Raw genomic sequence first — 103922 nt, 5'->3', positions numbered from 1 at the left:
CGACTCACCACAGCAAGAGGTGATATACTGGCTAAAATCAACCAGAGGTCCAGGAGGACCCTGTAGCCCGGGATTTGGCCAGCTGGAGCGGGAACCTCCTAAGTGAGGCAACCCTGCCTGGAAACGCGTACCCCTTGCGGGAGGTACGCGAAAATCTCCGGCAGCTGGTGCAGCGGATTACGGATCAGAGAGCCCAGTCAGTCACGCTGTGCTGTGCTGGGGCTGCTGTACCACCTTCAGTCCCTACGGAAACAGCTCAGCCTCCTTCCACCACCGCGAGCCGGAGAAAAAAGAGGAGAAAGGCGAAAGAGAAGCCAGCGGAAGCTCTGATGATCGTTTTGGGGGCTTGCTCTCTTGTGAGAGTGTGTGGCTCAGTGGGCTAAGCCTGTATACCTGTAATCACAAGGTCACAAACCCAGCCTCGGCACATCTGCGGGTCCTTGAGCAAGGCCCTTAACCCCCAGCTCCCTGGGCGCCCCAACAGGTGGCTGCCCTTCGCAGACAACTTACTCTACAAAGAGCAAGTTGAGGGAGGCATAAAAACAATTATTATTATTATTATTATCTGGGGGACGTCCCCACTACCTCCAAGTTGCCTTCGCGGGCAGCTTGCCCCTTCCGGGGAATGCGCCAGGCTCTGATAGGGGCCAGGGCTGTCTGGGACACTATTCCCCAGGGCCTTTAAAGGGACAACGCCTGTTTTTTTAGCCCCGACCCTGGCAGCAATTGTTGATGTCCCTGACATGCCTGATCTGCCTGTCCTGCCTGTTTTGCCAGCGCCTGATCTGCCTGTCCCGCTTGTCTTGCCGGCGCCCGATCCGCCTGTCCCGGCAGCTACCGCAATGCCCAGCGAGACTCCGACTGTGGCGCCCCCTGCTGCTCACGAGTCGGCAGTCGCTGCGTCGCCCCCTGCTGGCTACAAGTCGCCGGTTCCTGCTGCGCCGCTCGGGCTCCCAGCTTCGCCTGCAGCCCCGCCTCCGCCTGCTGCTGCACCTGGGGCTCCTGCGATGGCCATACCTCCTGCTGCGCCCGAGGCGCCTGCTACAGCCCTGCCTCCACCCGTGCTCGAGGTCCCGGCGTTGCCTGCAGCTCTGCCCATGCCCGACGCTCTGTCCGTGGCTCCACCTGCCACTCTGCGTGAGGTCCCTGCGCCTTCTGCAGCTCTGCCCATGCTGGAGGTCCCGGCTACGCCCGCGGCCCCTGCTACGACTCCGCCCGCTGCTATGCCCGTGGCCCTGGCTCCTACTCTGGCTCCGCCCGCACCTGATGTCCAGGCTCTGCCCTCGCCTGATGCCCCCGCCCAGGCTCTGCCAGTCCTGGTCCCTGCTCCAGTACCCCAACACCAGTCATAGTCCCCGAGGAGGTCCCAGACAGTCTGACCACCGCTCCTTCCTCCTTGGAGGAGGAGGAGCTCGAGTGGGACCCCTCAGGGACCTCCCTACTGACTCCTCTGTCCTCACTCCACCGAGGTCGATCGCAGCCAGAACCCCGCCTTTTAGTGTCCCGAAAGGGGAAAGGACACCCGGCCCCCTGGCTCACCCTCGCCTGCGGGTCTCCCTTCGATGCCTCGTTGATGGTCCTCGGTCCCGCCTCCGACGCCTCGTTGGTCGCCTGCGGCTCCCTCCCCTCTGACGCATCGGTCGACTGCGCCTTCGCCAGCTGTGGCTACGCAGTTGCCTGCCACGGCTCCACCTCCCTCCTTACCTGCGTCGGGCTCCCCTCCGACTCCCTCCTTGTCTCCCTTGATGCCCCCTCTGTCTTCCTCCTCGACTCCTCCGTTTGTCCCTCGGCCTGTCTCCTTGCCCCCTTCATGGTCCCCTCCTGCTCCCTCCCGGTCGCCTGCAGCCCCTCCGGCTGCCGCCCGTTGACCGCTGTGGCTCCCTCGGGTTCCCCTTGTTCCTCCGCCCTTCTGCCTCCTGTTTTTGTCCCTCCTGTTTCTGCTCCTCATCCCTCTGTGTCTCCTCCATTCCCTCCTGGTCCCTTTGTCCCTCCTGTCTCTGCTCCTCCTCCCTCTGTGCCTCCCACGTTCACTCCTCACCCTTTCGTTCCACCTGTTGGTGTTCCCCCTGTATGATCCCTTCCTCATCTGCCTGTCTGCGTTTCCCGTTCTTTGTCAGGTGTTGTCGTGGCTGTTGCCCCTGTGCTTGTTCTGTGTTTCTGTTCTGTTCCAGGTCCCTCGTTGATGTTTTTGGTCTTGTTTTTCAGGTCTCGAGTCCCTGGTCTCGTCTCGTCCGTCACCTCCCCTGAGGGGGTTCTGTCAAGCCCGGCTCGTCCGATCCTCGTGTGTGCCACACCCCCCTCGTTACCTTGTGTTACTTCCCGATTGTGATCACCTGTTCACTGTATTTTTTTACTTGTCTTGTGTATTTAGTTCGCGTCTGAGTTAGTTTTCCCCAGATGGGTCATTGACATTCATCGCTGTCTGCCCTGTTCGTGCCAATAAACCCCTATTTCCAACTTCGCGGCTTCGCTGCCTTCCTCCCCGCTGGGCGATCACAACATATTGCATGTCTAGACATGTCGGTCAGCTAATGGTGGGGAACGGGGCGTCAGTGCAAGAGCTTTTGGAGTCGTGAACGATAAGCCCATGAGAAGGAAGCATCAATGATCAAAATGGCTGCCGGTTGACAAATTGTTGCAGGGTGCCTACAAAGTGACTATAACATCTCGTTTAACCGCTGATCCTGGGTGTGAGAAGCATACAGCCAGCAGCCCCATCCTGGCAGAAAGCACATTACCTCTATTTATTAATCTGTCTTATTTGTAAATAGTATAAAATAACATATTTCTAATTTAAATAAAAGTCAATCTCTAACACCACAGCTCTGGGGCTCTGGCATAGGCCCGGACGCCCCGCTGCGGGCCTGGGGGATTGGATAAAGTATCTAACTAATTGTTTAATCAGCGGAATAAAGTGCCATAACTTAAACGGTTGTATGACAAATTAGTATAAATTTTTAAACCAATAAGATTTAACCCCATTAAAAATATTGTTTTTAAAACAGTATTTTATTTTATAAAAATATTTTATTTTATATTGCCAGATCCTCTTTCCTCTCTAGCTAGAAAAGCTTGACGCATCCGGTGACCACACTACTTATTTTATACACACTTTAAAATTCAGAAAACTAGTTGCCTCAGCTGTTTTCAATAAATGATACTAGCGTGTGGGGATTGTGGCTCTACACAGAAGCGCAACATGGGGAGGGAGGGAAGGAGGGAGAGAGAGATACTATCTGTATGTTCTTCACAAATTGGAAATTGGTATCATTTTACCTGTTTCAACTCACATATGAGAAAGTGCATTGTTGTTTTTGGGATTTTTTTTTTGTAAGATTAGGTTTGTATTTCACCTTGCTTTTCATCCCCTGTTGTTATCCTGCAGTCTCTGTTATTTTCAGACCTCAGACCTCTGTGCAGTGCACAGCAGCCAAAAAGGAGAAGCACAAATGAAAAATTATTAGAAAAAAGACAGCATGCTGTCACGCTCAGCTCCGAATGATCCTCGTGTGTGCCACGCCCCCTCATTACCTCATGTTGACTCCTGATTGTTCCCACCTGTTTCTAGTTAATCCCAGCCTGTCTTGTGTACTTAGTCCACGTCCGAGTTCAGTCCCGTCACATCTGTTATTGACGTTAGTAGTGTGGTGTTGCCCTGTCTGTGATTGTCCACCCTGTTTAACCCTATTAAACCCTGTTTGCCCGTCTGACCGGCTCCTCTCGCCTTCCTGCTCGTCCGCCTACCACGCTCCATGACACATTCCATGAAAATATATGGGAAAAAAACAGGAAATGCAACGGTCATTGTGAAGGTAAGGTCACCCAGTAATAAAAGAACAGTTCGCCCCAAAAGACGGTATATGTTAATTACTGTTTCACCTGAAGCTCTGATTGCTGTGGGGTGGGGGAGTGTCCCGGGGGCACACTTTCACTATATGGAGCACAGAGTACAGTGATACAATCAATTTTCTTCTACCTGTGCATGACCCAGGGGTTTAAGTGTGGTCAAACCTAGTGCCTAGAACCAGCTAACCAGTGCCTGAATGTCTGTTGTGGGTATTTTTGCTGTAAACCCTCCCCATCCTTGCTGATTTTGACAGTCAACTGTCATTTTATTATTCACCAGTGTAATGAATGATAAAATGTAAACAGTTTTTTTTTTTTTTATCTCCGTGTTTAAATCAGTTGGCACTGGCAGAATTGGGGGGTTAGGTTTCTGCAAAGATCCTTCAGCCTTTTCAATCGTATGGAAAATCTGAGGAAGCATCTGAGCAACGCAGCATCAAAGAGTGCAACAGAACCACACATAGGACCCTGGACCACAGGGTGATCAAATTTCAGCTTCTCATGTCGAGGGTCACTGAAAAACAGAAAAAAAGCAAATTGATTTTGAAAGGATGTCTATATCAGCAGACGGAGTGGCCAGATATTTAACCTCAAGGCTGGCAAGATAAAAGTGGTTTTCCAGACTACTCACCACAAGCAAGATATCATTTAACCTAAGTACACTGAGCCAGGATCATTCTCTGTTTGTAATCTAGCCTGACAGTGTGGTGCTTAGAAATAAATTAGTCAAATAAAACTTGAGTAATGGAAGGAAATCCTAGAATGTAATTCCTGTTAGTGAATTACTGATTTTATGATTGGTTTGTATAGATGGGGATGACAAACAGTAAAATAACTAGACTGACAAGAGAATGCACTGCAATTGAATTAAAATATTGATAGTTCAATGGGACCTAAATAAATGTGATTTATGTATAAATTCAAAAAATAATAAAGAAACTGAACAGAGTTAAATGAAGGGACTAATTATTTCTGAAAAAGCAGGCTTAAGCTATTTAATATTAATAAAAACCAAAGGGAAAACTGACTCCAAAGGGAGTGTCATGTACAGTATAGGAATATCCAGTGATTAGTATGTGAAGTGTAGAGAAATGCTTATGTAAGAGAAGTGTGAAAAAATGGTATCCGAAGATGCAAAATTTAAACCAGATAGACTGACTTATCTACAGTTTATAACCTCATATATAAAGATATTTCACCTGTGGAGGTTTTCTTGAAAAGGGAATTCAAAGAAACAATCACTTTCTGAATATCAAAATGTGTATTTGAGGAAAGTAACGATTGTATAAACAGCAGGCATGAATGATCTGAATCAGTAGTATACAGACTTTTAATTGATTGTGTAGGCAATCTGAATCCTTGTTATAAACAATCTGAATTGACAGTAGACATGTTTTGAACTGCTGGTATGGACACTGTTCCTAGCAGAGCTGGAAGATCAGCTAGAGGAGATTCATTTTAGTTGTGCAATGGGAGTTAAGCACCTGGTGCTTCTGCTGCATTCACAATACTAATAATTATAGGAAAAGACATTTGCATCTGTGTGGTACAGGGGAGTATTATTAATGATCATAGTAATCTATTAATAATGTTAATGCCATTAAGGGGGTGGCGTTGTGGCAGAGTAGTTAGTGTGTTTGTCTCACACCTCTGGGATCAGGGTTCAAGTCTCCATTCTGTGTGTATGTGGATTTTGTATGTTCTCTGGTTTCTCCCCACGTCCAAAAACATGCTGAGGTTAAATGGAGTTGCTAAATTGCCCATAGATTTGTGTTCTCCCTGTATTGTTGTGGGTGGTACTCTGGTTTCCCCCCACAGTCCATGAAGATAAAGTGAGTGTGTGGGCTGACACAAATAGGATTGTGCGTGTGTGTGTGTGTGTGTGAGTTCATCCTGAGTTATTGCCTGCCTTGTGCCCGTAGCCTCCAGGATAGGCTGCAGACCCACCGTGACTCTGTACAGGACAAGCAGGCCCAGGAAATAAAAGAATGGATGGATTTAATTCAATTTAAAACTTTCACTGTATACATATAAAATACTTGTGATTTTATGTAATAAACATCTGTCCGGGAATTGCAACCCACACAACTGCAGTTTAAAACACGTTTTGCCAAAGAAAGGGACTTATCTTAGTGAATCATATAGCTTAATGACCAGTATCACATACCATGTGTTCATTTAATTTTTATATAGCATAGTTGTCACAAAGCACTTAGGTACAAGGACAGAATCACCAGCAGTGTACAGATTCCAGAGTGACAATTTCTAGAAGCCAACAGAAAGGAGGAAAGAGGAAAAATGTATGCAAAATGATATACACTCAGGGAATGAAATGACTGGGAGAGACTATACCAGACAGACTCCATGACTGGGAGAGACTACACCAGACAGACTCCATGACTGGGAGAGGCTATAGCAGACAGATTCCAATTATCTATGACAGTAACTAACAGTGTCTCTCAAACCCAGTCTGCGTGACTCAAGCCATATGTGGACCAGCTGAGCTCTTGGTGAACCATTAGTCACAAAAAAACTAAAGTATACAAAAAATACTAACACAAAGTTAATTTTTTCACCAGGACACACTAACAATTAAACAAAAAACATAAACAAAAACACAAATAATATAAATTAGACATAATTCAAAATGTAAGACTGTGTAAAGTATAATGTAATGCAATGTAAAATATTGTATTGCAAATGCTATATCTTTGAAATTATCTATACAGTGGTACCTCAGTACTCAAACTCATTAGAACTCGAATTTCTTAAAAGTCGAACGAACCAGTTCGAAAAAAAAAAATGACCTAGAACTCGATCTGAATCTCAGAAGTCGAACTGTGAATGCTGACCTAAGAACTTGTACACGCAGGGAAATGAGTCACGCGGCATGTGTCTCAGCGGAAACAAAGGGTAACGCTTCAGTCTCAGCCTGGCATTCGCTGTGATAGCATCGTGCATGTTTACACTAGCTGAATGCATATATTTAGACAGTAAAAATACATTTAGACAATGATAGACAGTAACAGTATTATTATATAATAAAATACATTTTAAAATAAAGATTTCTTAATTATTTTTTATATCATTAATAATACATTATAACCATTAATACATTTAATTATAATAATATTGTCGTGCCCAGCAGGTACAGAACGCTGGGAACGGAGACAAAGGCGCAGATGTCAGGGTATTGGGGAATAAGGGGTTTAATTACAGGTAAGGCAGGCAAAATGCAGATGGATAATCCAATGACCAGACTGGGTAAACAAACTGAAACGCGGACTAAATACAGAGGACTAAAGACAACAACCAGAAACAGCTGATCACATGGGGATTCCACACGAGGTTAACGAGGGGGCGTGGCTCACGGAAGGAGCGGACGATCGGGGCAGGACACAGGTTTTTTTTTTTTAACTTTACACATTGTTTGGATACATTTATTTTCGTACTTTACAAATTACTGTTTTGATAAATGTGCTTAGATGTGTTTAATACAGTATATGCTCTTCTTGTTTTATCCTGTTCATTTTGTGTTTAAATGCTAAAGAAAAAAAAAAAAAAACATATTTAGGTGTAATTTTTTTGGGGCCGGGAACTAATTAATTAGTTTTCCATTATTTCTTATGGAGAAATTGAACTTTTCAGGATTTGAACCAGAGTTCTGATTGGGTTAAATTCGAGTTTTGAGGTACCACTGTATATTATTGGACTAAACCAGCACATTCACACATATTTTTAAAAAACAAAAACAAATTGTACTTTAAAGTTCTAGGTTAAAGATGATCTTTTTAACAATGGGGGATTATTTTAATTTTAAAAGGCTTATATCAGCAATTAAACCTTATTACAATGTTAAATTCATGTTCCTGTTTTGAAAGTGAATCTCAGATTATTCTGTTTTGGCAACAGACTGTTATAAAAATAAATTTCTTTGAAACTGAAAACCCAAATTCAATTGTGTACATGCCTTCTCTTATCAGCACGTTTTACTTCTTTCACAGAGAGATACAAACACAGATAGGGTTGTGGATCATGGCTGGCCCTCTGGTGCCTGAACAGTGGCTTCCAGGGGCTCCGCTTTGCTGCAGGTAGAATAACCATCTGATCAGACATTCTACACAGACCAACAGGAAATGGTCTTGATGGAAGACAAAACCGATCACATGCTTAATAATGAGGCGTATGCATGGTGCTAAATCCTCCTGCTTACAAAGACCCCTGAGAAAATACATGAATAGTCTAGCTCTCAATATGGGGTAACTTTCATTTTGCTGTTTATGTTTATATATATATATATATATATATATATATATATATATATATATATATATTACATTTCTGCCACATTTATGCAATCGTCATCACCCTATTCAAGAATTCCTAACAAATTATTTAATCTTTTGAGGCAAAAATGGCATTCAAGGTTTTCGAGAGACATCAATGCACGAGACCTCACAACTCCTATATTAACCATTCATATGTTGCAGCAGTTAGAAATATACATTATTTATGTTCCAGAAAATGATGTTTTGTGCTAACTTGCAAACCAAATCAAATCTAATATGTGAATTGCATGATAGCCAAAAACCACTGAAGATCTGCGTACTGTATATGCAATGTAAATGCATAATTTTAACTCCATATACTGAAAACATTCCGTCATGAAATCACCACGAAAGTAACATAGGAATAAAACTCAACATATTCCACTCCCACAGTGTTTTAGGTAAATATGTGTTTTACTTTGGGAAAGCTATTTAAATTTTTTGGACTGTATTTGTCTTCCTGCAATGTGAGTAGGGTGCTAGATTTTGTGCTAGAATGGCTGAAACATAATCAGTTTTCTGGATGCAGGAAAAATGTGTGGGCATTCAATCAGTACCATTTTCAGTTTTTGGTGAATAAAATATATTAACACCCTGTTTTGCATAACAATCGATACAGTAAGGGCTAATGATCACCCCTGCTTTGCAGAATATCTGGCTTGTAATTTAATCATCTTGCAGCCCAGTTGGAAATGTCGAGGTCTATTGGCATACTTACAAGAGCAGAAAGCTCTTGAATGTCTGAAAACTGCTAAAAGTTGCAAGAGAAGGACTAGAATATCAACTACAGCAATGGAGACATGGTCATTACATTAATATTTATTTTTTTCATATATACTAACTAAACTGTTAAAACTACTGATTATTTGAAATAAATAGATATCAAGGCTGCTGCAACTCATCTTCCTATACCTTTCTGCTGTGAATGGAGACTGGTCTGTCATTGTTGGTTTAACATATTCATTGATCGATGTCTCTTGTATTCCTTCAGCCTTCCGCAACCTCATTAAAATCATGGGAAAGAGACACTACAAGCTGGATGGTGGACAGAATAATCTGAAATGCAGGCAATAGACAGAAATCCTTGCAGTTCATTTAAGTCATATGCCCATAGGTAGCTGAAGTTATAAAACAACATCTTCTCCTTTTACTTTATTCCCACTTTGCCCTCTGCACTTGGAAAATGGTTCATTTCATTTAGATGCTCAGGGGTATGTGTGGGTGTGTGTCTGTGTTGTGTTTACATGACTTTGGAGGTTGAAATGGGATGTGGGGACTTGATGACCACCTCAAATTTGTTATAATGTCCTGGAAATGAAGGAAATTATTCACTTTTTTCTCTCCCAAGGTTTGGAATCATGTATATATTGTTAATATCTGCTTCCTTTTCTCAGTTGCCACTTATATTTAACATTGTCATTAATGCTGTTGTTTTCACTTGGTCTTCATAAGCAGTGATTATGTGCATCTGATTCTAGCAACGAATGTGCATATGTACTCTCTCTTTCTCTGTGTATTTGTCTGTGTGTCATGGACATGGACAAAACCCAGCTGTGCCTCCCAAAGATCATGTCGACTACATCCAATGACAATTCACAGGATCACAATTTGGTTTTGATAATAATAATCCCTATGCAAAAGAAAAATATCATATTTATACATACCATGTGTCTCTCTTCCCATCATCCCCTCCACAATCACTCCCAAACACATTAAGATCTCATCTCCTGGTTGTAGGATTGATTCCAGTCAGTCGAGTCTAGGGAAGCCTGTCCGTTAAATGGTGCCCTTGAAGAGCAGGCAGATGACAAATGGAATCAATTTCACAGGCCTGTTAATCTGGAGAGCGAAGGCTTGAAGTGTTCAGAGGATTTCACACACCACATACACACACACACACACACACCTTATTTCCCTGCAATTCAGGAGTAAATGTACAGATGGGATCCAGAGAAAAACCACCTTCCACCAAAATTTTTTTGCATGGTAATGCTAATGCTAAAGTTAGTGCCACGGCTCCTGAAAAATAGTAGCAGGTGAAATAAATTACACCCATACATGTGTAGCAAATTAAGCAAATGGATGACTAAGATAAAACAATTAACAATGTCCTTTCAGGAAAAAGCTGATATTACTGTGGCCTTTATCGAGTCATCAATAGATCGTCAGTGTAGTCACTGCGTGGATTTAATGCATCCCTTCTCTCAGTTACTCTCGCCATTTGAAACCAGAGCGTGACCTCATCTTCTGTGCTGTCTGTAATTTCTATCAAGATGCAAGATTAGTTTTCAAGGTCCTGTCCTGTGCCCTGCATAATGGGCAATATCCTCTTTAGAGCTCTGTCGTCCTTGGGATGCGTACTGGTTAGCAGGCAGCTGTCATTATCCCAAATGAGTTTAATGATTCCTAATTAATCACTCGGTCTGTCTGCCAGCTTATGGGCGCATACGAGGAACCATGGAACAAGAGGATGTTTGACTTTATTTGAAAGTGGAACGTAAGCTGAATCTGGTTTAAGAATCCTGGAGGGAAAATACAAATTTATTACTATTAAGATCTTAAAGAGGATGCTTGCAATAAGCAATTCATATAGCGATGCAGACACCTAATCTATCACACATCCTCCATATTTACCTCCCCCATTCCTCTGAACATAAAACACAAGCTGTTAAGGACACCCCACCCTCCACCCCACAGCTTTTCATACCTCACAAATATGGGGATGAGAGCTCTGGGATGAACGGCCTTTGGGGCAGAAGGGAGAGCATAAAAATTGGTGCTAAAGCTGTTGCCTTTATAAATTGGGGGGATGCGAGAATTTATTAAGTGACTATAGAACACAGAACTGTAGGCTCGTACAATATGTTAAACGAAAATCATATTAATGCTGACACTGTTACACTGTACTGGTGTAATTTCTAACACTGAAACATGCAACACTGCTGTGGCCAAGCAGATTCCTGCAGTCAGAGGAAGTTTCTGGAACTTTGGTTTACAGGCAGGGTTCAGTTCTGAAATGGCAGGTATACCCACTGGCTATGTTAGAAGTCGAGTACACATATAAGCAGCCAGGTAGATCCATATGCTTTGCGCTGGAGCCCATGCACTACACAACCCACTTAGTTTCAGGCAGAGGTAGAGATTTCAGGTCCATAGAGTACAAATCCAGACTAAGATTTTGTTTCTACCAACCAGGTGAGTACATAGTGACTGTGACTTTTTATACTCAACTGGTTGGTTGAAACAAAATCTTGGTCTGGATTTGTACTCTCTGGACCTGAAATCTCCATCTCTGGTTTCAAGTGTGTTCCAAGACACACAGAAAACAGAGGGAGGGGGGGTCAATCAATAGCTGAGCGCAGGCAGCAAGACAGCAGTATGTGAGCCAAGCACTTGGTGTAATGAACTGCCCGTTTGATATATTTCCCTGCTGAGGTTGGGTGCACGCTGAACACCGCAGCTGTAGCATTTCGCTGATTAGCCATTTCTCTCCCATCAGCCTCTGCTGGTGGGACAGAAACTGCCTGTGTTTCCGTCCACTCAAGTCCACCAGCAGGCCTTCACACTGTGCACACGAGCTGCCGCTTCCTGTTTAGAGCATGGCAACGGCCCTCATTACCTCTCCCTCATAAGTAGGCTCTCACCGAATGAGGTGTGACTGTTTCCAGAGCATGCAGAGAAGCTGTTCTGCTTAATTAAAGAATCTTCTTGCTTGATAGTAATTAAGAAATTAAACCGAGGTTAATGAACTCCTGTGGAATCAATTAAATTGTGTAAAATTGCTACCTACTGATCCAAATAATACTACATTAAAAATAAGCAATGCAAAATAAAATGAGACAATAATGTAAGCATCTTTTCCTGATTGTGAGGAAAAGCTGATTTTCTTAAAATAACCAGGTAACTCAGCTTTGAATCCCTCAGTTTGGTAAATGCCTGGTTTGAGAAACAAGGTCACATTTGTTTATTAACATTATTCAGAGTTACATGGGGTACTTACAGTAATTGTTCCACTTCAGGGATTTACACCAAACTACATGAAATCCCTTTCCTTTCAGCAAATTTCGTTACACCTATAAAACTCAGCAGTTTGGCATTTTGTGAACCAGTGGCTACTTATTCATCATTGCCTCTCATTATAATTTAAAGTGCGTTGCAGCTTAAAATCACAATTAGTGAGTTTCCATTACTATTTGCAGATGAAGTACCTGGACTTTAGAACTAGGCCACAAATACACTATGCTGCCCCCCACTACAGAGAAGTCCCCCCTACCCCTTACAGTGCCAGCCTCCCCTTTGTGTTTGTCTGTGCGTTTACCTGGAGAGGGTATTGTATGGCAGGGCTACATGTTTTCACTCTGCTTTGTGTCCACATATGTCAGGGAGAAGAGAGGCATCATGGAAATTTCAAGGCTATTCACAGTTCTGTGTAAATTTGAATGCTACCTTCAAAGCATGATGCTCTCAGCAAAGGTCGGATTTCCAAAAGTCCCTGGTCAGGCCACTATTGCCAATGACCTGAATGCTGCAGGGTTTGACTTTTATCTCCACCCTAGTTTGCCAAGTACAATGGTTTGTGGCTCTTTCAAACTGCATGCAGGTAGTTTTATTTTATGTAGAAGAGCCACTGACAATTGGTGAAGTGGTGCATCCTGGAACTGGATAAGCTAGCAACAATTTTTCTTATACCAGCCAGAATGTAAGAGAATTCTGACAATAAGCTAATCATTTGTTATGCTTTTTTGCCTGAAAACTTTGTGCAAAATACAGAATGACCTGTTATCAGGTATGGAATGCATGAAACTGAGGGAAAAGAGGGATGACAAGCAAGAAACTCTTTTCAGAAACCTTCAGACTGAAGAAAAAGGATGACAGGGCTATCTTTAGAAATCCCTGGTCACACAATGGTCCTCCACCAAAATGAGAACATTACAGGAGAAATTACAGGTATGGGATGTTGAAATCCAGTAAGACTCTATGATGTCCATCATTCCAACAAGTATCTGCAGGAGCTAGCTGAGAGTGAGGATGGTTAAATCATAAAGAATATGTTGTAATTACAAAAAGAATAAATTATATGACATTTTAATTGAACTGTTTTGATTAGGATCTTACCATTGGCTCTTTGCCAATACAGTGGTACCTCAGTTCTCGAACTCATTAGAACTGGAATTTCTTAAAAGTTGAACCAACCGGCTCGAAAAAAAAATTACCTAGAGCTCGATCTGAATCTCAGAAGTCAAAACGTGACTGACCTAAGATAACTTGTACGTGCGGGGAAATTAGTCACTTGGCATGTTTGTCAGCGGAAACAAAGGGTAAAGCTTCAGTCTTCAGTGAATATTATTATATAATAAAATACATTTTAAAAATAATGATTTCTTATTCATTATTTTAATATTAATAATAAACCATTAATACATTTAATTATAAATATATTGTCATGCTGAGTGGGGACGGAATGGAGACAAAGGCGCAGACGTCAGGGTATTGGGAAATACAGGGTTTAATTACAGGTAAGGCAGGCAAAACCCAGACGGACAATACAATGACCGGACTGGGGAAACAAACTGAAATGCGGACAAAATACAGAGGACTAATGACAACAACCAGAAACAGCTGATCACACGAGGATTCCACATGGGGTTAACGAGGGGGCGTGACACACGGAAGGAGCGGACGATAGGGGCAGGACACATATATATATTTTTTTAACTTTACACATTGTTTGGATACATTTATTTTCTTACTTTACAAATGACTGTTTTGATAAATGTGCTTAGATGTGTTTAGTACAGTATATGCTCTTCTTGTTTTATCCGGTTCATTTTGTGTTTAAATGCTAAAAAAAAAAACATATTTAGGTGTAATTTTTTGGGGCCAGGAACCAATTAATTGGTTTTACATTATTTCTTATGGGGAAAATTCAATCAGATCTCGAACTTTTTAGGATTCGATCCGGAGTTCTGAATGGATTAAGTTCGAGTTCCGAGGTACCACTGTATATATATATTTTCTCATTGCCCTCTTACTCCTTTAATTAATTGCCATCAACATTCATACTAATTAAACGGCTATGTACTTTTGAAATGAGCCGCCACATTTCTGAGTATCTGTCGGTGGTCGGTGGACAGACGGGTGAGTTTCACAAGTAGAACAGCCATAGACCTGGAAAGGGACTGTGAATCAGTCTGGAAGTGTCACCCCAGACCAGTCTTTGGGGGGTGAGGCATCCCTGACTGATGATAAAATTTGCTGGGGGGGGGGGGGGGATTACAATAAAAAATGTGTGAGTGTGAGAGGGTGGTGGTCCCTGGCGATACATTTTGCTAAGCAGAGGGGAGATCGATTGTGTGATCCAGGTTAAATTTCATTTCTGCCAGTTGAGTATCCCAGCTACTGCGCCAACATTAAATTATTTTCCGACCCTCGTCGCCAGCCTATGACTAATGCCAGCCCACTGGGAATTCTCCAGGTTCTCCCAGTTAGCCCCTCCAGCATTGACAACAACCTATCACAGTTATTCCTTTAATAGATTGCTATCTAATAAATCACTAATTGATTTCCCTGTGATTTTAACTGATTTATTTTGTGCAAAAGCACCAATGAAACTAAATCAAAGGCCAGGGAAATATATATGGCCAATAAAGCCATTTACATCTGGCTGTCAACTGTAAATACATGTTATTTAAAACAATTTTCTTATGATTGATATTTTAAAATGAAATGACTTTAGATTATATACATTGAAAACTCTGCCTTTACCTTTACAAATTACTTTACCTTCAATTCTGCTAAGAGTATATTTTTGTAGGGAATGTAATCAAAGTTTTAACTAAATATATGTCACTTCCAGTCCTTTGTAGTGTTACTGCCATGGCTGTGCCCCGAGATCCAGTCCATGAAAATCACAAACAGAAGTGGAAACATACACTCTAAACACTTATGATTCTGTGCCAAGAACGTGGACACACCTCTTCCTGCTTTCATGCAGGGACTGAATAGCATGCTTTGATTGCTGATTTGATTTGATTTAATTGCGATTATTGAAGGAATGATTTTATGCATCGTAAATCTGTCATGTCTATCACAATAAAATTTGATTAATCAACTGTACTGAAAAAAATCATAGATATTGCCATGGGAACTTAATTATTCACAATGCATATAGAACACACACAAAAAATTAAATACATAAAGGAAGGGCTACTGGATTGGATGGGGGGGGGGAATTGCCTGTGGTATAACTTGCCTAGCTTGCTAAACAGTTTAGAATAACGTTACATCATGTTTTTTTACTCTCTAGAGAATGAAACCTTGATCTGTGGGTCAGATTTAATACTAAATTATAAACATGTCGCGGGTCAGTACTTTGAGACCTCTTCTAAGTGGTGAATGAGCCGACAAAATTCCTTGTTCTCCACTATGAAAACTAGCTGTTCGTCCAGTGCAATCATCTCCATTATTTTTAGTAGTTTTCTCATTAGTTCTAATGTTGCTAATTTCATATATTGATGCATTTTAAATACTGGCCAAGACTGACACATTGGACGAATGCCAATATCTTGATTTTTAATATCAGCCGATACTGATATATTAACCAGTATATCATGCACCTCTAAGGCTGATATTACTTTTTTACTTAAATAGGTAGTTAGCTACAGTACCTCAGAGTCATAATAAAGAGCATTAGGACCACCGAAAAGGAACAAAATATATAAATCATTTGAGATTGAAGTGGAACATTTTGAGTTGTGGAATGAATCCAGGAAGCAGCTCTATGGTCTTATCAGGTAAGATATCGTTCATTTCCTGTTGATATCTCGCAGTCTCTGATAGGTCTGAACCGTTTAGCGTTTGACTTTTATTCTGAAGTTTATTTCAACTAAGGATTGTGCGGCAAGGTGACCTCAACATGTCACAGAAGTAAGGGCTGGAATTCCAATAAGGCATTTCAGGTAGATACATACTGTGCTTGAAGGTAATTCCCATAGTATCTAGTTTAAACCTTTCTATCTACAGCACTAACTGCCTAAATGGCATCGAATTTAACCCCCACCTTTTACCATGCTTGTGGTGAGCCCACAAAATGCCTCCACAAAACTGGCAGACCCTGTCTGGGGTACCAGGACAGCCCAGTCACATGGTCCTTGCTGGAAAACATCTTTCTAAGATCTGACTCTTAACCCTGTTCCAGAGAGGGTACAGTCAGGGTTCGAATTACACAGTGGCTTATGGGAGAGTCCTATTTTACGGTGTGAATCTCAGGAAAATAAAACATAACCTATAGCATAAAACAATGGACAATTTTTTAGATCTGGGGAGTCGAGCTCCCCTTTGCGCCCCGTAATTCGAACCATGGGTACAGTGGGTACATTGTTTTTTGGCATGGATCATTAAGGCAAACACACCCTGCCGTCACGCTAAGGACACATATATATATATATATATTTTTAACTTTACACATTGTTTGGATACATTTATTTTCTTACTTAACAAATTACTGTCTTGATAAATGTGCTTATATGTGCTTAGTACAGTATATGCTCTTTTTGTTTTATCCGGTTCGTTTTGTGTTTAAATGCTAAAAGAAAACATATTAAGGTGTAATTTTTTGGGGCGGGAACCAATTAATTGGTTTTCCATTATTTCTTATGGGGAAAATTCGATCAGAACTCGAACTTTTTAGGATTCGACCCGGAGTTCTGAACGGATTAAGTTCGAGTTCTAAGGTACCACTGTATTTCAAATCGCATACACATAAACGTGAAGGAATAATAGCGAGTGCGTCTGCTGGGGGAGGGGGCGTGGGTCGTGGGGTGTCACTGCAGTCTATCTATGGGACATCTCTCTCACCCCACGCTACGGACACGCGCCGGTTTACACGAAAAAAATAACGTTTGTAATCCTCATATGTGTTAATTGTATCCAGAAAATTCAACCTAGAACATTTAGTTTCTGGTGCAATTCTGTATTTGGATCCGGGTTTGAAGTCTTTGAACTCGCAATGCGCTGTGAGTTGCAAGTCCTTACCTGATCGAATGGGGCTGCACACAGAGGACATTACAGTTCCACTTGGCACATATCATGAGGCGGATCCTGGTCGTCTGCGTTTGCTTATTCACTTTCATTCAAAGTAAGTACACCTCATCGCTATTCATCCGTGGATCATGTTTTATGATCGCAAATAGGGGCGACTTCGTTAGGCAGCATGCATAGGTGACGGCGAAGTAGGTAGCCTGACAAAAGGAAACTGGGACGCGTGCTATTAGTATTATTATTATTATATTGGTTTTTTTTCTCGCTATTTAATCGGATGAAGTATTTTTGACAGAAAATAGTAATGCACAAAAGCCCACAGTCTCTCGTATCTACACATTTTATAGGTGCCGCTATGTTAAGAATTTGGTAAAATACTATATATATATATATATATATATATATATATATATATATATATATATATATATATATATATACACATTTACGAGAAATAAAGCTTGCATGCCAGAATGAGCACGAACAGACGTTGCGCTGAGTTTCTTTTGCTTACACTGCATATGGCACAATACCTTCAATGATCAGAAAGTATTTGCAATGTACTTTTTCGGAGTTATCTTGTTTGTATTGAAAAGTCCAAACAGCTCTTTCCAGGGTTGGTATGTATTTGTTGCATAAGCGATTGATGAATGTTGCGATATCGAGTTATATAATATCTGATATGCTTTCGATATCACTGACAGTCCTTACAAATTCCTTAACAGGCTTCGTGTGAAAAAAAAACAAATGAATAAACAACTAAATAAATAAACAGAATTATTAGTTATGAATATTGGCGGAATCTGAACGTAATTCCATGTATTGGCTTGATAAATCTAAGTACAATTTCAGCTGAGGTTTTCTGTGAAACTACAAAATCTAGCATCTTCTGATCATTCTCCATAATGGGGAAATGTGGATGAAATATCAATCAAACGGTTAAAATAATCTGATGTGTTCAGCTGGCTTGAGTACATGCTCACTTTATATAGCTAAATGCTTCAGGAATACTCAAAGAAATTCATAACGTATACTGAGAGAATACTCCTTTAATTTGCTTAAGTCTGGAGTCTCTACATTTGATGGAGACTGAGTCTGAAATTCTGGGAAGGTGTTCTGTCACGGTGGGCAAACATAAATACGACAATCTTTCTCCCACCACATGCTACCCCAGCAGTTAATGGCAATTGGGGCATACCACAGTCATGTATGCAAAAAAATACATAAATACAAATAAAGCATTTTTTTGCCGTTGATTAGCAAATCCATGCAGAGAATTGCTAATCGATCCATCCATGTTTTGTAGCTACTTATCCAGTGTAGGGTTAAGCTGATATTGGAGCCTATTCCAGCAATAGGTAAAATTATTTGTTATAAAATCAGGCTATACGACATAAAAGTACCACAGTCGTTCAGTGGGTCACACTGTTGCATCATGACTGTAGAGTTTGGGGTTTGAACCCCATCTCTGCTCTGTATATGTGGAGCTTGTATGTTCTCCCATAGTCTAAAGACATGCATGACATGTTATGCTGCTTGGAGTTTATAAAACACCCATAGAGTATGATGATGTACATGCCCAGTGAAGGACTGGCATTCTTTTCAGGGTGTACTGGAGTCTTGTGCTCTTAATGCCTGGGGTAGCCTCCAAACAACCCTGACCAACAACAGTGCTTAGAAAACGGATGGATCCCTAAGGAGTATATCAAAAAAATGGCTACAGACACAAAAAAAAAATGAGTTATTACTAATACAATTTAATTTGCCTTTCGTATCTGTTCCAGTGGGAGCCCTTATTTGTTTCAGCTACTACAAAGTCTTTTACTTACCCCTGGATGAATATTATAATGCCGTACTGCAGCCTTTCAGAGCATACATTGCACACCATCTGTTAAAGTGGCCTTTACTGTGTTCATTCAGCCAAGCAGAATCACCACGGAATGACCTATAATGGAAGTAGCATCTAGACGAAGCAGACATTGAATGGACAAGTAAACAAAAACGCTGTACTTAAACTCATCTCTAAACAAGCAAGGAGACAGATGAAATGTACATGACATCATGTGGTGTATCTAATGACTTAGTGTTTGGCCATTTTCTGGGCACATCGTTCAGGGTGTGGGATGGCGAGGATGGTGGCAAATGTGAACATGCACTAAGCTCGTTTCCTGTGCAGCTTTTGCATAACTTGTTATTTCGGCATAAATGCAGAATTTAGAAGTCAAACTCAGAGAACAGTACTGCATAGGACAGCATTCTGCATTTAAGTATGAGACGAGTGCTGCATGGAGTAATAGGCTGTTTGTTTAACAGTGCCCAACCAGTGTTAAGTGGGGGGGAGGGGCGGGGGGGTTGGAGCCTCTTTGTCAGTGCGAGAACATACTAATTGTCCAGTCAGCAACAAGGCTCTGAACAGAGTAATGAAACATGCCCAGGAACCTCAGATAAAAATAAAACCACAGGAGAATTATGAGGTGTGTAAAGCCATATTTTATTTTGGGTGCGTTTTCTGAGAAGACAAGGAATTTCATTCTTGGCTTGTATTGTAAAGAATAATGATGGGTTACTTTTTGAATCCATCCATCATCTGCTTGTCTGATTCAGGGTTGCACGGGTCTGGAGCCAATGGGCATAAGGCAGGGAACAATCCAGGATAGGGAGCCAACCCATTCTTGCCTATGTACAATTTAGCAGGTTTTCAAACAATGGGGGGTGGGGGTGACTGGAGAAGTTTAGCATGTGATGGGACGGTTGGGTGAAGCCAGATAGCCTAGAACATGCTCCACACACATATAGTCAGCAAAGAGACTCAAACCCTAGTCCCAGTGATGTAAGGCAAAAGTGATAACCACTGCCCCACCAGACCACCCCACTTTTTGCATCACTTCTAGCAATTCTGAATGGTTACACAATTAATATTTATTATCATTATCGAGGAGAACTGTAATGTTGGGCAGCCTGTCTCCATGAATGGGGGCCCCAACACTGTGAGGGCGCGGTGCTTTCTTGTTCTCCCTGTGTTGTACGGGTACTGTATATTGCAGGTACTCTACTTTCCTCCTGCAGTCCAATGATGTGCAATTAGGTTAACTGGCATCTCAGAATTGCCTGTATTATGTGACTAGGTGTGTGTGTGCCCTGTACTGACTCACATTGGTGACTTTGTCAGGCATAAGCTGCTGGACAGATGGATTGATGGATGGATGGACAACTGCAGCATTCCTTTCAACAATCCATGCAGTGTAAGATGGTTTTTAATGCAGCCACATTTGTCATGTTTCAGATGGCCATAATGCAGACTCTGAGGAACGATTAATGAATTGGCTACTGGGTAAAGACCGATACAACAAGCTGATCCGCCCTGCCATTAACAGGACTGAACGTGTCACTATCAAACTACAGGTTTCCCTAGCCCAGCTCATCAGCGTGGTGAGTGCTGAGGGCAGCCAAGAAGCTGTGCATCCCTTCTTTGTCTAATTAACGTCACACATCCAAGCGTTTGGTGTCTTCATGACAGGGCTGGCTGTTATCTTATTGTCTGCCAGAGGCAGACCGAAAGTTTGACACATTTACATTAAAGAGCTCCATAAACCTGCCAGAATAATGGTATCACAGTCCCTTTTCTGATTTACTGGGACTTTTCTGTCCCTCCCATAGCACAAGAAAGGGCACCAAGCCAATATTTATGACTTCTTATTGTCCCCCTCTTGGTTATTGAGAGTGTTGTGTTCTGTAAAATATTTTCATATCTCTGGTTGGTTCTTTTTTTTTTGAAGCCTAAGAGTTACTACTCATCTGTAGTGAGTTCAAGTTTTTTAACAATAGATGCCCTGTCAATAGATTATTTTAGTGTAGCATCCTCAACAATTATGGTACTAATTTTAAGAAGCATGAAGTGCATTTGTGTGGGAGCCTAACTTGGATCTCTTACTCTTTTTCTCAGAATGAGAGAGAGCAGATCATGACCACCAATGTCTGGTTAACTCAGGTATGCGTGAAAGATTGAACTCATTACACCATTAATCATCACATGCTCCTGGCTTCCCACGCTGCTAATTCCTTCTGAATTCAAACATCTCAGTATCTGTATTTCTAATCATTCTGAATAAATTTAGATTTAGGCCTGTTTCCATGCCATTCAATTGAATCCATTTGCTTAGGAAATGACTTTTCCAAGACATTGTAAAGGGAAATTTGAACTGTCCATCTGCAGAATTGGATTGATTACAGATTGTCATGGGACCCTTCAAAATATGATGGAATTGACAAGATTCGTATTCCATCACGACACATATGGCTCCCAGATATTGTGCTGTACAACAAGTAAGTGTAATGCTTTATGCAGATTAGTTTTCATTAAGAGCTTTTAATTACAGTATTGTAACCATTTTTATATGCAGTTATTTATAATAAACAAGTCTATATTCTTTGTTCTGACATAAGCTCTTTTTCTGTGAGGCTCTCCTACTTTCTTGTCTTCTTGGTAGTGCGGATGGAACATACGAAGTGACCGTGTTTACAAATGTAATCGTCCAGTTCAACGGCAGCATCTTCTGGCTTCCTCCAGCTATCTACAAGAGCGCCTGTAAAATTGAGGTAAAACACTTTCCTTTCGATCAGCAAAACTGCACACTTAAGTTCCGCTCCTGGACATATGACCACACAGAAATCGACCTGGTACTGAAGAGCGACATGGCCAGCATGGACGATTTCACACCCAGTGGCGAGTGGGACATCCTGGCCCTCCCGGGAAGGCGGACAGTCAACCCCATGGATCCCACCTATGTGGACGTCACCTATGACTTCATCATTAAGAGGAAACCTCTCTTCTATACCATCAATCTCATCATCCCCTGTGTGCTGATCACCTCTTTAGCTATTCTGGTTTTCTACCTGCCCTCTGATTCTGGTGAGAAGATGACCCTTTGCATCTCAGTGCTCCTGGCCCTTACTGTCTTCTTACTTCTCATCTCCAAGATAGTGCCCCCAACCTCACTGGATGTACCCTTGATTGGCAAGTACCTGATGTTCACCATGGTGCTGGTGACCTTCTCCATCATAACCAGCGTGTGTGTGCTTAATGTGCACCACCGCTCCCCAAGCACACACACCATGCCTGCTTGGGTCAGGCTGCTTTTTCTGGTCAAACTTCCAGCTCTACTCTTCATGCGGCGCCCACAGAGCGATTCGGCTCGTCAGCGGCTACTGCAGCAGCGCCAGCTCCAAGCTCGGCCCTGCCTGGCCCCTCATCCAGGAGCCAGCTTTTCCGCTAAATCTGGGTTATCTTCCGCAGAACATTATTTTGGTAGAACAGCATTGCCCTTAGGACTTAACACAGCCATGAAGAAAGGGGATCCATGGCTTATGGACCGCTTTCCAGAAAGGTTCTCCTCGAGGGATGACCTTCACAAACGGGGAACTTCAGACTGGGAGGCTGACGTACAGGAAGCTGTGGATGGGGTGAGATTTGTAGCTGATCACATGATGGGGGACGACGATGACCAGAGCGTAAGTAGGCTTTGTGAGTCCTGAGAATGTGAGCGGTTTTGACAACCAAAGCTAAAAACTTGAACGTGGGAATCTGACAGTGGAACAGCTGATAGCTGGCCGTGGAAACGATGGCAGCTGAAACTTGTAATAATATCCAGACAGACTGTAAGATAGTCAATGGTTGTTACTTTTGAAGAGATCAATAACTGGCAGAGGTGACCAGTGTCAGTAACAACAGCCCTCAAATACTGCTGAGTGCACCTAGGAGAATAATGGTCAATAATAAGGGTCAATATTCACAGGCATGTTAATCTAAACACTACTGTCACTTAGTTTTAATATATTTTAGTACATCACTAATCAATGTCAAAGCCTAAGCATAAATTATAAGCAGGATGTGGGAACCTCATGGTCTATGTCTGTGTTACATGTATACAAGTGTCTGCTGTGCGAGTGAGAGATACAGGTTGCATGCAATAACTATTAATGATGAAGCACGTTGCATTATGAGTGTTGTGTGCAACAGATCTGATTTCAATGTTTCCCTTCCCACTTGTCCCCAGGTAATTGAGGACTGGAAGTACGTTGCCATGGTGGTAGATAGGATGTTCCTGTGGATCTTTGTGATTGTGTGTGTTGTGGGCACCCTGGGTCTCTTCCTGCAGCCTCTCTTCCAGCATCAGATTGTCCCTACCCAGCAGCTTGGCACAGATACACCAAAAAGAGATGCCTTTTGAATAGACAGACCTGAAGCCAATGTCAAGAGGTTTTCATTGATTTCAGCCACTCCAGCTGTCATTCTAAAAAAACACAGACAAGTAACCCTGTGCTCTCTGCCATAATGGGTTCTTTTTACAAAATACAGTCAATGAGTAAATACTGGGAATAAGGAGGTAGTGACTGACTCTCATGCCAAGGGCAATTCACATAGAGTTATGTGAAAAAATTAGAACACCCATTAAATATTTAGTACTTGATTAAGAAATATCAACATATCAATATTAAATCTTGTTTCAAATTATATTTGTAGATAAAGGTGATTTAATTGCATGACCGATGAAAAAACAAGAAACAAATTCACTTGTTTCACAAAAGAAATTAAGATGCCAATGCCTACTGAGGAAAAAGTTAGGACACCCTGTGCCCTAATAGCTATTATTTCCCCCTTTGGCTGAAATAACTTCAATGAGACGTTTCCTATAACCATCTATCAATCTCTGACATCGACTGGCAGAAAGTTTTCCCCACTCTCCAGTGCTGAATTCCTTAAGCTGTGTGATGTTTGAAGGGGGTCTTGCATACACTTCCTCTTCAAATCACCCCACAGCATCTCAATAGGATTCAGATCTGGGCTTTGACTTGACTATTCCAGAACTCTTTCATGTAAGCCATTCCTTGGTAGATTTACTGTAATGTTTTGAGTCATTGTCATTTGCATGATCCACCCCAACTTCAGCTTCAACTTCTGGACAGATGATCTCAAATTGTCCTTAAGCACCCTCTGATATGATGAAGAATTCATAGTAGATTCTATGACGATGAGCTGGCCAGGTTCTGCTGCAGCAAAGCAGCCCCAAACCATGACATTTCCACCCCCATGCTTCACAGCTGGCATGAGGTTCTTTTGGTCAAAATATGTCTTTGGTTTACACCAAACTGTCCTCTGTTACTATTTCCAAATAATTCAATTTCAGATTCATCTGTCCAAAGCACATTGTTCCAAAAGTCCTGGTCTTTGTTTAGGTCGTCTCTGGCAAACTTCAGTCTTGCCCTGGTATTTTTTTGACAGCAAGGGTTTCCTCCTTGCACAGCTCCCATGTAAACCAAACTTGCACAGTCTCTTTCTGATGGTAGATGCATGTACCTTGACATCAACTGTGGCAAGAGCTTCCTGTGTGACCCGTGATGACATTTTAGGATTTTTGGAGACATTTCAGCATCTTGGGATCTGCTTTTGGGCTGAACTTGCTAGGACAGCCTGCCCTGGCCATGCTGGCAGTTGTTTTAAATGTTCTCCACTTGTAAATTATTCTCCAGACAGTGGAATGGCTGATTCCAAACTGTCTTGAGATCTTTTTATATCCTTCTCAGACTCATATGCATCTACATGCTTCTTTCTGAAGGCCTCAGACAGCTCTTTGGATCTCACCATGGTGATCCCACTCATTTCAACAATCAAGAGCAAACCAAACTAAATATCTATGGTATAAATAAGACAGACTCCACCAAAAAGCTCTGTAATAATGTTCTAATCATTTTCACCTGATGTGCTGCACCTGAATCTAACTCTAGGCATTTTATATAATAATGGAAGTGAGGGTGTCCTAACTTTTTCCTAAGTGGAAATTGGCATCATAGTTAATTTCTTCTGTTAAATAAGTGAATTTGTTTCTTTTTTTTGCATAGGTGATACAGTTACATCACCTTTATCTACACATATGATTTGAAAGAAGATTTAATAGTGATATGTTGATATTTCTTAATAAAGAATTAAACATTTAATGGGGTGTCCTAATTTTTTCACATGACTGTAGGTGAGGTCTAATATGTCACGGACACGTCTCTGTGACAAGTATTTGACACTAGAAAAACCCTGGAATCGACAATTGTGCTTTAATATACTTTGTATCCCAACTTATTTAACGTCTCTCCGTGTCTAAAAGTGTACCATGCCAGAAAGCGTTTCATTAAATTGTGTCACCAATAAATGTTCATCCTCACAAACCCATCAAATGTATAAAAGTGCTAATGAATCAATTTAGCTTAATTTAAACAAGATCTGGAGCAATATTTATTTCTATGGATTTAGAATGGACCTTAGAATACTTGCACAATATACTAATTTTAATCTTTTTTTTCTATCAAAGGTTTCATAGCAAGATTTGTAATTATAAGAACATAAGAACATAAGAACTATACAAATGAGAGGAGGCCATTCGGCCCATCGAGCTCGCTTGGGGAGAACTTAACTAATAGCTCAGAGTTGTTAAAATCTTATATGGCGACATCAAAATCCTGGTGACCCTGAACAGCTCTTAGTGAAATTATGAGTTTACTACAGTTGTCTATAATTAAAGAATTATAAAAACAAAGTACAGTAGAATACATCATGAAAACAAGTTTGATTTTGTTTAAATAAATCCAAATATTTTTTAAGATGCAATTTGTTTTGTGTCATTATTCCGGCTATTGATCATGGAAGATAAACTTAAGGTAGTTTGGACTAGCACCCCTGCCAGGGTTTCCGCTACCTTGTGCTCTATGGTGTCCCCACTACCTTGTACTCTATGGTGTCCCCATTACTTTGTACTCTATGGTGTCCCCGCTACCTTGTACTCTATGGTGTCCCACGCTAGATCAAGGGTTGGAAGGTACACATTATTTAATTACTTATTTCCATACAACACCAAAGGCAGCAACTGTATTACTTTGAAAATTCACTTACTTTCATTTACTCCTTACTGAGAAATTATTATTATTAATTTTAACAATTCTGTATAATCTTTGTGCTGTTTATGTTTCATATGAAGTGGCAGTGGTGGCTTAATGGTTAGGGAAGCACACTCGTAATCGGAAGATTGCAGGTTCAAATCCCCAACCAGCAAAACACCACTGAGGTACCCTGAGCAACGTACCGCCCCCAAGCAACGCTCCCTGGGTGCTGAATTAGCTGCCCCCTGCTATGTCATGAAAGTCGCATATGGGTTAAATGCAGAGGACCCATTTCATTGTTGTGCTGTGGTGTGTCAACAATGACAAATAATCGTAAATAAGTATTTTGCTCCAGTCCAGGAGGAATACCATTATATTTGATTGTTTCCACATTACAATGTACAACACAATGTAGTTTATTACAGTACTGTTTATTTTGAACATAACTAAACCAACTGTTCACCACACTGGATTCAAATTCAAAGAAGGAACCCAGAATTCATACACATAAAATATCCAGGTCATACCTCTGCCCTGTGCCCTTCACTGCTGAGGGTAGGATTCAGGCCCCCCTGCAGTCATGTGCAGAGTAATTGTTTGGAAAATGGATAGATGGAAGACAGTAAATGATAAAGAAAAGTAATGTTCCTCAAGATCATTTTAACATGATCAAAGGTTGACCGGATATAAACATATCTGAGTCATTTTCAAAATGTGATGATTTTCTGACTAGAAAAATGGCCAGAATTTTTTTTCTCTTCAACAAAAGTTGACAGTAAAAAGTTCAGTATCTTGACATTATCAAGAATCACATGGGACATCTTAACTGTTGTTCTATGTTTTATTATTTGATTTTATTTTATGGTTGTTCCATGTGTTCCAAATTCGGTACAACATTTTAGATGATTATTCTACCCTCAAAAACATAATCTTTTCATTACCTTTGAATTTAATATAAAATGACAAATTATTGAGATTGAGGTCTGTTCCACTTATTGATACCATTTAGTCTTTATACCAACCAAATGATCATAACTGTAATGGTAGTGATGATGAAATGAATTACAGCTTTTATGCGGGTGTTTATGTCAGTTTCCTGTTTGGATACTGTGTAATTCCCAATGTAGCATCAATCTACTGCCCTTTTGCCATCAGCTGCTTGGAACACAGCTTTTAACAAAGACAAAGGAGTTGGTTTATGTCTATGCTCAGCTCTTGCTGGATTTTTACTACGTTTTGCAATTTGCACAAGGTACAAAAAGCGCAGAAGAAAAACGTGTTCTGTGTTAATGACAGATACAGGTTCTTTGAGAGTACTCCTTATTTGACCTGGACTCTTAAAATCTCCTTGTATCCCTTCCAGTACTACATCCTGCACCACCAATATATTGAACTAGACCCATCTATACCCATCTATTAAAATCATAATACTTGCTTATGACTCTCACGTATTATTCATCCCCAAATTTTTCTGCATGGCTGCAAAAATTACACCCAGTAATTTCACCATCACTGTTTTTAATGCTGTGCAACTAATCTTATTTTACAATAAAAAGGAAGGTGACTCATTTTCACAACTTGACATTGGTAAGAAGGAAAACAATGAAAAGGAAAAAATGTACCCTAGAGTATAATCCTTTCACTGATGGGGGCGCAATAGCAACAAGGGAGGAAATTAATATGTGCCTGACTGTAATTATTACATGTGGGGACCAGGGGGCTGTACCAGGAAGCAGGATTTCTTGCTTAGCCCGATAACTTGAGAAGAAAGAGACAGAAAAAATCCAAATCAGGGAACCAAAACGAATCATAAAACTACCAAACAAGTCGTAGATTCCAAACCAGAACAGAAGCTATGGCGGAATACCACATGTGCAACAGGTAACTGGTGAAATGTACATTCACCTTTCGTATATGATACATCACATTATCCATCCATCCATCCATCCATCCATTATCTGCCGCTTGTCCGGGGTTCGGGTCGCGGGGGTAGCAGCTTCAGGAGAGATAACCAGACCTCCCTCTCCCCAGCTACCTCTACCAGCTCCTCGGGGAGGACACCGAGGCGTTCCCAGGCCATCTGAGAGATATAATCCCTCCAGCGAGTCCTGGGTCTGCCCCGGGGCCTCCTCCCTGTAGGACATGCACGGAAAACCTCTCCGGGTAGCATACCTGTCAAGTTTTGGATTTGAAAATAAGGGAAATTTTCCGGCACCCACCATCCCACCACCCCAACCAAGCTCCAGTATCCCTTACATAAGGGAGAGCCCAGACATCCCTTACAAGTGTACAAGAAATCTAAAATAACCACTTGTCATTTACATTTTATTTTCATTACACATTTTCTTTTAATTTCTCATGTTCACTCATGTGGCTCTCTGGCATTCACTAATGACTTATTATACAGATTTGTAGGGACGAAGATGGACCAATAGATCGAGATCTTTGCTTTTCGGCTCAGTTCTTTCTTAGCTATGACGAACCGGTTAAGCGCCTGCAAAACTGTAGACACCGCTCCGATTCGTCCATCCAGCTCCCGATCTCACCTACCCTCACTCCTGAACAAGACCCCGAGATACTTGAACTCAACTTGAGGCAGTACATCTTCCCTGACCTGAAGAGGGCAATCCACCCGTTTCTGGCTGAGAACCATGGTCTCGGACTTGGAGGTGTTAATCCTCATCCCCACCACTTCGCACTCGGCTGCGAACCACCCCAGGGCACGCTGGAGATCCCCAGCAGATGAAACCAACAGGACAAGGCTCACTCTCAATTTTCAAGTCTAGACTAAAAACACACCTATTTAATTTAAGACTTTAAATTCATGTGTTTATTGGTTTATATGCTGCGCAGCACTTTCGTCAACGTGTTGTTGTAAAAGTGCTTTACAAATAAAATTGTCATTGAGACTGACAAATGCATTATTACAACAACACGTCAGAAAGGCATTAATAACCAAGGGGTTTCCTCCATCATTTCAATCGATGTAACAATGTGTAGGATGCCGTTTCTTATATGGTGGTACCTCGGTTCTCGAATTTAGTCCGTTCCGGACTCCGGATCGAATCCTAAAAAGTTTGAGTTCTGATCGAATTTTTCCCATAAGAAATAAAGGAAAACCAATTAATTGGTTCCCGGCCCCCAAAAATTATTTCTCCCGAATATCACGTAATGCTGTGAGAACTGGTTTTCAGTTAATTTACCTGGTAAAATAAAGATTAAATAAATGACATAATGCTCTAATAGTACACGTAAGTTAGTGGTTTATTTATTGTTAGTTACTGTAATGTTCCGCTGCTTTATTTGGTCAATCGTCCATTCTGTGAAGAAGGCATTCAAGTAAGAATTGCATTGTAGTATGACTGGCGCGCACAATTTATATTAGGTCAGCGTTCACGGTTCGACTTCTGATATTCAGATCGAGTTCTAGGTCAAACTGGTTTGTTCGAATTTCAAGAAATTCGAATTCTAGTGAGTTTGAGAACCGAGGTACCAATGTATTTTTGGGTCTGACGATATACATTATAAAGCAGTTTAGTCATAAACTGTGGGCGCACCTGCAGATGACCAAGTCACACTCACTAATTACTTTTTCAGTTCTCATTAATATGATGACATTATTTTGCTGTGGTTTTCTTCGTTATTATCCCTCCCCAGGACCTTTATTTCCTGCTTGTATTATGTCCTTTACAGCACTTACCCGTTAATACTATGACGTACTATCTCAATGCAGATTTGTTCGGTTTACCGGGTATTTTGTTATTGCAGTCAAGGTTGTTCACTGATCAAAGCAAATGTATGCTTATTTAAGATTTGGATTTGGTGGTTGCGGTTATTCTCACATACTGCGAGAGTTTACTTACCTGTGGATGGCTGCTCATAAAATTTCACTCGAACTGTTTTGGAAAACGCCGTATTTAAGCTGTTTGTTTCACCTCGACGGGACTGGGCTATAAATAATATTTCGCACTCATCATCTCACATAATAATTAGCTTGTATGCTATGGTTTAATCTGCCGTCTGACAGTCCAGGATTTTAGATTTAACCGTTAATTAGCCCCAATTTGGGAAGCAAATAAAATTATAACCTTGAAAATTGAAAAGAAAAAAACGTTATCCTAAAAGATATCCTTGATGGCCGTTAAATATACTTACCATGACCTAAACGGTCTCTGAATGTAATTACCGTACACATGCCAAGAGGGCTTAGGAAACGGGTGAAATGTTCAAATTAAAAATAATTTCAAAATTAAAGGTAAACGACAACTTAAAGTTTTAACACCACTAAGATAAAAGAAATCAGGGCCTTGTTTAATGAGTCACGCAATCGCGTTCATGTTTTTAACGTGAGCCGCAGGTGGTGAATTGTCTTGAGGTTATGAATCAACCGCGTAACTTAGTAACTTATGTAGTGTGTCTAGATAGTAAGAGATAATCTAAATACAGTCCATATGTACTAAAAAAAAGCTTTAAAACAAGTTAATTCAAACTAATATTGAATTATTGGGAAATAGGCTACATATAATCATGTAATGTATTCATCATTACATTACTGTAATTTATTTTATTATAGAATAATATTACTATTATTTAAACGAAAGATGATATTTTCATGTTATGCAAAAACATAGCGCGGAGCGTATTTCGTCAATCTCCGGGCGGTACCCCCGTGTGATCGGCGGTCTGATTCCTGCCCTCCTCCCGATCGCCGCGCTCCGCGCCCCCCGCAGCCTATATGCACTCTCACAGCACTTTCTCATTCAGTCTGCTCTTCTCCTCTAGGACCTTAGGAGCAGAGTTATCGTCCACTGGAGTATTTTCAGTCGAAAATGATAAAACATTGGGTGATTGCTCATATCTGTTCCGTTCTCCTTTTCCTTCTATCAGGTAAACAGCTTATTTTACTATTTTGATTGAATATTTTCCCTAGCTGTTGAGAAACCGGTAAAGCACTTAACTCGTATAAAACACATTACCCATATCAATATCATTTTCGTCTACGTGTATTATTATGTGATGGAGTTATGCGGTATTTTTATAACCGCACATGTAATTTTGTTCTTTTTTTCCCACGAATTTCTATGAAGTGATATTCATAAAATATAACAAAAAATATACGTATAAAAGATGTATGTTTTCGTTTTGCGTAAATCTTGAAAAGGGGGGCAGTTATGTGTTTGGAATTGGCTTTTTCGCTCCTGTCTTCAGTTAAGAAAATGTCATATTATAATTTTACTTTGATATTTCATGATGCTTTTGTGCAGAGAAATAAGGAAAGTTTTTACACATTGATGAGAAAGTGAGAGGATTAAGTGCAAATACGTAACTATCCATAACACATAGGCTATTTAACATTACTTCCCACATACGTGTTTAATTAAGGCATAAACAATCATTTAAGCATAAGGACCAAAAAGAATATTCAGATGAATGTGCAGAAAATAACCTTGAGTTAACATACTTCTTTCTTTTTCAGGTGGTTCCTGTTCTGAGGCTGAACACAGGCTGTTTTCGGTCATCTTCTCCAATTATAATCAGTACATCCGCCCTGTAGAGAATGTTTCCGACCCGGTCATTGTACATTTCGAGGTGTCTATGTCGCAGCTTGTCAAAGTGGTGAGTGGATCGGGGTGACCTCTGTCTCTGCTATTTTTTTTTTCCGAAGACTTCTGCTCCCCCAACATAATTGACCCCTGTGCTGTAAATTCCTAGATTCAGGGCCTCAACACCAACTCAGGGCTAATCATCAAGCAGAGAGCTTCACACAACATCAGTACTCTTACTTAACCTGATGTGCATTGATTTTAGGGGCAATAAAGTGCAGCCCAAAAATTTGCGTATGTGATTTTTCATTTTGGTAAATAAATAAAGATGTGGCCGTGTAGTGGCCGGAGTGCATATGCAATCCTTTGAGCTGTAACCCTTCAAACCAAAGAACCTTGTCAATTGGACTGCCCTCAGATTTAGGTGTACTTATCAGGGTGACTGCATGGAATCAGGCAGAAGAAGATGGGAAATCTTATTTATTGTAATGCTTTGCACCAGACTTTTCTGTGGGGGGCTGCCCTATCATTCAATCACTGACACTTCAATTGAGCACCTGCCACATCTTAGCCTGTCATGCCTTCTTACAGCTGAAGGAAATGGAATACGGCAAGTTGTAAGAGCTGAGGGCCTTTCTCACAAAGGCAGATTGTTTGGTGCAAAGCTTCTGTTGTTATTTATATATGCACAGTGAATATCAGGACCATGCACCAAATATGGCAGGGGTCCCTCATTAAATTGGCTTGGCTTTGATCCTAATGTGTTGGAGATTTTACATGGCTCATTCTCTGGAGATTAGAACTGAGTTTTGTGATATTTCTACTAAAAACCCTTGTGCATCAGAATGGTTTGCAATCCACTCTATCTCGGGGACCATTATCAGAAATGCCAAAAAAAAAAATCCTTCTCATTTGAATTTTAAGGATTTTTACTCTGAGGATTAAAACCTGCCACAAAGTGTCCGTCAAATGCCAATGTTTGTGTATAAATAAGGAAGTTTTTGCTTCCTCCACACATCTCAATAGATTCCATTAAATATCCTAAGCAGACGGTTTATCGCTAACGGCTGGGCTACAGGCCAAACAAACGCGTTTCCTAACAGTGACACAAATCTTGACAATATTTATAATTTGTCCTCACTGTCTGCTGAAATACCAGACAAGTGGTTCATTTGATTGATGGTAGTTATTTACACTCTATTACATTTCCACGCCTCGCTTTGACTGCGATGCTTCTCCTTGCATAAATTAAAAGGGCCTTTCCATTTGAATCTTTTCATTTAAAATATCAATACCTCTACTGAGGCTTGGTTCTAGATACAATGGAACTTAGAAGTCTAGGGGGTTTGAACTAAGTGTTGGAATTGTCCTATGTTAAGGGACATGAAATTTGTTAGTTCATTGACCAATATTTGAAATCCATCCGTACAACCTAAGGTCTGTCATATCTGTGTCTACGCCACTGTTCATTCTTAAGATGTCTCTGATGTCATGTCAGTAGAACCCCAGATTCACCAATGAATGCCAGGTAGCCAATCGAGGGATTCTGTCTTCAGTACTGAAGCCTCATGAGTCATGATACATGGGCACCGCATGGCATGTCCCTAATGCTCAGATGACGATGGCAGCTGCCGTGTGCCACAGGGCTGGGGGGCTCAGGTGCTATGTGGAGCTGTGATATACCCTTTGGCTCTCTAGCTTTCTCCAGTCTCCTCACTTCCTACCCTTCCTACCCCAGGTGCCCCCGTTCCATCTATTAATCTGAAGAATTAGGCTCAGATTGCTGTGTTTTCATTCATTAAAGAGTAATTGCTTCTACTAATATCATTAACCATCCTGGATAATTGACAATGTACAGGATAAATGTTCTTCCTCTCTCTCCATCAATGTCTGAGCAATTTCTGTTTGACAGGATGAAGTAAATCAGATCATGGAAACCAACTTGTGGCTGCGACATGTGAGTTTTCCTTCTTTCGAAACATTGTAATGTTTATTAATTTGATCACCTATAAAATTATGTTAATCAATTGCTATTTGCAAAGTACATCCAAAGATTTTCAATAATGTTTGATATTTCAAGAGCCCAAAGCTTTCAGAAACAATCCTGGAGTTGCTAAGTGTGGTTGAGCCACGGAGAAGGTATGTTTTGAATTCAAGGTGTTTACATTCAAGAATTCAAATTTCTGTCAGCTTGGCTTACCGTGTCCAACTAATGTATGCTTAGAAGTGGCTGCTGTCAGTTTACAGAGCCTGTCCACAGGAGTGATCAATAAGCATTTATTTTTGATGTACTGTCATTTATGAAGTAGGTGGCATAAACAGACTTAATTAAAAATGAATAGGAAATAGCACCATAAATAGGAATCAGTCTCTCTCACTATATATTTATACCGTGGTAATAAAAGCTGTCGGGTGTTTTCAAAGGCTATATTCAGCCATTATCTCATATTGAACCTTCCAGTTAACACAACGCATCCTGTCACCATGACACCACTGTGAAGTGGAAAGTCTCCTTGTACCTGGCATGGGAATTTTCAGCCTTTGAGTACCTTTGAGTTTCTGAGTTATTTACTGACCAGCACCAGAAGCACACTGAGAACTGAAGTTTTGCCTGATCATTTTCACATTGCGTGCTGATGAACTTTAACCAATACCCCCTCCAGCAGACGCTAACTGTTAGCTCTCAATAAATACTCCAAAAGAGTCAGACACACCAATAAACAAGGTAGTAAACCTTTGTTTATGGAGTAATCTATAGATCAGAACTAAACATTGGTGCATGGTTTGGACTGACTGTTTAAAGTTGTCCTGTTAATTTGGATTCTTGAAATAGTTTCACTTGCCTAAAAATAAACAACAAAATATGCAAAAAGGTGTGGTAAGTTGGAAGCAGTGTTAGACTGCTCTGAGTTGTAGCAAAGGCTGGAGTCACGTGCAGCAGTGGTCTTGGAAAGTCATTGAGAGGGTAAAGCTGTAAACCCCATACCGGAAGGACAGTGTAATTGGCAAATAAAAACGTCTCATTTCCCTTGTTAAAAACAGAGAATGATTTACAGAGAAGGGAGTAACAGAAGTGACCGAGGTTCAGATTCCATTCTAACTATGATCACATGCAGAGGCACTGGTGGTATTGCAGAATAATTTGTTTCTTCTCTGTCTTGTCTGAAATATATCTGATGAAATATGAGTCTCATCCTCTGACTGCTATAATACAGTCTGACATGTCTGACGTCAGTCACTCTTGAAATGTTGCAATGGAATGATTTATTTGTTTCACCCCTCATTCCTTTTTCCATATTTATCTGAATCTGCGATCACTTTGTTGTTGTAAAATGTTGGGGGTAAGCTTTCTGTTTCAGGGTATTTGCAAATGGTACAACCCTGACCTATAGGTTCCATTCTCTAGAGACAAAAATAAAGTAATCCTTTTCACTGCCTTACATTGTGCTGACTTGTTGAGAACATAACATAAAAACAGATATCTTATCTAAGAAAGTGAAAGCATGGTTTTACTGAAATTTGGATTTTTCGATCAACAGGTCTGGAATGACTACAAATTGAAGTGGGATCCCAAAAACTTTGGAGGCGTGGAATTTATCAGGGTGCCTTCCAACAAAATTTGGAAACCAGACATTGTTCTCTACAATAAGTATGTATAATAAAATTTGCTCACTGGAATGCATCCATCCATCTATCCATCCATCTTCTGATCTCTTATCTTGGTCAGGGTTGCAGGGGCTGTTTGAATCTAATTGTGAAATTCTATTTATAATTGTGTTACTAGGTCTCCCACCATGATTCTATTGAAAGTACTATGACAGGTTTTTATTATTAATTTGATTTTTTAGGTAAATGCTGAAACTAATACTTAAATGAATTTGTTCTGTCAGAGATGTTTTGTTTTATTTCTGTAAAAATGTGATCAGTAAAAAATGGCACTTATTCATAGCATGCTAAAGACAGTAATAATACAAATTACAATTTCAGTCGCAGAGGACAATGGCTGCAATATGGATATATAACTGCTGTGAAGGGGCTGGATTAGCCCCCGTTTTTGTAGACAAAAGCCATTATACAGTAAATGTTCAGTTTTGGCTTAAAGAGCCTATTTCTCATAATTATAGTTTATATTAGTGGGCCATACAGTTAGGACTGTTTTGGAAATGAATGCTCCTGAATTCACAATATGGATCCGCAGTTCAGATCCATCATTAAATGTTGCATCCACAGTGCAGTGGGGGACTTTCAGGTGGATGACAAAACTAAGGCCTTGCTGCGCTACAATGGAGAAGTGACCTGGATTCCTCCTGCCATCTTCAAGAGCTCTTGCAAGATTGACGTTACCTACTTCCCCTTCGACTATCAGAACTGCACCATGAAGTTCGGCTCCTGGACTTATGACAAAGCTAAGATTGACTTGGTCCTAATCGGATCGACCATCAATCTAAAGGACTTCTGGGAGAGTGGTGAGTGGATGATCATTGATGCTCCAGGTTATAAACATGACATCAAATACAACTGCTGTGAAGAGATCTATCCAGACATCACCTACTCCCTCTATATTCGTCGACTTCCACTCTTTTATACAATAAACATGATCATTCCTTGCCTGCTAATCTCCTTCCTGACTGTGCTGGTGTTCTACCTGCCCTCAGACTGTGGGGAGAAGGTCACACTCTGTATCTCTGTGCTGCTGTCCCTCACCGTGTTCCTGCTGGTCATCACTGAGACCATCCCCTCTACCTCGTTAGTTATCCCGCTCATTGGCGAGTACCTCCTCTTCACTATGATCTTTGTGACCCTCTCCATTGTCATCACCGTGTTTGTACTGAATGTGCACTACCGTACGCCTAAGACACACACCATGCCCCACTGGGTGCGTCACATTTTTCTGGGTTTGTTACCCAGGGTGATGTTCATGACCCGTCCCGAGAGAGACCCTGAGAGACTAGCTTCTTGTGCACAGCCACTTTCTCCATTGCCCTATGGGTCACCCATAGCTGGTTCCCTGCCACGTCCCAAGCTGCACAATGTCAACTCCAGTCTGCACCAACATCAGCGTCTCCTCGTCAGCACCGAGCTCTCTAACCTCAACAACCTGAACAGCAACTCCGCAAAGGTCGGGACGGGCTTCCTCTGTCGGGAGGGACGCTGCAACTGCTGCTGGCGGCAGAGGACTACCAAGCTGCCCACCGGTGGGAGTGGAGGAGTCATGGGGCTGCGGACCATCTCTACTGCAGGTGGTAGTGGGAGCTCCTGTACCAGTTCAGAGTCTCTGGATGGTGGAAATGTGTCCCTGCCCACTCTCTCGGTAGAAGTGAGGGAAGCTATTGAAAGTGTCAAGTATATAGCTGAGAACATGAGGATACAAAATGAAGCCAAGGAGGTGAGTGTCACATGTAGATCACTACCTTGTGATAAAAGTAATTATGTGTTGTGTAATATATAGCGTGCATTTGCAGTATGCATAAAACATTCAACACTAATATGTAACTGTTCCTGTGTAGTCAGATTCATGCAGTGTGATTCATCCTTTTCTTTGAAATTTTATAAAACTTGGACACTGTCAAAAAAAAGGATTCAGTTTTGTTCCCCAAGGTATAAAAACATTAATGAACCCCCACTAGTTAAAAAAATGTCCGTCAGAGTCCATTTTGTACCTTACATTATACTAAAAGGCACATTTACCTACAGCTAGGGCACAATTGACAGACCCTTTGGTTTACAGACCAAATGACAAATAATAGTACCCTCAAAGATCCAGAAGGGTGATTTTTCTGACACTGTATGTTCCAAAGAGATCCGTATGCTCATCTACTCATTTCTTGTGTTTTAGGTTCAAGATGACTGGAAGTATGTTGCCATGGTGATTGATAGGATCTTCTTATGGGTTTTTATTCTGGTGTGCATTCTAGGCACCGCAGGTCTTTTTCTTCAGCCTCTTTTACTGGGAGATGACATCTGACATACAAAAATGACTATTTTGGAGGAGGTGAAGGTTTTAAACTTAGAGCGTAGTTAGAATGTGGAATCGTTGTGAAGTCACATAGGTCAAGTCTAGAATCAACATGAAGTCACATGTACAAGCAACCTGGGGTCACAGTCAAAAGCCTTGCAGATACGGCTTTGCAGTAGAGATGCTTTGTGATCTCTTCTTCAGTGTAATGTGTTGACATTGTTGGTGTGTTTATAGAGTTTAAGAGATCTTCTGACCTTGGATATATTGATAAGGAGAAGGAGAGGACATAGTTCATTGCACACATTGGGTTCCCAATTCCCTTCCCTTTTGTATGGTGTTTGTATTACTGCTAACAAGATGAGGACATTTCAGGTCCAGAATGTAGAAATCCAGACCGAGATTTTGTTTCAACCAACCCTATGACTGTGACTCTTTATACTCAACTGGTCGGTTGAAACAAAATCTTAGTCTGGATTTTTACTTTTTGGACCTGAAATGTCCATTTCTGGACTGTTGGACAATAGTGTTACCCAAGTGTGTAGCATTATAGACTTAAGTATAGAATGAAGTGTATTGGGGGCCTGCTCCTGTAAAACAGCAGTATGGTGTACTCTGTCTAATTTTCATTTATTTTATTTGCTTTAGACATACTGAAATGTACAAATGCATTTCCCACATTACTGACCTTTAATGATCAGTGTTCTATTAGATTTCCATGAAAGTGTGCATTTGTTTGTTCATTACTCTGGTTCCACATTTTGAAAAGAATTATTCTTTCTCAAATTATTAATTAGCTTTATAGACAACAGCTAACTTAAATAAAGAAAAATTGTCATACTGTCTTATTACATTCTTGTGTGGACATACTTTATTGCAACTGGCAAATATAACCCTTTGTGAGAAGTGTATCTTAGCAAATCAGGTGCTTTTCCATTCATTTAAAAAATATATTGTATTTAGAGAGAGGCAGGCTAGTTAGTGGTACATGCAATGCAAAGAGATGGTTCTTAATTTGTTAGATTTGAGGACAGTTTAATATTCATTTTTACATACATAGTCAATTTCTTGTGCCAAAGTCAATGTGATGAGTAAAAGCCCAATATTCCTCCCTTTGCGGAGTAAAGGTACTGCTATCAACAGCAGGGTCAGTAAATATGCCCCCATATTTAATGCTGTATGCTGAAGCACCTGTTTCACATATACAGTATAGTTCTATGTATTGAATACACTATCCAGAAAACAATAGTTAATGGAATCTGAATATGAATTCAAACTTGAAACAGGATAATGGTGGGGCAGGATTTAATGAGTCCTTTGGCATAAACACTGGCACATGTGCTGAGTCAGTATCCCCTAATTGAATTGAAGTTCTAGAGGTGCTCAACAGCTCCCCTTTCCTGATCCTCCTCCATTAAATGACTGGATTCATTTCGGCTGATGCAGTTAAGCCTTCCATTATGATCTGGAGTGGGTTACACATATGGTTATCCCAGGAAAATTCATCACTGTGTAGGGAAATCAATATAATTTTCTCTTATGAAAATTGCATTTTGAATTATTAGCAGCAAATAAATATGATTAGTGGCAGGATAGCAATTTATGTTAAGAACATACTTTCCCGCCAATTATGAGGACCTACATATGAATCCAGACACCCAAGTGCCCATCCATGGGAAACAACAAGATGAAAGCAATTCAAAGACATATTCACTGACCAGGAAGATATAAAAAATATTTCTCCTCCCTCCTGTGCTCTTTAGCATCATAATTAAGCAAAACACCTGGTGAGAAACTATTAGTGTAAATAAGACCCTGGGATGCCCATTCAGACGTCTAACACAAAGGAAGGACCTCATGAATATGTAATTATAATTAGTTAAGCAGTAATTTCCCAGGTCTTTATATTGGGATATAAAGAAACCAAAAGAATAATCATTTAAAGCAGGAAAAATGTGCATCTTATGAATAAAATCTTTTGACTGTTTCTCAATCACAAATACACATATAATTTCCCTTCCTGCTGTCTTCAGACATGATGCTCGTTATTATAAATTTCACCATTTGGACAATTTGTCTTATCTGATAATTGAATCTGGTGTTCATTTGCCCACACTGTGGTCCCGTGTTGTGCTCGTCTGCCTCTGTGCCTGATGGAGGAGTTTTTGGACGTTGTCCATGCTCTCGTTCAGTGGAGACATGCGCATTTATCCTGTTAAACATGGGAGATAATTTAGGTGGAACTTACTCTTTATTAATGCTCAGAAGCTCATTACAAGTAATTCTGTAACATGCTGAAGCACACGTTTTAATGCATAGAGTTAACAAAGACAGGAGCAGCAAGAATCCGTGGCAGTCAGCTAGACAGTCAGGCGCCGATTCGCATTCTGTAATGAAGATCATGGAGAAACTGGTCCTGTTGTATCTCAGACCACTTGTGTGTTCATCTCAAGACCCCCCAGGGAACTGTGCTCTCTCTTCCTTTTCACCACCTATACTGCAGACTGTACGTACTGCACTGAGTCATGTCATCAGCAGAAATTTCCAGATGACACAGCCATAATTGGACGAATACAGGGACCTGGTTGACCACTTTGTGAGGTGGTGTGGGCAGTTTTCAGCCAGAATTAGTCCCCGCCCTCCCCAGTCGGTGGGATAGATGCGGAAATTGTGACATCATACAGGTACCTGGGCGTTCAACTGGACAATAAACTGGAGTGGTCCACCAACACAGAGGCTGTCTACAAGAAGGGCCAAAACCAGCTTTATTTCCTGAGGAAGCTCAGGTCTTTCAATGAATGCAGAAGGATGCTCAAGATGTTTTATTAGTCACGAGCACCATATTCTCTGCTGTGGTGTGCTGGGGAGCAGGCATCAAAGCAAAGGAAGCCAGGAGACTGAACAAACTCATTAGGAAGGCCGAGTCTGTTGTTGGCTCCAAGCTTGTCACTCTGGAAGAGGTGGCCAGGTACAGAATACTGGCAAAATTGCTGACAATTATGGACAATGGAAGGACTTAGGGTAACACAACAGGCTGTTGGAAAATATGAAAAAGCCATAACTTCTCTATCCCTGACCCTAGCTTCATTTGGCTAACACTCATTTTGAGGACTTAGGCTGACACAACAGACTGTTGGAAAGTATGAAATATGCTTATGTTCTTATGCTATTAAATTGAGCTAAACTATGGATTCCTGTTATTAGGATGCTTATAAAAATATCCTTTCTTGTCAGAAAAAGGCATACATTTTCTAACCCTGTGTGAACACACCTAGGGATTGCTTGTGCACTTACTGCCTGATACCCCAGGAGTGCAGACGCAGCGCAATTGATTTGGGAGATGCCATATGATTTTATGATTTCGTTTACTAGAGAAATTGTCACCTTTCTTCTCTTTTAGAGTAAAGAGTAATTTATATACTTTGTAAATATATTATTTTGTAGTGACCCAGAAGGATAAGCGGTTTGGAAAATGGATGGATGGAAGGATTGATGGATGGATGGAACAAACGTATTTTTTCTGGAAAAAGATTTGATCTGTTGAAACATCGCATCACAGTGGCATCTGGTGGCCAAATGGTGCTTGACAAAGCCTCATTATTTGAGGCAGACTAGAACCAAATAAGATGTTATGATGACATCATTATGATACTGTGTCTAGGAAAAATGTGCAAAAAAAGAATGTCTGTGGCATTCTTATTGACGTATTCAACAAACAACAATTTAATGCCACCACCTTCTGTTGTTAATAACTTAATTTGAAATGCCTACATTTCTGAGTGGGCTAAAAGCTTTTTTACGTAATGCTTCTACATTAACTGCAGCTTCATAATGCATAATTTATAAACAATTTCATAAATACAGTGGAAACCGCTTATAGTGATCACCACTGTCCGGGTGAAATTGATCACTATAAGTGGATGATCATTATAACCGATTTTTTTCTTCTTTATGTCTTAGGCAGATTACCATCTAATTGACATTTGTACATTTATTACATATAAATTACAGTACTGTACAAATTAAATTACCTACATGTGTATAATTCAAACTTAATATATAATACAGTACGATACTGTACATAATATTCAATTCAATTTTATTTACAGTATACAGCGCATTTTCACAACGTTGCATTGTCTCAAAGCGCTTATTGAAGTTTCGCTGCTGCATCTTGGTGACTTAGTTTTTATCAAAAGCTTTCATGAGTCTATATTTGTCATTGAGAGAAAATGACTTTCTTTTTCACGTCATGCTTTCTGTGCACACCACAATAGCCTGAAGTAGCTAGCTAAAAGCAGACAGGTTCCCACAAGGCAGGGTGATCAAAATAAAGTTTAACAAAAAATGCAGTTTTAATGTTTTCCATTTATTGTCATGTTTAAAAAGACCCAAAATGAACACTGTAAGTGCACTACTTGATTACTATAAGTGAGTTATGTAAACAGTATTTGTACAGGAATGATTCTGTCCAAAGCCTTTTGATCCATATAAGTGGCTGATCACTATAAATAACCGTGATCACTATAAGTGGTTTCCACTGTAATAATGCATTCATAAAGCATTATAAACAAGGCTAAGAATATTTATCAAAAGTAATAACACATTATAGCCATGTTTATTATGCATTATGAATGCTTTATGAAGCTCTCATCTGTAATGCACTATAGATGCCTTTACAATGCATTATAATGTTTAGTATAAGCATTAAGGATGCTTCGTATTGCATTATAAAGGTATCTATAGTGCATTATGGATGAGACCGTCATAATGCATAATAAACATGGCCTTAAGTAAAGTGTTACTGCATAGGTATGGGATCAGCACAATACAAAGGTAAACTCACCAAATGTGGCTTATGAGGAGAAACATATTATAGTTACTGTTTTTTGTGATTAACAGCTGGGACCAACGTCTGGATGGGTGAGCCCCCACTTTGTGTTGCCTGGGGTAAACTTAATAATATATTTTTTATACAAATCCACTGTAATGTGTGAAACATAATTTTATGTAAAAATAATAACAAATAAATTTGAATATTAAACAAAATCTGGTAATACTACTACATGAGCTGTTCTGGTTTCTGTGTCTAACCTTTCTACTCAGAAACATGGTCACAGTTTTACCATAGGCAGTCATGTTGCTATTTTAAACTAGCTAAATGCTTCAGTAATGCCTGCCCTAAAACTCACAAGAGTACAGCCTAAAACCATATCTCAACAGAAATGACCTTCATCCTACTCTTAGCTTGTAAGTAGCTTCTAAAACAGCTATTTGTCACGGTGCGTGCCGCTCGGAGCGGGGAATCAGGCGAACGGACGTCAGGGATCGGGGAATACGGGTTTTAATCACAGCACACAAAGCACATCACAACAACGTCAATGACCGGACTGGGGATACAAACAGGAACGCGGACTAAATACACTGAACTAATGACAACAATCCGAAACAGCTGTAAAACACTGGGATTCCACATGAGGTTAACGAGGGGGCGTGGCACACATTAGGATCCGACGGAGCGGGGCATGACATATTTTAATACTGCATTTCATTGTTAAGATATGACGTTTTCAAATTTATTACTGTTTTGCTGAAAATTCTATAGAACCTTAATATTTATTCATTTATTTGTAGATGCACTAGCAAATATGATGCCAACCCATGCAAAAGTTAATTACAAACTAATGTACATTTTTTACTATATTTTACTGCGAATGTATAATTTGCATGCTTTTACTTCCATGCATAAAACATTTTTTGAACTATAAATCAACCTTTAATAACAATTCCACAAATTGAGTGTCAATCATTTGTTCAGTTAATTAAAGCATAACCCATATCGGTGCTGTTTTTTCTTTCATCTTGGCACTATTGTAGATGACATCCATCCTGCAAAGGTATTTTTGAAGGAAATTTCAACAGTAGGAGGTGAAGTAGAAGTAATTTGCAGCACCTATGGATTTAGGAAAGACCCATCAGAGTCGGTGTACATACACTCACCTAAAGGATTATTAGGAACACCTGTTCAATTTCTCATTAATGCAATTATCTAATCAACCAATCACATGGCAGTTGCTTCAATGCATTTAGGGGTGTGGTCCTGGTCAAGATAATCTCCTGAACTCCAAACTGAATGTCAGAATGGGAAAGAAAGGTGATTTAAGCAATTTTGAGCGTGGCATGGTTGTTGGTACCAGATGGGCCGGTCTGAGTATTTCACAATCTGCTCAGTTACTGGGATTTTCACGCACAACCATTTCTAGGGTTTACAAAGAATGGTGTGCAAAGGGAAAAACATCCAGTATGCGGCAGTCCTGTGGGCAAAAATGCCTTGTTGATGCTAGAGGTCAGAGGAGAATGGGCCGACTGATTCAAGCTGATAGAAGAGCAACTTTGACTAAAATAACCACTCGTTACAACCGAGGTATGCAGCAAAGCATGTGTGTAGCCACAACACGCACAACCTTGAGGCGGATGGGCTACAACAGCAGAAGACCCCACCGGGTACCACTCATCTCCACTACAAATAGGAAAAAGAGGCTACAATTTGCACGAGCTCACCAAAATTGGACAGTTGAAGACTGGAAAAATGTTGCCTGGTGTGATGAGTCTCGATTTCTGTTGAGACATTCAAATGGTAGTCAGAATTTGGCGTAAACAGAATGAGAACATGGATCCATCATGCCTTGTTACCACTGTGCAGGCTGGTGGTGGTGGTGTAATGGTGTGGGGGATGTTTTCTTGGCACACTTTAGGCCCCTTAGTGCCAATTGGGCATCATATGGGCATCATATGGGACTCTTCCTTTGGGTTCAGATTATTTCATCCCAGCAAACACTGCTGTGAGGAATGACTCAGTGAGGGAAGGCGATGATGTGGTTCTAAGGTGTACCCATCAAGGTATGCAGATGCTGTACAGTAGCATGTCCTTTGCCTACCTCAGTAAAGATGGAGTTCCTGTACAATTACAAACATGGGACACAGAGAAGAATGAAGCCAAATTCACCATTAAAAGCATCACCAAAAAGAACAATGGCAACTACAGCTGTGTTCTTTTCAAGTCAGGGTTACTCACCAGCACATCAATGAAGTTGTATGGAAATAATACTGTATTACTCTTTGCTCGTGCCACTTTTAGTGGTAAGTACTTCTTTACTGACTTTAATATAATTCCACACATCTTAGAACTGGAACCATACGAATGATACTGCTTTTATACATGAGTGTAGCAACATAGACTGTAAATGTTTAGACTTTTGAAATCAAAGAAACTGATTGTTTTCTCCTCACTGCAGTACTTTGTACAATATTCAGCTATTTTTTGATTAAGTATTTCTGCATTAAATAGCCTTTACTCAATGTTAATTTGCGGTGTTTTTTTCCCCAATACCCTTGTATCTTTTGATATACTTATGGATGTAAAGATAACACAGCAAATACACACCTGTAATATGTTTGATGGTATACTGTATCATACGGGACTCTTCCTTTGGGTTTAGATGATTTCATCCCAGCAAACATTGCTGTGAGGGATGACTCAGTGAGGGAAGGTGATGATGTGGGTCTAAGGTGTACCCTTCAAGATGTGCAGATGCTGTACAGTAGCGCGTCCTTTGCCTACCTCAGTAAAGATGGAGTTCCTGAACATAAGAACATAAGAACATAAGAAATTTACAAACGAGAGGAGGCCATTCGGCCCATCAAGCTCGTTTGGGGAGAACTTAGCTAATAGCTCAGAGTTGTTAAAATCTTATCCAGCTCTGATTTAAAGGAACCCATGGTTTTAGCTTCCACTACAATAGCAGGAAGACTATTCCATACTCTGACTACACGCTGTGTAAAGAAGTGCTTCCTCAAATTTGTTTTAAAATGTTCTCCCGCTAATTTCCACTTATGGCCACGAGTTCTAGTATTTAGACTAATATTGAAATAGTCATTTGGCTGAACAGCATCCAGACCCGTTAGAATCTTATAGACCTGAATCATATCCCCCCTTAGTCTCCTTTGCTCAAGGCTGAACAGATTCAGTTCCGCTAACCTCTCCTCGTAAGACATTCCTCTAAGACCAGGAATCATTCTCGTAGCTCTTCGTTGCACCTTTTCTAAGGCAGCAATGTCCTTCTTGAGGTGTGGTGACCAAACCTGCACACAGTATTCTAGGTGGGGTCTTACCAAGGAATTATATATATATGTGTAACATCACCTCCCTTGACTTAAACTCCACACATCTAGAGATATAACCCAACATTCTGTTCGCCTTTTTTATTGCTTCCCCACATTGGCGAGAGTGGGACATGGAAGCATCAACATACATACCGAGATCTTTCTCGTAATCAGCTACCTTTATTTCAGTGGAACCCATAAAATATCTGTACTGTATATTTCTGCTCCCTGCATGGATTACCTTACATTTATCTGTGTTAAATTTCATCTGCCAAGTATCAGCCCATTCGCTAATTAAATCCAGATCCCGTTGAAGCCTCTCTGCTGCTAGATTAGTATCTGCTACCCCGCCCACCTTAGTGTCGTCTGCAAATTTAACCAGTTTACTGTATGTATTCCTGTCAATATCATTAATGTGAATTAGGAACAATAGTGGTCCTAAAATTGAACCCTGCGGTACCCCACTATAAACGGAGGCCCACTGTGACATAGTGCCTCTAATAACTACTCGCTGCTTCCTATCAGTTAGCCAGTTTTTGATCCAAGCTGCCACAGTTCCTAAAATTCCTGCAGCTTTAAGCTTTAACAAGAGCCGTTTGTGGGGGACAACATCAAAGGCTTTCTGGAAATCTAAGTAAATCACATCATAGGCCTTTTTGTGATCAATTTCACTTGTAGCTTCCTCAAAGAATTCAAGCAGATTCGTTAAGCAGGATCTACCTCTCCTAAATCCATGTTGGCTATCCTTTATAATGTTATTTGCATCTAGGTAATCTACCATTTTCACTTGAATTATAGCTTCCATTATTTTTCCAGTAATGCTAGTTAAACTGATTGGCCTATAGTTTGCTGGATTACTTCTATCCCCTTTTTTGAATATGGGTGTTATATTAGCATGCTTCCAATCTGATGGTACCACACCGGCAGATAACGATTTCTGGAATATTAAAGTCAAAGGTTGGCTAATAATATCCCTCATCTCTTTCAAGACTATAGGTAAGATGCCATCAGGCCCCTGCGATTTATTTATTTTGAGTTTAGCTAGGCTTAGTATCACATCAACCTCAGTTATACATATATTGGTCATAGACGATGCTGTATTTGTATTAATTGGTGGCAAGTTACTTGTGTTCTCTATTGTGAACACCCTTGAAAAATAATCATTAAACTCGTTTACCATATCAATTTCGTTATCAATTATAAGGCCCTTACTATCCTGCAAATTAGTGATTTCAGCTTTTAGTGCTCTCTTGGAGTTAAAATATTGGAAGAAACCTTTACTGTCATGCTTAGCCTCCAATGCAATTTTTCTTTCTACATCCCTCTTTGATAGCCTAATGTCATTTTTTAACTCTGCCTGTAGACTTAGATACTCCTGCTTGATTTTGAAATCATTAGTTATTTTCCAGTTGTGGAACAGAGCCCTTTTCCTCCTGACTTTATTCTTAATTTCCTTAGTAAACCACCTTGGTTGTCGTTTCCTAGATTTAGTTTTGCTGGAAACAGGTATGAAGTCCTCTTGCACTTGCAACAATGTGCTTTTGAAAAATTCCCATGCCTCTTCAACTGTTTTGCTATTTAACTCTGTCCAGTTTACAGTTTCTAATTTCCGTCTCATACCATTAAAGTTAGCCTTCCTAACATTGTATACTTTTAATTTAGACTTTGCTCTTCGTACACTAAAATTAACCTCGAATTTAACCATGTTATGATCACTACCGTACAATGGGTCTAAAACCTCTAATTTTCCAATCCTATCCTGGTTATTACAAAAAACGAGATCAAGAAGGGCTTCTCCCCTGGTAGGAGTATTAACAAACTGAGTAAAAAAACAATCCTGTACTAATTCCACCATCTCAAGTTCATTTACAGAAGAGCCAGAGACTGTGTCCCACTGTATCCCAGGTAAATTAAAATCACCCATAACCACCACATCATTTTTATTACTCATAATCCTGATATCATCATATAATATTCTGCTTTCCTCTACAGCTACATTAGGTGCCCTATAACAAACCCCGACAATTAGGCCATTTGAATCTTTAGCATCAAGTTTGATCCATACAGCTTCTGAATTTTTATTTTTATCAGTGAGATCCCTTGCCTGCAAGTTTTCTTTTACGTATACTGCAACACCACCTCCCTTCTTGCCTATCCGGTCTCTACGGAACAACGTATAACCATCCATATTATATTCATCACCATCATTGTCACTCATCCATGTTTCAGTTATTCCTATAATGTCGTAATTGTCTGAAGAAATTAAAGCCTCTAAGTTATTAATTTTGTTTCTAATACTCCTAGCATTCAAATACAGTCCACTAATGGTAGGCCTTTTACAGTGTCTACTTTTAATATTTAATTGGGCTTTCCGTCTCTCCCCACATAAATTCTTAACTGACCTCCCTGCCCCCCCAGTCCCTAGTTTAAACATTCCTCAACTATTCTGCACATACGCCTCCCCAATACACTGGTTCCCCTATGGTTCAGATGCAACCCGTCCAGCTTGAACAGGTCCCACCTGTTCCAGAAGGTCTTCCAGTGCCCCATAAACCTGAACCCCTCTTTCCTACACCACCATTTTAGCCACGCATTTAATCCCCTTATCTCAGCTAATTTTGCCTGACTTGCACGTGGCACGGGAAGTATTCCAGAGAATACCACCGTGGATGTTCTGCTTCTAAGCTTATCCGCGACTTCTATAAATTTATCTTGCAGAACAGCCCTTCTGCCCTTTCCTATGTCATTGGTGCCAACATGCACCACGACCACTGGATCCACCCCGGCTGGGGCCAAAAGCCTGTCCACTCGATCTGGAAGGTCCCCTACCTGGGCACCAGGCAGGCAAGACACCGTACGGGACCCTCTATCACGGGTGCACACATAACTATCTACACCTCTTATAATTGAATCCCCTACTACCACAACCTCCCTCCTACTGGGGTTAGGTGGCTCCTTGGTGCCCAAGGGCCCACTTGCCTCCCCAGTCTCTTCCGGCTCTAAAGCTGGAAGCACCTGAAAGCGGTTAGAAACCGTTACTTCAGGTGATGCCGCCTCTGTGAACTGTGTACGCCCTTTTCTACGTCTAGGACCTACGTTCACCCAGCTCTCTCGACCTACCTGTTCATCATTCTCCCCCCTCCCCGCTTGTGACGTACACATAGTCTCCCTAGAAGGCGTATTAACTCTCTCCTTTAACTCATTGCTATGCTGGATGAGAGCCAGTCGCTCCTCTAGGTCACGAACCTGGACCATGAGTGAGTCAACTAACCCACATCGCTCGCAGACGAAGTCCGACTGGACGCAAGCATCCAGAAGGGCAAACATCTTGCAAACACAACACTGAGCTGGCCCCATAATTACCTAACTCACTATGTCCCCGTCCTTTACTCCCAGCCCAGTATATTAAGAGAATATTTAAACTTTTAGTTGATCTAATTAACGTATAGTTAAAACAAAGTGCCGAGTACACTAAAACACTAAATTAACACTACGTTAAATCGGTACTTTATTATAAATTATCCGGCAGCGTCAGCGATAACAACCTTTAAATTTAACTTTTAAAATAACCAAATTTACAATTACTTACCCGAGATTAAGTTCCTGCTGAACCACGTTTAGCTTAAACTAAAGCGAAGTTGCTCTAGGGAGGCCAAAAAACCACAAAAACCCTCTCAAAGCAGGCTACTGCCGGAGCGGGAAAAAAAGTGGAAAATGTCCTCCCGGCCCCGACCGGCGACCGAGCAAAGCTCCGGAGCAATTGACCTTTTAGAGTTAATGTTACCGATGTTCGATAATATTACCCGCGGGTGTTTGATGCGAAGGACGCAAACGCCACTCGCGCCCGCAGCTGTCGGTAACACTCACAAGGACAGACAAGTACACACGTAAAAATAAGAGTAAAAAATGAAAACAACAACAACCACCCACGTAACCGTTACAAACGTGAACAATTACAAACATGGGACACAGAGAAGAATGAAGCCAAATTCACCATTAAGAGCATCACCAAATAGAACAATGGCAACTACAGCTGTGTTCTTTTCAAGTCAGGGTTACTCACCAGCACGGCAATGAAGTTGTATGGAAATAATACTGTATTACTCTCTGCTCGTGCCACTTTTAGTGGTAAGTACCTCTTTACTGACTTTAATATAATTCCACACATCTTAGAACTGAACCACACAAATTATAATGCATTTATACATGACTGCAACAAGAGAGACTTTGTATATTTAGACTTTTTAAATCAAAGTTTCAGACTTGTTCAGATTTCTAATTTGATAATGATTCTTCATTACCATTTCTAGAGAAAGCAGTCTATAGCTTTTACAGGGCTATCACACAACAATGGACAACTGTTAGCATTAAGCTCCAGTATGATAAAAAGACATGCTACATAAAGTAAAAAGGACAGTATTTTAAATACTAATTTATAAATATTTCATTTTATTTAAAATATCATTATAAATAATAATTTTAATTATTTATTTAAATAGTTGCTGCTCAGTGAAACCAAGATATACATTAATAATATGCAGACAACATATGTCTTTGTACACTGAACACTGTCAGAGACATTTATGAAGTTTTTTATGAAGGCATTTGTATTACAGGGTCGATTCTAGCAATTAGGTATGTGGGTTTCATTTTACTGCTGGTTCTAGTTATGATGCTTGGAGTTTGCCGGTATAGAGAGACTAAGAAATGTCAGTAAAGTAAATAAAATTGTTGTTATTTTCTCTTTTGGTTCCCTGATCTTGGTTTAAATAACACATACAATGCATTTCTTATTTTTTCTATGACGTATAATTATGCTTAAATTGATTTCTTTATCAGGGAAATCGAAAGGTGGCCCCAAAAGGTAAGTGGAAGGGCCAGACATTCCTGTGTTTTCACTATATTGTACAACTGTGTTTCAAATAAATCTGGTTTTCTCCCAGGGAACAGGAGGAAGAGAATAGGAATAGCACAGAAATGGAACACATAACTATCAGTGTACCTGTTCCCGGTGAGTGTTGGGCCTATTATGTGCATGACTATAAATTTCAAATCTGCTTTTCTTCATTGTTTACATAATTTCAACACCATTATCATTTGTTATGTTTCAGAAGATAACACATTTCAGGAGACAGGCTGGTGAGTCTTTATGATTGGCTTTTGGCTGTGGCAGTATTTATACTTTTAACCTGTTTTCTGTGTTTATATTGATAACCTAATACAAATTGTTCAGGCAGTTCCGGGGTCAAGAACATTGGACTTACAGACAACTCATACTTACGAACAAACTGCCATAAAGTCTATTATATTAAAAATTCAGGTTAAGTACAACAGTTTGTAATAACAATTGCACGCACTACTTTGTGACGCTCATGAAAACATTGCATGGCTTCAGAGGTCCATTGGCTTGACATACAGTACAGTAGGCCCATCATATGTAATTACTTTTATTATTTATATGTAAGATTATTATTATTATCATTACTGTTCTATTGTTTTTCCGACTTGCCTACAAATTCTCCATCATGGTTCCATGTGTGTGGAGTCTGCATGTTTTTCCCGTGTCATTGTGGGGTTTCATCCAAATACTCCGGTTTCCCTCTACAGTCCAAAAACATGCTGAGTTACCAAATTGCCCATAGGTGTGCATGTGTGTGTAAATGGTGTATGAGTGTGCCCTGCGTTGGGTTGGCGCTTATAGACTCTGATAAGCGGTTACAGAAAATGGATGGATGGATGGACCTACAAATTCAATCTAAAGGCAGACTTAGGGATCAGATCTCGTTTGTAACCTGGGGACCGCCTGTACACTTGTGTGTTTATTGTCAGTTACTACACTTGCAGTGTCTTGCATAGGTATTCACTCCCCTTGAACTTTACCACATTTTGTCATGATGCATCCTCAAATTAATATGGATTTTATTGGGCTTTGTACCATTTGATTAAACTATTTCTTGTGTAAGAAATATTTGACCATAATGTGGGGTCCTATACATAAAATTCCCATGAAATCAATTTTCATTCAAGGCTGCAACATGACAAAATGTGGAAAAATCCTGGGGGGGGGGGGGGTGAATTCCTATGCAAAGCGCTATAAAAGCAGCATGAAACATTCGCCTGTATCCATGGCATTATTGTGTGTGTTTATCATTTACCAGCCATACATATGAATCTGCTGAATTCTCAGATGAGGATGAAACCAGCTTTTGTGATGGTGAGTCTGAAACTAATGTTAATAAATAAATTAAATTAAATACAATTATGTATAATATAAATAATATAGTAATATTTCAAATAAAGATAACTAATTAAAAAGAGCTTCCTGCTTCATCAGCAGTCCAATGTGCTTTTATTCACTTTAATTCACAGAAAACTGGGTTTACCATGAAGTAGAGGTGAGTGACTACATGACTATAGGCTGGAATCTGTCATTGCATGTCTCCCCATTACATGGGGAGTCAGTCTCATCGTCTAATAGAGAAAATGTTTTTTTGGTTACTACTATACAGTAGTATGCAAAAGTTTGGGCACCGCTCGATAAATAACATATTTTGGTAATTTTTTAATGGAAAGGATGTAAACACAGTCTCTGTAGGAAATGGAAAAAATGCACAATATCTACACCAGACATTGATGCATAGTTACTTTTTATGTCATAAATTGAACAAAGATAAAAAATAAAAACATTATTGTGGCACTGTGCAAAAATTTGGGCACCCTACATAATCAGTACTTAGTAACACCTCCTCTGGCAGATATCACAGCTTGCAAACGCTTTTTATAGCCAGCTAAAAGTCTTTCAATTCTTGTACTTGGGATTTTCTCCCATTCTTCCTTGCAAAAGGCTTCTAGTTCTGTAATATTCTTTGGTCGTCTTGCATGCACAGGTCTTTTAAGGTCTACCCACAAACTTTCAATGATGTTTAAATCAGGGGACTCCATCCATCCATCCATTATCTGCCGCTTGTCCGGGGTTCGGGTCGTGGGGGTAGCAGCTTCAGGAGCGACACCCAGACCTCCCTCTCCCCAGCTACCTCTACCAGCTCCTCGGGGAGGACACCGACGCGTTCCCAGGCTAGCCGAGAGATATAATCCCTCCAGTGAGTCCTGGGTCTGCCCCGGGGCCTCCTCCCTGTAGGACATGCACAGAAAACCTCTCCGGGTAGCCGCCCAGGAGGCATCCGCACCAGATGTCCAAACCACCTCAACTGGCTCCTTTCGATGTGAAGAAGCAGCGGTTCTACTCTGAGGCCCTCCCAGATATCCGAACTTCTCACCCAATCCCTAAGGGAGAGCCCAGACACCCTGCGGAGAAACCTCATTTCGGCCGCCTGTATTCGCGATCTCATTCTTTCGGTCATTACCCTTAGCTCATGACCATAGGTGAGGGTAGGGACGAAGATGGACCAATAGATCGAGAGCTTTGCTTTTTGGCTCAGTTCTTTCTTAGCCACGACGGACGGGTTAAGCGCCTGCAAAACTGTAGATGCCGCTCCGATTCGTCTATCCAGCTCCCGATCTCGTCTACCCTCACTCGTGAACAAGACCCCGATATACTTAAACTCCTCCACTTGAGGCAGTACGTCTTCCCCGACCCGAAGAGGGCAAACCACCCGTTTCCAGCTGAGAACCATGGTCTCGGACTTGGACGTGCTAATCCTCATCCCTGCCGCTTCGCACTCGGCTGCGAACTGCCCCAGTGCATGCTGGAGATCCCCAGCAGATGAAGCCAACAGGACGACATCGTCTGCAAAAAGCAGCGAGGCAATCCTGAGGCCACCAAACTGGACACCCTCAACACCCTGGCTGCGCCTAGAAATCCTGTCCATAAATATTATAAACAGGACCGATGACAAAGGGCAGCCCTGGCGGAGCCCAACCCGCACTGGGAACACGTCCGACTTATTACCGGCAATGCGGACCAAGCTTCTGCTCCGTTCATACAGGGACCGAATCGCCCACAACAGCGGACCCTGGACCCCATACTCCCGAAGCACCCACCACAGAGCACCTCGGGGAACCCGGTCATAAGCCTTTTTCAAATCCACAAAACACATGTAGACTGGATAGGCAAACTCCCAGGCCCCCTCCAGTACCCTTGCAAGGGTATAAAGCTGGTCCAGTGTTCCACGGCCAGGACGAAAACCGCATTGTTCCTCCTGAATCCGAGATTCGACTATCGATCTCACCCTCCTCTCCAGTACCCCGGAATAGACTTTCCCAGGAAGGCTGAGAAGTGTGATCCCCCTGTAATTGGAACACACCCTCCGGTCCCCCTTCTTAAATAAGGGGACCACCACCCCGGTCTGCCAATCCAGCGGCACTGTCCCTGACCTCCATGCACTGTTGAGAAGGCGTGTCAGCCACGACAGCCCCACAACATCCAGAGCCTTCAGGTACCCCAGGCGGATCTCATCCACCCCCAGGGCCCGGCCACCACGGAGCTCTTTAACCACCCTGGCCACCTCAGCCCCAGTGATGTGCAAGCCCCCCCCCAGCACCCTCTGGCTCTGTGCCCTCAGATGTCTCAAAGGCAGTGTGCGTAGATGTATCTGAGGCAGGGTTGAGGAGGTCCTCAAAGTATTCCTTCCACCTCCGGGTGATGTCCCCAGGTGAGGTCAACAGCACCCACCCCCCCCCCCCCACTATAAATAGTAGGAACCAGGAGCTGCTTCCCCCTCCTGATACTCCGGCCTTTTAAGTCACTTTCCATGGCCTCACTGAACTCCTCCCAAGCCCGGGTTTTTGCTTCTGCAACCGCCTGAGCTGTGTTCCGCCTGGCCCGCCGGTACCCGTCAGCTGCCTCCGGAGACCCCCGGGCTAATAATTCCCAGTAAGCCTCTGGTGTCCACCATCGGGTACGGGGGTTACCGCCACGACTGGCACCGACCACCCTGCAGCCACAGCTCCGTACGGCCGCTTCCACAATGGAGGTCCGGAACAGTGTCCATTCAGACTCAATGTCCCCAACCTCCCCTGGCATGCAGTTGGAATTCTGCCGGAGGCACGAGTTAAAGCTCTGGCGAACAGGAGCCTCTGCCAGACGTTCCCAGCAGACCCTCACTATGCGCTTGGGCCTACCAGGTCTGACCGGCTTCCTCCCCCGCCACCTGAGCCAACTCATCACCAGGTGGTGATCAGTTGACAGCTCTGCCCCTCTCTTTACCCGAGTGTCCAAGACGGAAGGCCGCAGATCAGATGATACGATTATGAAATCGATCATCGACCTGTAGCCCCGGGCATGTTCGTACCATGTCCACTTATGGACACCCTTATGCCCGAACATGGTGTTCGTTATGGACTAACCATGCATTGCACAGAAGTCCAATAACAGAACACCAATCGGATTCAGATCAGGGAGGCCGTTCCTCCCAATCACCCCCTTCCAGGTCACACTGTCATTGCCCACGTGAGTGTTGAAGTCCCCCAGCAAAACGATGGAATCCCCCCGCAGCACACGAAATAGCATATGCTAAGGGAATCCAAGAAGGCCGGGTACTCTGAACTGACATTCGGCGCATAAGCGCAGATGACAGTCAGAGACCTATCCCTGACCCGAAGGTGTAGGGAAACAGCCCTCTCGTTCACCGGGGTAAACTCCGTTGTTAATGCACCGAGCTGTGGGGCCACCAATAGCCCCAGCCCGGCATCGCTCACCCGCCGCAACTCCAGAATAAAAGAGCGTCCAGCCCCTCTCCAGGAGATTGGTTCCAGAACCCACACTATGCGTTGAGGTGAGCCCAACTATATCTAGTCGATACCTCTCAACCTCACGCACAAGCTCAGGCTCCTTCCCCACCAGAGAGGTGACATTCCATGTCCCGAAAGCCAGTTTCGTCAGCCGGGGATCGGACCGCCAGGGCCTCCCTTGGCTGCCACCCGATCCACAAAGCACCGAACCCCTGACATTCCCCCTGCGGGTGGTGGGCCCACCTGGGGACAGTCCCGCGTGCCTCTTTCGGGCTGTGCCCGGCCGGGCCCCACGGGCCAAGGCCCGGCCACCAGGTGCTCGCCAACGGGCCCCTCCCCCAGGCCTGGCTCCAGGGTGGGGCCCCGGTGACCCTAGTCCGGGCGAGGGAAACGGGACTTTGTTGTTATACTTTTTCATAGGGTTCTTTTTTGGATTGCTATTTGTCTGGCCCCTTCCCTGGGACCTTTTTGCCTTGGGTGACCCTACCAGGGGCTATTGCCCCCGACAACATAGCCCCCAGGGTCACTGAGGCACGCAAATCCCTCCACCACGATAAGGTGGCAGTCCAGGGGACTGTGATGGCTATTCCAAAACCTTCAGCTTGTGTCTCTTGAGGTAGTCCATGGTGGATTTCGAGGTATGTTTAGGGTCGTTGTCCTGTTGTAGAAGTCATCCTCTTTTCAGCTTCAGCTTTTTTACAGATGGTGTGATGTTTGCTTCCAGAATTTGCTGGTATTTAGTGGAATCCATTCTTCCCTCCACCCGTGCAATGTTTCCTGTGCCACTGGCTGCAACACAACCCCAAAGCATGATAGATCCACCCCCATGCTTAATAGTTGGCAAGGTGTTCTTTTCATGAAATGCTGCTCCTTTTTTTCTCCAAACATGCCGTTGCTGATTGTGGCCAAAGAGTTCTATTTTAACTTAATCAGTCCACAGCACTTGTTTCCAAAACGCATCAGGCTTCTGTATGTAGCCCATATAAAACAAACACACAGTCACAAATATTGAAATCTCCCCAAGGTGTCATATTTCTCCATTCCTGTGGGGGCGCTGTCTTGTGTGAGTTGGCGGGACTGTTTTGGGTTTGATGCGGGTGGAGAAAAAAAGTATAGAGAGTGTGGTCAGGGGTTACGGTGAGAGAAGAGAGAGTAGACACTTTTATATGTTAATAGTGATATTAATAGAAGCTGTTGGTGAATGGCGTTATCCACAGACCATTTTTTCCTGAAGGATTGCAGCTTATCTACAGGCTGAATTAAAAAATGACATTAGACGAGCTAAAAGGAATGTCGAAAGGAAGATCGCATTGGAGGCTAAGGATGACGTTAAAAGTTTCTTCCAGTATTTTAACTCTAAAAGAGCTCTAAAAGCTGAAATCACTAATCTGCAGGATAGTAAGGGTCTTATAATTGAAAACGACATTGACATAGTAAATGAGTTCAATGATAGTTTTGCACGGGTATTCACTGTTGAGGACACTAGTAACTTACCAGTTCTTATTACTAATCCAACATCGTCTATAACTAATATATATATAACTGAAGCTGATGTTTTGCAAAGCCTAGCTAAGCTCAAAATAAATAAATCACAGGGCCCTGATGGCATCTTACCTATAGTGTTAAAAGAGATGAGGGATATTATTTGCCAACCCTTAACATTACTGTTTCAAAAATCCTTATCTGAAGGTGTGGTACCTTCTGATTGGAAGCATGCCAACATAACGCCCATTTTCAAAAAAGGGGATAGAAGTAATTTGTCAAACTATAGGCCAATCAGTCTAACTTGTATAACTGGTAAAGTTATGGAGGCTATAATCAAAGAGAAAATGGTAGATTACCTGGACTCAAATAACATTTTGAGGGATAGCCAGCATGGATTTAGGAGAGGTAGATCCTGTTTAACAAATCTGTTGGAGTTTTTTGAGGAAGCTACTCAGGAAGTTGATGATAAGAAGGCCTATGATGTCATCTATTTAGATTTCCAAAAGGCTTTTGATGTTGTTCCCCACAAGAGGCTCTCACTTAAACTCAAAGCGACAGGTATTTTAGGAACTGTAGCGACTTGGATTGATAACTGGTTAACGGATAGGAAGCAGCGAGTAGTTATAAGAGGCTCGATGTCACAGTGGGCCTGCGTTCATAGTGGGGTACCGCAGGGTTCAATTTTAGGACCACTTTTGTTCCTTATTTACATAAATGATATAGACACCAATATATACAGTAAACTGGTGAAATTTGCAGATGACACCAAGGTGGGTGGTGTAGCAGATACTGAACTAGCGGCTCAGCAGCTACAGCGGGATCTTAATTTAATTAGTGACTGGGCCGATACCTGGCAGATGAAATTTAACATAGACAAATGTAAGGTACTCCATGTAGGGAGCAGAAATATAAAGTACAGGTATTTTATGGGACCTACTGAAATAAAGGTAGCTGATTATGAGAAAGACCTTGGTGTGTATGTTGATGGTTCCATGTCTCATTCTCGCCAGTGCGGGGAAGCAATAAAAAAGGCCAATAGGATGTTGGGGTATATCTCCAGGTGTGTGGAGTTTAAGTCAAGGGAGGTAATGCTAAGATTATACAATTCCTTGGTGAGACCTCACCTAGAATATTGTGTACAGGTTTGGTCACCATATCTTAAAAAGGACATAGCGGCCTTAGAAAAGGTGCAGCGTAGGGCCACAAGAATGATTCCTGGTCTTAGAGGAATGTCATACGAGGAAAGGTTATTTGAGCTAAATCTGTTCAGCCTCAAGCAAAGGAGACTGAGGGGGGACATGATCCAGGTCTATAAGATTCTAACAGGTTTGGATGCTGTTCAACCGAATAGTTACTTCAGCATTAGTTCAAATACAAGAACTCGTGGCCATAGGTGGAAATTAGCGGGAGAACATTTCAAACTGGATTTAAGGAAGCACTTCTTTACACAGCGTGTAGTCAGAGTATGGAATAGTCTTCCTGATAACGTAGTGCAAGCTGAATCCTTGGGTTCCTTTAAATCAGAGCTAGATAAGATTTTAACAACTCTGAGCTATTAGTTAAGTTCTCCCCAAGCGAGCTCGATGGGCCGAATGGCCTCCTCTCGTTTGTATATTTCTTATGTTCTTATGTTATGTTCTTATGAACTTCTGTTTCTTTTGAATTTACTTGAGCGAATCTCCGGTGAGTAGCTAATATGCTAAAGCTGCATTATGTTTTTTTATGCCTAAAACCAATCGGAGGTGTTTGATATGTAACTGTTAGTCTCTATTTTGATCGAGTTGTTGTTTTATTGTTGTGAGATCGTTCATTGCGCTTGAGAATTTTGATTCGTGCGTGTTATGTTAATACGAGGGTAAAATGGCTTATGTCTATTCAGCTACGAAGTAACTCTATCGAGCTAATGTTTTAAGGCTTAGAGCCAAATGAAAGATGTTAAATGTGAACGCCTTTTCTTTTGAATGTGGTGCTAATAAGATGAGACCGTTTCTTAGTTAAGACATTTAATCTATTTTATATATGGATACATTACTTTTGCACGGGTTAATTATAACAGACTTTGTTTTTGTCAAACCAGGTTTAGTTTGAATGATGTTGTTGAATTGAGCCCAGTCTAATAATCTTGTTAATAAGGGAAATAAGCTTGTTTATAGATGTGTATGTAAGATGAAGCTATTGTGCAGCACTAATGGGATGTTGTTGTGTGCAGATTGGTTTTTTTGTTAATATATATTTTCTGAGACAACTGGGAGCAACCTAACGGCGAGCCAGCGATCCTGAACATCTAAGTGCATCCATCGACTGTGGCCAGTCATATCAACCTGCTTGAGCCGGTGGACTGGACTCAACACTTTGGGCACAACTAAGCTCCTGAGCAAGAGTTTTATTTATATATATATATATATATATATCTATATATATATATATATATAAATAAAACTCTTATCTCTTAGCTATATTAAAAGCTTATCTTTTCTTCTTTTTTTTTCTTCCATTCCAAGGTCTAAGACTGGGGAAAAAAAAGTACACCAGCCCTCTGCACTGATCTTTAGGAGAAAAGGACTTTTACTCCTTAATTATAATTTTTTTTCCCCTGATAATTTTGTGCCATGTTTATTGGTCCACACTTCTTATGCCTTGTTAAATAAATTATTTTTTCCTACTAAGAGAGAGAGGAATTGAGGTCATAGCCAATTCACTCCTAATAGCCGAACCTAGTTCACAGGATTGTGGAAAAAAAATTGCAAACACTGATGTCCTAAGTTGATTAGGTAACCCCAATCCAATCTGGATCTTGGGATTGAGAGTAGCTTACATGTAGATGTTCTGTTGCATACTTATGACGTTGGATTTTATGATGGGGACGCAGATAAGGTTTTCTTCTGCTGATTCTTTCATGAAGGTCTTGTGGAATGGTGCACCACCACTCCTGAGTCTGCTAAATGTTCCTGCAGTTTTTTTGCAGTCAAATGGAGGTTTTGATTTGTCTTTCTGACCAGCATATGAGCAGTTCTCTCCAAGAGTTGTCTTGGTCTTCCAGATCTCATCTTGACCTCCACAGTTCCCCTGAACTGCCATCTCTTAATTACACTTCTCAATGTGGAAACTGCAAGCTGGCAACGCTTTGCTATCTTCTTGTAGCCTTCTCCTCCATTGTGGGCATCAATAACTTTCATTTTCAGAGTCTTACACAGCAACTTAGAGGAACCCATGGTTGTTGAGTGTCCACAAGTGTGTGCCCAAGGTTTGAAGAGTCAGTGAATTTGTAAAGCTGTATGTATGTTGTGTGACAATACAACTGTGTTTCAAATAAATCTGTTTTTGCCTTATTATTATTAGTAGTAGTAATTGTAGTTGTAGTAGTATTATTATTATTACATTGTTTATAAGAAATGCTAAAAGGTTTCCATTGTCAAGGTATTGGTTTGGTTATCTATTTGATACTTGGCTACGGTTTATTATTACCAATGTTTCCACTGCATCTCTTGTTTTATGTTGTGCTGTGCTCAGAATAGGACGCGTAGCTTTTGTGCAGAAAAACAGCCGCTTGCACAGGTCTACATTTGCAATAGCTTTTTAACCACTTCAAAACACAGTACAGGGTTAATACACAAAACTGCCTACACTGCTCTGTATAGTGTACCAGTATATATTTTTGGATAGAACGGGGGTGAGGGGTGGTTTCATATGCAACGATACCTACATCAGAGGAAACTAAGTTAAACAATGGGGTGGGGGAAGAAGTGTGCACAGGCAGACTGACAAGAAAAAGCAGCCCAGGAATTTTCAGGAGGAGAGGTTCCCTTGGCTATTTTGGCACCAACCTGGGATCAACCATTTGGCCACCAATTAAATGTATTATCCGAGGTTGGGGAAGAAAGAGCAGCTCTCACAAGACGGATCCAGCAGGGAAATTCGTGAGCTTCATGATGGCCAGTCCATGCCTGGGGGTGTGTCACCCTCATTTCACAGTAAATGAAATGCAGAAAAACCGAGACAGGATAAATGTGCAAAATGAGAAGCCAGAACATTATAAAAATGAAGGCAAAATAAACAATATAAACAACACATGTCATGCTCTCATAACACTGCTGAATTTGGCTGGCGAATCTACAGTACTTCTGCCAGCCAAAACATGTTTACAAAACATGTAAACAATTTCAGAACTATGTTGTGTGTTTTGTATCTTATTTTATTTATTGAATTGGATTACCTTACCCTCCTTTTTGAAAATGCACTTAGCACTGTTTTGTTTTGACTTTCATCTGTAGATGGAGCCCCCCCTCCCGTGCAGCGCAGCACAGAACAACGATATGAACTAAGAAGGACTTACCTGAAAAGGGTTACATTCCTAAGAACAACCCAAACCATTAGACTCCTATTAGCTTGCTAGCCTCAAGTAGCTTATAATGCTGTTTCTCACCTGGTGGGTCACGACCAAAAAATGGGTCTCGGAACCATTTTCATTGGGTCGTGGATTGCATGGTAATAATAATAATAATAATAATAATAATAATAATAAATTAAATTCTGAAATGTAATAATACTTTGACCATTTTTGTTCTTTAACTGCATGAACACATTGTACTACTGCTACGGCACTATTTACTATTACTGTAAATATATATTTTTTTTTATTTGCTTTTTAAAGGACCATGGTCAAATGGTCAAATGTGGATCCTAAAGCTAAACCAATTGAGAAGCAATGGCTTAAACTTTAACAAACCCATGTAGACATGGGTGCAGCGCATACCAAAACCGCCATATAAGATGCTGAGGAACAGAGCAGAGCAAGACCTCAGAACTGACCTGCATTTAATGTATGCATGTAGAGTGTGGGAACAAAGACGTACTGAATTTAAGGAAATAAATCATATTATTACAACAACTTACATGGATGTCTCTAAATATTTGCTGGTCATTCCACCTTCAGCCCTATCTGTCATATAGTCCATCTCTATCATATGTGTTCAGTCCCCATTTGGCCAGCAGGTGTTGCTGGCCATCCCGCTCCCTCTTCTCATAGCTCAGTGGGTTGACTATGTGGCTCAGAGATTGTTAAGCCTTTGGTTGTGACTTAATCTGTTACTAGTATTTATTGGTTTTCTGTTTATCCCATGTTCATTATGTTCTATTTTGGTTTCCGGGTCTTAGGTTTGCCCTGTATGTGTCTAGTCACTTCTGGTCTTGTTTTTATTTTGGTTCTATGTTACTTATTCTTAGTAATTCCCAGTGTATGATTAATGCTTCTTAGTTTCAGTGTTTGTAGAGTTCCTAGTCCTGTGTTCATTAATGTAAGTTCCTACCTGTTGCATATTTTACCAGTGTTGGGCAGGGTCATGGGGTCCAGCAGCTGTGAGGCATCCATTAGTGAAGAAAGATTTACTGATCTTGACTTTGCTGACGATGCTGCGATCTTAGCGGAGTCAATGGAGGCTCTGATCAGGGCTCTCAAGAGACTTTGGGAGGAGTCTGAGTGTCTGGGATTGTGGGTGTCCTGGATAAAGACCTAGATCCAGGCATTTAATGACTTCTTGGCCACAACCATCAGTAGTGTGTCTGGCTGTGGGGAGAATTTCGACCATGTCAAGAGATTTACCTACATTGGCAGCGACATTCATGTTTCTGACGACTCTTCCTATGAAGTCAGCAGGATTGGAAGAGCATGGGGGGTCATGTGGTTGCTGAAAAAGGAGTGTGTCATTCCCGATATTTTTGCAAGAGGACAAAGGTCCAAGTCCTGGTAATCCCTGTCTTGCTATATGGCTGTGAGACATGGACACTATCTAGTGACCTGAGACGAAGGTTGAACTCCTTCGGTACTGTGTCTCTTCGGAGAATCCTTGGGTACCACTGGTTTGACTTTGTCTCGAATGAGGCACATTACCTGCATTGTGAGGGAGCGTCAGTTATGGCACTACGGCCATGTTGCGCATTTCCCTGAGGGTGATCCGGCTTGCAGGATCCTCATTGCTGAGGACCCAAGCAGCTGGACCAGGCCAAGGGGACGCCCACGTGACACCTGGCTGCGGCAGATGGATGGCCATTTTCAGAGGGTGGGACTGGACCGTGTATCTGCCTGGGGGATTGCTGGCCGGGATCCCGAGGAGTTTAATAATAATAATAATTTCTACTTTATTGATCCCCATAGGGAAATTGTCTTTACGCCTCCCTCAACTAGCTTTTTGTAGAGTAAGCTGTCCACGAAGGGCTGCCACCCACTGCGGCGCCCAAGGAGCTGGGGGTTAAGGGCCTTGCTCAAGGCAGCGCAGACGTGCTAAGGCTGGGTTTGAACCAGACCTTCTGATTACAGGCACACAGGCTTAGCCCACTGAGCCACACGCTGCCCCACTGTGAGTTTTGCTGTGTGGTGGGAGTGGCAACACGCTGCACCAGTGCATGCTCCCCAACCTGACCTGACTTGACCTGTGGTACCACACCAATTACACAATCAAGTGCCAATCATAGAAAAAAAGAGTGAAGAAGCAAATAAGTGCAAATGTGTGCTCAACCAGCATACTTGATCTGTTTTCATGTTTACAACAGACCTCAATCTATCATTCTACGTTCTAGACAATGTATTGAACTAAATAGGTGAAACTGTATCAAGGAAATATTTCATTGGGTAAGCAGTAATTCATTGCACATGAATTAAAAATGGTTTGACCATCTCTGCAAACTAGCTGTAACAACCAGGTTTTTATCTGATCTGCCAGCTGTTATATACACTCACCTAAAGGATTATTAGGAACACCTGTTGAATTTCTCATTAATGCAATTATCTAATCAACCAATCACATGGCAGTTGCTTCAATGCATTTAGGGGTGTGGTCCTGGTCAAGACAATCTCCTGAACTCCAAACTGAATGTCAGAATGGAAAAGAAAGGTGATTTAAGCAATTTTGAGCGTGGCATGGTTGTTGGTGCCAGACGGGCCGGTCTGAGTATTTCACAATCTGCTCAGTTACTGGGATTTTCACGCACAATCATTTCTAGGGTTTACAAAGAATGGTGTGCAAAGGGAAAAACATCCAGTATGCGGCAGTCCTGTGGGCGAAAATGCCTTGTTGATGCTAGAGGTCAGAGGAGAATGGGCCGACTGATTCAAGCTGATAGAAGAGCAACTTTGACTGAAATAACCACTCGTTACAACCGAGGTATGCAGCAAAGCATTTGTGAAGCCACAACACGCACAACCTTGAGGCAGATGGGCTACAACAGCAGAAGACCCCACCGGGTACCACTCATCTCCACTACAAATAGGAAAAAGAGGCTACAATTTGCACGAGCTCACCAAAATTGGACAGTTGAAGACTGGAAAAATGTTGCCTGGTCTGATGAGTCTCGATTTCTGTTGAGACATTCAAATGGTAGAGTCAGAATTTGGCGTAAACAGAATGAGAACATGGATCCATCATGCCTTGTTACCACTGTGCAGGCTGGTGGTGGTGGTGTAATGGTGTGGGGGATGTTTTCTTGGCACACTTTAGGCCCCTTAGTGCCAATTGGGCATCGTTTAAATGCCACGGCCTACCTGAGCATTGTTTCTGACCATGTCCATCCCTTTATGACCACCATGTACCCATCCTCTGATGGCTACTTCCAGCAGGATAATGCACCATGTCACAAAGCTCGAATCATTTCAAATTGGTTTCTTGAACATGACAATGAGTTCACTGTACTAAAATGGCCCCCACAGTCACCAGATCTCAACCCAATAGAACATCTTTGGGATGTGGTGGAACGGGAGCTTCGTGTTCTGAAGGCGAAAGGGGGTCAAACACCGTATTAGTATGGTGTTCCTAATAATCCTTTAGGTGAGTGTATACAAGTACCTTGCACATGTGGTAAGGCGTTCTCATACATTTCACCATGTCCAGGTTGTTCACCAGCTCAGTGTCAGTATTTTAGATCCACTCCTGCTTTACAGCCAATTTAAAGAATCTGAAATTATAAAACATACCAGACTAAAGATGTAGATGACACATACCACAAAAGCAGACTACACAACCATTAAGAGAATATTATATTTTTTATGAGTATTGCAATTTAACTGGAGAGATTGATGTTCACACTTCCTGTCAATTCCTCACTATAGCTGTTTATTAACACCAGAGAGGGATGTCATCCAGGAGTCATGGGCCAGGAATGGACTGAACTAGGCTCATGGCTGCCTATTGAATAGGTATTATATAGAAGGAAACCCTGCAAAGCATTAGGATCTCGTTTTCAGGGCAGACTCATACATTCAATACAACATTTTTTTTTTTTGCAAAGGGTAGGTGAAAAGATAAGCAGTGTTGTGGTTTGTTGGTAATGTGCACATAGATGACAAGCTTGCTTTTGAGATCAGGTGACCCAGTTGCAGTGAGTGGAGGGGCATCATTAATGTGCTCTCACTCCTCCTATGCCCTCCTGTGTAATTGTGATATGGGGGGGTGCTGTGTACCAGAAACACCGGAAAACTTTCTAACACAAACCCTAGCTTCAGATGGCCAACCCTAATAACACTTAGGTTGACACAACAGGCCTTTGGAAAATATAAAATATGCTATTAAATCGAGCCAGACTGTGGGTTCCCACTTGCCTCTCCCTCCTACTTATGCTGCCATAGCCATATCTGCCGGAGCTTGCACATTGCACTTCATATTGCACTCACCTAACTGTTAGCACTGCCTTTAGTCTCCCTTACTTTGACTAATTGCACATTTTATTTCCCTTACTCCTCCTGCGTGGTGCTGCCTGGAGACCTCAATCTATCAAGATGTCCAGCACACCCTGCTACATGTGACGTCGCCACTACCCATGTCGTCCTTGCATCCAGCTCGCCATTCTGCCTGTCATCTTCCATGTATGACTCACTGGCTTACTTCTGGTTGCCTGGTGATTGAAAGGAGCGTCGGCACCGGCTTCTCATCTCCCCCCTGCTCCCCGGTTGTGTCTCAAATTTTATGATTTGGACAGTATGACTCGGCACTTAGCCATCTCTCCTACAGTATTTGACTCTCCCTGCCAGCCCCTGGAGGATGGGCTCCCCCTTTGAGTCTGGTCCCTCCCAAGGTTTCTTCCTTCTAGGGAGTTTTTCCTTGCAACTGTCGCCTATGGCCTACTCACTGGGGGCTTTGGGTGGGGATGCTGTAAAGCGCTTTGAGACAATTTAATGTTGTGATAATGCGCTTGTCACGTTCAGGCAAATAGGCGAACCAGGAAGCAGGCGAGCTGAGCCAAACTTACGGGTAGAAGGGGGTTTATTGGCTGACGGACAGACAGGCACGGACATCTACGGACAATACAATGACAGATCTGGGGTACACTGACTTAGACACGGACTAAATACAAGAGACAGGCTAAGGGTAACGGATCACAGGTGAGAACAATCAGGGAATCACACGAGGTAATGAGGTGGGCGTGGCACACATCGGGAGCGGACGGAGCGGGGCGTGACATAACCCCCCCCCAAAGGCGAGCACACCGGGCGCGCCCGAGAGGAGGCGACGGACGGGACGAGGGAACAGGACCTGAAACACAAAAGCAAGACATCAACGGGGCATCACTGAGCCGGAGGCGGGACCGAGGACCGGCACCGAGGATCCAGGGGGGGACCCGGCGGAGACCGCCGACCCCGAGGCACAGGACCCGCAGGCAGCCACCGAGCCACAGCCAGGGGCCGAACGGGCGAGCCAGGGGGCAGGGCGGGCGGGACCCGGGCCCGACGCCTGTGTCCCCTTCCCTTACGGGACACCGAAAGGCGGGGTCCCGTGGGGCGTCGGTCTTGTCGGGGCAAGGGCAAAGGAGTCATGAGGGAGGCCCCCGAGGGTGGAGGCTCAGGCAAGACAGGGGGCGTGGCCGCAGGCGGGGCAGCCAAAGCCGCAGGCAGGACGGGAGAGGCGGCCTCAGGCAGGGCCGCCATTACTTGGCCAACAGGGGGCGCCATGGGTGGGTGCCGCAGGCAGAGCGGTGTCCTCAGCTGCAGGCTGAGGTGAAGCCAGGACCTGGGGCAGGGCTGCAGCGTGCGCTACCACTTCCTGGCCAGTAGAGGGCGCCGCAGCGAGCGTCGCCATCACACGGCCAGCAGGGGGCGCAACCGCGGCCACCTCAGGCAGTTCAGGCGCCGGCAGGACAGGCGAGACAGGCAAGTCAGAAGGGAGCGCCTCAGCAAGCACCTCGGGCACCTCAGGCGTGCGGCCAGCAGGGGGCGCCGCCATCACGCGGCCAGCAGGGGGCGCCTCGGCCGCTGCAGGGACTGCAGGCAGGACAGGCGGTGCCGCGGGCAGAGCGGCGGCAGCAGCAGCCGGCGGTGCCGCGGGCAGAGCGGCGGCAGCAGCAGCCGGCGGTGCCGCGGGCAGAGCGGCGGCAGCAGCAGCCGGCGGTGCCGCGGGCAGAGCGGCGGCAGCAGCAGCAGGTCTAGCCGCTGGCAGAGCGGCGGCAGCAGCAGCAGGTGTAGCCGCTGGCAGGTCCGGAGCAGGCAGTGCGGCCGGTAGGTTCGGCACGGGCGGCAGGAGGGGCGCCGAGCGAGAAGGCGTTGTCCCTTTAAGGGCTCTTGAGACCCGGGGAATGCCGTCTCTTACGGCGCGAATTCCGCCGTGCCCCAGACGCTCCGGCCGATAAAAGTAAGCTTCCATCGGAGGTGGCTTCTCCGGATGGGAGCTCGCCAGGCGGGTAGCGGCGGTGTCATCCCAGGTGGGGAGCAGAGAGCAGGCTCCTAGGTAGAGCGTTGGGGCGGCTTCCGCCAGCTCTCTGCTCCGCTTCTCCCGGCTGCTCGTTACGCGCTGGCTCAGGCGGCGAAGGCATTTCCGTGCCCTCGTCAGCGGGTATTCCTGCCCGGCTGGGCGTTCCCTACCGAGCAGGTCCGTGCCCTTGTTAGCCAGCTCCAGGGCTGTCGGGTCTTCCTGGACCTCGGGCTGGGATTGCCAATACACGAAGTCTTGCAGCAGACTGCTGCTTCGTGCTTTCGGGGAGATCTGTCATTCTGTCACGTTCAGGCAAATAGGCGAACCAGGAAGCAGGCGAGCTGAGCCAAACTTACGGGTAGAAGGGGGTTTATTAGCTGACGGACGGACAGGCACGGACATCTACGGACAATACAATGACAGATCTGGGGTACACTGACTTAGACACGGACTAAATACAAGAGACAGGCTAAGGGTAACGAATCACAAGTGAGAACAATCAGGGAATTACACAAGGTAATGAGGTGGGCGTGGCGGACGGAGCGGGGCGTTACAGCGCTATACAAAAATATTTTTTTAACCATAATTTGGGGTCTAGGGTGATGCAATAGGCTGTTGGAAAGTATGAAAAATGCTATTAAATCAAGCTAAACTGTGGTTTCCTGTTATATGGGGGCCCTGAACTATCATAAAATAAAGTTCTGATGTCTGAAAACCCGTAACCCTAGCTTCAATCAGCTAACCCTAATTCAAGACTTAGGGTGAAATAACAGGCTGTTGGAAAGTATGAAATATACTATTAAATTGAGCTAAACTATGGTTTCCCATGGCAAGGGTGCACTGAGTGTGAGCCAACCACCTCCAAGGTAAAATGCAGGGATTAGACTCAGTGCTATTTGGCCGGCAAACATAACTGGAACGGAACCAGATCCAAAGGCAAAAGGCGAAACCCAGGCAACAAGGCGAAACCAGAACAAACAATCTGGTTTAAGTACAAAGGTTTGCGAAATGTGACTAACTTGCTACGATATCCAATAATGAACTTGCTTTTCTGGCTTGCTTATGAAGTCTCCCCATTCAATTAACTAGGAACACTTCCATGTAGTTCAGCAATTGGTGAGCTAAATGCTCTTTCACAACAAGCACATCTTTATGTCCTCCAGTTATCTCTTACTGTATGGTGTGCAACATAATCTTATATAAAAAATAACTGAAATGAATTTGAATCTTAAAATCTGATAAAACTACTACAGGAGCTGTTCTGGTTTCTGTGTCTGACCTTTCTACTCAGAAACATACTGTAGTCACAGTTTTACCATAGGCAGTTGTGATGCTATTTTAAACTAGCTAAATGCTTCAGTAACGCCTGCCCTAAAACTCACAAGAGTGCTGCCTAAAACCTCTCAAGCTCAGCCAAGCCTCTAGACACAGAAATGTCCGTCGTCCTGCTCTTAGCTTGTAAGTAGCTTCTACAACAACTATTTTAATATTGTATTTCATTGTGAAGATATGAAGTTCTCATATTTATTACTTTTTTTGCTGCAAATTGTATAGAACCTTAATATATATTCATTTATTTGTAGATACACTAGCAAATATGATGCCAACCCATGCAATAGGTAATTACAAACTAATGTACACTTTTTACTATATTTTACTGTGAATGTATAATTTGCATGTTTTTACTTCCATGCATAAAACATTTTTTGAACTATAAATCAACCTTTAATAACAATTCCACAAATTGAGTTTCAATCATTTGTTCAGTTAATTAAAGCATAACCCATACCGATGCTGTTTTTTCTTTCATCTTGGCACTATTGTAGATGACATCCATCCTGCAAAGGTATTTATGAAGGAAATTTCAACAGTAGGAGGTGAAGTAGAAGTAATTTGCAGCACCTATGGATTTAGGAAAGACCCGTCAGAGTCGGTGTACATATACCTCTGCAAAAACGGAATCGGAGTAAGAAGACAATTGCACAATAATTTTTGTGAGAACAAAATTATTTTGAAAAATGTGACAAAACACGACACTGGCAACTACAGCTGTGTGTTTTCCAAGTCTATGTACAAACCAAGCGAAGTCCAGAGAAAAGGAGATAACTCTGTCTTTTTCCGGGTCATCGGTAAGAAACTGATCTTTTTCTCCTCTCTGCAGTACATTATATAATATTCAGCTATTGTTTTTTTTTTTTTTTTACGTGTTCCTGCATTAAATAGCCTTTATTCAATGTTGATTTCAATACCCTTGTATCCTTCGACATACTTATGGATGTAAAGATACCACGGCAAATACACACCTGAAATTCTAATTCTGATTCTAATTCTAATTCTAAATATGTTTGATGGTATATCATATGGGACTCTTCCTTTGGGTTTAGATGATTTCATCCCAGCAAACATTGCTGTGAGGGATGACTCAGTGAGGGAAGGTGATGATGTGGTTCTAAGGTGTACCCTTCAAGATGTGCAGATGCTGTACAGTAGCACGTCCTTTGCCTACCTCAGTAAAGATGGAGTTCCTGAACAATTACAAACATGGGACACAGAGAAGAATGAAGCCAAATTCACCATTAAGAGCATCACCAAAGAGAACAATGGCAACTACAGCTGTGTTCTTTTCAAGTCAGGGTTACTCACCAGCACATCAATGAAGTTGTATGGAAATAATACTGTATTACTCTCTGCTCGTGCCACTTTTAGTGGTAAGTACCTCTTAACTGACTTTAATATAATTCCATACATCTTAGAACTGAAACATACGAATGATACTGCTTTTATACATGAGTGTAGCAACATAGACTGTAAATGTTTAGACTTTTGAAATCAAAGAAGTGATTGTTTTCTCCTCACTGCAGTACAATATTCAGCTGTTTTTTTGATTAAGTATTCCTGCATTAAATAGCCTTTACTCAATGTTAATTTGCGGTGTTTTTTTCAATACCCTTTTATCCTTCGATATACTTATGGATGTATAGCTAGCACGGCAAATACACACCTGAAATATGTTTGATGGTATATCATACGGAACTCTTCCTTTGGGTTCAGATGATTTCATCCCAGCAAACATTGCTGTGAGGGATGACTCAGTGAGGGAAGGTGATGATGTGGTTCTAAGGTGTACCCTTCAAGATGTGCAGATGCTGTACAGTAGCACGTCCTTTGCCTACCTCAGTAAAGATGGAGTTCCCGTACAATTACAAACATGGAACACAGAGAAGAATGAAGCCAAATTCACCATTAAGAGCATCACCAAAGAGAACAATGGCAACTACAGTTGTGTTCTTTTCAAGTCAGGGTTACTCACCAGCATGGCAGTGAAGTTGTATGGAAATAATACTGTATTACTCTCTGCTCGTGCCACTTTTAGTGGTAAGTACTTCTTTACTGACTTTAATATAATACCACACATCTTAGAACTGAACCACACAAATATTGCATTTATACACTATCGTAGCAAGATAGACGGTGTAGTTTTACACTTCTTAAATCAAAGTTTCAGACTATTTCAAATTTCTAAATCAATAATGATTCTGCATTACCATTTCTAGAGAAAGCAGTCTACAGCTTTTACGAGGCAATCACACAACAACAGACAACTGTTAGCATTAAACTCCAGTATGATTAAAGGGGCTATTACACAACAACGGACAACTGTTAACATTAAGCTCCAGTATGATTAAAAAGACATGCCACATAAAGAAAAAAGGACAATATTTTAAATACTAATTTATAAATATTTCATTTTATTTAAAACATCATTATAAATAAGTATTAAAAGTTATAATATTTAGCTAAATCTCTCCTTGAAAACACAGTTTATTTTATTAATGGTAAAATTATTGACTTAATGTACAATGATAGTTGCTGCTCAGATAAGATATACATTAATAACATGCACACAACATACATCCCTGACACTGTCAGAGAGTTCAAAGTTTTTTATGAAAACATTTGTATTACAGAGTCCATTCTAGCAGTTGGACAGGTGGGGATCATTTTACTGCTGATTCTAGTCATAATGGTTGGAGTTTGGCGGTATAGAGTGACTAAGAAAGGTAAGTAAAGGTATCATAAAGTCTGTTGCTGTATTTTCTTTTGGTTCCCTGATCTTAGTTTAAATAATACATATGATGCTTTTCTTATTTTTTCTATTACGTAAAAGTATGCTTACATTGCTTTCTTTATCAGGGAAATCCAAAGGTGGCCCTGAAAGGTAAGTGGAAGGGCCTGACATTCCTATGTTTTCAGTTTGTTGTGCGACCACTGTTTTTCAAATAAATCTGGTTTTCTCCCAGGGAACAGGAGGAGGATAATAGGAATAGCACAGAAATTCATCACAGTGTACCTGATCCCGGTGAGTACTGGGCCTATTATGTGTATAGCTATAAATTTCAAATCTGCTTTTCTTCATCGTTTACCTTATCATTTGTTACATTTTAGAAGATGACACGTTTCAGGAGACAGGCAGGTGAGTCTTTATGTGCTATTTTGTCAGAACTCTGTAATAGTTGGCATTTGGCTGTGGCAACACAGCCAAAATGTTCAGTCAATAGGTCAAGAATGTATGACTTACAGACAACTCGTACTAACGAACAAACTGACTTAAAGTTTTTTTTATATTATAAACTTAAATGCAATAGTTTGTAATCACATGTACTACATTATGACACTTATGAAGACATTGGATGACTTCAGTAGTCCGTTGGCTGACATATGGTACAGTCAGCCCATCATATGTAATTACTTTTATTATTAGTGTATAATAATAATAATTTTAATTTTGTATTGTACTATTATTTTTCCAACTTAGCTACAAATTTTCCATCATGGTTGCATGTTCTCCCCGTGTCATTGTGGGGTGTCATCCAGATACTCCAATTTCCTAGCTTTCCTAACTTGATTTAGCAAATTGCCTGTAGGTGTGCATGTTTGAATGTGCCCTGCGATGGGATGGAACCCAATCCTGGGTTCTTCCCTGCCTTGTGCCTGTGGCTTCCAGGATAGGCCTCAGACCCCATGCAACCCTAAATAGAATAAGTGTTTACAAAAAATGGATGTATGGATGGATGGACCTGTAAAGGCAGACTTAGGGATCGGATCTCGTTTGTAACCTGGGGACCGCCTGTACACTTGTGTGTTGATTGTCAGTTACTACACTTGCAGTGCCTTGCATAAGTGTTCACTCCCCTTGAACTTTACCACATTTTGTCATGACGCATCCTCAAATTAATATGGATTTTATTAGCCTTTGTACCATTTGATTAAACTATTTCTTGTGTAAGAAATATTTGACCATAATGGGGGGTCCTATACATTAAAACACCATGAAATCAATTTTCATTCAAGGCTACATGACAAAATGTGGAAAAATCCCAGGGGGAGCGGGGGTGAATTCCTATGCAAAGTGCTATAAAGCAGGATCAAACATTCGCCTATATCCATGCCATTATTGTGTGTGTTTATCATTTACCAGCCATACATATGAATCTGCTGAATTCTCAGATGAGGATGAAACCAGCTTTTGTGATGGTGAGGCTGAAACTAATGTTTTCAGTAAATATAAGTATTTCCTTCACATAAATTTGCCCTTGTTCATATTTCATTGCTTTCTTCATTAGTTAATTGAAGGCAAGCTGACAGAAACGAGAAATAATAATAATAATGCATAATATTATAAATTAATATAATATTATAAATAATAATGTATAATATTCATAATTCAGTAATAATTAAAGATAACTGAATACAAAGAACAATAGAAATCCAAAACTTCCTGCTTTAGTATCAGTCCAATGTGCATTTGTTCATTTTAATTCACAGAAAACTGGGTTTACCATGAAGTAGAGGTGAGTGACTACATGACTATAGGCTGGAATCTGTCATTACATGGGGTGTCAGTCTCATCATCTAACCGAGAAAATATTTTTAGTTAGTGCTATACATAGATTAGATTCTTTTAATGAAAATACCTGGAAGGCTTATTTGAATTCTCTACATCATTTACAAGAAATGCTGAAATGTTTCCACTGCCAAGGCATTTGTACAGCTATTTGATAGTTGGCTACAGTGTATTATTACCACTGTTTCCATTGCATCTCTTGTTTTATGTTATGCTGTGCTCAGAATAGGACGCGTAGCTCAGGTGTGGAAAGACACCCACTTGCACAGGTTTACATTTGCATTACCTTTTTAACCACTTCAAAATAGTGTACAAGGTTAATATACAAAACAGCGTACACTGCTCTGTAGGGTGTAACAGTGTATTATTTTGGGTAGGATGGGGGTGGGTGGTTTCATATGCATGGTTAGGCAGCGATAAGTACATCACAGGAAACCCAAGTTGAAGAACAGGGGGGTAGTGGTGTGCAGGGGTGGACTGGCAACAAAAAGCGGGGGGGTCCCACTTGGTGTATTTTGCCGCCGACCAGCGATCACCAATGAAGTAGAGTATTATCCATTCAAGTAGAGTATTATCCAATGAAGTAGAGTATTATTCATTGAAGTAGAGTATTATCCAATGACGTAGGTATTATCTATTAATCATCTCCTGTGATTGACCTGGAAACATCGAAGGAAGGTTCGACACCCTTTGTATTCAGGCTCTGTAATGCCAGGGTTGGTGAAGAAAAAGCGACCCTCACAAGACAAGCTCAGTGAGAAAACTCCCAAACTTCCCGATGGCCAGTCCGCCCCTGGGTGCAGGATAATGTGACAAATGAGAAGCTAGAACATTATAAAAATTAAGGCAAAAATAAATAATTTAGGCAGCAAATGTCATGTTCTCATAACAATAGAATTTCCTGAATTTATCAGATTTCTGGAGTAATTCTGCCAGCCAAAAAATTTCTAAATATGTAAACAATTTCAGAATTATGTTCAGTGTGTTTTGTATTACATTGTATTTATTGAATTAACATTTTGGATTAATTTACCCTCCTTGATAAGGCATTTAGCAGTGTTTTGTTTTGTGTATCATCTGCAGACAGAGTTACCCACATACAGCAGAGTACAGAAGAACAATATAAACTAAGCAGGACTTGTGTGGAAAGGGTTACATTCCAAACAAACCCATGTACTCATGGGTGCAGCACATACTAAATCACATAAGATGCTGAGGAACAGAGCGGAGCAAGACCTCAGAACTGAGCTGCATTCTGTGTATTCCTATACAGTGTGGGAACAAAGACATGTATTGAAAATAAATCATTTTGTTGTTGGATGTCTGTAAATTATTTTACATATTAAATGTTTGCTTTGGGTAAGCTAGCCATCACAAATGATACGTTTTCCTATTGTATGGACATGACAAATCCAAATGCACAAATTCATTATTTCCAACCCCAGCCTCACTGTAGCTGTTTATTGACAAAAGAGGAGGGTTTAATCCAGGAGTCATGGGCCAGGAATGCACTGAACTGTGCTCATGGCTGCCTATTGTTAAGCTACTATCTGTAAGGAAATTCTGCAAAATATTAGGCTCCTTGTTTTCAGGGCAGACTCATACAGTACATTTAACAACAACATGTTTTTTTCTTTTTTCTTCTTTTTAGGAAAGCGTAGGCTAAAAAGTAAAGCAGTGTTGTGGTTTGTTGGTAAAGTGGAAATTGGCGACAGGCTTGCTGTTGAGGTCAGGTGACGAAGCTGCAGTGAGTGGGGGGGGGGGAGACATGATTAATGTGCTCCCTCCCCTCCTCTGTCCTCCTGTGTAATTGTGATACGTAGGGAGGGGGGACGGAGGGAGGAGGAGGGAGTGTGTGACGGGAGGGAGGAAGGCAGTGAAGAGCAAGGTGGGGCATGCAGGCACGTGCACGCAGACGCGTGCAGTCTGGTAGGACACGGCATCCTCGCCCTAGCGCTCACGCGGCGATCTCTGGCACTGTTGCCTTCATGGCCGAATGCCTTCCTCGCGGGCTCTGCTGACAAGATGCTGTCACTGTGAAGATGCTGAGGGCAGTACAACTGGCCGAGGCCCTGTTCCTACTCTCGTGCTGCCGCTACCTCTGCCTGTGTCATGGTAAGCTCGTTTCATTTGGAATTTGCTCTCTGCTTAATGGATGTATTCTTCACGATTTGAAAATAGAGAGTGATGGCAAATGCAATAGAAAGGAAGTTTAGAAACATACTATTTTAAATAAAAGGAACATTTGTTTCAATGTAGCAGTTACAAAAATGAAACGACACTTAACATATATAAGACTAGTTCTTTTACTAAATCTTCCTTCAAATGTGTTTCCTACCTTGTATAAATTGGTGAAAAAAAATACAGCATAAAATCTGATTTATTGTATTGTTTATTGTGTAGCTTTTGCAAAGGCTGCCTGGTGGAGATGGCTGTCCCAAATGTAATGCAAATCTATCTGTCTTATAATCAATGTTGACTTGATCTGAATTACAAAATCTTTTGCATAACAAGCTGCTCCACAGGGAAGATATTTAATACATATGAGGTGACACCATACACTCAGCAGAGACCCTTGGGTCGAGACAACAGATACCCCAGTGTAATTTGATTGGATCAGGAAGCACCATCTCCTGACATTTTAGCCCAATCAATAGTGGAGATGAATTCTGACAGGCCTGTTTACACTGCATCGCCTCATCTGACACTGTTTCCCAAAACCAGCAGGATTTCTAATGGCAGCAGTAGTCCTGTGTGAAACCTTGTTTTAATTAGACAAGTTTAGTATAAGTTAATTGAGTATAAGTGGATGTGCATAATTAATCACAGTGGTCAATGTGTCGTCTATGTATTATTTACATAAACAGAAGTGATATACTGAAAAAAGTATGGCCTTTGTTATTATTGTGAAACTATATATATGTGTGTGTGTGTGTGTGTGTATCAGAGCCAATACTTTACAAGTCAGATCTGACTGATCATGCAGTTCAAATGAAAAGATCAGCTCACATGCTATACGGTAGTTCATTTTATGCTAAATTGCACCATTTCCAACAGACTGTTATATTTTTTGTACTAACATAAGTTATCTTCCTAAATATCTGTTTTGTTCCATTGAATCCCTTAGCAATAGTAAAGCAGGGATGTTTACATCATATTCATGTTGGTGTAAAACTATGTTGAATGTCTCAGCTTAGCAATTTCAAAACTTCCCCTGAAGTCACGACAGTATTCCTGTCACACATGTGTTTGTTGACTCGACCCCTCTAATACCATGTTTGCTGAATAATAATAAAATTACTAAGCACCAATACACTGCTTATATTTTATAACGAATCAAAGGGCCCTGTCATTTCCTGCCTTTATTCTTTGGGGGGTTCATCACAGCTACAATGGGCTTTGTAAGAAGGATAGTGCAGAATGAATAAATCATTTTTAGCTTTTAGCTCCAGCTAAAAAGAAAAGACGTGAGCGATCCTATAAGCCAGGGGTGGCCAATCTTATCCGCAAAGGGCCGGTGTGTATGCGGGTTTTCGTTGCAACTGCCTAAATAGATTTCTAATTAGAGGACTGAATGGCTGAAGAGTCCTCACACCTGGGTTTGAACAGCTGACCTACAGGTTATCCCAAAAACCTGCATACACACCGGCCCTTTACGGATAAGATTGGCCACCCCTGCTATAAGCAATCACTCAACTCTCAGTGATGCTTAATGGAATTTTGTTCATTTGGAAATTTCATTATCAAATAAGCCCCTCTCTGCTGTAATTGTGTTTATGAGGAATACAATAAATGGTATCAGTAAAAAAAGAAAAGTAGTACTTCATTACAAGAAAGTGAACAAGAACTAGGCAGCAAGAAAAAACCCACCAATAGAGCAAAGAATATGCCATGTTTCAATGCATATCCTACACAAAGGTGAAAGCATAGCATGTCACTCAATTTCCTTATGAAAAAAAACGCATGGTTCATATAAGACTAGCAAGCTTCTTATTTCAATTATATATGACAGTGCATGGTGTTTTTTATATGTTCACTAAAAATATGTGTTTTTTCTTGTATGATTATGGGCACATTCATCCCAAAAACACATTTCACATGTAAAACACTCAAGGTAAAAGCCTATAGAACAAACAGTTTTTGCTTTTACATGAACTTTACATTTTGCCGTATGTGCTAATATATGGCTTTAGTAAGAAACAAACGTTTATCGCTTCTTGTTTCTTATTAAAAATGTATATTGCTTTTATATTATTCTAATGAAAGACATCTATGATCTCTCCATATACATTTGGTTTAATTAGACATGAGAAAATTCACGTTATGCAGTGAATGCAGCAACTGAAAAAGGATGTTTCTTTTCCAAAATGGTCATTCTAGTGATGTCATTCTACAGCCTCTGTCCATGATTCAATAAAAGTGACTGCTCTTCTCTTTTCAAAGACAGCCCTGAATATGATTACTCTAAAAGCCAAGGGATTCGAATCATCGACCTTCTGGGCATAGATTCCTAACTAGTAGAGCCTCACACTGCCCCGTATTTTGTGCTTATGCTATTAACACAAAGATGTAAACATTGCACTTTACTATTATTCTTTCCCATTACTTGTGTCTAGCAACACCCAAGCTGTCCTCTTATGCCAAAATGGAGGACCGGTTACTCAAGCACCTCTTCGGCAATTACCAGAAGTGGGTGAGACCAGTGGAGCACCTGAATGGAACGGTACAGGTCAAATTTGGACTCGCCATATCCCAGCTGGTAGATGTGGTAAGAAACTGTATTTCTCTAGCATTATATTGTGCCAAGATCCAAAGCAGTTTTTAAGTTCTCTAGAATCCTTGTTGAAGTCAGAATCAGACATCGATTTCGTTCACTTGGATAGCTGTTTTTTCATCCAAGTAGTGTTTCTCACTAAGACCATATCGCATTGTAGTTGACCTAGTGCGATTCTCTCCAACTGAAAATCTCGCAAATACAAATGTGATGATATTGGACTTGGGTACTAATATATCAATCATGTTACAACAGATTTGAAGTGTGACATCACATATTGTAGCAGGACTGACTGTGGCTTCTACCTAAATCATGGGTTTCCTTCTAGCACAACACCTGGAGCAAGACTTTATGAAATGTATTAGTCCTATTTAGATAGAAATTCTATTTAGAGTATTAAAAGGATCTTTTTTTCTTCACTGACCTGTAGGATGAGAAGAACCAGCTGATGACAACAAATGTGTGGATGAAACAGGTTTGTGCTCCTTGGAGAACATCACATTAAATATCAGCTTTTAATGTGACGATTCCTATGTGTATAAATATCGTCTATGTGTTTTTTAACGATGCATAAGATTATTTGTTCTCAGACATTACCAATGGTTAACCTTCCTAACGTCACCCATCCTCACTTTTTAAATTGAATATATATGCTGATTATTCATTAATTTAAAAGATTCACAAATTATCGGCTTGTCTCAAGTTACTATGAAGGCTATAAAAGAAATCTGTCTCAAAAATGGCCTTACAACGGCCCTCTGAGTCTCTCCTCATTGAAAGGTCCTTATGAAATGAAATTGCAGGGGAAAGTGCATGTCTGCTGCGGGCAGGAATGAAAGACTGCTGGCTCAGAGAGATTTGTATTTATAGGAATGGGTTGATATGAAGCTACGGTGGAATCCGGATGATTTCTTGGGAATAACATCAATCCGTGTCCCTTCAGATTCCATCTGGGTTCCAGACATTGTCCTGTATGACAAGTATGTGACATGATGCTTCTTCCTACAGTGATAGGCTAAAAAATCCCCCATGATCCTGTACAGAATAAATGGTGGAAGATGATTAGATTAATGGACAGTCTAAAAGTCTGAAATGTTAATTATATTGACCTATATTTATGAATTAAGAGGAAGCTCATTTTGCATTTCATAAAATTTTTCTCTTATTATTCACTGGCACAGTGCGGATGGTCATTTTGAGGGGTCTATGACAAAGAGTGTGATCAAGTACGACGGTACCGTCTTGTGGAAGCCCCCTGCTAATTACAAGTCAGCCTGCACTATAGATGTCACTTTCTTCCCTTTTGACCGGCAGAATTGTTCTATGAAGTTCGGCTCTTGGACATACGATGGCTCACAGGTAAACCTCAAAAATGCAGTTCTGCAGTTCAGTTGCAGTTCTGTGTGATCTTGCAGCTCTGGAACGATGGTGATTCATAACCTATTTCATACTTCTTCTGCAGGTGGATATTCTTCTCGAGGACTTCCACGTGGACAAACATGACTATTTTGACAATGGCGAGTGGGAGATCGTAACAGCCACTGGCATTCGCAGTATAAGGACGGATGGATCCTGCTTCTATCCCTTTATTACTTACTCTTTCATCATCCGAAGATTACCACTCTTCTATACACTGTTCCTCATCATACCATGCATAGGCCTCTCCTTTCTCACTATCCTAGTTTTCTACTTGCCCTCCAACAGTGGCGAAAAGATCTCCCTCTGCACCTCAGTGCTGGTGTCACTCACTGTCTTCCTGCTGGTAATTGAAGAGATCATCCCATCATCCTCCAAGGTCATCCCCCTTATCGGGGAGTATCTGGTGTTTACCATGATCTTTGTTACGCTTTCCATTGTCATCACCGTCTTTGTCATAAACATCCACCACCGCTCATCCTCAGCACACCACAACATGGCACCCTGGGTGCGCCACATATTTCTGCACCAGCTGCCCAAGCTGCTCTGCATGCGCAGCCATGCAGACCGCTACACAACCCCTGGAGGCACAAAGGGGGGTGCAGGTAAAGTTGGGGCCAGGATCACCAGGTGCAAGACAATACCTCTCCTCTCCTCCAAGGATGGACTGCAAGCAGCTCTGGAGTCCATCCGCTACATCACCTTGCATGTGGCTAGAGAGGATGAGGTCAGAGAGGTGAGAGAATGACATCATTCCAAACACTCCTCTTAAGACAAAAATATATAGAAAAAAATGGTTTTGTCCATGTACTTGTCTCACAAGTGCCTCTCTATTTGTAATGTCTGTTTATCACTTTGTTAGATTTGTATAATGTTAAATTTAATATACTGGGTCTCTGACATTAACTAACACAGAAGTCCAACATATTAAATGCAATAAAGCATTATTGCATTTAATATCCAGAGACATATTTTGTATTGTTAACACCCTTATCAGAAACTTTAATAATAAAAAAATTAGCATCCAGCACAAACCTAAAACCTAAAAACATGAAAACTCGCACTTGCTTTATTGAGTTAGTTACTAAAAAAAAGAATATCTCATCTCTTTAGTATAGCATTATACATGGACATATCTGTGGTAGATACCTAATCAGTCTTTTTTTGCAGGTAGTACAGAACTGGAAATTTGTGGCCCAGGTCCTCGACCGAGTTTTCCTGTGGACATTCCTCTTGGTTTCAGTGCTGGGTTCTGCCTTGCTCTTCATCCCCGTTGTATACAACTGGGCCAACATTGTTGTCCCCAACTATGCTGGACAGAAGGGCTGAATTGTTTGGAAACAAACTATAAAACAAACAATTTCTGCAAAACATCAGTTTTGCATTTTAAGAGTATTTTTCTTAGTCACATTTTCTAATATAATCATCCATCTATAGTTTGTATGTGTTATAACATATGTTAATATACAAATATAAATAAAATCAAATTTATAAAATGTTCCCAATTTAAAATTTCGATTTATATAGTCTGGTGTTTCAACTTATATAGTCATGTTCCCATTCATCACAATAAAATAAACATACCATACAAAAGCTATTGTTTTCTGCTCAATATGCGGTACATTGTACTGTCATCTATCCCATCTCAAAGTACAGAACGTCGCTACAAAAATAAGGACTTAGAATTAACAAAGAAATCTCTGGCAGAAGATAAATTAGGCCACATGCAAGAGCAGTTTATTTCTGTACAGCTAGTTTGTACCCTGATACACTGACCTTTTTGGATGAATTATTGGACCAAATGACAGCATTTTAATCTGTCCAGTTTTTTGAGTGACAAATTCGCCTGTAGGGGGAGACAATGTCATTACTAAGTAATGCCACAGTGTAAAGAGCAGTGGTTTCCTGCAATGGCTTTGTGTTTTAAAAAACATTGAAGATCTGGACTGAAATGTGCCCTATAACAGAGGGTAGAATCTGTTCTACTGATTCTTGTATTCTTGTTATATCCGTTCCATAATTATCCATAATTATTAATGATGATTATTATTATTATTATTATAGTATTATTATAATTAGAGAACTTATTCGTATGTAAAGAACTTTCCACTATTTCCCATATTTTACATGTATTTTATGCAAATAATAAAATGATCCGGAGTAAGTTAAAAGTACATAACAGTAACATATTGAAAAGTTGAATTTTGTGTCATAAACATACAATGGTTTACATGTTAAATGGAAAATATCTCGTGCCAGGATGTTACTGAAAAAGTGGTTTCCTCCAACTTCGTAAGTCACTTCCTGTGTCAGTGTTTATAAGCTGAAAGTGCTGTAGCTTTACTCTGCATATTATATAATATAAGCAAAGGCATGAACACATGGAAAATGAGAGCAATTTTACTCTACTACCTGCTGATAAGTATGATTTTATCCTGTGTCTTTTTTTTCTTTATAATTTTATATAAAGTTGGCTTGAACAATAACAACATACAATGCATATGAAAAAGTCTACATCCCCTAATTTAAATTGCGTTTTTTTTTTTGTGATGTAAAGCCAGAAATCATGTCGATCATATTTTCCCTGCATAATATGATGCTGCAACGAATAAAATTCAGAAAAAAAAATTCAATGACTTTCAATAAGGGGGTGTACATTTGTTATATGCACTTCATATCGTTCGCACAGTAAAAATTCTTCCAACGCTAACAAAATTAATTAAATTTACCCATGTCTTAATTCAACCACTCAATTATCCATGGCTGGTTAATTAATTTTACGTTTTCTCTGCAGCATGTGCCCAGGGAGCTGTCATCACTCAGAAACCTCAAGATGTTCTGACAAATGATGGGAAACCTACCACTATAGTTTTATGCTCCCACAATGACAACACACTGCACTATATGTACTGGTATAGACAAATACCAGGGAAAGGGATTGAATTAATTGCTAGCATTCTGACCGATAGGGATCCAGAATATGAGAACAATTTCAAAAACAAGACAGATAAATATGAAATAAAAAAAGCTGAGACACTGTCAGGGTCTTTTATGATTAAATCCACGGATACCTCAGACAGTGCTCTATACTTCTGCTCAGCTTCTAAAGCACAGTGAGAGAGCCCACACATTCTCTTAGACAAAAAGTCATGTAAAGACCATTTCTGTCCCTAGAGGGAGACATTCCACTGTGAAGCAACTCAAACCGCCAGTGCTCATGGTAATTTTTTTTTAACCACACACTCTGTAAGAATTCAGATGAAATGATAAGGCAGTGACGTCTATCTAGTTACATCAGGTGTATGAGAAACTGCTCTCCACTTCAGCTAATTTTCTGATATTAAAGAGGAGGCAACCTGTGTCTGTGTTTCTCTAGGCTGAACATACAGTACATTAGAACACCTCAGTTTTTCATTTTTTATGGAAAAGTATGCAGAGTTAATGTTTCAATGTTCAGTGAAATCAAAGCATGGAACAAACAGATTCTTCAAAGTAGCCACATTTAGCTGATATAACAGCCAGACACACATGTGGCATTCTTTCTACAAAGGAAATCAAATATTTGTCAAAATGTTCTTCCCAGCTCTGTTACAGAAGCCTCCATAAATGTATGGAGCACTTGTAGGTTGCTTTGCTATCACCCTCCTGTCCAGTTCATCTCAAAGCAGCTCAATGGGGTTTAAGTCTGGAGACTGCACTGGACATTCCATGTTTTTAAGAGTAGCACTTGTTCTTTTCTTTTTTTATGCAGTTCTGACATAGGCCAGAAGTATGTTTTGGGTCATTATCTTGCTGTATGATGATCCACTGACCAAGTAGACGTAGAAATGCAAAGTGATGTAGGATGGAATGTCAGTCCATCTCAGGGCATATTAAGTAAGTATGAACCCTTTTGGTTCAGAATGCCAGTCACTCTATGAAAGCCACCAACTCTGCTTCCAGACCATCACACTTGTTTGACAGTAGGTGGTACACACTGAGGAACCATCCTTTCGCCTAGTCGACAGCATACAAACACCCAGTGTGATGAACCAGACTTCAAATTTTGATTCATTCATCCGTAAGACTTTCTTTCAGTCTTCTATAGTCCATTTAGTGGTTCATGGACCAGGCAAGCCTCTTTTTCTTATTTTGCCATTTCAGCTATGACCTTCCTACTGCTACTCAACCTGTCGAACCTATAGCAGTCTTCTTCTCACAGTAAAAAGTGAGACTTGGTTACTTTGACCCCGTTAAGCTGTCCTTGAAGCTATTGTCTTATGAGGCACCTATCATGCAAGCTGGTGACTCTCAGAAACTTGTCTTCTGGTTTGTGTTCTGACTTTGGGTCTTCCAGGTCTATTCCTATCACGATTTTCTCCAGTTTCCAATTGCCAGCTGTAAGATGTAAATCTTACAGAGCATGATGCTCTTAAACCAATTAATAAAGTTTACTTCAGTATCAGAAATCACCTGCTGCAGAGGAATATCTGAGTACACATGGAAAATATATACCACCTTCTTTAGCTGCCCTGCATTCACTCCATGTTACAGATGGATACACAGGGGGTCTCTGCGGAGACCCGGGGTAGTAAAGTTTAAATTTTTGATTGCAGTTATTTTCTGAAGTTATAGACATTATTGGTCAGATTGTTGTTTTCAGTGCCTGTTTATCTACCAGAATTATTTATAGTAATAAAAATAAAAGCTATAAAACCTATGAGCATAAGGAGCCTTTTATGATGACTCACAATTTTCACCAAAACATAGACGCCCAAGTCCACTGCAGTTCACTGCAGTGTGGTTGACATGTATGACTTCCAGACACTACTGCACAATACATAGTGAGACAGTGAAACAGTGTATATTTCAGTGCTATCAGTTACTAGTCCTACAATGTTGTCCTGTACATTGTAATAATAAATAATTTGTTTGTAAGCATGAATCTGCGATTAGATTTAATAACGAGTTAGAAAGTTATAAAAAAAACTCATCTGAGACTGACGATTCTGAGTCTTTTATGATTAAAACCACAAAAACATCAGAAAGATGAGAGACACCAGCCTCTACCTTGGTCAAAAGATCACTAGAGGGAGACACTTCACACAGATACAATAAGAACACCCTCATTTTAAATGTGGTCTGAAGAAGCACATATCTCAGCACGAGGCAGCTCTACTCTCATACTCCTAACTAGTTCCAGAACATGCAGAAATTCTCAGATGTTAAAAATGGAGAAAGTCTACCGTTTGCCTACAGTCATCATAATGATACTGTTTCATACAGGTGAAAGAGGATGGTTTCACAGATTATTTTTAAGCTTTGCCTAAAGTATGTCACTATTTCCCAGCTTTTGTGTGCTTGACCATTTCGTTCTCTCTTTTTCAGGGTTCACTGGTGCAGTAAATGTTCTCCAATCTTCACCTTCTCTCACTGGAAACTTTAGTCAGGCCTTTGAGATCACATGTAAACACAATGGCAACAACTACCAATTTATGTACTGGTACCAGCAAATTGAAGGACAGACAGCACTGGAGCTACTTGGATTTCTTCAGATTAATAATGTCAACCAAGATAAATGTACGAGGGAAAATTTAACTTGTCAGGGAACGCACAAGAGAAGGCAACCTTAAAAATCTCCAGTTCTGTGACACAGAAAAGTGGCACATATTTCTGTGCTGTCAGTTATCACGTTGGTGGAGGGCATGCTTTACACTTGCAGAAAACCCAAAAATACACTTCTGTCAGCACCTGCACCCTCATGCTACCAAACATGTTTGTTTTGTTTCATCACTGTGTACCCAAAAGTGTGCAGCAGACAGGAATTACGTAAAGATCCATAAAAATGCGGGAATATCAGTGCTACCTCCAAAACAAGAAGAGCAAATGAAAAGTGACATTTTCATTGCATTAACACAAATAATTACTTTTTGTATTTGATGCTTAAAATGGGAAAGGTGTCCTAGAAGTTATATTGTGATATAAAATATACTATAAACAAGCTTCTATAGGGGGGCAGTATGTGGCTGTTCAAGAGCCCAGCTTCACCAGAATGGTCACATCTCTGGGCCCTTATGCAAGACCCTTAACTCCCAGCTCCATGGGTACCACTGCAGGTGGCTGCCCTTCACTGCCAAGCTTGCTCTAACCTACATATGTGTCTGTGTGTGATGGAGAGCAAGACGGGGTAGGCAAAAAAAGAATGTCCCCACAGGGATCAATAAAGTACGTGTCATTATTATTAAAAACCCAACACTCTCTCAGGCTCCTTCAGAATAACCACAATAACAGCAGAGGATGCAGCTGTCAATCAAGTGGTTACTCTCTTTACATTTTACCTTCAATTCTTCGACACATCCTGGTCTTTTCCAATATAACAGGTGTTCTCAAAATATGACAAAAGTACTGTAGGTTAACTTCACTCTAGTCTTTGGTGCTTCAAGAGAAGGTTCAGGTTTTATTTGATGAAGAATCTAGCTGGCTGTTTTCCTTTGCATTCTAAAGGATTCTTAATAGTCTCCAAAACCAAATTCAAAGTCAGCAATACTCCTCTCATCCTGCTTCTTCCTATTATCTGTTCAGTATAAATGGTAAATTGGCAGAATAATATACATGGTCTAACTCCAGACTCTAACCAGTTAGATCAATCATGACCTTGGCTTCTTGTTTAGTATAGAGCTTCTTAATAGGAGGTGGCAATATCAGTGGTAATTAATGTAACTATAGTATATAACCGGTATGCGCCACACGATCAGAATCAGAATCTTTATTTCCACATGACCAAGGCTGAGGGAAATGTACGTTGGCACAGCTTGCTACTGTCAGAGACAACTAAAGCATAAGCAGACAGTTTATAAATATAAGGCACAACAAATAAATCAGACGTGTAAAACACAAAGCAGGTGATAAATATAGGTAAGAAGTATACTATTTACCCATTTATATTTAACCATTTTGAGTATTCTGTAAATATTGCTACGTATTACATATCTGGTCTTGATTTTTGTTTGCACCACTTGGGTAGTGGTTGTACGGTCGTGTACAAAAACAAGGAACGAATGAATGAGCGAATTAATAAACAAAGGTGGTTTTCTGTGATATTTCAGTGATAAAGACCCAACAAGCAGCATTTCTCTAAAACATCTTAGCTGAAACAGAACAATCAAGATGGGGTCTTCTTAGCTCTTACTTGTGTTCCGCCATCTGTGTTTCATAATTTCAATGTCAAATGAAAAACACGTTCTACAAAAACCCATGATTTCAGGACCTTGAAAAACGCAGACCCTACGATACAAAATACATATAAAAAGTTCCAAACCAAGAGGTTTGGAACAGAGCCTTGATTATGATGTTGTGAAGGCTACTGTCTTGAGGGCTTATGAATTAGTGCCCGAACCTTACCGGCAAAACTTCCGGAAACTTTGTAAATCCGCCCAGCAAACTCACATGGAATTCGCTCTGGAGAAGCCCCTCCTCTTTGATAAATGGTGTACCGCTAGTGGTGTGACTGACTTTGATCAGCTTAAAGAGCTGCTTTTGTTAGAGGAGTTTAAAAACTGTGTACCTGATCATGTTGTTATATATGTCAATGAACAGAAGGTTACGTCTCTTGCGGAAGCCGCTACCCTCGCCGATGAATTTGTGTTAACCCATCGAACCGTGTTTGTCCCTACTCCTTTGCCTCGTAAGCTCCATCCCAGATCGGTGCCGCCTCCTGAGAAGGCTGCTACGACAACCCCACCGGTAGAAACAAGGGAATGTTTCTATTGTCATGAAGTTGGTCATCTCATTTCTGTTTGCCCTGCGTTTCGGCGCAAGAATGCTCGTTTGGCTGTTAAGAAGGTACATGTTGCCGATTGTGTTATTGATGTCTCACTGCCAACCAACTCCGTCGAACCCGCCTTCCAACCATTTGTGTTTACTGGTTTTGTTTCGCTCGATGATTCTGATGTAAAGTGCCCCGTAACCATTTTGCGTGACATTTTGCTGCTCAGTCCTTTATACTTGACAATATATTACCTTTTAACGACTCGACCTATTCTGGTTACGATGTTCTTGTACAGGGTATTGAGTTGGGAACTGTGAGAGTGCCTCTTCACCAGGTTTATTTGAAAACAGACGATTTCACCGGTTTTGTTAAAGTGGCTATTCGCCCTCGTCTCTCGGTTTCGGGAGTAACTTTCATTTTGGGTAATGACATCGTGGGAGGGAAGGTAGTTCCATTACCGGAGGTAGCGTCAGAACCAAGGTACTGTTCTGACAATTTAGATTGTGACTACCCTGCTGTATTTCCCACCTGTGTTCTCACTCGGTCTCAGGCTCGAGAATTAGCAGATATTGACCAGGCTGACACCTTCATGGCTGATCGGGAGGTCTCCCTTTTGCCCCCGTGCTCTAGTCCAGCGCCTGAGCTAGAAGAACCTGTTCTACACCAAGCCACTGATAGCATGTGTACGCGGGGAGAGTTAATCTCCGCTCAGGGAGCTGACCCATCCCTGAAGGAGTGCTTTGATTCGGTCGTAGAGAAGGCAGACTTAGCAGACCATCCAGTGGCATACTTTGTCGATCAGGAAGTGGACACCTCCTCAATCTCCCAAGGAATGGGCTACGGTGATTCAGGTTGTTGTTCCGTGTTCCCATAGAAACCAAGTATTAACCTTAGCTCACGACCACCCGTGTTCGGGCCACTTAGGGGTTAGGAAGACGTTCGCTCGCATACTGAAATGTTTTTATTGGCCAGGGATAAATTCGGATGTAAAGAGGTATTGTCGTTCGTGCCACACTTGCCAGTTAATTGGGAAGCCCAATCAAATGATTCCCCCCGCTCCCCTGCGCCCAGTCCCAGCGATTGGGGAACCGTTTGAACACGTCTTTATTGATTGTGTAGGTCCATTACCTAAAACTTGTTCTGGAAATAGTTACCTCTTTACGTTAATGTGCGCTACTACCCGCTACCCTGAAGCGATACCTATGCGGAGTTTACCACATTTGGTTTACTGAGGTATATACAGTCCGACCAAGGGTCGAACTTCACTTCCCGGTTATTTTCGCAAGTGTTACATGAGTTGAATATTCGACATCAGGTCTCCAGTGCTTATCACCCGGAGTCCCAGGGTACCCTTGAGCATTTTCATCAGTCATTTAAGACGATGCTGTGAACCTACTGTTTAGAGGCGGGAAAAGATTGGGATGAAGGAGTGCCTTTGCTTTTTTTCGCAATTCGGGATACTGTGCAGGAATCCACTGGGTTCAGCCCAGCTGAACTTGTTTTTGGGAATACGGTGCGTGGCCCTTTAAAGATACTGCAGGAGCAGTGGTTGTCCCCAAGTCCACCTCCTCAGACCAGGAATGTGTTGAGCTTTGTTAGCTCTCTGCGTGAGCGCCTTGGTGCAGCCAGGGACTTGGCCAAGCTATGGCTGGACAATAATTCGATATCAATATATATCGCGATAGAATTTTTTTCGATAACGGTGATACGATTTTTAAACACATTTCCGATATTTCGATATACATTTGAATATTATATATATTCACCGGCTTTTAAAAATGTATCACAAGTGCTAAACAGCGCGTATTCAAATCGCATTCGCATGGTAATTTGCTGAACAACGCAGCTGTGAAACGTGATCCAGGTAAAACTTTTTTAGACAGCATAAATAATATTGAAGCATTTGTTTTCAAGCAGACTGTTAAAAGCAAAAGCAACAAAGCATTTTAGACTTTGTAAAGAAACCATAGTAACCACGTGTATGATACTTTTCAGAGCTGTGTCAGAGCGAAATGACTCCTGAATTTAATTTTGACACTGGTTAGCTTTTTGTAAAAACGAACTACAGTACACCCCGCAGGTTTTTTGTGATTTTGTGAGCGATCTTTTTGTTTTCAATGTTGGAGAATATAATTAAAGGTTTGTATCAAGAAACGATGGTGGTTTTTATTGTATACTGGTAAATCTCTGCTGTTAGTTGGTGGTATGCCTTTTGTTAGCCAACATGTATGTCGGGGCCGGCTCTACGCTGGGGCAACGCCCCCTTATGCAAACGTCCTGCCCCCTTAAATCAAACTTTTAGAAGTTGAGGAAGAAAATAATAATTACCCACAAACTGAATATGGACAAGATTTACTACAGTAGCTGAAAAATCCACTGAAAAAGGCACAAACGAGATGATAAGTTTCACTTCTTGTTCGCTCTTTCCCTCCGCGTTCTGTTTGTGCGCGGGCTCACGCAGCACTCGGCAGATCCCCCACTCACCCTCCCCCCAGCTAAACATCCAATCACTGTTAGTATGCAAATGAGCCAGTTTCTCAGTAGGCAGGGCAGGGCGAAATGAGCTGCGTGATCGCGGAAGGTTTAGAGGAAACAGCAATCTCTCTCGTCAAAATCATAGCGACTAGTGAGATCATGGTTCGAATTATTTTTGTCTATTTGGGGGGGTCTTGATCGGGGGGTACTGTACCCCCCAGTACCCCCCGATCAAGACCCCCCCCCAAATAGACAAAAATAGCAGTTTGGGGGGGGGGGGGTATTAACATTTTTCTTGTTGTTTTTTTTTTTTTTTTTTTAAAGAAAGATAACCTCACCTTGTAGGAAAATTTTATGTAAAACGATTTTAGACACCCCTAGTGTGGATCGTACCATTTGAACCACCTTGGCGCTAGAAGCAGCTTAGCCAGTCGGTTACGTCATTCATTCTCATTGAGCGACTTGTTCGTTGTGATTTCAAGATTCTTTATTCGTCACATACATAGTTATAACAAGTACAACATGTAGTGAAATGAACCCTGACCGATCCTATTTTTCAGTTTTATATTTCAAGACTCGGTGAATTGATTTTTTCTTTTTCATAACTTAGCCTACCCTTTTTAGTTTTGGTAATATTGGCAATAGTGAAAAGTGTTTTGTTGGGTTCAAATATGTTTGATATAGGCCATCCAATTAAGGTAAATGTCATGTTTTTACTTGTTTTAATCTGATGAGGAATATTTTATTTTATTTTTTGTTGTTTTACTTTTCAGTTTTCCCCCTGAGGGATTGCCACCTTATGTGGTCAGGGGGTTTGCGTGCCTCAGTGACCCTAAGAGCTACACCAGCAGAAGCTTAGCCTTCAGGTGGGACACCCAAGTTGGACAGGTCTTAGGGTAGAGGCCTGACAAAGTGCAATCCAATTACATGACAAAAACTGTTATCCAGAGCACCACCCCACCCCTTTACCGCCTTTGTCGCCACCATGTGCCCCCTTCACATTTATGTCTGCCCCCTCATATATGCATGTCTAGAACCGGCCCCGATGTATGTACATATTTATAGCATGCCGATCGCGTCAAACAAATCGCGGCAATGCCAAAAACCCGTGCATGTACATTCTCAGTTATTAACGCACATAAATACATTTCAAGCACATGCTAATATATTGCTGCCATATTGGTTTTCGGTTATCTCGATCATCGGTTATCTCGACGCTTTTTGGCAACCCCCTAGGCCGGCGACATAACCGGGTTCGACTGTATATGAATAATCAACCTGTTCTAGTTTAAATGGAAATTTTATTGTTAATAAGCTGAGTCTGAGAGTTTTATTTATTTGATAGTTTATTTCACATTTCTTGTTTGTAAAGGCTAAATACAAATAAAAAGTAAACCTTTTTTTTTTTGTACTGTTTTTATTTAACCCTCTTGCTGTGTTCCAGTCAAACTTGACCGTTTTAAAAGTTTTATCTCAGAAAAATGTTGTTAACTTGATCAGACTGACCTATGATTCCATGACTTTGTCCATGAAGAGGATTTCTACACACAAAATAAATTGTATTGTTTTACATAAATTGTTTTGTGTTTTATTCAACTTTTATATACTCTTAGTGTACCGGTCAGAAACGGGCAGAATGGGGGAGACAACAGTAAAAAAAACTCTTTCCCACGGGAACAACACCTGTGTTAGCAGTTCTCGCAGGAAGTTGCAACAGTGTTTCAATAACATTGAACTTTTCCCGTAGATTTGGTATATAATGCTTTTTTGAGGCCTTGCTCACAGTTCGTTGTGTGGCAGCACCATGGCAGGTCGATATACCGTAAGTGAGGCTCTTGATTACATATTTGATTACCACACTGGTGAGGAGGAGAGAGGCCAGGAAACTGACAGTGAGGATGGATTAGAGGAGGTAGTGTCAGAAGCTGAAGACGACACGGAATATAACCCAGACCAAGAAATAACAGATGAGGAGGAATCCAGTGATGAAGAGCATGGTCATGCTGAGGCTGCTGCCACATTGAAGTCAAAGAATGGGAACTTATCCTGGTCTTCATCCCCACCTGAGAATCAAGGTAGGCTTTCAGCTGAAAATGTCATCAGGATGGCCCCAGGACCTACAAGATATGCCATATCCCGAATTGATGACATCCAATCCTGCTTTGAATTGTTCCTGACTGAGTCCATCGTAACCATAGTGATAAACATGACCAACTTGGAGGGAAAACGGATTTTCAAAGACAATTGGAAGGAGGTAAACCAGACAGACATCAAGGCATACATGGGTATTTTGATTTTAACTGGTGTGTACAGATCCAGAAATGAATCTACCAGCAGTTTATGGGATGCAGAGTCTGGTCGGGCAATTTTTCTGGCCACCATGTCACTCCAGAAATTTCACATGTTGTCACGGGTGATTCGCTTTGACAACCGTGATACAAGACCATGCCGTCGTCAACAAGACAAACTGGCAGCGATCAGAGAGGTTTGGGACAAGTGGGTGGAGCGCCTGCCACTCATCTATAACCCAAGTCCAAATGTCACGGTGGATGAGCGTCTGGTTGCTTTTAGGGGACGCTGCCCTTTTAAACAGTATATGCCAAGCAAGCCGTCTAAATATGGCATAAAGATATGGGCAGCATGTGATGCCAGGACAAGTTATGCCTGGAACATGCAGGTTTATACTGGGAAACCTCCGGGTGGTGTTCCTGAAAAGAACCAAGGGAAGCGTGTGGTCCTGGAGATGACTGCAGGTCTCAAGGGACACAACATAACATGTGATAATTTCTTCACCTCCTATGCTCTTGGTCAGGAGCTGCTCCAAAAAAAATTGACCATGTTGGGAACGATCAGAAGAAACAAGCCTGAGCTGCCTCCCGCCTTACTTGCTACCCAGGACAGGGATCGTTTTTCTTCCAGATTTGCCTTCACCGACACTCACACTCTTGTGTCCTACTGTCCAAAGAAAAGGAAAAATGTGCTCCTGATGACAACTCTGCACAGGGATGCAGCTGTGAGCACTAGGGAGGACAAGAAACCCAATGCCATCCTGGATTACAACAGGAACAAAGGCGGAGTGGATAACCTTGATAAGGTATGTTGATTTTTATTTATCATGTACTTCATCTCTATCATCAGATTGTTTGCACTGCACTATAAAAGTAAGACTTGGTTTTGGTGGAGTACACATTAAATCTATGAACAACACTGAGTCAGTTCTATCCATTTGAAGATGCAAACATGTTGTAGATGTGATCCGTTAAAACGATGCCTTGATGCATCACACAAAACATGAGAGATTATTTGTATGTACTCAAGATTTTATCTACTTTTCACACTTTTGCAGGTTACTGGCACATACTCTTGTCAGAGGAAGACAGCACGATGGCCCATGGTGTTATTTTTCAACATCTTAGATGTGTCAGCTTATAATGCATTTGTGGTGTGGATGGAGGTGAATCCAGGATGGAAGCAGGGAAAATTTTTCAAGAGGAGGCTATTCCTGGAGGAGTTGGGGAAAGCCATGCTGGCACCCCACATTCAACAACGCCAACACCTTCCCCGAACACCAGCCTCTGCAGCATTGGTGACAGAGATACAAGGCCGAGAAGCAAGTTCACTTGCTGCAAGAAAGAGAGGTGACAAGAGGAAGAGGTGCAGTCTATGTGCACCAAGAGATGTAAAAACAAGCATTGTATGCCTTAAATGCAATGCATATATTTGCAAGAGACATGCAACAACCTGCACATATTGTCCCACATGTGCATGAGAAAAAACACCAGTGAAATTTGAGTTAACTCACTCCACCAAGTTTAGAAGCCTGGTTTTGTTATCAGTTTTCAGTTTTTTTCTGTTATCAGGCAAAAACACATCTGATAGAATTATGAACATTGTAATGTTATTGTTCTTGATATTTGTTCTTTAACATATTAAGACATTGATCTTGGAATATTGTCAAGTGTAGTTTTGGGATAATTTCCTTTGTACGCAAATAAAATATTCCCGGTCATATTTGACCAGGAACACAACAGGTGGTATTTTATGTGACTGTTTAAAAATTAAAAATGGTTTCATAACAAATGTCCTTGGTAATTTTGACCAAAGTAGTCTGTGATAAACAGTATGCTATGTTTTATCTGATTATGTCTTGTAGTCAAAATAATCCAGAAATTATGTTTTTTAGAACTCAAATTCAAAATATATAAGGTCAGATCAATGAGCCATAAAGGCCAAAAATTACAAATAGAAGTTCAAAACATGTCATGTGTCATATCCCGCTCCGTACGATCCCGATGTGTGCCACGCCCCCCTCATTACCTCGTGTTCAGCCCTGATGGTTCTCACCTGTTGCCTGTTTCGTTTACCTAGTCCTGTGTATATTAGTCCGCGTCTCCCCATGTCTGCCAGATCCGGCATTGTATTGTCATGTACTGTGCTTCGTCTGTCCGTCAGCCTCAGAATAAACCCCGTTTGCCCGTCAGTCCTGGCTTGTTCTCGTTTGCTTCCCGGCTCGCCGGTCCCCGAACGTGACAGAATGCCGGATCTCTGTAGCAACACGACGCGGGAGACCGAGCACCACCGGCTCGGTCTCCTGCAAGACTTCGTGTATTGGCGCTCCCAACCGCAAGTACTGGAGGATCCTGTAGCCCTGGAGCTGGCCACCCGGGGCGCGGACCTCCTCACAGAAGAGCGCCCGCCTGGACAGCAGTACCCGCTCGAGCGGGCACGCAAACTCATGCGCCGTCTGAGTGAGCGGCTCACGCGGCGGAGAGACGAACGCGTCGCCCGGAGCCTGGACGACGTGTTCGCGGTGGCTCCGCTTTCTGCTACAAGCGGCAAGAAGCGGCGGAAATACAGAGACAGAGTGCAGCAGGAGGAGGCTCCGTCTCTCTTCCTGGGGGCTTGCACTCTGCTCCCCGCCTGGGAGTTAGCCAGGGAGCATGAGGGCTCACAGCTGCCCTGGGATGACTTCGCCGCTACCCGCCTGCTCGGCGTCCCGGGTGAGCTGCCGCCACCGCGGGAGGCGTATCCGTACCGGCCGGAACGCCTGCACGGCAAAGGGATCAGCCCGGTGAGAGACGCCATTCCCCGGGTCTCTAGAGCCGGTCTGCCCGCGGCTGCGCTGCCGGCTGCAGCTGCCGCCGCTCTGCCCGCGGCACCGCCTGTCCTGCCTGTCCTGCCTGACCCGCCTGTCTCGCCTGTCCTGCCGGACCCGCCTGTCCCATCTGACCCGCCTGTCCTGCCTGCGTTGCCTGCAGTCCCGGTGGCTGGCCGCGTGCTGGTGGCGCCCGCCGAGGCGCCCCCTGCTGGCCGCGTGCTGGCGGCGCCCACCGAGGCGCCCCCTGCTGGCCGCGGGGTGGCGACGCCCGCCAAGATGCCCCCTGCTGACCACGGGATGGCGGCGCCCGTCCTGCCGGCATTGGAACTGCCTGTCTCGCCTGTCTTGCCGGCACCTGAACTGCCTGTCCAGCCGGCACCTGAACTGCCCGTCTTGCCTGTCCTGCCGGCGCCTACACTGCCTGAGGCGGCCGCGGTTGCGCCCCCTGTTGGCCACGTGCTGGCGGCGCCCGCCGAGGCGCCCCCTGTTGGCCGCGTGCTGGTGGCGCCCGCCGAGGCGCCTGCAGTGGCCCCTGCTCTGCCTGCAGCGCCCCCTGCTGGTCGCGTGCTGGCGGCGCCCGCCGAGGCGCCCCCTGCTGACCGTACGCCCGCTGCGGCACTTCCTGCTGGTCGCGTGCTGGTGGCGCCCGCTGAGGCGCCCCCTGCTGACCGTATGCCCGAGGAGCCTACAGCGGTCCCTGCTCTGCCTGCAGCACCCCCTGCGGGTCACGTACCTGACTTGCCCGTCTCGCCTGTCCTGTCCGGCCAGCCCTGCTCGCCTGTCCAGCCGGCCCAGCCCTGCTCGCCTGTCCAGCCGGCTCCGCCCGCGGCCCCGCCTGAGGCCGCCGCTCCGGCTGCCCCGCCGGAGGCCGCCGCTCCGGCTGCCCCGCCGGAGGCCGCCGCTCCGGCTGCCCCGCCTGAGGCCGCCGCTCCCGCGGCCCCGCCTGAGGCCGCCGCTCCGGCTGCCCCGCCTGAGGCCGCCGCTCCGGCTGCCCCGCCTGCGGCCACGCCAGCGGCTCTGACTGTCCCGCCTGCGGCCACGCCCGCGGCTCTGACTGCCCTGCCTGTCGCCTCTGTGAAGGCCTTGACTCCCTCACCCTTACCCCGGCAAAGCCGACGCCCCTTAGGACCCCGCCTGTCAGTGTCCCGAAAGGGACGGGGCCATAGGCGTGGGGCCCGGTTCCCGCCCGCCCTGCCCCCTGGCTCGCCCTCGCTCGCCTTGGCTGGGGCTCCGGGGCCGCCTGCGGGTCCTCCGGCTCGGGGTCGGCGGTCGCCGTCGGGTCCTCCCCTGGATCCTCGGTGCCGGTCCTCGGTCCCTCCTCCGGCTCCATGTCGGTCGCCTCCGGGCCCCCCTGCTCCGGCTGTGCGTCGGACGGCGCCTTCGCCGGCTCCGGCTGCGCCTCCGCCTGCCGCGGCTTCCCCCTCCTGCCCGCCTGCACTGGTGTTCCCTCCTGCTCCCTCCGTGTCCCCTCTGTCACTCCCTCGTCCCGTTCCCTTGGCCCCTGGGTGGTCCCCTCCTGCTCCCTCCTCCCTCTCCCCTGCGGCCCCTCCGGCTGCTGCCTGTCGCCCGCCTGGGCTCCCTCGTGCTCCCCTTGTTCCTCCTCCCTTTCCGTTGGTCCCGCCTGTCTCTGCTCCTCGTCCCTCTCTGTCTCCTCCGTTCACTCCTGGCCCTTTTGTTCCGCCTGTCTCTCCTTCTGTGTCTCCCTTCCTGGTTTGTCTGTCCGCCTTCCCTGTTCTGTGTCGTCTCTTGTCTTTCGTCTCGTCCCTGTTCTTGTTCTGTGTCTCCGTTCTGTTCCCTGGTTTTGGTTGATGTTCTGTTTTGTTTTCCAGGTCCTGTTTTCCCGGTTCGTCTCGTCCGTCGCCTCTCCTCTGGCGCGCCCGGTGTGCGCGCCTTTGGGGGGGGGTTCTGTCATATCCCGCTCCGTACGATCCCGATGTGTGCCACGCCCCCCTCATTACCTCGTGTTCAGCCCTGATGGTTCTCACCTGTTGCCTGTTTCGTTTACCTAGTCCTGTGTATATTAGTCCGCGTCTCCCCATGTCTGCCAGATCCGGCATTGTATTGTCATGTACTGTGCTTCGTCTGTCCGTCAGCCTCAGAATAAACCCCGTTTGCCCGTCAGTCCTGGCTTGTTCTCGTTTGCTTCCCGGCTCGCCGGTCCCCGAACGTGACATCATGTTCACAAGAAATTAAGTTGGTAAAAAAAATCTAACAGAATAATTAGTGATAATATATGTATTATTACAGTTTTTATGATGAGTCTTAATGGAACGGTCATGTTTGACCAGGAATACAAAATTGATTAACATGAAATGAGCAAAATAAGAGGGTAAAAAAAAATGATATAATTTTAATAGGAGGAGCCTGGAGGTATTATAGACTTTGCAAATTCAGTTTGCAGACATCCATTGTGCGTGTCCTCGGCAGTTTTTTCCTGAGGCTTTTTAATATTGTCCATATCGATATCGGAATTATATCGTATCGACCAAAATTAAGAAATATATCGTGATATAAATTTTTGCCATATCGTCCAGTCCTAGGCCAAGCGCTCGTTAGGTTCGTCACAGGAGGTGATGAAAGCTCGTTTTGATAAGAAAGCCAGAGAACGAACTTTCCAGGAGGGAGATCGTGTGTAATTGGTCCTTTTACCCCTGCCTGGCTCGTCTCTTCAAGCACGGTTTTCAGGTCCCTATAGTATACAGGAAAAAGGAAGTCCCACCAATTACATACAAGTGAAACCCCAAACCAAAAGTGGAAAACTCGCCTGTGCCACATAAAGATGTTAAAACCATACGTTGATCGTGCTGACCCCACACCTTCGTCTACTCCTGTTCTGCTCCCCGCTGCCATGGTTACTGTGCCGGTGCGTGAGTACTCGCCCGAACTCGATGATCTGCACCTCGGGAGAAATTGTTTGCCATGCGCTCGCCTACCAAATTCAGAAGCCCTTAAATCCCTCGAGAAAAGGCTTGCTCACTTACCCAGAGCCGCCCAATCGGATATCCAGGCCCTAGTACGTAAGTTTCCGTCTCTTTTCTCCGACACACCTTCGCAGACCCCTGTGTTAGAGCATGACATTTTTGTTGGAGATCATATCCCCATCAAACAGCACCCCTATCGCGTTAGTCCTCATAAGCGAGAGCTATTAACCCCCTGGGGCCTGAGGCCTTTTTTCCACTTTTGAGGTAGTCTGACATGCCTTGACATTTTAAAATATTTCACCTATCTAAAAAACATTTATCCCAAAGTGATACATTTGCTTTTATTCAGCACAAACTCAGCACCAATAATCTGAGACCTCTTAGAATGTTATTATTCTATTTTTTGTTAAAATCAACTTTAAACATATACTTTTCAAAAACCTATTTTCAGACATGCTGAGAAATTGTAAAAAATCACATTATAGACATTTCTAGGTAAGACTTTTGAGCTCTGAAGCTTATAGACACAGGGGTTGGCTACACATAGGTGAAAGTGACATTCTGAAATTTTATGTAGTTTGATTACTAAAGTGTTAGAACTTTGGAGTGACACTCTTTTTCTCAAAGTCAGTGGTCTTCACAATGAATATTGATGAGATAGGTGCCCTCACACCTGTAGTAGTTTGCATACTGTCAATGGCCCATCAGTCTGGAATGTCACTGCACCCCACACCCATCACTTTGGAAAGGCAGTTTGAAACGCAAGAAAAGTAGCAACAATAAAATCCCCTTCACAGTTTATTGATAGATGGAATGAAAAATGAAAAACTGTGACTATATAAATATAGAAAGCGATAAATATGATGCAGTGACTATTATTGACGCTCTGGGGACGAGGGCATCATCGACCGCGTATCTTTCTCGTGTATTTCAGTTTATATCTCGCTGAAATCATTATGTAGAATCATGAAAAAAACACTGACTAAATCCGTTATCTGTCTTCTTTTCAAAACTTCCATTTTCAGAAGTATTAACGTTTTTAAAATTAGGTTAAATAGGCAAAAAAGCAAATCGTGTCATCTTTCTTTGTTTTACTTGCGTCAGGAGCGTGTAGGACCGCTCTCAGCGGAAGATCGCTATTCACGTTCTAAATACGCTGCGTTTGAATCGGCGACCACGTGATTGCAGGCACACAGGCTTAGCCCACTGAGCTATGAACACAGGTATTGTCACGCCCTGCTCCGTCCGCGCCCGATGTGTGCCACGCCCCCTCATTATCCACGTGTGCTTCCCCGATCGTGCCCAGCTGTTCCTTGTTATTGTGGTTTGTCCTCTGTATTTAGTCCGCGTCTGAGTACGTTACCCCAGATCCGTCATTAATGTTTGTTGATGTTTGCTGTCGTGTTTCTCCGGTCCTGCTTCCAGAATAAAACCCCGTTTGCCTGCATCCTCGGCTTTGCTCGCTTGCTTCCCGGCTCGCTCGCTTGCTCGATCACAACAGGTATGAGCTTCGCTGCTGAAAGTGGCAACACTGGCGCAAAGCTTCAGCGGCAGAGACGTATCCGTGTGCTATATTGTAGCCGATTAGTGTAAACACTACCCAGACATGTGCTCTTGTTTATTTCGGTCACAATGGGCGTATTCACATATTTCTTTACCCAATACTAACTGTCGGATTATCATGTTATTATCATGCGAATAGCGCGATTTGCAAGTGGGTGGGCGATCAGAGCCGCTTCGAGACGCAGACGCTTAAGTCAGTCACTCTTGTTCTTTCAATTCGTATCACGAAGCTGTAAAAATATATTTAGTTTCTACCTATATATATTTGAAAAATAGACCGTCCAAGGTTTCTGAGAGTATTTTTAAAATGTGTATATGACAAAAACTCGTGGAGTTATTTAAACGGTTTTGCGAAATTTCTGTCAGATCCCGCCGGCGGGATCGCCGGTCCCAAGGGGTTAAAGAAGGAGACTGATTATCTGTTGGAAACGGGTCTCGCCATTCCTATTTCCAGTCCTTGTAGTTCACCTTGTTTGCTCGTCCCAAAACCCGACGGTACGTTTAGTTTCTGTACGGATTATAGAAAGGTAAATGCAATCACCAAACCAGACGCCTTTCCGCTTCCCATAATGGAAGATTGCGTAGATCGCATTGGTTCAGCTCAATTCGTCACTAAGCTCGATCTCCTAAAAGGTTATTGGCAGGTGCCGTTAACCCCTTGTGCTTCCGAAATCTCTGCTTTCGCTACCCCAGACACCTTCCTACAATATACGGTCATGTCCTTTGGATTACGTAATGCCCCAGCCACTTTTCAGTGACTCATGACTAGGGTTTTAGGAGATGTTCGAAACTGTGAAGCTTACTTAGATGACGTGGTTGTTTATTCTGACTCGTGGGAACAACATTTGATAGCATTAGACCAGGTTTTTACTAGGTTGAAGGGGGTTTCATCAGTGCTGAACTTGGAGAAATGTGAGTTCGGACAGGGCACTGTCACTTACTTGGGTAAACTGGTGGGGCACGGAACAGTCAAGCCCACAGTGGGACAGTCAAGCTCCCAGTGGGACATGCCCGGAACACCTCACCAGGGAGGTGTCCAGGAGGCATCCTAAGCAGATGCCCGAGCCACCTCATCTGGCTCCTCTCAATGCAGAGGAGCAGCGGCTCTACTCTGAGTCTCTCCCGAATGACCGAGCTCCTCACCCTATCTCTAAGGGAGAGCCCAGCCACCCTGTGAAGAAAACTCATTTCGGCCGCTTGCACTCGCGATCTCGTTCTTTCGGTCACTACCCACAGCTCATGACCATACTGTAGGTGAGGGTAGGAACGTAGATTGACCGGTAAATCGAGAGCTTTGCCTTTTGGCTCAGCTCCTTCTTCACCACGACAGACCGATGCAGCGCCCGCATCACTGCTGACGCCGCACCGATCCGCCTGTCGACCTCCTGCTCCATCCTTCCCTCACTCGTGAACAAGACCCCGAGATACTTAAACTCCTCCTCTTGGGGAAGGACCTCCACCCTTTTCCGGCTGAGGACCATGGTCTCGGATTTGGAGGTGCTGATTTTCATTCCAGCCGCTTCACACTCGGCTGCGAACTGTTCCAGTGAGAGCCGAAGGTCACGGTCTGATGAGGCCAACAGAACCACATCATCTGCAAAAAGCAGAGACCTAATCTTGAGGTCACCAAACCGGACACCCTCAACGCCCTGGCTGCGCCTAGAAATTCTGTCCATAAAGGTTATGAACAGAATCGGTGATAAAGGGCAGCCCTGGCGGAGTCCAACCCTCACCGGGAACGAGTCCGACTTACTGCCGGCAATGCGGACCAAGCTCTGACACCGGTCGTACAGGGACCGAACAGCCCGTATAAGGCAGTCCGGCACCCCGTACTCCCGGAGCACTCCCCACAGGACTCCCCGAGGGACACGGTCGAATGCCTTCTCCAAGTCCCCAAAGCACATGTAGACTGGTTGGGCAAACTCCCACGCACCCTCCAGGACCCTGCCGAGAGTATAGAGCTGGTCCACTGTTCCACGGCCAGGATGAAAACCACACTGCTCCTCCTGAATCCGAGGTTCGACTATCCGACGGACCCTCCTCTCCAGCACCCCCGAATAGACCTTACCAGGGAGGCTGAGGAGTGTGATCCCCCTATAGTTGGAACACACCCTCCGGTCTCCCTTCTTAAATATGGGGACCACCACCCCGGTCTGCCAATCCAGAGGCACCACCCCCCGATGTCCACGCAATGCCGCAGATGCGTGTCAACCAAGACAGCCCCACAACATCCAGAGCCTTGAGGAACTCCGGGCGGATCTCATCCACCCCCGGGGCCCGGCCACCAAGGAGCTTTTTAACCACCTCAGCAACCTCTGCCCCAGAGATAGGTAAGTCCACCCCCAAGTCCCCAGACTCTGCTTCCTCATTGGAAGGCGTGTCGGTGGGATTGAGGAGGTCTTCGAAGTATTCCTTCCACCGACCCACAACGTCCCGAGCTGAGGTCAGCAGCGCACCATCCCCACCATAAACAGTGTTGATGCTGCACCGCTTTCCCGCCCTGAGACGCCGGATGGTGGACCAGAATCTCCTCGAAGCCGTCCGGAAGTCATTCTCCATGGCCTCGCCAAACTCCTCCCATACCCAAGTTTTTGCCTCAGCGACCGCTGAAGCCGCGTTCCGCTTAGCCTGCCGGTACTCATCAGCTGCTTCCAGAGTCCCACAGGCCAAAAAGGCCAGATAGGACTCCTTCTTCAGCTTGACGGCATCCCTCACCACCGGTGTCCACCAGCGGGTTCGGGGATTGCCGCCGCGACAAGCACCGACCACCTTACGGCCACAGCTCCGGTCAGCCGCCTCCACAATGGAGGCGCAGAACATGGCCCATTCGGACTCTATGTCCCCCGCCTCCCCCGGAACATGGGAGAAGTTCTGCCGGAGGTAGGAGTTGAAACTCCCTCTGACAGGGGATTCCGGCAGACGTTCCCAACAGACCCTCACTATACGCTTGGGCCTGCCAGGCCTGGCCGGCTTCCTCCCCCACCAGCGGAGCCAACCCACCACCAGGTAGTGATCAGTTGACAACTCCGCCCCTCTCTTCACCCGAGTATCCAAGACATGCGGCCGCAAGTCCAATGACACGACTACAAAGTTGATCATCGAACTGCGGCCTAGGGTGTCCTGGTGCCAAGTGCACATATGAACACCCTTATGCCTGAACATGGTGTTCATTATGGACAATCCGTGACGAGTACAAAAGTCCAACAACAGAACACCACTCAGGTTCAAATCGGGGGGGCCGTTCCTCCCAATCACGCCACTCCAGGTCTCACTGTCATTGCCCACGTGGGCATTGAAGTCCCCCAGCAGAACAAGAGAGTCCCCGGGGGGAGCGCTCTCCAACACCCCTTCCAAGGACTCCAAAAAGGGTGGGTATTCTGAACTTCCATTTGGCGCATAAGCGCAAACAACAGTCAGGACCCGTCCCCCCACTCGAAGGCAAAGGGAGGCTACCCTCTCGTCTACTGCGGTAAACCCCAATGTACAGGCGCCCAGCCAGGAAGCAATAAGAATGGCCACCCCAGCTCGTCGCCTCTCCCCGTGAGCAACTCCAGAGTGGAAGAGGGTCCAACCCCCTTCGAGGAGACTGGTTCCAGAGCCCAAGCCGTGCGTCAAGGCGAGCCCAACTATATCTAGTCGGAACCTCGCAGCCTCGCGCACCAGCTCAGGCTCCTTCCCCATCAGAGAGGTGACATTCCATGTCCCTAGAGCTAGCTTCTGCAGCCGAGGATCGGACCGCCAAGGTCCCTGCCTTTGGCCACTGCCCAGCTCACAACGCACCCGACCCCTATGGCCCCTCCTACAGGTGGTGAGTCCATTGGAGGGGGGACCCACGTGCCATTTTCGGGCTGTGCCCGACCAGGCGCTCGCCATCGAGCCCCACCCCCTGGCCTGGCTCCAGGAGGGGGCCCCGGTGACCCGCGTCCGGGCAAGGGAAATCGTGAATCCATGTTTGTATTCATCATAAGGGTCTGACGAGCCGCACTTTGTCTAGTTCCTCACCCAGGACCTGTTTGCCTTGGGTGACCCTACCAGGGGCATAAAGCCCCGGGCAACTTAGCTCCTGGGATCATTGGTACACGCAAACCCCTCCACCACGATAAGGTGTCGGCTCCCGGAAAGGTATTACCGCTGTTTCTGACGAAATTTTTCAGATGTTGTATTACCCCTAACCAGCTTACTCCGTAAAGATGCCCAAGTTGTTTGGTCTGCTGAGTGTCAATCTGCTTTTCACTCGGTGAAATCTCTACTCACTAATTCCCCTGTGTTAGCTACCCCTGATTTTGGAAAACCCTTCAAGTTGGAGGTAGATGCTAGTGGTACCGGAGCCGGCGCTGTCCTTCTTCAAGAGGACGCTGCGGGTTTAGACCATCCTATCTGC

At 42.8% G+C, this 103922-nt stretch overlaps 4 protein-coding genes and 2 long non-coding RNA genes across 15 annotated transcripts; 4 read left to right on the top strand and 2 right to left on the bottom strand.

Moving 5' to 3' along the window:
- Window positions 1–9146: 9146 nt before the first annotated feature.
- On the bottom strand, window positions 9147–10167 carry LOC111848064 (uncharacterized). The gene is made up of 3 exons (XR_002839213.2): window positions 10081–10167; window positions 9839–9962; window positions 9147–9230 (listed from the first exon to the last, which is right to left on the bottom strand). It is a non-coding gene; the product is annotated as an uncharacterized lncRNA (long non-coding RNA).
- Window positions 10168–16976: 6809 nt separating this feature from the next.
- On the top strand, window positions 16977–25159 carry LOC111848105 (neuronal acetylcholine receptor subunit beta-4-like). The gene is made up of 6 exons (XM_023819861.2): window positions 16977–17310; window positions 20497–20642; window positions 21157–21201; window positions 21427–21536; window positions 21701–22721; window positions 23267–25159. Exons 1-6 carry the CDS (start codon window positions 17262–17264, stop codon window positions 23438–23440), a joined length of 1545 nt encoding a protein of 514 aa, XP_023675629.1. The 5' UTR covers window positions 16977–17261; the 3' UTR covers window positions 23441–25159.
- Window positions 17257–38435, top strand: LOC111848104 (neuronal acetylcholine receptor subunit alpha-3-like). 5 transcript variants are annotated; one of them, XM_023819860.2, is made up of 7 exons: window positions 17257–17310; window positions 30918–31022; window positions 31612–31751; window positions 33591–33635; window positions 35218–35327; window positions 35909–37064; window positions 37515–38435. In XM_023819860.2, the coding sequence occupies exons 2-7, from the start codon at window positions 30965–30967 to the stop codon at window positions 37641–37643; spliced, it is 1638 nt and encodes a 545-aa protein (XP_023675628.1). In that variant the 5' UTR covers window positions 17257–17310; window positions 30918–30964; the 3' UTR covers window positions 37644–38435. The 5 variants fall into 5 exon arrangements, with proteins under 5 accessions (XP_023675628.1, XP_023675625.1, XP_023675626.1 ...); XM_023819857.2 differs by lacking the exon at window positions 17257–17310 and adding an exon at window positions 29934–30390; XM_023819858.2 differs by lacking the exon at window positions 17257–17310 and adding an exon at window positions 30428–30492.
- Window positions 38436–42962: 4527 nt separating this feature from the next.
- LOC140593420 (uncharacterized) lies at window positions 42963–45661 on the bottom strand. Its single transcript, XR_011993726.1, has 3 exons — window positions 45079–45661; window positions 44196–44591; window positions 42963–43587 (listed from the first exon to the last, which is right to left on the bottom strand). It is a non-coding gene; the product is annotated as an uncharacterized lncRNA (long non-coding RNA).
- Window positions 45662–69039: 23378 nt separating this feature from the next.
- LOC111848041 (immunoglobulin superfamily member 1-like) lies at window positions 69040–75294 on the top strand. Of its 6 annotated transcripts, none has more exons than XM_023819741.2 (12): window positions 69040–69100; window positions 69226–69261; window positions 69469–69771; window positions 70027–70350; window positions 70694–71017; window positions 71611–71703; window positions 71837–71861; window positions 71944–72002; window positions 72089–72116; window positions 73122–73177; window positions 73469–73494; window positions 75199–75294. In XM_023819741.2, the coding sequence occupies exons 1-12, from the start codon at window positions 69076–69078 to the stop codon at window positions 75211–75213; spliced, it is 1314 nt and encodes a 437-aa protein (XP_023675509.2). In that variant the 5' UTR covers window positions 69040–69075; the 3' UTR covers window positions 75214–75294. The 6 variants fall into 6 exon arrangements, with proteins under 6 accessions (XP_023675509.2, XP_023675508.2, XP_023675507.2 ...); XM_023819740.2 differs by having other exon boundaries at window positions 74631–75281; XM_023819739.2 differs by having other exon boundaries at window positions 73122–73201; window positions 74631–75281.
- Window positions 75295–75385: 91 nt separating this feature from the next.
- Window positions 75386–81948, top strand: chrna5 (cholinergic receptor, nicotinic, alpha 5). The gene is made up of 7 exons (XM_023819743.2): window positions 75386–75662; window positions 78164–78315; window positions 78752–78796; window positions 79192–79301; window positions 79503–79680; window positions 79784–80473; window positions 80908–81948. The coding sequence occupies exons 1-7, from the start codon at window positions 75590–75592 to the stop codon at window positions 81064–81066; spliced, it is 1407 nt and encodes a 468-aa protein (XP_023675511.1). The 5' UTR covers window positions 75386–75589; the 3' UTR covers window positions 81067–81948.
- Window positions 81949–103922: the final 21974 nt, after the last annotated feature.

The sequence above is a fragment of the Paramormyrops kingsleyae genome, chromosome 11, assembly GCF_048594095.1.
Source record: "Paramormyrops kingsleyae isolate MSU_618 chromosome 11, PKINGS_0.4, whole genome shotgun sequence".
Classification (NCBI taxonomy): Eukaryota; Metazoa; Chordata; class Actinopteri; order Osteoglossiformes; family Mormyridae; genus Paramormyrops; species Paramormyrops kingsleyae.
Note: the sequence above shows the minus strand (reverse complement) of the source record. Positions and strands in the feature narration are given on the sequence as shown.

Coding starts and splice junctions, on each gene's coding strand:
- LOC111848105 (XM_023819861.2), top strand. CDS start 17,262: ATGAGGCGGATCCTGGTCGTCTGCGTTTGCTTATTCACTTTCATTCAA. Junction 17,311..20,496: donor CTTATTCACTTTCATTCAAA/GTAAGTACACCT, acceptor GTCATGTTTCAG/ATGGCCATAATGCAGACTCT. Junction 20,643..21,156: donor TAGCCCAGCTCATCAGCGTG/GTGAGTGCTGAG, acceptor TCTTTTTCTCAG/AATGAGAGAGAGCAGATCAT.
- LOC111848104 (XM_023819860.2), top strand. CDS start 30,965: ATGATAAAACATTGGGTGATTGCTCATATCTGTTCCGTTCTCCTTTTC. Junction 33,636..35,217: donor CCAACTTGTGGCTGCGACAT/GTGAGTTTTCCT, acceptor TTCGATCAACAG/GTCTGGAATGACTACAAATT. Junction 37,065..37,514: donor TACAAAATGAAGCCAAGGAG/GTGAGTGTCACA, acceptor CTTGTGTTTTAG/GTTCAAGATGACTGGAAGTA.
- LOC111848041 (XM_023819735.2), top strand. CDS start 69,076: ATGTCCGTCGTCCTGCTCTTAGCTT. Junction 69,262..69,468: donor GATGCCAACCCATGCAATAG/GTAATTACAAAC, acceptor GCACTATTGTAG/ATGACATCCATCCTGCAAAG. Junction 71,862..71,943: donor TCCAAAGGTGGCCCTGAAAG/GTAAGTGGAAGG, acceptor GTTTTCTCCCAG/GGAACAGGAGGAGGATAATA.
- chrna5 (XM_023819743.2), top strand. CDS start 75,590: ATGCTGAGGGCAGTACAACTGGCCGAGGCCCTGTTCCTACTCTCGTGC. Junction 78,797..79,191: donor CAAATGTGTGGATGAAACAG/GTTTGTGCTCCT, acceptor TTGTATTTATAG/GAATGGGTTGATATGAAGCT. Junction 79,302..79,502: donor GACATTGTCCTGTATGACAA/GTATGTGACATG, acceptor TCACTGGCACAG/TGCGGATGGTCATTTTGAGG.